A 144,179-nucleotide genomic window follows, 5' to 3' on the forward strand; every position below is an offset into this window, starting at 1 on the left:
GAAGATTTAACCCTAGCACTACCAGTACCTGTCAAAAGTTTGGATATATATATATATATATATATATATATATATATATATATATATATATATATATATATATATATATATATATATGTTTTTTCCTGAGAGTTAAATGATAAACAAACAACACGTTCATGAGTGGGCTGTAGAGGGGATGGTGGGCGGATGTTAGATTTGGAGGCAGTCTAGCTGTTTCCCCCTGTTTCCAGTCATTGTGCTAAGCTATGCTATATTGACTGAATATATGAGAGTGGTCACAATCTAATCTAACACTTAGTAACAAGTGAATAAAATACGTCTTTGATTTGTCCGTCAATCCACAACAAAAATATATTGCATCTTGGTTAATATGTTCTGCCCAAACTGTACACCCAGTTATTAGTTAGTGGACTTTCTCTCACAATTTCAACCAGCAAAAAGTAGTACTGTCAAAAATGGTGACCCAAAAGAGTAAGCGGAGAGTGAGGCCGCAGACGGCAGGAACAGGAAAGTGCTGCTCAGGAAGAGGCGATGAAAACAGTCAGGAAATAATTGAATGAAACAGATGAATCCAGATCTAAAGAGAGTGTGTTTGAAGGAGAGAGGATGATGTGAAGGTGAAACAGACAGTGATGCTGGTGTAGGTGAGGAGAAGGCGGGGTGAGGGAGACCAAACGTCTGTCTCCTGTTGACGGAATAAAAGGAAGAGCCCAGATAGAGACAGAGAAATAAATAGAATGAGACAGACGGAGAAACCCAGAGGACAGAAACCAAATGCTCAATGCTGCTGTCGCAACGCCGACTCCAGCAAAGTCTCTTTGTTCCAACAATCATGTGATGAGGCGGAAGCAAGGAAAGAGGTAGAGATGGTGGGTAGAAAGACAAAGACAGCTGAAGAGAGCAGGAAGTGGAAGTGGTTCCAATAAAAAGAAGGCTAATGGAGATGGTGAGAGATGTTAAGAGGGAATGGAGACAGGTTAAGGGAGGACGTTGGAGAGGGAAGGCAGCTTCAGAGACACGGAGAGAAGTGTGAAGTCTTGCTTTTGCTATTACTGAGGAACTCTTTGTGCCTGAGAGAGCCGCAGAGGAGCGTCCATGTACTCGAGGACTCTGACGCAAACTCTGAGACTCAAATTCAGTATGAGTGCAACTGCATGTGAGCGTGACCAACTCATTTGTGGATCGCAGAGTGTCCGGCACAATCCATGCGCAGCAATGTGGCGAAGAGGATGAATACATTAAAGGAGCTCAGTATCAGCATGTGGCATCTTTAATACCCAGCGGGCATCCTCTTTAAACGTCCTATATGTCGTTTACTGCCATCAGGGGGCTGTCAATCAAGACACTAACAAAAGAGTTTGGTGGCGTCATCAAGTCACGTGAGATCATGGGAGTTGTTGTCTTGACAACCATTGCCGTCATTGCATTCAGCTTGTTGTGGTTAGAACTTCTTATTGTTCATCGTTCAGGAAGTTTTTACAGGGAGCATAATTATCCACAGCGGTTAACGATTGCTCACGTTGTTGCTCTGAGAACTTAAGATCCAGACATCCGATGACTGAAATCCTTCATCTGGTTCATCTTCATCAGGACCACAACACATTACAGGCAACCATACTGTTTATTCAGACGACCACATGAAACAAACTCTATAGGTCTGTAAGTAATTGTAATACCTTTAAAAGCAGAAGACTTGAGGGAGGACAGACCAGGACGGCTCGTCTCAGGTACAAATAAAGACGTCCAAATATAAATATAAAGTAGAGAACTCCACATGGTTGAGAGCCAGAGGATGTCCCTTTGTGATTTGTGAATATGTTCCTGTTTCTGCTTCATGATGCTCTTGTTATTTAAAAGTCTTTCTACATTTAAAATGCAGCTACAGTAACTTGAGCACATGTTTCCAGCTCAGGCTGTTCTCTTACACTATTCATCGCTCCACGATAACTAATGCACCGTCATTTCTGTGTATCCCACACAATGATTTCATATGTATTCCACGTAATTGTGAACCAGGAAGTATAAAGACCCACAGAGTCCACTTAGGGCGGAGGTTCGGGCGGAGGATTGGGTTCAAAAGCACAAGACCTTTTGCCCAGGACACTGCTGCTTGTGTGTGAAACATACACCTAAGTAACACTACTTCTCTAGTTATCACACACTCTCTAACAAAGTGGTGCATGAGGATACGTTGGCCAGCTATCCTGATGATGTCATTGTTTACCTCACAACAGATGATAAGATGATAGCTGGCGTGGAAACTCTTTAGAGTGGTTTGTGCCTCTGTGCAGAGTTTGGTGTCAAATAACTCAAAAGTCTAATTCTCAAACTGGATCTCCGAGATCATATTCCATCGTTAAAACTTGAATATTCGAAAGCCATAGCTTTATAGTTAGAACAATTAATCTTTATGAGGTGGATGGCTGCCTGCCTTTACATACAATGGGTCAAGGAGGTCATGATGTGTCTTCAAACTGAGCTTCACTTTAAATGGATCGCTTAAAAAATCTGGTTTCCCGTCACTGATTATGTGCAGAATCTGTCTTTTGGTCGCTGATGTCATTCATACAATCAGACTTCTTTTTATTGTGATGGACAACAACATATGCATTCTTGCATTATATACTATAAATTATAATATATACTTGTTGTTATTTTATTCATTTACTTTTGCTTGCTGATACTGTTCTAGTAACATGTCTTGATGTTTGCATTACACCTTGAATCCTTGCAGAAAGCCTGTTCTCCCACTTCCATATACAATATGATGTCCTTGAACTGCATGAGTAAGCTTTATCTTACACATATACACTAAACTTGGGGAGTCTGCAACTGTGTACCTGTGATGTGTATTTATTAGGGCTGTCGAATTAACGCGTTCATTTTGATTAATTAAGAATAACACGACAAAACATTAACGCAGATTAATCGTGCTCTTAGACTCTTCATGTCACCGACGCGGCGCGGCCACAGCAGCCTCGTCATCAGGATAAAGCGGATGAGAAAACGTTACTTGGCCCAGTGAATGGAAAGTTTACATTAATAAAGTCCCGGATGTAACAGTTGATGCTCCGTTCTGTGAGATTCCTGCAGCAAAGAATGTTCGAACCATCGGAGAACTTCAAGATGAAATATATATCTATATATATAGATCTATAGATATCAGCTCAAAGCAAAGCACCGAGCAGCTAGCTCGGAGCTAGCTAGCACCGCCGTTGATGCTAAAGTGAGCGACCCGTCTCGACATCTCTCGATCAGGCGTTCAGACGCAGCATGAGTCGGTCTACCTGAGAAACGTTCACATCGGTCTACCTGAGAAACGTTCACATCGGTCTACCTGAGACACGTTAACATCGGTCTACCTGAGACACGTTAACATCGGTCTACCTGAGACACGTTAACATCGAGTCTACCTGAGACACGTTAACATCGGTCTACCTGAGACACGTTAACATCGGTCTACCTGAGACACGTTAACATCGGTCTACCTGAGACACGTTAACATCGGTCTACCTGAGACACATTAACATCGGTCTACCTGAGACACATTAACATCGAGTCTACCTGAGACACATTAACATTGGTCTACCTGAGACACTTTAACATCGAGTCTACCTGAGACACGTTAACATCGGTCTACCTGAGACACGTTAACATCGGTCTACCTGAGACACGTTAACATCGGTCTACCTGAGACACGTTAACATCGGTCTACCTGAGACACATTAACATCGAGTCTACCTGAGACACAATAACATCGGTCTACCTGAGACACGTTAACATCGGTCTACCTGAGACACGTTAACATCGAGTCTACCTGAGACACGTTAACATCGGTCTACCTGAGACACAATAACATCGGTCTACCTGAGACACGTTAACATCGGTCTACCTGAGACACGTTAACATCGGTCTACCTGAGACACATTAACATCGGTCTACCTGAGACACGTTAACATCGGTCTACCTGAGACACGTTAACATCGAGTCTACCTGAGACACGTTAACATCGGTCTACCTGAGACACGTTAACATCGGTCTACCTGAGACACGTTAACATCGGTCTACCTGAGACACGTTAACATCGAGTCTACCTGAGACACATTAACATCGGTCTACCTGAGACACATTAACATCGGTCTACCTGAGACACGTTAACATCGGTCTACCTGAGACACATTAACAACTCCATCAGAGATGTATTGCAATGTACTGCAGGTGGCAGAGGACAGGGGGCTAACGGAGGCTTTACACATGAAGTCAAAGACACATCTTTTAAACATATTGTTTATTGTGCGATGGAAGATGTTATGCCCAATTTTAAATTGCCGTTTATGTCAAACAGTTTGTCTGTGTTGTCTAAGATAATTGTAGAAAACAAGATATTGGAGAAATAGTATTGAAATAAAACACATGTTGACCTTTAAGTTTATAATGCTACTCCATTTTAATATTTTTTAATATTTCTCACAGAAAATATTGATACATGCGATTAATTTAGATTAATTGAATTATATATATTTTTTAAATCGCTTGACAGCCCTAGTATTTATATTATATTAATTTATACTGTTAATAGTTTTTTGTTGAAATAGGATAGTGAGTAAATAAAGTGTTCAAAGAAACTTCAATGTGCAACCGCTTGCTATTTCCTGTTTGAAGTTCCTCACTTAGCTCACATGATGGCAGCTGAACCAAACTTACACTGATTAAACACATTATTTTAGGATCATAATTATACATAATATAGTTCAGAGCCAATATCTACCTGTAAAATTGCTCTTTTAGTTTAAAGTGATTAAACAGATTGCTATCAGGTACTCATACTGACATCCATATGCACACACTAATCCCCGTGCTTCACATACTATAGGCAAAGCAACAGTGAGGTCATGAATGTGAGAAATCCCCTTAATAATCTGATTTAGATGGTAGAAATATATGATTGGATGATTCAGAGGTAATAGTGTTTGGGGACGTGACTAAAGTTAATATCAGGAGCACGTTAGCTGTTGGTACCATTATGTTATGCATTATTAAAATAGATATATGCACACCATTCTTTAAAGTAATCATGAGTCATGTTAGAGTCGTGTGACAGATTTATAGGCCAACTGTCAGTGATGCTGGCTGTGGATGTGGGCCCGACCCCTCCCCCTGAATATTCACAACTAATCCAATTTCAAGCAATTAAATGAAAACACTGGATTACTCCGATGAAGGTGGACTGCTCCGATCCCCTGCCATCACAACCTCAGAGGAACAACCTCAGTCAAGAGTGTGGAAATGCTGACGCAGGCACAGACTCCACACTACAGACAGACTCTCATCAGCACAGACACACACATTAGGAAATAAGCCATCCAAAAAACAAACAAAGCACTTTGAAACACACACACACACTTATTTGATACGCACACACACACATTTGTTCATTCAGCACTTTAAAGCAAACCATTAGTCGCTCAATCAGGCGGACCCCACAAGGGATACAGAGCTAATTAACGGCCGTATCGAAACGCCAAGCCTCGCACTTTATCAAGGTTTGGGGAAACACGATGGGCCCCCACAAATACCAGATTGTTCTCTCTCTCTGCCTGTCTGTCAGTCTGTCTGTCTGTCTGTCTGTCTGTCTGTCTGTCTGTCTGTCTGTCAGTCAATCTGTCTGTCTGTCTGTCTGTCTGTCTGTCTGTCTGTCAGTCTCTCTGTCAGTCTGTCTGTCTCTCTGTCTGTCAGTCTCTCTGTCTGTATGTCTGTCTGTCTGTTTGTCTCTCTGTCAGTCTCTCTGTCTGTTTGTCTCTCTGTCTGTATGTCTGTCTGTCAGTCTCTCTGTCAGTCTGTCTGTCTCTCTGTCTGTCAGTCTCTCTGTCTGTATGTCTGTCTGTCAGTCTGTCAATCTGTCTGTCTGTCTGTCTGTCAGTCTCTCTGTCTGTTTGTCTCTCTGTCTGTCAGTCTCTCTGTCTGTTTGTCTCTCTGTCTGTCAGTCTCTCTGTCTGTTTGTCTCTCTGTCAGTCTCTCTGTCTGTCAGTCTCTCTGTCTGTATGTCTGTCTGTCAGTCTCTCTGTCAGTCTGTCTGTCTCTCTGTCTGTCAGTCTCTCTGTCTGTATGTCTGTCTGTCAGTCTGTCAATCTGTCTGTCTGTCTGTCTGTCAGTCTCTCTGTCTGTTTGTCTCTCTGTCTGTCAGTCTCTCTGTCTGTATGTCTGTCTGTCAGTCTGTCAATCTGTCTGTCTGTCTGTCTGTCTGTCAGTCTCTCTGTCTGTCAGTCTCTCTGTCTGTCAGTCTCTCTGTCTGTATGTCTGTCTGTCAGTCTTTCTGTCTGTCTGTCTGTCAGTCTGTCTGTCTGTCTGTCTGTCAAACTGTCTGTCTGTCAGTCTCTCTGTCTGTCTGTCTCTCTGTCTGTATGTCTGTCTGTCAGCCTGTCAATCTGTCTGTCTGTCTGTCTGTCTGTCTGTCAGTCTCTCTGTCTGTTTGTCTCTCTGTCTGTCAGTCTCTCTGTCTGTTTGTCTCTCTGTCTGTCAGTCTCTCTGTCTGTTTGTCTCTCTGTCAGTCTCTCTGTCTGTCAGTCTCTCTGTCTGTATGTCTGTCTGTCAGTCTCTCTGTCAGTCTGTCTGTCTCTCTGTCTGTCAGTCTCTCTGTCTGTATGTCTGTCTGTCAGTCTGTCAATCTGTCTGTCTGTCTGTCTGTCTGTCAGTCTCTCTGTCTGTTTGTCTCTCTGTCTGTCAGTCTCTCTGTCTGTTTGTCTCTCTGTCAGTCTCTCTGTCTGTCAGTCTCTCTGTCTGTATGTCTGTCTGTCAGTCTTTCTGTCTGTCTGTCTGTCTGTCAGTCTGTCTGTCTGTCTGTCTGTCTGTCAAACTGTCTGTCTGTCAGTCTCTCTGTCTGTCTGTCAGTCTCTCTGTCTGTTTGTCTCTCTGTCTGTCTGCCTGTCTGTCAGTCTCTCTGTCTGTCTCTCTGTCTGTCAGTCTCTCTGTCTGTATGTCTGTCTGTCAGTCTTTCTGTCTGTCTGTCTGTCTGTCTGTCAGTCTGTCTGTCTGTCTGTCTGTCTGTCAAACTGTCTGTCTGTCTGTCTGTCAGTCTCTCTGTCTGTCTGTCAGTCTCTCTGTCTGTTTGTCTCTCTGTCTGTCTGCCTGTCTGTCAGTCTCTCTGTCTGTATGTCTGTCTGTCAGTCTCTCTGTCTGTCTGTCTCTCTGTCTGTCTGTCTGTCTGTCAGTCTCTCTGTCTCTCTGCCTGTCTGTCAGTCTCTCTGCCTGTTTGTCAGTCTCTCTGCCTGTCTGTCAGTCTCTTTGTCTCTTTGTCTCTCTGCCTGTCTGTCTGTCAGTCTCTCTGTCTCTGTCTGTATGTCTGTCTGTCTGTCTCTCTGTCTCTCTGCCTGTCTGTCTGTCTCTCTGCCTGTCTGTCAGTCTCTCTGTCTCTCTGCCTGTCTGTCAGTCTCTCTGTCTGTCTGTCAGTCTCTCTGCCTGTCTGTCAGTCTCTCTGTCTGTCTCTCTCTCTATCTGTCTGTCTCTCTCTCTGTCTGTCAGTCTCTCTGCCTGTCTGTCAGCCCGTTCATCGCTCCTCATTAAGAAAAATCATGTTGCAAAAAACATAATGAGATAATAAGAATATACTGGAGCCAGACTGTCACAGATTGATGTTAGAAGTTAAAGTTTAATAAATAGGTGATTAAAGTTACGTTTGCGAAGAAAGGTTTATGACATTAGACATTAGTTTATATACTGTAGGTATATCTGAGTTAGACAATAATATGCAATGTTTTACATCCGCAAACATGGGAATAAACTGCGCACACACACACACACACACACACACACACACACACACACACACACACACACACACACACACACACACACACACACACACTCACACACACACACACGAGCACTCACAAATGAATTCCCTCCACTGTGATGAACAACAGTAATTGTTATTAAATGTCTCTTGTTGGTGAATGAACTCTAACTTTCCACCTGTGCAGGTTAGAGGCCACAGACTGAGAACTGAAAGAGACTTTAGAATATTGATCCCGTTGACTAAACTATGGAGCAAATATCAATATGCTGCTTTTCCATCCACACCCATCACTCTGCAATCTCTATCAAACCTGTACGTGTGACTTCCTTGCCGTTGCTACAAAGAGCTGCTCCATGGCTCTGTATATGATGTAGATCTGGAAACCACTGATCCTACAGAGAGCGTCAGCACCTGTACCTGTGCCATCTTTACTTCACTCTTTGTATCAACATGGAAAACTATTTTATAACTCAAACTTTGTTGTTCAGCCCGTGCATATTTTAAATTACAACATTTTTTTTATTCTTATCAGGGTGCAGTAGTTCCTACAGACTCCACACGTCATGCTGCCTGTCTATTCAGCTTCGCTTATTACCTTAGCTTTCATTCAGCTGACGCTTTTGTTACAAGAAGTGCAAACAACCATGAGGACACAACTCTGAACAGCAAGAATCTTGCAGGTACTTCAGCTTCAAATAGGTGAAATAATTTTAAGTGCAGAACAACAGCTTCAAATAAGCCAAACCGATTTAAGTGCTTCTTACAGAAACTAAAAACTCAAACATTAGCTTCAAATAGAAATTCTTTCTAGTCCCACAACGTTTACATTGTTACAGCAAAGACAAGAGAGTGAAACATATAGAGTAAAGCGGCGAGCACACATTAATAAAATCAAAACTAATATAAGTACGCATGTATGTTACAATAAGTAGCAGCATTAAAAGTTAGTGAATATATAAAAGTGGTTGAGAAGTCAAACCAATGTAAGTGCTAAATATAGAAATAAGATTATTTTATTTTCTTATAATTATTGGTCAAGGTGCAGTTTACAGTCTGTGATGGAAGGAGTGAAGACTTCCTGACGTCAATGTGGAGCTCCCTCCACCATTTTAGAGCAGGACAGCAAACAGGTTTCATTTGAGGGGTCTCTGGGTCCCACTCGCAGGGAGGGAGCAGCGAGCTGATTGGCCGACGCAGAGCGAAGTGAGCTTATGTGAAAACCAAACAGCAGAGGACCCTTTGGCTCAGAGACCCATCAGCCTGGTTTGACATCCGTGCTTGTGAACGGCTATGAGATGATTTCCAAGTGGCCGAGCATTGTGTGAACAGAGTACAGCTGAGAAGCCCAGTGTGTGTACTAAACACAGCACCATGCTCATAAATCACTGGGTGCTTGTAATTATGTTCTGTTTCCCTCTTGGGATATGGAACATTTTATAACCATCAATTGAGATTTGTGCAGTTTACTACACAACAACTCCTTGTTATGTTTTTCTTACCATGCATGTAGCCTCTGTGCATCCTTGATATGTATGTATGCATGCATGTATGTATGTTTGTATGTATGTATGTATGTATGTTTGTATGTATGTTTGTATGTATGTATGTATGTATGTATGTATGTATGTATGTATGTATGTATGTATGTATGTATGTATGTATGTATGTATATATGTATGTATGTTTGTATGTATGTATGTATGTATGTATGTATGTATGTATGTATGTATGTATATGTATGTATGTTTGTATGTATGTATGTATGTATGTTTGTATGTATGTATGTATGTATGTTTGTATGTATGTTTGTATGTATGTATGTATGTATGTTTGTATGTATGTTTGTATGTATGTATGTATGTATGTTTGTATGTATGCATGCATGTATGCATGTAGGTATGTATGTATGTATGTATGTCCTTTGTGTTTCACTGTCAAGTGTGAAGTTGTTTTGATGAGAGATTCTCAAGAGAACTGTGAGCAGCTCCATCAGTATTTATCTGTCATCAGGCAGTTTTAACACGTTTCCACATTTTCTTACACATATAACTTTTACAGCAACACTAAACTGAGTCCCTCCAAGTAGCAACTGAGTTTGATGATTTTGCCTGGACAACCCAGGATTTGCAACCGTGATATTCTGCAGCAAATTAATGTGAACTTTGACCCTTGAATTTGCAGCGTTGACCTATAGCAGGCGGTCCTGACAGTCATGAGCATTGAGGGACGAGACATCCGGAGAGTCCACAATGGAGGAAGCCATCGTAGCTTATTAGCTGTGTTGCACCATCCACTTTTATTTGACCTCCTCTCTCAGGGTTAAAAAATGTTCCACAAAAGAGCAACGGTTTGCCGACAGAATGATTATGAGTCAGGAGTCAATGATACAAATATGTCTTTTAAATAAAATGTGTTAAGTTATTGGCACGTTAGTGTCTGTGCTAAGCTAACAAGTTTGTTTTTTATTGAACAAATCGACGTGAATTGTTAACGCCATGCCAGGGGGAAGTGAACAGAAAAGCGGAGAGAAAATAGGAAAGCTCTGGGAGCTTTAGCTCGAGTGTTAGCAAGTTAAAGGTTAGCTCTCCAGCACTTCACCAACTATCCCTGTGAGTTGTTACTCAGCACCAAACTTTCACCTCCACTTATTTCTCTTGGACGAGCTACGGTCACTTTGTGGTGGTTTTACGCTGAATGTGTGCAAAAACCATAAGATCAGGATGAATAAAGATTATGTTTCCATGCTCCAGTCTGAAATCAATGAAAAGAGCTTTGACATGAACGACACACTGAATTCAGCACTCCTCCATGGGTAAACTGAAAAAGACGATCTGAGTCGAGCACTTGGCTCCATCATCGACGTACTACTGTGCTTTTATTGCTTTTATCAGAATGTACTCCTCCTGCAGTTACTAACATGAGAGAGGCAGAGCCACCTGTTGCTTGCAATGATTCAGTCTTTAGGAAACGAGTCAGAGCTACTAAGCCTAACCAAAGACGGTTCTCCTGGGAAATACACAATTCGGAAAATAGCCACTAGCGATAAAGTGCGACCGTAAATGACACAACAGTGGGAGAGATCAAGTAGTGTGCTTCCCAAAGCAGTTTGACTTAAGCACCATGTTTGCACAGAACTAGCGTGAGAGCACCAAGAGCATGGTTCAGAAAATGTTATGTAAATGATCATAGTGATGTCAACAGACTATAAAAGAAGATTTGTACAAGCCATTGTCTCTTCTTATGCCAGATTACCTTGATGGCTTTGATTGTGTGGCTGAACATTTGTTCTGATTATTTGTAGAAAAAAAGCCTCTCTAGAAACACTGACTGAATCTTTGAATAATCGAATTGACACACACACACACACACACACACACACACACACACACACACACACACACACACACACTTCCCACCTTTTCTTCCCAAAAGACTCCTTAATGACATGTGACAGCACAGACAATATATGTCTGTATGCTTCAGAGTTCATTTGGCTGCCATGATCATTAACATCAGTAGACTCCAGTGAGCCTGATCCAGAGGCAGCCGTGCATGCTGCAATCATGAGCGGACTCCCACATGCTTCACAGGTGAGAAGATGTGCTCTGCTCTTTCTCTCTTTCTTTGTATTTGGCTCTTGTCTTGCTGCTGATGAAAGACCTGCAACCAGCTGTGTGTCTTTGTTCTTCTCCCATATTAATTCTCTTCCAATGATGAATTCCAGCTGATTCACCCAAATAATATGGAGGTTGTCTTTATTGTCTTTGGCTGATTTGGTTTTTTTTAATACACAGCTGCAAGATGTTTTCCTTTCATCAAATCCTGTCATCTTCCTTGGATTCCTGGGCATTGATGATTGCACTCCAGCAGTTCTTTCATTTCCATGACATTCAACGAGATTGATTTTTAGTCCAACTGCTCTACAAATGTCCTTATTGTATGTTTTTGGAGAAACATAATCTTCCCAATGACTTTCCCATCAAAGACAGCTCTCTTGTTTATACGGAACAACTCAGGAAGCCAACTACAAAGACTGAAGCCAAGACATGCAGAGCTTGTGTGTTCATGCAGAATTACTAAAACATGGAACACCTGAGCTCCGAGGAACACCTGTCCCCCCCCCATTGGTCCCACTCTGTATGATCACCTGAGCCTGATGGACACAGAATTATTATACTTTCAATGTTGTTGTTTTCCCAACATGCCAATGTAATATACACTTTAAATCCTAAGCAGATGTCATGTGTTTGTTTAGGAAAGAATTTAATTGGCGAAATCTTCTTTAAAAATAAAACCATTTTAAAAGTTAAAAAGTTAAAAACTTCAGATATTTAAAAAATCTGTTCCCTCACAAAAAAACTGGGTTTGCAAAGATAAAGTTTACCTGGAGTTGGTTTACATATATGTGTCTGTGGTTGAGCGCTGGTGCAACGACCCAACCGTCCATATGGTGACGGATCTCCTGACCCTTGTAACCCCCCCTCACTTCCCTGCCATGACAGACGGACGCTTCAAACTGGGAGGAAGCTCTTAATGAATACTTAGTAGATTATCTTTAATGACGGTCATTTGTCACTGACAGACTTCTGTGAGACGACAAAACGTCTTAAACACGTAATCTGTTGGGATGGAGATGACGGGGCGGGATGGGAGGGAGGAGGAAGAAGAGGAAGAGAGTAGAAGTGATGTAATGGAGAGGGGAAATATACTCTGTATCATAATCATCCTCACTCTTCTGAGATGGATTTATATCATTTGATTGATAAAAATAAAACAATAACTTAATTTCATGCAAAGATGCAACACAAGTGCCACAAACCAAATCATGCTGGAAACCTCTGGTTTAATCTTTATCCATTGAACAAACTTACCTTATTCTTCAGAGTTCTTTATATGTAAAATCTGAATCTGAAAGGTAACCCTAGCTGTCAGATAATCGTAGTAAAGTACAAGTATAAGGTAACACAAAGTGGAAATACTCAGGATAAGTACAAGTATGTCTAAATGGTACTTAATTGTTTTCCACCACTGGTAAAATCATACGGTGTATAATGCAGTTAGCAACAACTGAAGCAAATGAAAGCAACAGTTTTCTTTTATGTTTCAATCAGTGCCTTTTCTTTCAGTATACTTTGTTTACCATATTTTTTTAAACGTGTACAAATAGTAGATAGAAACTACAAAGCTTCAAATCTAAAAGCTACAACAACATATTGTTATTTCCAGTATTTGAAATGGACCTTATACAATAGTGATTATTATTATTATTAGACCTCATTAAAGCTAACACATGTGCTATTAGGGAACTCAACCTTTATTCGACAATTGGCTAAACTGAAGGACAAAGAGAGATTCTGTCTGCCGGTGCTCTGCCACACTTTGTAGGACAGGTCTTGCCTGTGATATTCACAGCGTGGAGGTTCAGCTTTCTTTTGACCTTTACAGCAGTAAGATGAGCTTACAGACGTTCTTAAAAGCAAACTCACCCTCATCCAGCATGTCGCGTTCTCTCTCTGTCACTGGACTCTGATGTTAAGGGCTCCTCGAAAAGTTCCAGCTCTCTCTCAGACAGGCAGACTAATTAGGCTGCCGTTAAAACCGGGCCAGTGCCGCTGCCGAAGCAACCGAGAGAGAAACGAGGAGCAGCGAGAGAAACATGAAAAGACTGAGAGAGAGGGTCACCCACTAATAACTAGGCAACGTGCAAAGCACCAAGTACGTCTTGAGGGAGAACGCTTGCATGAGAGCTACTAAATATGTGTATTAAAGAGAGAGCCATTCAGTGAAAGAGAGCGAGAGCGACGTACAAAGTGTGAGAATGTGAGACAAAAAGAGACGTGTCAGAGGAGAAAATCTTCATGACATAAAACAGAAAGCTTGATCAATGGATCCCTCAGTCACCTCGTTAATAAAGACCAACGCTTTTATTAGACGCAGCGCCTTGCAATATTTATACCATGAATATTTCAGAGTCCCCGGCAGGAGCCCAGAAACAGCCTTTCTGCAGTTAAGACAGAGTCGCATCATTCCCTTCCACCCAGACGGCCAGAGGAAAAGAGTTCAGGTCCTTCATCATACTTTAGTATTTTAGTGTGCCGCATGAAAAAGTAAAAAATAATTTCTTCTGAAAACTATTCTGCACTGTTATCGTGCAAAAGGCTGGGGAAATGCTACATAGGAAAGCGGAGCAACAGGGGGTGTGAAGAGGGAGTGAATGGGCGTAATATAAATATACTCGTACATTGAAACAGCCAAATTGACCAAAAGACAGTCTTTCCCAATCCGGATAGACTTTAGGTTATACAGGGTCGTCCTACTCGCTGACGTCACTTCCCCACTAGAACATGCTCAGTCGGACTAAGTGACAAAAGGGCAAAACAAAATCCTGCAACATGGCTGTCATAAGTACGGGAAACTGCAAACACGGGAGTACTAAATTAAAGACAGTTCAGTAAGAATACTTAGAAAAAATCATTTGTTATGCTACAAGTCTGTTGGCTGCTAGGCTAATTTATGCAAGTTAAAATGTTTGCTAATAACGTTAACAACAATTGTTTTGTCTGTGAAACTTGTGAGTCATAATGTGCAAATATGTCCCTGGATTTGTCATGATCGTGATTTTCTATATCCTGTTTTATTTTGAAGTGTTCACTCTCCCTTGTGTCATGTCTAGTTGTACTTCCGGTCTCTGTGTTTTCCCTCCCTTTGTGATTGTTGATTAGTTTCCTCGTGTGTATTTGCCTTTCTCTCCCAGCTGTCTCTCGTTCCATCGTTTAGTGGTTGTGTGTATATATCCCTGTCTGTCCCAGTGTTCCTTGTCATTCATGTTACATGGTGGTTTCCCCGGCGCACCCTCAGGTCTGTATTTTCGGTTTTATTTGCTACTTTGCAATTTTGTAAGCTTTCCTGGAATAAAGTCCTCTTTTTGTTAAAAGATCATCTTGCATTCTGCGTTTGAGTCCTCACCTTTCCCCCCCTGTGACCAGATGAAATGTTTTGCTGTTTTATGTGTAACAATTTGAATATCCTAATGATGACTCAACAGACTCTAATAGTGAGGATGCCAACACTGACAGTAGCACCACTAATTACCTTCAGAGTTTAGTCCTCTATTCAGAGTGTGACAGTGTGTCACGAGGTCTGATCTAATAATACTGCTGGAACAACTTGTGCGCTGAAGTGACTAGGGGTCTTAGTCAGACATGACAACTACTAAAATAGCAACACATATAAAGTGTGTGGCTTCTCGCACTCAACCTGAAGCTCTGTGTCACGTTGTGGCTGCTCGTAGCGTTAAACAAAGGTCCAAGCTTCCTGTCAATGTCTGCTGTGCTGGCATAACACTGATAATTGCTCCTTGTCCTGAACCGAGGCCTTGGCTATTACTCTCATCCTACGCAGCCTCACTCGGGAGGCTTCTGGACAGCAGAGAGGATAAGGACACCATCAAGTCCTCCAACAAGCCTCGCAGGTCAGCTGATCTCATAGGTCTGCCATTCTCTCCCGGAACAATGCTTGTTTAGCCTTCAGCTACTTTATATCCTCCTCCAGTTTCTGTACAGACCTCCTGAGGTAGGGTAATGGCAGACCTCAGAACCTTACATGTTCCTTTTTGAAGGTATTCTCTTTGGTTGAGCATATCTGACAGCATGATGTCCCAGATCAAAAACTGAAACGGTAGTTCTTTCATTTCCTTCAGACGGCACAAACCTGGAAATGTGTGCCTGATGTTCGCTATTGTTTTTGAACAAGTCTTGAAATATCAGCAAAGCCAGGTGTGCTGTGCACCTCCTTACCCCGGGTATCACTCTCATGCTACACGGCCGAAAAAGACTTCTGGGCATCAGAGAGGACAAGCTCCCCATCATGTCCGCCAACATATCACATGGGTCATGGAGTGTTGGGCTGCTCTGCCGGTGCGAGGCATGTCTAACCTTTAGCTGCTTCTGAGCAGATCTCATGAGGAAGGATATTTGCCGTCTGAGCTCTTGAGAGCCCTTGCTTTCGGAAAGCACACACATCTGAAGGTGCTTCAGAGGTGCTTTTGCTTTTTCATGGCTATAGATGTATTCTATATACTGTATGTATTGTGCACTGGTGATGAGCTCTTTGAGGCGCACTTTGTGAGGCAGGTCCATCAGTCCTACATAAAGCTTTCAGAATGATTATGCTTGAGAAATGTACCCTCTGTTGTATCTTCAGGTTCCCTTTGTAGGTTTTCTCTTTCCCCGAGTAGAGCCTGCTGAATGACTGCATGGTCACAGCCTGGCCGTGCGTTCACACCTGGTTAAGTTGAATTTTTGATCGAAACAGCCGTTGCGTTGTTGCAATCTTCCAAAGGTTCGGATCAGTTTCACGTAAGTAAACATCGGACACAAACGATTTGATTCTTCGATGGGGAGAAATGATGAAACGGACGTGAATCCCTTCAGGAAGTGTTTACATTCAACAGGCGCACATAATACATTGTTTGCTGCTTCTCACATTATCATTGATTGCACCTCTTTGGAGTTGTTGTCAAAGAACAATGGAAGAGAGGATACGTTGCACTGAAGCAAACAGGCAGGTGAGTTTGTTGAACACCCTCAGGATTTACATTTAAAAGAGATTAGTGAAACTAATGGGAAATATTGTCATGTTTGTGTCAATGTTAATTTGCTACCATCTTTCATTTCATTGTTTCATGTGAAAAAATGTAACCTCATAACTATTCATTATCCTGACAGGAGGCAGAGCAGGTTGTTGACATGTCTTGGACATTTCACAGTAACTGCCAGGTGGAGAGCAGAGTGTTCTATCGACATGGCTCAAGACATAGCCATGGCATGTGTGGCTTTGCACAACTAACTTTATTGGCATGACACAGTTTAATGAGAAAGGGTGTACACACGCAGCAAGGCGACGGATCGCTCTCTGCAGACTGAGTAATGTGACTTGGCAGCGAGGTGTGAACCGCCTGAGGGACTGTTTTCAGACAGGCGCAGGGAGGGTGAGCCTCTCAGGACCTTTAGTGAAGCACACTGCAGTGATACAGTACTGTAGCCTTCTGTTTGATGGAGTCCTATATTTTTACTTTGTACACAGTCAAGTTTTTCCTTCAGGTATCTTTTTGTAGTTTGAAGATACAAAAGCATTTCATTTTGGTCAACCTTTACCTTGTGCCAGTACTGCAATGGGAAAAACAATATTTAGCTTCTACTACAATTCAGAATTGAGCTGTATTGGAAGAGTTTTACTAAATCAGAGCTCTGTTTGTATGAGTGTGACAACAACCACCTCTATTCAACCAATACTTAATATTAATATTAAGTAATGTCAGCTAGCCTAACAGAAACACACCACGACCTTTAGATTTTAAACACTATTTTTGATGGATCCCATAATAGTTTACAACAAATGGATGCATAAGACTTTGGTCTTTCTCTAACATTAGCTGTACATGTTGCTGGGTTATTGCACTTTGTAGCAGCATGGAAAACTGCTAAGTATACCATTTATCTTGTTCTTTTTGCAGTAAGGTTACATTTATTTTAAGTTCTTACTGTAGCACGTCATATGCTGATGGTGTTCTTCACACACTGCATGTGGCCCTGCCAGCGCAGCAGGAGCGTGTGGAGTAAGGAAGGGGAACGTCTCTTAGCCCTGAGCATAACAGAAGTGACATTTGACATGTCAGACTAGTAATGTAAATGTGGCATATTGCAGATTTAGAACATAATCAGGCTGTACTTGTAGGAAAGTGGATGTTGTGCAGGAGAGCTGAAGTGCTTCATTGTGCACGGGCTGATTTTGGCATTTAATAAAATGTCAGCTATCAACAAATCAATGTTGTCCAACTCTGATCTGATGGAGTAGTTCACTACATCACACATATATAATATGATTGAGCTCCACAGGAAGGATTTTAATGTGCCTTAAATCCTGTTACTAATTCAGGACGACGATGCGTGTGCTCAGTGATGTAAAGTATAGACGGAAGTTATGGAGAGAAGCGCTCAACACAAGGCACACATTAGCAGCCATTACTACTTACAACGGGCTCCTCACTGCTCCGGGTTAAAGGCAAAACTGTTCCTGAAGTAATGAGCTGGTTTATTTTCAGGGACATGAGCTGTATACAAAACTCAGTCATCTGCATTTCAGTAACACAATATTTAAGGGCCTTGACCATGTTTACTGTTGTGTTGAATGTTTTTATTGATTAATCAAAATGTCAAACTATTATTGTGGTAGCTTTGATTCACACTACATTGTGTATTTATCTTTTTTCTTTCTTTTGTTGCTTAAGGAATGATAATTAATCTATTACAATTTATTAAATTTCTCTCTTTGTGTAACCTTGCAAAGATGCTGTATCCTTTATCTAAAAGTGACAACACTTGTGCTGTGTTGGTGATGTTACTAGATCTCTAGCTGTCACACGTTTGAGTCCCTCAAGGGTTTATTCAAAGCATGTGAAATTGCCATCACATTAGTGAGGAGCATGTTTAAAAAAGGGCTTTTGACTTTTGAAGATCTTAAGAGTAAATCTGCATCCCACTTATCCTGCCGAGGGTCATAGGAGATGCTTTAAGATGTAATTGTGCAACGTTAAGTTTAGGAATTGTGTGTGTGTCCAAATGCTTGCACTTACTTTCTAATGGAATGGACCATTGAGGTCAAACTACTTCCTTGACTTCCCTAATCAGCAGAATTACATATCTTTGAGCACTTAAGAGAAGCACATTATTGCTGCCTTCATGCCTCAATAAAATGGAGGATTTACTTGTTAAAGAAAGGTTCAAAATCCTCACTTCAAAAATATATGACACGCAGCAATCTCTTAAGGAGCTATTGGTTTTTCCTTAATGTGTCCTCCCTTTTGTAGCTGTGCTTTTAATTAACGCCGCTGAATAATACATCCTCCTTACCTCAATCTCCCTATTTTGGCTGAGACAAAAAGACAAAGTTTCTTATCTCTCGTTATGCAGAGTAACCAAAAGCATTTAGAGGCTTTGCGTTAAATGAAGTGTGGTGTGGGTCCCAGACAATCTTTGGCCGCTCCTTCACCTCCACTTCATCAGCATTCACGTCGTCTCCCCTCCACTCTCTCTTTCACTCCCTTCATTCTCTGCGGACCTCGAATGACCTGCAAGGCTGACCGCTTCGCTTAGAGTGGAGTCCTCAGAGGACCAACTGCTGCTCAAGGCCCAAATGAACGAACCTAACCGTCTCTCCAACTTAGCTCCGTCTTTATGTCCTTCCCTCCCAATTTCTCTTCATTAATATAGTCTCTCACTTTTCCCTATAACCCCCCCCCTCCTTCCTTCCCCTTTTTCTCACTTACCTTTTTCACTCCCTTCCCCTCTCCCTTCAGACCATTCCAGGCCTGTTTAGGTATGCATCATCAAGTGCACATTTAGAGATGTCAGACAATTGATTGTTCCTCCCTCGCCTTCATCTCAACCTTCTACTCTTTGGATCGTACTCACATCTCTTGCTCCTCTGCAAAATGCAAACTCCTCCAACTCTTCTTCATTCATCTCTCTCTTTTCCCAGAATCCCCTGGGGCATGACAGTCAGTGCTGACATCTGTGTCACCTTCCACGTTCGTCATTCCCTGAGAAGTTGGCTGATGTGTGCGCATGTGTACTATGTATTTGAATATGTATTATTTTTAGTTTGCATGAGTCAGAGAATTAATTTCAGGCATCCATGCATTTGTGTCAATGTCTGTAAGCCAGTTTGTTAAAGTGTGTGTGCGTGACTGGACTACCTTGTTTCTGTGTGCAAAACGATGTTAGCCTAACCTGCAATCACATGTTTGTGCATTAATTTGTTCACACACAGTGTGATCTCTGTATGTGTGTGTCTTCATGTGGTGGATAGGTACATGTGTGTGTGTGTGATTCCTCTCACTTGGTGACTTTCTTCAAGGCTTTAGGAAAATATGAAATGGAAGCAGGGTGCCTTTGTATTGGATGGACAAAGAGTTTGCTCTGTGTCTTCTGCTGCTGGAACGGGTTAAAACAGTTGACAGGCGGAGCGGAGGCATTAGCAGTAGATCACTAGAGCGAACCTTCACGTGATTGTGCACTCACTTCCAAAATGGCGATGTCCGTTTTTATTCCATCACGTTTGAGCACGGCACACTTTCCTGTAATTCTCAATTTACCGGGTGGAATAAATTTCCATTATCTTCAACCCTCAGCCTCTGACTCATTAAATTGCAGTGTGCAGGAGATGAAGGCACAATTAGTTATAAGAGGCAAGAAAGGACAGAAATACAAATTGGGCATTTTACTGAATAGCTGCCATGTGCAGTACTTCCCACTTTGAAATCTAGCTTCTTTGTTATAACAATCAAGGTAATCATCATCATCGCTAAGTTTTAAACATAATTTCTATCAGTTATACAATTATTTTACTCTCAAGTCATAGTATCTGGGATCACGGTGACACAAGGAGGACAATCGGTCCAAGCCGCTTCATGTGGAGGAAAAATTAGCACATCTGATGATAAAGGCCTGAAATAATTCTAACAACTGCAAATCCAGCAGGTTAAAGATTAACTGGGACGGATGTTTACAACAGACAGTAATAACGTCACCGTTGTGTCAGTCTCTGGCACATCTTAGACATTCTCTGTTATGTTTGGACTCAGCCATGACCTCTCTGTTCCAGCACATATTCCCCAACAATCACTCTTTATATACCTGCATACAAAAAGCTCCACGAACAAATTCAAGCATTTATTTTCTGTTTCACTAAACTCTCTGGTGGGTTACAGCCGCAGGTCAGAGTTCACCTTTTCTTTTTTTCCACACGCATCCCTTGTGTTGGTCTTCCTGTCTGCTGGCTGCGGTTCATGCCGGATTACATGTGTTTGTTTCTGCCTTGAATGAAGACACAGTTCGGCAAATTGTTATTCTACCTAATCTGTTGTGTCTTGCTTTGTAATTCTAAACATCACTCATCAGAAACTTTGGATGCTTTTGCTTCCTTTCCCCAAATGATTTCCTTTCAAATGAAAAAGAAAGTCAATAAATCTAATTTGACACGATACATCTTTTAGCCTTTTCCAAACTGCCACTGACAGCGGTTACCTGCAGGGCTTTTGTGAATTCTTAACAAATGTTGGGGGTCAAGGAAAGTTTAGAGTCAAAATGAACAATTGTGCTGTGTGAAAGAGCTCATACTGTTTTCTATTTGAAAGTATTACTTTTACAGAACACACAGAGAGGGAAAACAGAACTGAGAATATAGGCTCAGAGGGAAAAAGTGAAAGCCTCAGAGACCAAGAACGCAATTCAGCCCAGGTACACATCAGCTTGACTCCAGGCTGATGGCAATTTTTCAAAAACAAGTACGAGTGTGTCCAGTTAAATGGCTCGGTGCGAGAAATGGAGGTGATGCAACCTGGAAGGCAGGTGATGGACATACCATACAAGGAGATCCTCCGTTCATACCACTGCAAACGTGTGCTCCTGTATCTTCCTGCTGAAGCTGCCACAGCTTTCACTGCGTTCAATGATTCATGCAATACATTTCCCTTTGTCGTAAATCTCATGGGAGGAACACATTCGTGCTGAATGTTCAGATTTCGTAACAATACATTTTTACCAATGATTTATAATTACAGATAATTTAATTCATATATATTTATATAATTATTACACAACTACTTTAATCATTTGTAGATTATAAAAACAGTCTAAATTATTTGTTGTGATATCCATGGACCCCATGATGACATTTTGTTTTAAAAACATGTTTCACTCAACACAAAGACTTGATTAGTATACTGGGAAACATCACAAACATATAATCCAAATATATGTTGCAGGGTTGTAACGTTGTTGATGAGCGGACAATAACCAGTGTTATGGTCCTTGCTCTGTTTCGAAACTACCAAACATTACAATAGATAAAGAATTAAATTGCTAAAATCCACAATTTACCCAAGAGTATTTTACAATACAAAACGTGTTCAAGTGCACACAACGATATCCATCACTGGAAACAATTAAGTCCTGCAATTAATTTCTGCAATTCTATCCTTGAATGATCGGTGCATAAAAGATACTTAAAAATCATTCAGCAAATGTGTCACTGATAGATATGTGTACAGAGAGTCTTTGCCGTTTCTCCGAAAGAATACTAAATGGGACTAATTTGTGTTTTTTTTGGCAATGACTGCCAGAGAGGAAAGTGTGACGAACACACACTTCCTCTGGAAGACAGGCTGCCATGTGTGACTGTGCCTCCTGCACATTTAGCTGGACTTATCACAAACACCACACGCGCACACAAACCAATGTGCAAACAGCAACACACACTGAAGCTCCTCTGCTCAAGACGAGATACGGGAACAAACAAAACATTCACAATGTATATTTTCAAAAAACTGTTTCTGAATTCAAATAGTTAGATTTGGTAATTAGTAAAGATTGAGAAACACTTTTTATTGAGATAATATCGTGTAATCATTCTAAAGCTGGTCAAAGTCATCTCACATTTTTACTTTCTTGTACAATTTGCTTAATACATAGGTTTGTAGGGTTTCACTAATGTTCACCTCCAATCTGTAGCACACAAGAGTTCTTCAAACCAGCCATGATAACCTATGGGATACCTCAGGGCTCAGTTCTTGGACCTTAGTACTTTATGTTACTTATGTTATAGTGATGATACTTGTGATGACATATGTGCTAAATTGACCATTTCCGCCAATCTTGACTTGATGCTTTGTCAATAAGACACATCCTGCGTTATTAGTTCTCAGTGAAAGATATCACATAACCAAGAATTAAATCCTGACCTATATCATTTGTACCTGTTAATCTTGCAATGGTAAGAGTTTGTAGGCGCTGCCTTTACTAAAAGGTCTGCTTAATTTTCTTTCTTCTGTCACTGGTGTGATCGTCGAGGATATGACCTTTTTAAAATGCTCTTCATCTATAAATGACCACAAATCTGAGGCAGGTCCTTTCCATGGTCAGAGACATAATTAAGTTCAACTTCCTAATCAGCAAATGGCAATTTTGATGATGCCATTTGAGGGGTTGGTGTGATAGCAACCCCCTCACAGGGTGGCCAAACAAAACTTCTATGGCTGCTACATAAGAGCAGAGCTATGAGGCAGCACTCAGTACTCTCGTTGCTGCTTTGTCACTGATATCTTTTCACACCCGACAACGTCATTCAGCTCGCAGATGTCTGACGGCCTACTGTACCTACATTTTAGTAATCCCACAGTATGTGAATTTATATTAAAGAGAAAATAACAAAAGTAAATTAGATTGTTAACTGTTGGTGTAATCTTAGATATTAATATATTATAATATGTATTGATAAAAAGGCCATAAATAACTATTATATTCCCTGTGAGTAGTAATGACACAAAGTAAGTGAAGTATAAACACTTTTTTTTTTTTGTATTTTGTAATTAATAAATACAATTATGAATTATGTACAGCTGATTTCAAAGATTGCAACAGCTGTTCATGGGCTTTTAACAACGTGACGATGTTCAAGATGGATATATTTTTTCTCACTAAATAGACGCGACTCTAAGCTTTCGAAGGACGTGTGGCGTTGCATAACAACTCCATCATGGCGGACTGTATGGAACACAGGGCAAGATACAGCCTCTCTGAAAATGGATGAAAACGTTAAGTGGTTAACTGTTGGGGTAATCTTATCTCACTTCTTCAGTCTCACCCATGTGAGAAACTATTGGCCTTCTTCTCCTGTCACACAGCGTCCCAGTTTATTGTTGTTGTTCAAACACTGTTGTCCCTCCTGGTTTTGTCTGAAGGGTCTATATAGATTATGACAACACTGAATTAAAGTGTCAATCGTCACAATGTATATGTCTAACAAGGCCGTACAGTCGGGCCTGGACTGGGCTGGATGTGTCTATCAAAAGCCAAATTTAATGGTTTGTTTCTTGGTCCACGAGTAACCTCTACAGAGTTCCAAAACAATCTGTACAAAACTATTAATTCTGCAAACAAAAGACATGACAATGTTTCCTCCTTCCAAGACATATATTTAGAAGACATCAACATGATACCAGGATGGTATAATGGATGAGGATAATGGATGAGGATAATGGATGAGGATGAGGATAATGGATGAGGATGAGGATAATGGATGAGGATAATGGATGAGGATGAGGATAATGGATGAGGTTGAGGATAATGGATGAGGATAATGGATGAGGATAATGGATGAGGTTGAGGATAATGGATGAGGATAATGGATGAGGATAATGGATGAGGATGAGGATAATGGATGAGGTTGAGGATAATGGATGAGGATAATGGATGAGGATAATGGATGAGGTTGAGGATAATGGATGAGGATAATGGATGAGGTTGAGGATAATGGATGAGGATAATGGATGAGGATGAGGATAATGGATGAGGTTGAGGATAATGGATGAGGATGAGGATAATGGATGAGGATGAGGATAATGGATGAGGTTGAGGATAATGGATGAGGATAATGGATGAGGATGAGGATAATGGATGAGGATGGAGGTGAGGATTGAGAATTCTAAGAGAAACATCAACAGACAAAAAACGTTGACATTGACAACGAGACATTAGTTGTTTTTTTAAGCAATAATTTTTCACTTCAAGTGAAACCGGTTCCATTAAGTGCGTTCACATTTCATATGCTAATGGTAAATGTGGAACTACGATAATGAAGTCCATTCAATGGATGCATCTAAAATGAGCAGCGAACAGAGCACATCATGATTGTCCTTGAAAACTAAACAACAGTGCCGGAATCATCTTTCTATAGTAATTTTGTCTGCAGGGATGGAAAACCTATCTCCCACTAATGATCTGAATTACAGTTAACATGTGGGATGTTTACCTTCAGAAATAAATACTTCATTCACTGCATCTTATTTACCACTTTTCCATTTACAATATGAGCTTGTAGAGAAAAAGCAGGAGAGCAGGATATTCCTTAAATCATTTCAAATAAATAATCTGACAAATAACAATTTAAAGATATTTCACTACTCTCAAATACGCTCTGATGGACCAAAATATAATTTTTGGTACTCAAACTGGTGTGTATGCAGATGTGTGTTCAAATGACAGTCTCAATTAAAATATAAAGTCATAGTCTCAAATCTACATAAAGCTTTTGAATGTCTTTAAAGGGGCTCTGGATATAAGTATTAAAATACAATTCATTGTACTGCACAATACCTGCATAGTTCCTACAGGACTCCTTCACCACTGAGACATATTCCTCAGCAACTTTAACATTTTGAAATATCTAACATTACCTGCTAAGTTTACATGATGGTAACTTAATAGGTTAAAGATTCAGCCCATCTGAAGGATGGTGTTTTGAAATGGTACCTTCATTGTGTTGATCACGAACAAATTAAGAGATAAAATTAATTAAAACATTTTCATGTGTCATGCAGGGGTTAGGGTTAGGGTTAGGGTTACTAACACACTAACCCTAACACTAACCTGTGTGCAGGAGTTGTGGAGGACAGTGTGTAGCACAGAGCTGCTGTCCCCAGCATGTGTCATAAGCATACAATTTTGCAGTAGTACTCAACAACAAACTGCCATTGAGGTGGAAATGTGTCAATCATCTCTCCCACCACGTAAAGTGAGCCGCACTTGACCACAGCACTCGAGGGATTCTATACCAGGGTTCAAGGTTGTAGCGAACACGGGCAGTTAGCTTTTTAATGAACAAAAGCCAAGTTGGAGAGATATGTTGAAGTTTGTCATTGTTGGACTCAGAGGAAGATAAGTTCAAATATCAGCGCAGATCAGCGCAGGCGGAGGACTTGATGAACAGCATGTGAGCCTTCACGCCCACATTACTCTGAATTTGAATGCCTCCTTCAGGCCGGTGCTATAGAGCTCTGCGACCCACCAACTCCTTGTTCAAAAGACGTTTTTCGATGATTGATTTTGGATTCTTGACTGACTCTACCTACATGTTTTACTGCCTAACAACGTAGGTGTTTGTGCCTACTTCATTATTTTATTGTATTTTTGCACAGATTATCAAGCACCTTACATTTCAATCCTGTTTCCTAGGTACGGTGATAATTATGTGTCTTTCTATATGGAAAGTGTATTTAATAAACACATTCCTGCCTTCGTGTTCTCCTAATTATTGCAGCATCTTATTTTACTCCCTGTCAAAACACTCAGCAGTAATATTGTTAAACGAGATGACATGTAACCCTGTTTAGATTCTCTGCATTGGTCGTCTTTTAAATCCAGAAACATTTTAAGACTCCTTTAATCACCTTCAAGTTCTTAATATGACATGGCACTTTTCTTATATAACTGACTTATCAACTCCTTACTGTCTGTCAGCTCAGCCCAGACCGTTGCGTCTTGAAACATGTCTGTTCTCACTGGCTTTTTCTAGTTAAACGTGATTATTATTATTTCTTATTATTCTGATGATGTGTCTTCCTGCCTGCCATATGCCATAGTTATGCTTCCTGTCTTTATCACATCCTATTTTAATTGCTGTTTATATCACTCTGGCATGATCGGTCTGTTTTGCTGTTTCTTTGATACCTCATTAGTTTCTTTAACTTTTCTTTCTAACACTGTGTTTTTCATGTCCACTCTCCCAAACACACAACTCCTCGTCCTCATCTCTCTCACAAACACAGCAACACACACTGTGAAAGAGTTGCAAAGCAATATTTTTGGTTCAACACTGCTGATGCTTGACTTTCTGAGCTTTCACACAGAGAAGAAGTACAGGTATTGTTTCCTTTTGCACCTTCTGAAACGATACTTAGGAAGCCTTGGGACATTAAAACCTAAACCCAGAAAAATACATTTTAATGATAGTTATGATTTGATGTGAGTCACTTCCCATACACAACCAGCACGGTATTGATGAATTATATAAGACCTTGAAGGCAGTTGTTAGACTGAAAAATCCTCCTAAAGTTGCAGCCTGCATTATATGGTTTAGTATTTGTCTTTGGGTTCAATTTGAACAATAAAGTAGCACATCAATGAAACACCATTTGCAACAGATTAACTGGATGGGTGTGTTGAGTTCTGATATGTTATGATGATGTAGGATGCTGTCAACACTGTTAAAGGTCTACTTCAGCATCCTGCAGTCCTGAATCCTCTGCGTAAAATAAACAGTAAAACATATTCAGGCTTGTTGGTTTATTCATGCTATGCCATAAATTAACATCAGCTAACTACAATGGCACTCGGAGTGCGCAGACCTCCGCCAAGACCAATGGTGTTTTTCATTCTTCCGACTTCGGTGCGTCCATGAGCTTTAAGTTGTGGAAACAACATGGACGTTACAAAGAAGACGTGTTGTAGTTTATTGCTCAGAGCGTCTAAACCAGGGGAGACAAACATGCGGCCCGCAGGATGACTTTGCAAAGTGTAGAAATGAGTTGTTTTGATCATAAAGTAAAAGCCTTTGTAGATACACTGTGATCTGTAAGTTGTAACACACATGTATAAATGATAAACTGACACTATTGTTCAAATTGCAACTTTCTTTCTTAAGAAGTTTCAGGTTGTTCATAATGTTTTGTAAAAAGATTAAGTTTGAACATTTTCAGAATGTATTTGTACTTTTTTGCACTAAAACGAAGGGAACATGTGGAGTAGTGTTAGTACAGGTTATCATGCTGTGATGTTACTGGTCCGGCCCACTTGAGATCACATTGTGCTGCATGTGGCCCCTGAACTAACATGAGTTTGACACCCCTGATGTAAACAATGAGTTGATGTCTGTTTCGGAGTTGTTTTTCCAACTTAAGGTGGCGTTCACATGAACTTTCCCAGTTGAGAACAAATGTTCCGATTATTAGGACTCCACATGAAGTTCACCGTTCCACCAAGTTTCATGTCTATAGGGCCGGTAGCTTTTCTGTAATGCTGCTGACAGACAGACAAGCTGAAAACAGAACCTAGGAGGTAGTTAGCACAAACCAGTACACAGGTGCAGCTGAGGCTGATGGGAATGACGTTATTTGGTCATAAAGTATAAGTATTTGACAAACTGAAATGTTGTGCTGATGAAGGCGCTAGATGAAAAGTCAGGGGATACATCATCGGTGAATCATGAGATGTTGAAATATTTCACAGGGTAAGTGAGAACCCTGCTGATGCAGCTGGAGGAACAGTCAGGGGATTGAAAAAGTAATTGGGGTTCATCCTGTGGGAAACATGAATGTCTGTACAAAAAGGTATGGCAAGCTTTCATCACATAGTTCATTTCATAACAGCCCAGTCTTAGATTCCTCCCTCCCTGCATCTCTCAGGTATTTATTCCTCATCTCTGTAATCAGGCCTCCACCCAAATTAATTGATTATTTGTCCAAACAAACAAACAAACCAATTAATCTGCCAGGATTGGCGCTCCACAGCTCCATTACATGCCCAGGAGCCTCCAGAGAAGAGCACAGAGACCTTGCAGAAATATAATAATGTGTGAAGATAAAACCATCCGGGCCCCGGCAGAGACACGCTGTTTGTTCCGCTGTTATTAGCCCTCCAAAATAAGACGACGGTGGGTTTTTTTTTGTCCCTGCGACGAGGAGAAGAGGGTGATTATGATGGAGAGGGTATACAGGTGACACAGAAAAGAATTCTGACGCTGTTAAAGAAGTGATGGAATAATCTTGCTCCTGGTCTTCTTCCTCCTCATCCTCCCACTCACAGTTCCCTTCACTGCAGGAACAGAACATGCTGTGCTGAGAAGTGACACTTCAAATTTCATCTTGACTGATGCGACAGCAGAAAGGCGCAGTTGCCTTAATGAACATGAAGTCACCTCTGGAAATGTCCCAGGCGCTATTATTATTACTATGAAAATCACTGGGTCTACTTTCATCTTGCTTTACGTTTCCTTCCCTCTCTTCAACTCCGTCACCACCATTTATCACTTTCTCGACCGCTCCTCGTCTTTGCTTTGCCATCATCAATCCCCCGTGCCCTGGGCTTGTGTTATTCCCCCACCTTATCAACTCCTCTTCCTCTATTACAGTACTTCATCCTCCTCTTCTCCATCACTCCTACTTAACCATTCCGCTTACATTTCATTCTCCTCGTCTTCTCATCTCCTGTCACCGCCATCGACCCCTGGCTGCGCTCCTTGTCTTCATCATCATCCTCATCATCAACCTCATCATCTCCTCCACAGTCCCAGTTGTATTGGTATGTGTTGGATGTACTGTACTCTATAAAAGCTGTATGCTAATGCAGCAGTGAGCTGCCGAGCATTACGGCGAGTGGACCAATTTCAGGAGTGCTTGGCCACGTTTTATTACAGCTCATAAGCTCAAGGTCAGCTGCCTAAGATGAAGAGGCAGCAGCGTCCCATGCAGCACTCGAATCATTTATCACCGCGCTCCAGTCTGCCTCTCTTTCCTGTTTCCTCTCTCTCATGTTCAAGCGCAGTCCACATACTGTTCTCCACCGATGCTGTAATTTATGTCTCTCTTTCTATCGTCTCCTTAGCTTCTCTCCACGTCTCATGTCATCTTCCTCTTAGGTTTCTGTGTATAATTATCGCCGCAATTTACTTTTTCTTATTAGTCTTTATGCAAAAACACATTTAGTGCAGCTACACAGGTTCCCCTCCTGCCATTTTTAATTACCGTTTGACTTTATTTGCATCATTTCGTTAATTCTGTAAATGTATCACCCAACCATTACACAGCACGTCATCAAGTGTGTTGAAATGTTGCATTTAACAGGCGATAGTAACCCAGGAAGAAGAATATGGCACTGAAGGGTCAATGCCCAGGAGTCCGGCTGTTTTAACCCTCGGGGCAGAGCAGTAAACTGAGGTTGATAAACGTGTGAGTTAAACGGGTTGTAAAGTTATGAAGCCTAAATGGACTGGAACACTTGAGTTAAGAGGCGTCTTGTTAGTTCAGGAGACTATAAACAATGCAGTACTTCGTTGTATTCATGGTAATAACATGTTAAATGTAACGTCGTCAGTCTAATTTCTACATTTCCAGTTTGTATTTGTACAATGAGAGATGTGAGTGAAGTATTCATTTCTGGTTTCAGAAGGAACCAACACACACATCGATGTATCGTACCAGGGTGAAGACACTTTCAAAATACCAGTGTGTCTCTTTAGCAGAATATAATATCCATTACTATGTTTTCATTCGTGTATAATCACATGAAACTAAGAATTGTCATGTTTTTGTTTCCTTACAATGAGCCCTTTGAATCTACAAAGAGTGCTGCTGTAATGACTCTGCACACCATGAAACGAGTCTTCCCATTCCCTTGTCTCCAATTCAATGAGTTTCTTTTAATGGGATTTTGGTTGCCTGAAATTTGGTCTGCTGTAAACAACAGTGAATTTTAAAGCTTCTACGCGTCTTAAAAATGTCTAAATGAGACGTCATCATGGAGAAACATTAGTCGGCCTTTAGATTAATAGTAGTGAAGTCATGTGACTGTAGGTGTAGTTCGTTTGTAGTAACCCAGTGGGATGTTAAGAGTCCGCCATGTTTCTACAACATCTGGCTATAGAGAGGAACTCTCACGTTTTTACCACGCTTGGAATGAGAGGGGTGCAATATCTGTATAGCTGTAAATGTAATATCTCACTCTGTAGCTGCTGAATGCTCCGCAATTTTAACCAGCTAGTTGCTAACTTTTGATGAGAGCTGTGAGACTCAACTAAAGTTGAAGTGAAGCTACGGGTCGTAAAACCAAAAGAATGAGCTGCAAAGAGAGGAACTGCAGTTTTCCCATTAAAGGTATCTAATCCATTATTAATATTAGAATATTGATCAGTGCAGCTTTAACCAGATGTTCTATTAATTTAAAATCTGACAGCACATGCACAATGCAGGACATAAGTGTTGTATCCAAAGTCAAATTCCTGTGTGCCGTTCCTAAGTAGATGTATTTTGTGGACGACATGGTTGCACTGGCACACAAATGCTTTAATACAAAGGATATTCTGGTTGAAGTGAATTGTATCTTTTCCTCTTTCTTCAAACATTACAGTCTCTGTTTCCGCTCACACTGTAACAGTTACTTCTACTCTCCGTTTCTCTGATGAATCTTTATAGGGCATTCAAACATCTCTCCTCTTTTTCGCTCAATTTGTTTGTCTCCACACCCTAATTTACCCCCATTCTTCTTTTGTCTTTTTTGCTCTCCATCTCTCTGTCGCTGCAGGAGGTAGCTGCAGCCACGTGTGTGTGTGTGTGTGTGTGTGTGTGTGTGTGTGGGTAACATCAGAGGGTCGGTGTGTCCTCAGAAGTGGGAATGGACAAGATTGTGTCTCTTCACATGAGCATACATACTTGTATATATATATATCGTATAAAGGGATTATGTGTATGCCTGTGTGTTGAACAAGGCATGTTTGTGTGTGTGAGTAAGTGAGAACAAATCCTTTCTTGTGACTGCTCTAGTGTAAAGAGTATTTGGTGTATATGTGCTCGTGCGTGCATGTCATTTCATTGGTCTACCACTTTTCAAAAGTGAAACTGTGAGAGCTTGACACCAAACTTGCGACAGAGACGTGAGAGAAACAGAAAGAAAGACACGAGAAATAGAGGGAGAGGGTGAGAGAAGGATGTAGAGAGTGCTGACGCGTTGCTTGGCCATGTGCCATTTCTTTTTTCAGGAGGTCGTTTGGAAGCTCATCTGCTAAATGGGTGCTTCGATTCTTCAGCTCCAGCCGTCTTGTAATTATTATTATTGTCACGGTTAAAGCTCAGGCGTAATAGCTTGTAGCCTCTGCTGCTAAATGACTTTACACAGGGTGAGAACATTTCCTGGTACGACCCCCACCCCACAGCCTCTTCACCTCCATTTTGGTTCACGTTTCAGACTATGTCCACACTAAGCGAACTAAACGCTGTTTATGTGCAAACACATAGTGTTTATGTAGTTGTGCAAAGATCTTGGTCAATGCTGAATCCTAAACAATAGAAAATGGCTAAATGGCAAATATAAACATTGTGCATCCCGTCTGGTTTTAATCATGAGAGTTCATTTCACCTGTCGAAATCTGCTCTGACCACATCATCTCTCACACTTCCTTCTCCTCTGTATCCCTATCATTTATATTTATAGTATCCTTTGCAGTGTCATTGCCAGACTACAGAACACGCAATATATAGCAATATGAGCTCCGTGATTTTAAATTCACACAAACGGTTTAGATTGATCCACTCTGGGGACAGTTTAAAAAAAAAATATACCCTCGAAGACGACACTCAGACCAAAAACTAAATATGCAAATAGCATTTATGTGGATACTAGATGATAAAATACGGAAGTTCAGATCCGTGAAACTTAAGACTTGTCAGGCACCAGGTTTATAATTACTTTGCAGAAGGAGTTGACCATTCTGACAATCAGCTATCAGACTGACGACGATTAACTTCTACATGCAAGAGGTAATATTTCGGGGGTTCCGGTGTAGCTGGATTTCCGGGCCATGACTTCCTTTCTGTGTCTCTTTCAGATGTTTACAGCAACTTCAGACACGAGAATGAAGTTGGAGCTGAGAGACGCCGTCTACAACAAGCCAGTTTACAAGCTAACTTTCTCTCCTGCATACAACCAAAGCTAGCTAAACCGTGATTGGTCAGTTCTACTCGGGCTTAGAAAGGAAACCAGGACGTATCCAATACCCAAAATATTGTCCCCTTGCAGAGAGAATGTCATTTACCAGGAATGTACATTTGATTTAACTAACTTCAAGCAGTGACCTCAATAACATGATGACCCCCCCCCCCCCCCCCATCTTTCACACAGTGTGGATGGAAGTCCCAAACAGGGAGGAAGTATGCACTGCCAAATTCATCTGTCTGAGCGGGCAGTCACCCTCAGTGAGGGGCCAATCAAACAACAAGACAACATACAATGTATAGCTGAAGTGAAGGATTCTGGGGAGAGCGAGTCAAACACTCTGTGTGAGACTGGAGAGCCTTGCTGATCTGACCAGCCCTCACACCACAGGAGATATACTCACCCTCTCCTCCTCACACACTCTGCCACACTGCCATACAAACGTCACCTTCTCATCAAACACACACATCCACTTCAAACACATGCAGTCTTACTAATGTACCGCTCAGATCAAGACTCCCCTCGCCAGTGTCACTACTGGCGATGCCCAGCACCCCTCAGAGACTGGAGCTTTCATTTGATGGCACACCGACCGGAGCACTGGGGCTCATACCGATGAAGCGAGCCTATCTAGGCCACAGTAAGCACACACTCTCATCAAGTGCTCTCTAATTAGAATTCACTGATACTGTAGGTTTCCAGGCGAGGGGGGAGAGAGGAGCTCGAAGGAAAGCCTTCTACAGATAGACGAACACAAATGTCTAATTAAGGTCTCATTCTTCTCTGAGCCTGATTGCATTGCATCCTCCTCTCCCCCTCATTCTCTCCAATTATGAAACTCATGCTGGCCTTTCTTCAGCCCATGTGGGCTGGGGGTTTTATCTTGCCAGCACCGGGGTGTGAGGAGACTGACAACAACACTGGTGGAAGATCTGCGGGCCAAATGCGTGGGCAGGTGAAAGGAGCAGAGTGCGAATGTGCGAGTGTTCGTGAGAGAATCAGAGAGCAATAATTGAGATGGGTGTTGTGATTGTCCTTAAAGAGAGTTTGAGGTTGTGTTCAACCCATAATGAGTTTACATATGCAGAAGTGTCAGTATCCAAATCAACTATACTGCAACTATGACAACCCACTCGCACAGTAGCGACCAGCTAACATCAGCATGGCAACAAACATAGAGACATGATCTTGTATTGGCAAACATTATCAAGACGTCCCCCTCTAATCACTACTAATGGAAACAAGGTAACATGCTCACTTCCCACAAACAACCAGCACAAACACTTTGCAGCTAGCGAACAACCGGCCACCACAACTATTGTATGCAACTACTAACAATCAACACAATTATTGTCATTTGAATTGAACTAAATCTGCATCAGTGACTGGGCTTCCAACTCTCATGCATGGACGGTGACGCTCACGCAAGAGAAAATCACTTTAAATAAATTGCATCACATAGAGAATGTCCTCATATTTAAACTCTCATAAAATACTTTCCTTCAGAGGATGAACAGATGACCATATACAATCTGAAGTAATTATATTATCTGACTCCAAACTAAATTTAAAAGTTGGCAGCGCTGGCCACCACAATTAATGCAACCACCATCAAGTCAGCATATATGCTTGAACTGCACTTAATCAGTCAATTATTTAAAGTTATTGTTGTATCCGAACATCCTCTGCCTTGCCAGGAGGCTGTAGGACAGAGCTGCCAATTGTGTTTCCTTTGCTCCTGTATTTTCTGTAGTAAGACAGTTAGGTTCATCATTGTAACCTTTTCATTTTCAGGAGTTTCTTTTCAGTATTTGGTTTTATCTCTCGCTAGGACTGACTCTCACTGGGGTTCAATTTAAGTTCCATATTTGATGAAGAGATCTCTTAGAACAAGATGAAGAATATGAGGAGTACATTTTCTGTTGCTCCCCTTTCCTGTAGCAGGATCCAGGGGCGTTAAGCAGACACACTTCTGACTTGTATCTCAAAGAGGTCAACGTTTGTCACTAAAGAGGTGTTTTCACATTCCTCTACTGAAAGGGGAGATGTCTTTGCAACTCCCTAAAATATGAGATTTACCACTTACCACGGTACGTTTAAATGGGCAAGCCAGATTTGTAGCATCACAATTCACAGATTTGAAAGCCAATTGCAAATGCGAGCAAAGAAACTTCAAACGTTTCTGGATATAAACCGGACCCTGGAGCTTCCTGCCGTTATCTACCAAAACATACCAGCAGATAATATTGTATGTTAACAACCAGTAACGCTGCGTTAGCCGCTGCCAGTAGCAAGCTAACAAATAGCAAGCTAACAAATAGCATAAACAAACGAGATGCTAACTACACTTATTATTCTGATGCGTCTGCTAGTCGTCAAGACTCCTCATCTGACTCAAACATGTACGGCTGAATCTTTCAGATTGATGAGACCAGAACTATCGTTGCATATTGGAGTCGGTCGCAAGCTGGTCACGAAACTCCATTCCGCCATGTTGACGCGCACTGCTCAACATAGTGCGAGCAGTAGTCGGCGAGGCTAGATCCAGAGTTTCTCAATGAGAGAGAAAGAGTAGATGTTTTTACATATGATGTTTCTCAAAGGGTACTCTAAACAAAGGTTGTTGACTACTTTCAGTCCTTTCTCCTCCACTTCGTTATCCATTACTCCCTCTCTCTTTCATTTTAAACTTCAAGTGGATGGTTCACAGCATCCACTCAAGAAGCCTAAAAGGACTTTGCACCTCTCAGTCTGAAGCAAATCTCTAACTAGCATGCTCGTTAAGAACCCAGTTACCTGCACCTGTGGCACGCTTCGTCCAACCTCACTGATGACTCAACTAATGCCAGCATTCAGACTCCCTCCAGAATGAATATACCTTTTCTTAAGGATTACATATGCTATGTGTTTCCATACATGCAGATGACTTTGTGATGGATCATCAATGCTTCATACCACAGGTAGTTTAAATAATGTACTGTGGTCAGATGGATGCAGTCGTACTGTGAGATGAAACCAGTGAGTCCCCATGTTACCCAGCAGAACAAGTCATTCATTCCCCATACTTACTTATTCCTACATAATGTGATGGTTGACCTGTGCATTTTGTCAGACTCGGGGAAAGATCCTGAATATTTTGGCAGTGCAGTACATTCAGAGTTGTGTTCAGTCAGATTTCTACCCCTGTTAGCGGTAGCTCTGAGGATGGCAATGTCTATTGGCCAATCTGTCCACCACCTTGGTCTCCAGACTGAAATATCTTTAAAAAAAAGTTTGGCTGATTGAAATGAATTAACTTGATTTACAGAGGATTAAAGCTAATAATTGGGTGACCCCTTGAGGTTTATTTTAACGTCACCGTGAGGTTTATGTTTGTGGTTTTGACTTAAATTTCTAGAAAACTGTTGGATGGATGAAATTTGGTACAAACTTTGGGGATTCTTTGATCCCAGCATCACCAGCCTTCTTCAATGTTACAACAACAAGTACAAGTAAACAGCTGTTTCTGTATTAACAAGGACAAAGGACATCTGAACACATCTGTCTAGTCCTCACAAACATCCACTGGCTATCTGCTTTTAGACCTGAGCCCCACATTGTATATCAGACATGCTCTCAATATACAAACCCAGCATATCTCTTCGGTCTCCAGGGAACTACTGTACCTCTTTCATATCCATGGAGCTCAATACAAGTCTGCTGAGATTGTTTTCAGCATGTATGCACCTAAAAAAGCATTGAACAGCTGACATGTTGATCTAAGTCTTACAACTCCACTCTGTTCAGGGAAAAGCAGCTTCAAGACCTTTTTATCCATTTTACCATCTTCATTGTTACGACCCAGCTGGAAAGGGGAAAGGGAACATAAAACCAGGTGTTTCTTGGTAAAGTAAAGTCATTTATTTATAATTAGTTAGATTGGGTTAATAGAAACAATGTTATTTTAGCAAAACAAAGGGGAACGGGCCTGGTGGGTGCAACAAAATAAATATAACAAAAAGAGGGCTCTGAGGCGTAAACAAAAGAACTTGCTAATGAACACTTGATAACTAACTTATAAGTAGTATAAGTAGAGTCAGGTCCAGATAATATGGGATTTGTGGTCCGGGCTAGGTTCCGCTCCAATCACCACCCCCGACTCACCAGGTGGGAGGGGCTGGACGTTACTTTAAACAATCACGTCCGGCGGACATCACATCTAAATCGGCATACGAAACACATACCATGTGGAAAGGTTAAGGCGTAGCATTCATAAACTATTTATTCCTGGTTGAATTATGTTTCTATTTGTATACCGTCTGCTGTTTTTGGTTGTTGTGCTCTTGTCTCCTTTCTTCTCGTTTGCATTTGTTCAGTTTCTTGTATGTTTTGCTATTTTTGTTTGAATGTTGTATGACCCTGTAAAGCACTTTGACCTGCAGTTGTATAAATTGGTGCTTCACAAAAACTTTTACTTGAACTAAGCGTGACCATGAAATTCATTTATTACAGAAATTAAACTGGATCAACTTTTGGATCAACATCCTGCAGCTGTTTCCTTTAATTACTTTTCATGCTAATACTGTGGCGTACGTTCACCTTTCAGGCTACATTTGGTTAGAATTGATATCAACAAAGCAAAGAGCAACATCTGTAAACAATACAAAAGATGATGGAGGTGATTGAACAAGTGGCTCAGAAGCATTCCTCCCCATGGTCAGACTGGAATACTTCACTAAACAGAGTGCCAACAGTAGCCCGAGTGCTAAACACAAAACATCTCAGGAAAATGGTGACTCTGAAGAGTCGACTATTCCATGTAAAGAGCCTGATTCAACTGCCAATCTCACAGTGGAAGCATCACAGTGGTGCGGACATGTGGTTATGAAACAAAGGATCATTCCATTTGGGCACGATGGGGGTGCTTAATTGATGTCTGATTTTACAAAGAATTGCATATATATAGCTGATTTTGGTATAAATTCGGACCATTAATAATACTGTTATATATATATATTATACTGTGATAGAAATTTCAAAAACAACTCATGTGCTTTTAATCAATCTCCGTGTAGACTAAGTTGCGCTATCTAAATTAGCAGGACCATTGCAGCAGCATCTTGGCGATAGCTTCAGAAAGGCTATCTCTGCCAGATGTAGTGGGGGGAAGCGTAGAAACAACTGTTGCGTCTTGCAGCTCTCTCTCTCATTGACTGTCCCGTCACTTACGTTGTCTCTCTTCTGTCTCTGGATTGCTGCAATGGGAAAATGGAATTAGGGGCGAAAGTTTTATTTACAACCATGAAATGCAAGCAGGTTAAGCAACTGTGTTGTCTGTCTGCCTGTATGCCTGCCTGTCTGTCTGTCTGTCTGTATGTCCGCCTGCCTGTCTGTCTGTCTGTCTCTCTGCCTGTCTACCTGTCTGTCTGCCTGCTTGAATGTCTGCCTGTCTCTCTGCATGTCTGTATGTCTGCCTGTCTCTCTGCATGTCTGTCTGCCTGTATGTCTGTCTGCCTGTCTGTATGTCTGCCTGTCTCTCTGCATGTCTGTCTGCCTGTCTGTCTGTCTCTCTGCCTGTCTCTCTGCCTGTCTACCTGTCTGTCTGTCTGCCTGTCTGTCTGCCTGTCTATGGACAGCACAGTACCTACACTCCCTATTCCCTATTCAGCTCCTTGTGCTTGATAAAAATCTTTTCGTCATTTTTCGGACTATTGGAACAGTACTTGAGCTGACTCATCAGATGTGATCCTTGGGTTAAACTTTTAACTTCTTTAATACTTTGTTTTGTTGTTTTTACCTGGTAAAACCTTCCCATCAGCCTCAGCTGTACTGTAAGTGAGTGTGCTGACATGAGCAAATACAGTCGTACTCACAGAGCTGCGAGCTGTACAAGGTGTTTGGTAAGAAGTTCAGTACTCTGAATTGGAAACAAAGATCTAATCTGTGATTTGTAGAAGAGTATACATGACATTTCTTAAGTGGCATCTGATGTGAGTCCACATTATTGGATTTGTCTTGCCTCGACATCCAAATACGCTTTATGTCATCATTTTGCTAAGTTATGATTATCAAGAAAGCATGTGTGTATGAGTATAAATACACCCTTGGTGCCAATGCATCCGAAAAGTCACCCTCCCATCCATTACATTACTATGACTGAGATCTGACTTTGGTAAAGGGTCCTTCATGTTCACAAATTTCGAGCTGAAATAAGATCATAGGAACAAAAATATGAATAATTTTTTAGGGTGGCTTTGTGTCATAAATTCTGCAGCTCTTATCTGCGTAAGGAGCTTTATTTCTTTAGTAATCATTCTATTAATACGTGATTACACTGTATCCCCCGGAGTTTTCATTGTAAAAAGGCTGATAGTCTTTTAATTAGACCTAAAGGGGATTGGAGCAGTGCTTTTACATATTCTACTAGTGCAATGAATTATACAACACTTCTGTGTGGACTCGTACAACTCACATTACGTAACCACGTGCCAATTATTCCGGTCTTTATCTGAGCTGTGAACTCACTGCCTCGGCTTTCTCACACAATATCAGGGGCGAAAACACACGAGTGTGCATCTGTCCGCAGAAAGAATACAGAAGTGCTCTCCACTCGACGGCACTGGGGTCCCTGTGAACCAGCGAGAGAACTGCAGTAGACGCCTTTCTGTCATGTATTTTGGACAAGTGATTATTGTATTTTTCATTTATAGGTATATTTGTTGTGTTGCTTCCGCCTCTGCTTTCCAGACGGGCTTTGGCATCGACCATGCTGGAGCAATGCTGTTGTCCTGGTAACGAAGCCTAATGACAAGATGTGATATGATGCTCAGATTCAGAACAGATCTGCTGCGGGGCGTTGGGAGGCAGTCGGCTTTATTCATGTGTGTTTGCGTGTGTGTACCGTGTAATATTATACCTCTCATTATGAAGACACTCACAAGGCTTCAACTGAGGATTCACTGTAGTGCTGGTTATTATTCGTTATGCTGGTTCAGATTACGCCTTGTGTTCACGGTAATTTAAGCTTAACGTTAAATATGTCATAAGGCTAGGTCAATGTCACGCTGGAGTGAAGGTGAGGACCCAAATGCAGTACTCTGGACGAGGTCTTAACAAAAAGCGAGCTTTATTGAAATAAAAATACAAAGTAACAAAAAACACAAACCAATCAGGGGACGAGCAGAACACGAGCAGAACACGAGCAGAACACGAGCAGAACACGAGCAGAACACGAATGACTATCCGACAAAACACAGTGGGGCAGACAGGGATTAATACACAGACACCAAACGAGGGAACAAGACACAGCTGGGGGCAAAAACACAAGGGCAGAGTAAATGGACACAGGAGGAACACATTAACAATCAGAGGAGGAGAGTAAAGACACAGACAGGAAGTACAACTGGACATATAACAAGGGGGAGTGAACACTTCAACATAAAACAGGACACCAAAGAACAAGCAGATCGTTACAGTCAATGAAATTAAATATGTTTTCTTCTCAAGTTTGATCTTAGAACAGACTATCGCACAGAAAGGATGTCATTGACCAGGCCGAAGGAATGAATATTACAAAAGAATGCGTAATGTTAATGTATGTTATATTACACCAATAACACACAGGAACTATACAGAATCATTACTATGGGCTTTCTCCCATATTAGGACACACTTGATGCATGTTGTTGTTTTTAATGACCTAAAGGAATGTTTATTTAGTGTCCCACAATGTAAGCTTTTCACACTGCACACAGGATTTCTGTTTGTTACCTCCACCAAGGAGGTTATGTTTTCTGAAGAGACTTGACAAACGTCTCCAGTCAGACGAGAACCTGAAGGCCACACTCTAAAGTCACGAGTGCGATATTAACTGAAGTGTTCAAATCTCTTACGCTTGAGTTATCACATTTATTTCAGGCATCTCACTAAAAACACATTAAAAAAAATCCTTTGACTTCAAGACAAGCGAACAGGAAGTACACAAATATTAGCTCACTTCCGGTTATAGGAGTCATCCCTTATAAGTGGGACCCTGTTTGATATTTGTACCGAGCACACAGAGGACTCGCATCAGAATGACGTATGTTGAACAGTTTCATGGAGGCAAGTGGAGTATATTTGTTTTAGCAATGTTTGTAATCTGGTTGTGAGCAAGATTGTATTTCTGTTTTGCTCAGATCTCTTTAATCAGATCATTAAATGTCATCCTTTGAGCTGTGATTAATGATGGACGATGTATGATTAAAGTTCTGAACCCTTCAGGCACCTTGAAAAGAAAAAGAAATCCTACTTTCTCAAGGAGCACACGTCTAAGTGAAGTCATCCATCCGATTCAAAGCAGGGTCACTTGCTGCATCACTTATGGGGTCAGGAGAGTCATCGTCATGTGACAGGAAACCACGGTGAAGTCATTACCGGCAGCGATGGAACAATGAGTGCACAGTTGGCCTGAAAGCACCGTGTCTGAAATAGCACACATCCTGTCAGCCCCCCTCCCAAAATCTCCCTAAACTCTCCACCCCTTCCTTTCCTTGCATCAGCCATTTCTTCGCACTACGATCAGACATGCAACCACGGCGTTTTTTTATATATTCGCTCCTGCAGACTATCTGAAATAGCGGCTGCAGAAAATAACAGGTTGAAAGCAAATAGAGACAATCTCAGCCTCAGAGTGTTTGTCTCTGCGAAGCAGCGGGACGAATCGAAAGGTGAAAGAGAAGGGTCAGCGCTGCAATCACTGTGCCTGCCTTTGACATTGAGGGGCATCCAAACAAAACCCTTACACAACCTCACACAGATGTCTCATTCACTGAGTCTGGTATTAAATATAATAAGGCACATAGAAAACGACACATTCAAATGCACACAGAGAAATTGTCACAACATTTCTCCAATGCCTCATTTCAGCTGCGTATGGATGCAGCGTGCTAACACAGGCTGTAAACAAAGTCTGGAAGAACTGCTGGGTAGTGGAGACAGCCAGCGGGCCTTAATGAAGACCCAAAGAGCAGAAGCTGTGGCCCTGGTCTCGACAGAGGTTTCTTTCCTGCCAACACGGCCCCAGGAGTTAATACCATCCGGCAGAGTCAGACGGCGTTCGTTCCCCGTCTTCGCTCCCTCCAGCGACTTAATTTATGCAGCATCTTGCAGTGCCGCTGAGATTGAATAGCAGCCACGACAAGAATTTGAATTTGAGAGTTGGGGGGGTAGTTTTCAGAGTTGGAAATCATGGTGTGTGTGTTGTGGGTGTGTGTGTGTGTGTGTGTGTGTGTGTGTGTGTGTGTGTGTGTGTGTGTGTGGGGTTCCACGTGTATGCAGAGGGCTGTGCTCCAGTAAACACAGACTGAGGACTGTGACATGTGTCTACTCCCTGATCTCGTCACTGAGATGGGACTTAATTTCTCCGGGTGGTTGGGAGGGGGAGCGATGCTGACTTCTTTCACCTCGGCTCTCCGATCCTTTAACCGACACCACGGAGAAATAAGGGCAACTGCCTGTGTTATACATTTCAACTTTTACTCTCCTTACCATCTTGTGGAGAGAACTGCTCAGTGTGGCCCTGTTTCATCCTCCTCCTCTCTTTCTGCCTTCTTATCTTATTTCTCCCTCTCCTCAGGAAGCAATTTGAAGCAAAAGATGCTTAGTTAAGGGCTACGATGGCTCAGTCTGCTTTGATATGCTGCTTTGCCTTATGAGCTGTCAAGACACGCGGACAGGGATGGGATGGGAGGGGGAGTGAAGAAGAGGGGAAGCGAGGGGGGAAGAGAGAAAGAGCTCAGCCGTGATTTGCGAAAGGGATACGGGCGAGAGAGAAAGAGCTGAGCTTAGTGGCATCCTTCCAAGCGAGTCCACGATACACTAATTAACAAAGCCATAATTAGAGTTAGGCCTGACACACAGGAAAAGACTCTCAATCCTTCTTTTTCCTCCACCCCTCCATCACCCACATCCACTTTGGGTAAATGTGCATTCATCCGTGTCTATGCCATGCTGGTACATTCATGAGCTTTTCATATCTTCAGCAGAAGTCCCCTCCACTAGTTGTGTTTGACTTCAGGTAAAAACTAATGAAAGGAAGAAAATTACACTTTAACTAGGCCAGAGAATGTCCTGCCTAACCAACTCTTCCCCAGTTTCCCATTACGCATCTACATTCTCCGGCTTTTGATTGTTTTTATGTAAAGAATCTCCACAATTTCATACGAGACTAATGATAGTGAAGAGAACTCTACCTGCCGCGCTGCCTGAGGAGGACGAAGCTGAGGTGAATAATGTTATTCCACTGTCACTTCTGCTTGGACATAATCATCAATCACATTGCCTCATAAACATTGTGTGTTCACACAAAGGATGTGATGCGTTTGTGCTAAATTAGATTGTGCCTCTCTGTCATTCATCAAGTCTTTCTCATATATAAAGGCCACTGTACATAGTGGCACACAACAGAAGGGGCTCGGAGCTCGCTGCCGTCCAAATGTCCTGCGGCTATGTCCTTCCTTGAATTACATTTCTGGAGACGTGGGGGAAGGAAAAAATGGCATTGAGTTTCAAAGGGCCAACGTTTGTTTAAATGAATTCCCAGCTTCTCTCATGTTGAGGACAGTGCGAGCATCAAAGCGTGGTGGCATTGACAGTGAGACGACATTGGTGTGCATTTCTAGTGAGTGTGTTTTCATGTGTGTGTGTGCTACAGTATTGGTGCATGTGGCTGTGCAGCTGTGCAGCAGCAGAAGTCAGCTGAACACAGCTTTAAAGGAGCAGAGGGCTGACACCCCCTGGAATCAGAATGAGCCCTTGAGACACAAAACGGCCAGAAAGACACGGAACAAATACAAAGACACGCAACAAATACAAAGACACACAAAGTGAAGCAGAACTACTGCAAACGGTGCAGCTGTCTCTTTCAGTCTAAGTAGGGGTGGGGGCCGTTTTCTCCTTATCTGTCCGTGGCTGTAGGCTATTTGCTATTTGTTACAAACAGCAGCTATTTATTGATATTAATTCATATTAGAATATGTAATGTTGTTTATCTGGCATACATGTATTACACTGAATAAATAATGTCCCCCCCTTCTTTAACACTGTCTGGCTCCTCCGTGCTGAAGTTTGTAACCTCACCTGGAAACGAGGAGCAGCAAACTCTCACAGACCAGGAAATTGATCAAATGAAAATGGGGCATGTTGTTATTTTTGCATTACAAATTCACCAGCGTACTCTGAATAAAGATGCATAATCTGGGGTATAATTTAAATGCAAAGTACAAAACATCCATCCCCATCCCTCCCTCTGTCGCTCCCTCTCACATACAACAAACAGAGCACCATGGATAACAAGAATCATTGGTGTGCATTTGCTGCAGCAATAAGACAGAGGGTAGCTTTGTTGTTGGCCAGCTCCGTTGCTCCACCTCCTCCTTGTATCAGCACATCTTCTTCTCTAACTGCTTTGGCATGGGGCAGGAAGAAGACGAGAGAGTGTGTGTCCCTGCGTCTGGTGCCTTTGTGCCTCATAACCCAGACCTTGTGTGGAAGCCTCAGGAGTGTGTGTGCCCGTGCATTGGGATTTATATATATATACAGTCGGCTACGTCACAGCTGGACACTTACCCAGATTAGCTGTTCAAATGTGAACCGTCGAGCTCAGCACATAGAGAGGTGGAGGAACAAACAATGCAGCTGCTTAATGAATTGAGTTTAAACAGAAAATAATGAGAGTTGGCACAGGCAGCAGAGCTGTTTGTTAACGTGAACGTGTGTGTGAGTGTTTGGAGCAAGAGATGACTATCAGCCAGGCAGTTTAGGTAGCTGCTTCCTGAGTGCTGATGTGGCCCCCGTGATTCAATTGGCCGGCCTGCTGAGTGACTGCAGGGCTACTGGCTCTCTGGTTGGTCAGCAGGGCTCTGCTGCAGCACGGCAACGCCATCCTGTGGAGAGTGAGTGAAGTGCAGCAGGAAGATGAAAGGACGCTGACCCTGCAGCAGCTCCGGAGGGGAGAAACACACAGGAGTAGTGAGCGCTGCTGGTTTTATTTTAACATGTCAGAAAGCGCTTCCCTGAGGACCAGCCTGCTCCACATTCACTCAACAGGTTGTGTCTTGGGAAATGTCCAGGACCGCCCAGCCGTCTGATGCAGGAACACTTCTCCACTATGAGAGTGAAGTGCATCTCAATGTCAGGAAAAGGGAAGCGTCATGTTTTCTCAATCAGTTCAGGAAAATGTGTTAGTTTAAGCACTATCAAAAAGAAATTGGTAACTCTGTGGTGCACAAAATAATCTCCACGTATACATATCTCATGAATATTTGAGTGACACTTGATGCAAAATGTAATTAGGAAAGCTGGAACAGTTCACTCATCTTGCAATGAGTTCAGGAGGTACCGCTTCTTCAGTGCTCCTGACATTAATATTCTCCGAGGGTTGTGCTCACTGAGATCCAATTCCAAAAGCCCACGGCCCCCCCGCTGATACACTGTTACCAGCACTTACAGTAGATGGCGACAGACATCTGAGGCAGGAGCGATAAGAGCACCTCAGCGGGATGGTCTCTTTGAGAACTGCAGTCAGAACCTGTCACACCTCCTGCTCTGCGAGGAGGAAAGGAGGTCTTCTTCTGATCCCACACAGATGTCAAATATTTCCACTCAATCCTGATGTGGTCAGAGCCATGATGGGCCAAGCTAACTCCTCAAAGAAACTGGACAGACACCTGGCAGTAGATGGACACAGTGACACCTGTGGGAGTCTAATAAGAGCAGTAGAGGGATTTGTCTTCCTGGTCCTGTCCTGACCGAAATGTTACAGGTGCAAGATATTTTTACCCCAACGTGGTCGAGAGTGGGCGTGTTTTCAGAAGGGGTTTGGAATAGAAAAATTAATACTATTATAGTATCCTAGTCTATTGTCACAGTATGCCACAAGTGAAATGTTGTGCTAAATGCATGACGTATAAAACTTGACTGAGTCACTGGTTTCTTTTTTATTTATTTCAATAAATCTATTTTTATAAAGATTGGATAAAATGCCAACGTGAAAGGAGCCACTCATAGCGTGGAACCCAATTATCACCCAACTCTGCATTTCTTTTCAATTCTTCGCAGAGTTTTAACACCTTTTAACTTTGGTTGTGCAGCACCGCTCCAATCAACACCATGTTTGGCCACAGCAGGCAACTGTTTTCGGTGAATAACTGATTTTATGCTACCTGCTCAGCTTTCATTGGCAACTAGCTGGTGAAGAAAGTGAACACATTTGATTTTGCAGCTCAGGAGCCAGATATTGTTCTCATGATCCAACCACATTTGAATATTGGACTTACTTTTGTTAGCTGGCCAGAAACACAACTATTGATTTGCAAGAAAAGTTACTGTTTGCTAACAGGTGAGTTAGCTTTGAGTTAGCATTAGCATCAGGTGAAGATATGTTGCAGCCTGTTGCTCTGCGCTCATGTGGCCAAACACATATATTAATTCAGCTTGAAGGGATTGATCATCTTCTTAATCAAATGTAACTGTGATACAAAGGAGACATGTTCTCCCCGTCAGTATTAAAGACGTTATTAACAAACATTTGATGCTCGCCAACGCTTACTTGCTCAGCACGTACAGTAGAAGTGCACAATGAGCAAATATTACCGTCAACATCACTCTGCTGTCAGTGGAAATGTATTGCATTTTCTAAAGTGCCCCATCACATCTGAATCATTACATCATCTGCACTCGTTCCTATCTGAGAGGGCATCTGTAGCTGTTCAATGTGTCTTGTAAGAAAGGTTGTTGTGCAAGTAAACAACATTTTATTCCTGCTTGGGGAATTAGCAAAGAAAACCTGCATCGACTTTTATTTGGTTTTAATTATTTAGGAATGCTTTTGTTTGGACTGTTTGGCTTTTACACCTGCTAGAAATGTCTTGTTTCAAATGAACCCTGTGAGATAAACAGTCTGGGGGTTGATTAGTAAAACCTTTGCATCTGTATTTGAAGTGATTTCAAAAGGCTTCCACTCAGTATGAGAACAACCTAATGAGTGAATTCATGCGCACAAGCTTCTCTTATTTTTCTGATGTCCACGGTATTGGGTTTGAATAGTCAGGAGTGAAGCTACTGCAGGTGGAGGCAGAATGTACTGAACATGACGATGCAGGTTCCAATGAAAGGCAGCCCTCCCCCTGTCAGTCTGCTGACTGGTGCTGACACTCCAGTCGACACAGAGTTCACTGTGACTTTCTTTATTTGACAATTACACAGGCTGCTTATTTGGTATTGTTCCTCCCACATTGTCTCCCCCTTAACACTTTTCCATGTTAATTATTCCCTGCATAGGATACAGCAGTGCCAGACATCAGAGCTGTCATTCTTCGGATTGACAGCTCCAGACTAGAGCTCGATGGGTTGTCATCTCCTGCAGACACACTGGTTCTTTTCAGACACGCTGCTCTGTTTATGCGTCACTCGGAGATTTAAACATGACAAAGCTGGCAATTGATGCCCACACACACACACACACACACACACACACACACACACGCACACAGACACTTTATGAATGTGGAAAAGGTCATTATGCAACATAAATATGATGCCCTTTTCATTAAATGTGCCATCTGTAATTTGCTTGTTTAAATTTCGGCTTTCTTACTTTTACACATTACGTGTGCGTTTAATGTCCAACCAGACGGCAACCTGCGGTTCTGAAAAGCGAAGCCAACGCAGCTCTTTCACAGTGTGCTTTCAGTTTGTGAACATTAGTTGTAACCTTCTTGTTCCACCCTCTCGTGTCCTTTATGCGTGCAAAAAAACAAGTTGGGGACAGTCAAAAAAAGAATATGGCGACTGCCAAATATGGCAATGTGGTTATGGGAAGACCAACAGATAAGATACACTTCCACAGACAGTCTTAATGGGCACTTGGCCACTGTTAAGAGTTACCAGAGATACAACACGTCAAACGAGTAGGAGCCAAATACCACAAGTGTGTCTGCATATTGAGACTCACAACTTTGCATTAATCCAAACATTTTATAATCAATTCATCCTGTTCTGGATCGCTGCGGGCTGGAGTCTATCCCAACATGCATTGGGTCAGAGGTAGGGTTAATACAAGTTTCTAAACATTGTTTAGGCACCTAGACGTCCCTCATCGGTTTGTGGACTACAGTTTTGAATCCTCAAATTGGGGTTTGGACATCACGTTAAAAACCAACATTTAGCTGTTCCATGACAACCTATCTTTCACAGCGAACGCCAAAACTAAACGAACTAAAAGTAACCTTGAATGAATTATTTGAATACAAAGTCTTATTAAAGGACCTGCAGTGTGGAATCATGTAGCCTCCAGCTCCTGAACTGTACACCACAATACTGTATCTCTTGCTCAGAAGCTTAGCCACATGGTCATTGTGTGTGTGTGTGTGTGTGTGTGTGTGTGTGTGTGTGTGTGTGTGTGTGTGTGTGTGTGTGTGTGTGTGTGTGTGTGTGAACAAATACACATTGCCTTTTCCACTAACCTCACGATACTCTGTAACCATGGTAACTGTACCTAAAACTAAATCAAAATCAGGCCACTGAGCGCCACTAGTGGTCAAACAGCCCAAAGTACACCCCTTTCACTTTCTCACAGCTACACGGAGGCCAACCTGCCGCAGGTCAAACGAGGGAATATAATCATCTCTGCTTTAATGTTTGTTCTGATCTACATCATTTTCAAGAAACTCTCATGGCAGTGGGAGGTAGTTCTACAGCTGCACTTTGACTGCTGTTGCTCATACTTCCTCCTGCTGCCCATGGGGCTCATTCTCTGACTCATAGTCAAAGTGTTGAGATCTAACCTCTCTCACAACCGGGATAAGTGAATTCATGAAGGTGCAGCACCGATGAATACGCATCAGGATGGATGGAGCGTCACACAAACAGCTCGGCTTCGTGTTTGAACTCAAGACTTCTGACGTGTTTCATTTCTTAACCTTGATGAGAGTCTGAGTGCTGTATTTACAACATGGACGATTGAATGGATGCCATCTTCCAAACATCTGCCACAATCCCCATTTGAAGTGGAAGAAAAAGATCTCAATGCAATCATTGCCTCGCCTTGAGCTTGTATCAGCCTCTTCATGGGTTCCAGCCAATACTCCCAATTCCCCCGTACCCAAAAATCTGTCACCACCAGCTGGAGTCATTAGACCGACTCCTCCCTGGGCAGGCGAGAGCCACTCCTCCCTCATATTCTCGTCAGCCAACGGGGACAGATGTTAATTACCTCCCCATTTCCTCCCTCCAATATTATATCTATTAGCAATGGGCCACAGTTACTAGAGTATAGCTCCCAACTGTCTTTTATGACATTGGCATTGCTTATAGTTACAAGTGAATGGGATGAGTGTATTTAGTGGTCACCTGTTGGCAGATCCTGGGTCAGAACAATATGCTAAATGTCACCGTGAGATGATGTCTTAATGTGGAACGATGAGGCTCATTAGTAACAAGTAAATCGAGTAAATCAGAAGCTTTTATAGGGCTAGTTTAAAACTTACAGAGCCAGGAGACTGAATACAAATCTTTGTAAATGACTCGTCTAGTAACGTTGTCTTTGAAACTTACTAAGAGAACATGAAACTTCATATTAGAAAATATGATTTTCCTGTGTTTATATCATTCTAGGGCTGGTTGACAAAGTAAAATGTAATTACGTAAATGTACATCAGTCAATATTAATGTATATTCCCATCCAAATCCACTATTCTAATCCTGAAAACCTTTGTGTGAGCTGGAAAACACATTATTTGAAAACTAGAAGGGCGTTTCTGTCTGGTGAGAAGACGGGACCTTTATCACGTGCTCTCTGGTGGATCATGTGTTTGCATAACATGATTGATTCAGAAGAGATGATGAATTCCATTTCATCTGTATATTTAGTCGGTAATTACAGCAAAGTTATTTCCTAAAATGTAATGTTCTCTACATCTTCCTTGACCCACAACCTTCCACGAAGTTTCATGAAAATCGTACCAGTAGTTTTAAGACAGACCGAGTTCAACACATAACCTTCTTGGTGGAGGTAATAAACAGAGATCCTGTGTGCAGTGGGAAATGTTTTCACCCAGAGAGCTGACATTAAAAAACAACAACATGCCTGATGTTCCTAATAGGGGAGAAAGCCCATCGTGATAGACGGAATCGGAGTTTCGGGCTTCCGGTGGATCTACTTGATTTATATATTGACAAATGTACTTTCTATATATTGAGTTTTATAATAATTAACAAACACAAGTTAGGTATATATTTATAATAGCTTACCCTGCAACACAACTGCAATAAGCACTTATGATATCGCCAGTTTTCTTGACTGCACAGATCCATGCTGAATGTGGCGTTTGGGAAACTTTCATTGAATTAAACATTTTGCTTTCAAAAAGCAAAACTCAGAATCTGCGAGAGGATTGAAAGATATTTGTTTCAACCAGCCAGAGTCAAACAGTCTAAATGCTTTGCCTTCTTTGTATTCGTTCAAAGTTTGTTTATGAAACTCGACATGGTTCCCTGGGTGGTCAGACATTAAACATAATGTTATATCGCTGAGGTATATCGGAGTCATGCTGTTGTTTTCATTGACCCGGCCATCCTGCAATGTCAAAGGATCAGGCACTGAAACGCCACTCGGCATAACCAAAAGCTTCGTCTTTTCTTTTTCTGTGATTGAAAGTCTTTCGTTAGCTGTCGGTTGCTCCTCAATGCCCATCTCTGATGCAGCAAACACCCTGGCAATAAGCTCCAGTTCTGTTCCTGAAACCTTTAAATTCCGCTTCGACTTTCCACATCTGAAGCTCATCATAAGAAAGGAGTTCAGAACTCATTGTAGAGCAGTAGGTTTGTTTACAACATGCTTGAAGAATAAGCTAAATACAATGTAAACACATAGAGAAGAAATCCAATATGGCGGCCCTTGTGGAGTTGGTGCTCACTTTTCTAGGCTTGCCACCCCAGCATGCATTGCGATTGCACCGGAAGCCCGAAACTCCGATTCCGTCTATACGTCCGTATAGTTGAATGCTGGGTCTTTCCCTGTGAGCATCGATACTTTATCCAGAGGACGGGGCTAACTGTAAGTGTTTGTACTCTGCGTGCCATGGCAATCCTTCTACATCTTCAAACTGAGTTAAAAGCGTGTAAATATGACCCAATTCTGCTTTAGAATGAAAGACCAGAGCAACAGAGGTTTGATACTTAGTAAGGGGACAAGTGTTCAGGCAGTCCTGCTCTGTCCAGATCACTCAGCAGGAGGATCCAGTGCACCAAAGGAGAGGATCTGGGGGTTGGATGGGGCCGGTGCTGCTCTCCCCCTCCAAAGAGAAGGCCCTTGTTCCTGGGCGGCTGATGAGAGCTGACCTGCTGACAGAGAGCCCTCCGCTGGAGGAAGATGCTTTTGTGTGTGGGAGCCGAGTCTACACCACAGAGTACTCACTTCCTCTGACTAATGTTTCAGAGCTCCCTGCGCTGACACTGCTCTGTCTACACACACTATATCAGATAATGCAGCAGAGCTCACGCATGTGTTGTATGTTTTGCAGAATATTTTAATGCACCCATGTGGCACTAACTCACTTTTTCTCCTTCTTCATGGGATTATGAGTGAGTTTGTTTTCCACGCTGTACTTTGTTTGATCGTTATCTCCATGAGTGGGAGATAAACCTTAAAGGAATTGTTCAGAGTGAGATGAGACGATAAATATCACTCTGTATCTGTGACGTATAATGAAGCTTACGCTAGCAGCCCGTTAGCCTAGCTTATCTAGTTAAACACTGAGATTTACAGATGCTGGTACGTGTATTTACCAGCTAGCTGTTTCTCCATGTTTGTAGCTGAGAACCTTTAGTGCTTTCTTAAGAAAGAACCACAGAAATGTTCTGGCTTCACTTGCTCTGACTCTGTTTGTTGTTGGCGGGATAAAAACATTACAACAATTATATTTTGTTGTCTACATTATGACCCTTTAAAGATACACTGAATAATGTCATAATATATTCATCAAACTACAACCAATGCTATCTTGGTTCCTGGAAAGTCGCCATTTTATTAAATCAACAACAACAACAATATTCTTTTGCTTCAGTCTTTCGAACAGCTTAATCTGTATAAAGGATCTTTCTTTCCCATTGGGAAGATAAAAACTTCTCAGACATAAGACCAGAGATGGCTTGTTAAGATGATAATTTTTCCAGAACATGTTCAAATCTGGCAACCCAATGCTGAGCGAACAGCTGACAATAGTTTATTGCTGGTAATTGCTGCTTTTCTGGCATTTTATCAGCCCATCTGTTGCTGACGATTGGAGCATGTGGTGTACTACACTCCACACACATACACACACACACACACACACACACACACACACACACACACACACACACACACACACACACAAGTGCACACAAATACATTAAGCTTGCATTCAACTAAATGCACAAACCCAGACAGGTGGACAAACACAAACATGCACACACATCTGTCATCTGCACAAACACGGTTCAATAAACACACACACACACACACACACACACACACACACACACACACACACACACACACACACACACACACACACACCTGATTCCTTTACTACACATTGTATTAATCCACAGTTTATCTCATGTCCATGAACATACTGCACCAGCAAACACAGCACACACATGCACACTTCATACACTCTGCTACATGGGTGCACACCAGCAATATTCTGTTACACTCACACACACACACACACACACACACACACACACACACACACACACACACACACACACACACACACACACACACACACACACAGAAATCCATGTGATCCATACACTCTACTGGAACGAACATAAACAAAACACAGACTGTGCATACATACATAATGCATATATGAATCCAGACCTTCATGCAGACACTAACACCCTCCCACACTGGTGCAATAAAAGCCTGTTTTATGACTTTGATGAATGGATTTTGGATATTGTATCCTTTTAGGTGGGTACAGAAATGGGGTACTGCAGGGCGCAGTCAAGGGAAACAAACACACACACACACCGCTTACATATAAACAAGTACAGATATATCAACAGTGTACATGTACTGTAGTTACATGCGTATACAGAAATGTTTAAATACACACAGCAGGGATAATGTCTCTCTGCCTGGGGAAGCCCAGTCTTTGCTATGATTTAAAGAGGTTATGTCTCCCACTCTCTACCTCATACTATCTCTGTGTTGAAGCTGGAAAAAGAAGCAGTCAGCTTACATGACACTGAGAAGAAAACCTCCCCGGTTGAGCAGCCAGCCTGTATTCAGTATGAGCAGGATAACGCTTAGCATGCAATGTTCTGGCTTCAGCAAGCCTTGGAGCAGGAATAAGCGCTAATTTGCAACACGGCTTTGTACACTTTGCTTTTGCAGCATTGGCCCAGATTACTACTGTTGCAACTACCGTGTAATGCAATATTGATATTTTGTATAAAAGTCCAAGGCTCTACTTTTTTTAATCTCTTTTGTGATACAATAATGCCCTCGAGCTACTTCACACATAATGAAAAAGCTATCTTCACACTTACTTTAGCTGAATACACTAAACTGAAAAACGGTGAAGACCCAGTGGAAGCAAGCAAATCATTTAAATTTGCCTCGGCCGCCTCTCGCACATCGCTGTGGGCCTGCCAACACTCGCCAGCTACCAAGTACCTTTCTCATTAGCTCAGTCATGTGACTTTGTGCCGAGCAGATGGTGCAACTCTTTATTGTCAGTATCTGTAATCTTTGAGGCAGCGGACGTACGCAAGAGGAATCCAATAAACAATACTCTGATCCTACAGATATCATCCACAGCGTGTAAGAACTGAACTGATCGCAAAGTACACATTTAATAATAAGAACGAAAACACATATAAAAGTACAATACGTAGCGTCAGCTCTGTCTGCCAGAAGCTTCATAAATGGACTTTGTATCCACATTTCTATACTATTACTATATATATTTAACCAGAATGTCGGACGTCTGGTTCTTAAGTTATCAGCGAAACAAGCTGAACAAACGTTAGCGGTAGCAGAACAGTGCTTGAAAAAAAAAACACCGATTTCTAACGTGTAACTGCTTTATTTCGTTTTATTCACCGGGTACATTTGTTTTGGAGAGGAGTCCTCTGTGGGAACCTCCTGAAGGATGGAAGGAATGACAACTTGGAACAAGCTGCCTACAATGATTGCAATGGTATTGATTGAACTCCCATGATGCCACGCTGCTACACCAAACTCTGTCTTTTGTTATTGTTTTGATTGAGAGACCCCTCGTGGCATATTGTGCATTTAAATCAAGAAAGTACTAAAACATGGGTCCAGAGCTGTTCTGAGCAGTGATCCGTCCATGTGGCTGTTACATGTCATCACACTGAAGTCACTGGATCTTCACGATGACAACACGACAGCAACACTGCGAGGCTATAATTAGGCTCAGTGCTGTTTCTTTGCTAATGTGATGTTTAGTGTGTTCTCCGTCTTAGTTTAGCATATTAGCGTACTGACATTTGATAATTAATTATAGATACAAAAGACAGCTGAGGCTGATTGGAACGCCATTATTTTTGTTAAGGGATTAACAAAGTTACATTACGACATTATATCCTGAGGGACACATGAATTTTTGTGCCAAATATTTCAGTCTGGACCAAAGAAGTGAACCAAGAGACTCCCACAGCTGCTGACAGCGCCGAATAGGAATAAAGCTCATGTATTTAGCAAAAGGAATGTATGAAGAGTGGGCAGATAACAAAGCACCACGTCTAGAGATCTAAACATCTAAGCATGACGGGCCTCATAATGTTGGTTCTGTTCTAGCTCATTATAAATTGTCACATAGTATAAACACAGAAAGATACAACAGAGACGGATGAAAGAAACTGGTGTAAATGTCAAAATTAGACCAATGTTGCCACAGCTGTTTAGGCTATTAGTGAAAGCACATCTGACATCATCGTAGAGACATGAAACTGACAGAGTTCAGGGGTTCAGCAGAAAAAAGAGAATACAACGGTTTATTTTTGATTGATTCCCAACACATTGGGAGAGCTCTGTGGAGAATGAGCAGTGGAACAACTCTGTACCAGCATCACTGACTCACAGCCAGATCTGAGCAGAAAGCATGGCGGCACTCGTGTTTCTTTCTGGGATTTCCAAAATGTCAAAGGAACCTAGTGAACCTCCCACTGACCAGGAGGTGAGATCATAAACCTGTAATCGAAAGTGCAAGCACTTTCGATTGCTGTGACATAAACTTTTACTGTCACAGTTGCTTAAAAAGGCCCAGAGAATATTTTTCTTATTGGTACTTCTTGGTTGTCTGCCCTAGTTGTGTGATTCCATGGTTCCATTTTGGTATTTTTATTGGATGTGCGGAGGACATATGTTCACTTTGGTCCAGGTGCTTGGCAGCTTAGCCTCGGCTGTCAGTCCAGGCTTTCGCAAGAAGACAAGCCTCTGAACTGTTTACATAACTTCAGCCCTTTAACTGGCCGATTGAAAGGCTTCGGTGTTTTTGAGAGAAGGAGGTCAGGAGAGTAAATGTTCAAATCTTTCCCCATTCCTTCTTAGCTGTCGTTCAGTTAAAGTCTCTGTAGATGATCGAAATGACCAATAAAAACATTTGAATGTGAGTTTGACTGATAAAGTGAGATCTGGATAAACTGCTGCCTCGCTTACAGTCGGGATGATCGTGTGTGTTGACCCGTTGGAGAATGTTGCTGTGCTTCCTCAGTTATTTTGATGGCCAAAACCAAAGCTGGAATAAATCCTTTGGGATCCTCAAATCTGCCAACATTCATGCCATACCTCTACTACTTTGTAAAAGTAATGTTATTTCTAGCAATGAATCATATTCATGCATTCATGTGTGAAGAGTTCCATCAACATCCAGCAGAGATTCATAAATTAGAGCCGGATTCATTGCTGCCAAAGACTCCATCCACTGATTAGCACTTCTTCAAGTAGAGAGGAGGAACTCAGTGGGATTGTCTGCTGCGGTGATTGATTGGAGTGAAAACTGTAGTTTTAATAAAAAGATGAATATAGTTTTAATATATAATATATGGGTTGATTTCTTATTGGAACATCGATAATATGTTATTGTATTTCTGTGGTGGTGCTGCAGGAGAAGGGACTGTTGAGAGGTATTGGTATAAAGATAGCAGCAGTATACCTTCTTCCCAAAACAGACCAATCGCAGAGTTGACTCACCTGTCGGTAAGATTTGACCAGGGGGGCATATTGTGTGTGTGTGTGTGTGTGTGTGCATGTGTGTGAGAGGTGCGTTGACATGGCCAAAGGAGTGCACACTGCACCCTGACATGAGTCTTTGTCCTTCAGACTGATTGATGGGTTCATGGCTCGAGTTTTAGAGTGGACACACATGCATACACACTCACACACACAGAGCTCTTGATCTTATCTCACAGTCACTCATATAAGTGGCACTGACCGCCAGTTATGAAAGCCCGAAACCTGATCCACCGTGGGCAGCGAAGAAGTCCTGCTCTGTGATCAGGGAGATGGACAGGGAGGTATTTCTTTAATTTAGTCACCCAAGGAAAGTTAGTGTGTTCCAGCGACACTACACATAACACACTCTTTACATTCGTAGTTGGGAACTGACCAGTAAAGCCACCAGCACGGCAGTTGGAGGTAAAGTTACTTGCTCAAGGGCAGTTAACCAGTAGTTGCTGATGGAGTGGAAAGTGCTATCCATTCACTTTTTCCATCGACATCTTCCCAGGCCACGTGAAGATTTAAACTGATGACCTTCCACTCCTACTTCCCTCTCGTTGATCACCTCCAGGCAACAGCCAGAGCCAACTGAGATGCATGCTTTCACAAATCCAAACTCCTGCAGTGACCTCCAAAATGTTTAGTAGTGGCAGTAGTGGAGTAGTGGCACAGCACTCGTGTAAGCTCAGTCTCTCCCTCCAGTCGCTGTCAGTCCTCTGTCAGCTGCCATCCATCACGGTCCAGCTATTTGGGTTCACCTGCAGCCGACTGGGCCAAGACAAGAGGGCTTGTCAGTCTGTCAGTCACTGAGTAATGACACCAGGCCTGGGTGACCTCCAACACTTACTAACAAAGCACACGCTGCCTGCAGTAGAGTGGTGTAGAGTAAAGTAAAATAGACTGGACTAAGAGAAACACATTAAAATGTCGTTTCTCCATCAAATGCAGACCCAACATGGCAGAGGGAGAAATGTGCTTCTTAGAGAAGTGTCACAGGGACAGGGAAAGGTTTAGAGATGTTTATTTCTGAGTGCTGTAGGAGCTGACCAGGTATGCTGAATGAAACATGACGGGCGCAGATAATTACTAATCCCACTTGAGACAGAGATAGGGAGGCAGCCAAAGGAAATAAAAAATGTCATCATTAGACTTTACTCTGATCAATAAACTGCATATGATTAAATAGTGTCTCCAGCTGAAATAGGACCTCATACACCCCCCACCCCTTCCTTTGTGCCTTAAGCCTGAGAACAGAACCCACCCTATCTCCTCCCTCGGTACATCCGTCTCCGGCATCCTCAGACTCAGACTCAAGCTCATCCCGTATGGAAAAATGATCATCCATGGAGCTGAACGCTGCCGGCCTCGTAAATAAGACAGAGGCAACGGTTGAGAGGGTGTCCTGACACGAGGTATCTGACTGTCCAGTTCCCCATTCAACCGCAGGGGTGTAAATCAGAAGTCTGCTGGTCTGGGGACAGCGGGCCTGAAGGGTGAAAGAAGGAGAACAGCGGTACAGGGAGGTCCTCCTCTGCTCTTTAGCTTCCCTCTCTCCAGGGAAGGATTTACTGAACCTGCACGCTCTTTGTCTGCCGCCCAATGTCAGATTACTAAGGGTATGTTCATTTACACCACAGGGCTGCTGGGTAAAACCACGGTTCTCTGCTGTTTGCAATTGAGCAGCACCACAGGCAAAGCTGGCGGTGACGGAGAGGACAGCGCTTATCTGCGGGGAACAGAAACTACTGCCAGGGGCTAGCCAGAGGAATTCTGGTTCCCGTCTCAGCACACACATGCAGATAAAGTACAACATCGTATAGTTTCTGAAGACTTCCTGCCCATCTGTCTTGCTTGACTACCATCTCTACACTGATTTATCTCTCCCCTCACTATCATAAATAACCACACACTGAGAGTTTATATTGTTCCACTTCAGGTGCACTGAATTTAATCCAAACGACAAGTCCACAACGAGTTACACAACAGGGTTTGACAGTTTGAAGGGCGGTACCGATATCTTTGGACTGAAGTTGTGAGTAGCTGACAGTGGGAGCTGCTCAAATCTAGTTTACTGCCAACAAAAGTTTATTAATTCAACACTGAAGTGTGGAAAAGGGAATAGTTAGCTATGGATCCTTTCTACTACAACAACAATTAAACTTGCAAACTGTTTGGTAAACAGAGACAGCTACAAACACAACACTAGTATAATCATTCAAGTAGATATGTTGAACATTAGCAACCAGTGGACTATTACACATCCAGCAGGCATGGAGCAGCATTAGCATTCATCTGGAGGGTTTCTGACCACCTGATAAATGTAAATCCAATATTCACTCTGTTTCAGATCTGTTTCTGGTCCCCCCCGACTCCTGAGGGGGGCTATCTGGCTCTTTAGCTGATAAATGCTGCACTTTGTTCACAAGCTACTGCAGCTGCTAACTGTTTAGTGCTGAGCAGGTAGCTGACGCCGGGCTTTTATAACTTTTGTTTCAAACGTTGCTAATGAGAGCAGCGAGAATCAACCAAAACAGTAAAATCACTGCCTGTCAACACAATCAGGTGAAATGCTGTGTCGAGCTGAGGGGACCTGCAGAGCTGCGTGATCAATACTTGTCTATTCATTGTTACAAACGACCATTTTTACATACAAATATCCATATATTTATAACAATACTAATATATATTCATGCACAACAACCAGTATAGTATTTTAAATGACATAGTATAGCTATAATTAAACAAACTGGTAAAGAGCTACTGAAATAGTATCTGTTATCTCTTCACATGGCAGAAAAGCATTAAAAGGAGCTGTAACTGAAAGTTCACAGACTGATACCAACATGTGCATAAGTGGATCTCGTCTCGTGAAGAATGTCAGCTAGAAAAAGCTCAAATGAAAACTGAACTGTGTGCAACAGCTGCATTATAATAGCCTACATCTTGTTTTACTGCTGAGCTTTTAGTATTAGGCCATTAGCAAAGCATCTGGCGTAGTATGTCCTGATACATGAGAGCATTACATTAATATATAGCTTAATGCAGCGTTTACACATTGCATTATAGGTGTTTAGCTTACTGTGGTATCTCTGGAACATACTCAACAAAGATACAAGCAAACAATAGTCAAAAGATATTTTCAATCCCTTGAATATGTGTTTTGTATGGAGGTGTTTTTTCACTTAGCTTCTACAAGTTCCTCCTCTTGCACCTGCACCAGACACATTTGCTGTGCAGACTTTGGCTGTTTTTCTTGAGCCTTCCACCTAAAACACATCATACATCATTAAGCAGTGCAGGACGATTCATTGTGAATTTTAAGTTGACAGATTAAGAGGAGAGAACTTGAGAATCTCTGGCCAGCGCTGTACTGTAGGCCAACACATAGTTGACCCTGAGGAAGCAAAAGCAACATGATTTCAAAATTTACTGGCAAGGTTAACAAGGTCTAGCTGTAAGGCAAACAGCCTGTCTCTGCGATGCAGTAAATAACAGTAAGCGCTACGTTGTGGGTCTGTGCATGTACAGTATGTTTGCATCGAGTATTTTTAAGCATCTGGGTGGGTTTGCATGTGTGGGCTTTTGTGTAAGAGCACCTCAGCCAGCCTAAGACTGATACGCAAGAACCTTCCTCCAGCCAGACCTACTGCTTTGTGCAGGTTTGCATCCAATCTGCCATGTTGACTGCCAGCTTGATTATACACTATATCATTTTCTCAAAAATACCAACCAGTCCAAACATATTGATATCATTGTTGTAAAACTCATCTGGATCGAAACAATTTCAACCCACAATTCCAAAGGCCGTCTGAGTCGCCAGGTGCTGTTTGTGTGCGGCTGCGATGATGGTGACTGATGGAAGATTCTGTTTATCGCTCCACTCCTCTTGTCCTTGTGTTGATGCAGCAATCAGAAACACCCTCACAGAGGAGTGGCATTGTTGAAGAAGAGAGAGTAATAGAGATGCAGAAAGACTCTCACTCTAAGTATCCAGCTTATTATCTGATAGGAATCTGCGTTGCCAGATTTGATTGCGGCTCCTTCGCAATGTCTCCGATTTAATCACAGCATCCACCCCCTCCCTCACACAGATTATCCCCTCCTATCGTGGAATCAATTTGCCTGTCTCTGAAACAGGGCCCGTGCCTCGGCTGGGTGGAGGGAAAGCTCTTTGATGGAGGTAACTGGAATTCAATTATGTTGCAGTGGAGAAATCACATCTGGTGCATAATAGAGGGATAAATAAAGGCATGTGTGTCAATGTGCATGACTGCCTATTAGCTTTGATTAGACTTTGTAGTGTTTAGCCATGCTAGCAACATGGCTCTAGGGATGTTGGTCTTTCTGTCCTTCTTTTTGATCCAGGCTGAAAAATTCATTCATGTCTCCCTCAGGATGAGTTGTAATAATGGAATAACAGTGATCTCTTGACTTCCCATTATCGCCGGTTGTGCTTCGTTTATTGCTAATCATAAATTGTTAGCATGCTAACATGGTTGTGTGCTATAGATCAGTACTGTGGCCCTGTCTTTGTGAGGATGTTCCTGTAGCATGATGATAACACGTTGCTGACCCTAAGTACAGCCTAACATGTCTGCAGACTCCTGTAGAGTCTCGATAACTTCTGAAACTCATTGTAATCCCATCTCTCCCTCTGTGTTTGGTTAGCAATATAATATAATGACTTTATTTATTACACAGAGAGGTCCATAGCGCACCAAATAAAAATAATAACAGACAATACGTAAAAACAAACAATGAAATACAGTAATAATAGAAACATATATTATTTAAAACAGGTCATACATAGTAATAATAATAATAATAATAATAATAATAATAATAAGCTTTATTTGTATAGCACCTTCCATATAAGAATTGCAACCCAAAGTGCTTCACAGTAAAACATCGTACAAGATTAGACAGAGCATTTACACTACGATAATCACAGTGTTGATGTAAATGACTCTGAAGTAGCATTATAAAATAGCAGATAAAATAATATAAAATAGCAGAATTAAAATAGCTTCATCATATAAAAAAGACAAACTGCACCCACATGCAAACTAGAGCCAGCTCAACTGAGGGAGGGTGGGCAAAGTCCAAAACAACCCTTTCTGATAAAGCCAGCCTGCACAAACATCAGTAACCTACAAAAGTTCAGAGAAACCAACACATACTGAATTTACTCGCCAGCATATTAGCTTGTGCATGCAGCTTGCAGTGCTGTCCTGTGGATACCTTTATCATCTGATAAGTCATTACCTAAAGTACGTCTCATAATGAATCACTCTGACTCTGTAACTGTATCCGTGTCTTGTTCAATTAAGGATAATGTCATATTGTATTTAGTCAGTTAATGTCCTGCAATGAGACACTCGCTCTAAAACGTGACCCGCTGTCCATCCCACTGACCTGTAGTTGACCTGTTGCTGACCACTACCAGGTAATTAACATTTTCATGAGTCACTGGTGTCACTGACCCCCCCCCCCCCCATCACCTGGCCCACTCATGCATGGGACAGTTGGGGTCGACTGCCAGTCCAATAAATCTGAGCAGGAAAAGGAGACCTGCTCACCCCTGTTTACTTTAAAGAGCCCTCTCTGACTTTCAGTCTCTCTCTCTCCCTACAATTGATTCATAGCCCCGGGCGTGAAGGTTGATAGCAGCCTGACTGAACAATGAGCACCTGTGTTTGTGTGTGTGTGTGTGTGTGTGCGTGCATGTGCCTAACCGAGCAGGAAGAATGACCTTGCCACCCCCAATGCCTCGAGTGACTGTTAGAGAATTCACTGACTGTCGTTCTGCTGCTGGAGCATCCATATGGGTTCCACTCTCATTATAGTGGATCCTAAGCGTGTGCAGACGAACAAATAACACGTAGGTGACGATCCAAAGCAGCTCCAAAGGTTATCAGAACTGTCACTGGACACATTACTATCTTATGTTGCTTATACTGGGGAAAGTTGATTATCAGGATACAAAATGAATCAGCGTTTATCATCAAACTTGAAGGGTGTCGTCTTTGAAAGAGTGTGAAGGACAAGCATGCCTTTTACCTTTCATTGTAAAATATGGATATCTGTTGCAGTTATTTGATAGTCTATAATTAAAGAAACGTAGCAACAACAAAAGGCCGAGGCTGAAACCAGGACGTCGGGGACATCATCCGTTCAAGTGCAACCAGATTTGCATTTTTATGCACAGATGCTTTTTAATGTCAAATATAAAAAAGCCAAGGGGGCAACAGAGACAGCCTCAAGGCGACTCACTGCCAAAGCAAATCAAACAAAGAAATCAAAGGCTGTACAAACACATTCTTTTTGGTGATTCTGTTCGGCACCAAATCCTCTAAAAGGAATGAATCTCTGACTCACTGGTAGCACGAATACACAAGCCTGATTATTTAAGGCTCTTTAAGCTTCTCTCTGTGCTTCTCATCATCATTCAGTCAGCTGTTTGAAAGATGATTCAGTCTCCGGTCAGAGTCTCATGTAAGGACGTCGGGGGAAGCGTGTTCGACTCCGAGGCAGCAGAACATGTTTCTGGTGCCAGTTGAAACTGAGCCCCCAGAACATCTTGTTGCGCAGGAAGACATGTTCCAGGCTTCTGACATGAAGGCTATAACCAAGTCATACCATAACTTTATACCAGCACGTGTTCCAGACGAACAGAAAGTCTGATGTTAATATGTAATTGTGTGAATAAAACACAACTCCTGCCGTTTCATATTCAGGCTTATAGACGCCACTATGTTAGAGACGATTACATGAGGGCAGTCATATTTAAACATAATGAAGAAAGGTGAGGTTGTTGCAAGCTATTAGATTAATAACAAGTTGGATTCCATAAATCTGCACTTATTTTTCTATTTAATCATTTGTTTATGTATATTTTATGACACCAAATCAAATGTTTAAAGTTCTCTTTCAGTCGTGGTCTTGGTAAATCAATACGGCCGACTGCGACCGCACCAGACTGATGTGTTTTCTGCCCTCAGGATATCAATAAGCATAAAACCTTCAGTTTTAATATACATTTGTGCACCAGAGAAAAGACCATCCATCAAGCTGATCATGTCGAATCCATATTATTGTTCATGTTTATATGTAAGCTGGAGTATTTGATATAAGTTTTCCATATCCGTTCATGTCTCCGTGTCTCCGTCTCCAGTCTTGTTGTAGCTGAAGTGCAGCTGACCCTCCTAACTGTTACTGTCATCACCCTCTCTAATGTCGGGCCCTTCTCTGTGCTAAACAAGGCCACATGTCACCACCGCATCAGGGCCCCGCGCTACGCACTCGGATGCCCGATGCTTTCAACTCCGACACACCTGTGTGTCTCACAACATCACAGGCCATTTCCCCTGTCCTCTGACAAACAAGGACACCCCCCCTCCCACACACACACACACACACACACACACACACACACACACACACACAACTAACACACATTCCCTGAGACAAATGATGATTATTTTCCGTTGGGAGGGGATGTTGTTGCTGATGAAGGACGGAGCTTGTTCCATCTGTAGGCTGGAAAGAAAACATTGCTTTACTTTTCAACAGTCTGCTTTTCATCCGTCTAAACACTGTTTCAGACGCTGTTACAGATCAAACCTCTGGAACTCAGTTAACTGCATCAATGCAATCTTTAGGACGATAATAGCACAGCAGAGAATATTGACTCTTAACTGTCCACACTTTATAAAGTCTAAATCCTGTAATGCTGCAAGTGTACAGTCTGCACCAGCTACATCCCTCTGTGTCCAATGCATATTTTAACAGCTTTAATCTCGTCCACTGAATTAAAGAACTTTGGATTTATACGTAAGAGAAAGTCAAGCAGAATTATAGACTTCTTTGGATATTAAGGGGGAAAAAAGCATCATTTACCTCACACACACACTCCGACACACACTCAGTTTCCCTGGCAGTCTTTGAGGCTTATTGCTTGGGTTGAATGTAACTTCAGAACGGCCGGGGTGTGCAGGCCTCTTAGTCTCCAGTTCAGCTCACATCATTCTCCATGCATCATTACTGCTGCAGAACGCTTGAGCCAATAAACAGTTCAGTGGCACTGCTCTTATTCAAAGGCAAGAGGGGAAATGGGAAAATACACACACACATACAGAAATGCTCAGACTGCCAATGCAGCTGAAACACACTTATAGGTTTAAAAAACACCCACACAGATCGACATTTTGCATTTTGCATTTAAAACACATGCACAAGTCTACACACACACACACACACACGCACACACGCACACACGCACACACGCACACACGCACACACGCACTCTTCATTAAATTCCAATTTAGATCTGAGCGCTGTAATTAATAGTTGGAATACACACTGAGCGCTATTACAGTCACCCCTCAGGACTTTCCACTGTAAAGGAACTTTCAAATAATTAAAACCTGTAATCAGATACATGCAAAAATGGCCAGTGTGCGTCTAAAGATAGATGTGTGCCGCTTGTTTCCCTCATCCCAAGACAATATTCGGCCCTGCAGAGGAAAGGAAATGAAGAATAAATAAAAGAAGACATTGGCAGCGCCGGAATAATTACACACCACTCTATCCAATCTACATAAATAAACGCTCACTGGGCAACAGAAAGAGAGAACGATTTACAGTTATGGTTGAAATAATCTTTCAGGCCATGGCCCACCATGTTTTGAAGCATGTTTATGGCTTTGTGCGTGTTTTACATTGCAGATTGAAATATTTGGTTTAGTTTGGCCGGGCAGCAGCCAGCGACTCACGGTGCAGGATTGATGCAGAGTGTGTATCCTATTGTGACATCAACCAGTCATCTGTGACCTACAGCACTGAAGCAACAGCAACAAGCTTTCCCTAAAGCATCGTTAGATGATCTATGTCATGTGCCTCCAGGAACAGTTGCGACCTTCCATGTGAAAATAGTTGAAAGCATATGACTGGCCCTGAGGGTTTCATGCAAGCGATGTTGACCTTGCACGCCCAGGGTTGAATATATGAGCATTGCAAAAGCGCATATTATTAGGATAACAGCATAATTCACAGAAACATTCTGAATTATAAATGAGCATTAAGTGTCTTCTGGCCCTAAAGTAATACAGTAATCACATGTAAGTCAAAGTTAACTGCAAAAACAACCTGAAACTAATCCTGTCTGCTGTTTGTCTGTGTCCTCCCTGTCCTTGCACATAATACTTCCACAATCCAAAAACATGCGGACAGGACTCTAAAGTGTGTGTGTGTGTGTGTGTGTGTGTGTGTGTGTGTGTGTGTGTGTGTGTGTGTGTGTGTGTGTGTGTGTGTGTGTGTGTGTGTGTGTGTGTGTGTGTGTGTGTGTGTGTGTGTGTGTGGCTCTCTGCTATAGACTGGCATATACAACTTTAAAAGTGTTCAAATAGGATGAAACAGCGTGACAGCACGGCAGCACCCACTTCAAAGAGACAATTCACACTTTTTCTAAATATACTTCAATGCATTTTTAAAGACTTTACTGTGCCTTGCGCATGAAAAATGAGCTTGTCACAACTTTTTTGAACAAAAGATAAATAACAAATGAACATATGCAGAGTTGAAACAGGTTTAACTGAGGCTAAGGTCTTTACACACACAACATGAAGTAACTTCACACTCGCTGTGCCTCGAGATAATCACTTAATAGCATCAGATTATTGCAACACAATACTAATTTGTGTCTAAGCCTTATAATTAAAGCAAAGAAATCCAGAAAGTTGGGGCTTTATGTTGCACCGCCGTCCCTGCTAGCACCTACATGTCCAGTTTATCTGATAGGAAGCCATGAGTCAGAGTCCTTGTTCACAGCTGCTATCTGTTTGCCTGATCGAAAACTTGTTGCCCTTAGCTGTTTACACTTATTCTGCAAAGGCTGCTGCTCCTGCTCCAAGGCTGTGTGGGGATGCGAGGCTCCCCCGGGCCTAACAGCGCTTTGATCAGATAGCACACACACACACACACACACACACACACACACACACACACACACACACACACACACACACACACACACACACACACACACACACAAGCAGGCCAGCAGCCACCCAAAAAGAGAGATATGTAGAAAGATATGTGTGCATGTACAGGCTCCAATACAAATGTTTATATGTTTAGAAAGAAAGCATACATAATCAGGCAGAAATATGCACTCACACAATGATGGATGCATGAATTCAAACACAAATGCACAGACTGTTCAAATCTACACACACACATCATCTGACACTAGCTAGCAGGGGTCCAGATCAGCACCAGCATGCATCAGTGGATTTGTAAAGCGGGGCGAGTTTGGCTCGATGGTTCATTGGCCACCGCGCTCCATCAGCCCCTCCGTCAGTCTGTCCGTCTGTCTGCTCGTCCGTCTGTCAGTGCTGAGATGAAACGCTCTGGCTTCTCATCCTGAGCTCAGCTGACGGACTGAACAGGCTTCACTTCACTGCAGAACAACAATATTGTAACACCACTACATGTCATACAGCTGTTCCACGACATAGTTCAGGCTCACACTTAATGTCTAATCTTTTTAAATGTGTTTGTGTTGGAAATTGTGCGAGCAGAGTTCTGTACAGCGAAGCTTTGATTCAAACATATAGAGATGAAGTTGACTGGATCTTTCACTTGTAAATTCAGCATGAACACAAACTGGAATACTGATTTATTTTACTTCAACAATTCAACTATGACAGGGGGATAGTGAAATCGGGGCACAACATTGGTCTTGGTTTACAGATTACATGTCAAAGTCATATATTAAACGGAATAAAGTTGATGCACACTGCAGATTGTACATTTTGTTCCATATCAACAATGACATTTAATATGACATTAATACATTTGCATCTGAGATTAATGAATAAGTGCTTTAAATCTGTTGTTTCTGATAGGGGGTGGCACAATAAATATATATATATATATATATATATTGATTGAATATTTATATTTATATATATATATCAATATTTATATTTATATATATATATATTTAAATACATATATATATATTTAAATATATATATATATATATTTAAATATATATATATATATTTAAATATATATGTAATCATCGCTTTTAATTCAGAAGAGAGACACACTTTAGAATCTCTAATTAAGCTCTTAATTAGGATTTATTTCATGATGATGACATATTATTGCGTAATTATTAATAAGAAGTCTCACAGATAATTGTGAGAGAAACTGTAAATAATGCTAATAAGAAAAAGCTTAGGCTGCTGATTTTTTTAATTGGCAGTAATAAACCAAAGACAAACTTCTGCACAAAATGATGTTGTATTTTTCAGACTTTGCAGTACTTCTGAAAATAATTCATATTAAAGTAGAAAGATAAAACTCTATTAAAAAGCTCTTTGGTAAGTTGGTCACCAGAGCTCTGAATGATCCCAGTGTGATGACAGCATGCAGTACAGTGTAGTGCAGCACAATCCCAACTTCATTATGCATCCACACGCCATACACATCCCAACACTCTATAAACTGCTCGGTATTGAATGCAACTGGATCCAAACTGCTCTACGGGAGGGGGGGCGTAGGGGGTCTGGCATGAAAAAGCCTGCAAAGCAACAAGGAAATGACCTACATGTGTTATTGTTCAGCTGAGTTTAAATGGTATTTTCAGGTATCTCTTACGAGGTAATTAATGATGTTTCATTGATTGTTACAAAAACCCTGATGTTACCGCCCCTGGCCAGGAGGGGGTGTAAGAGCCCCACGTGCCTCTCCTCTCCCCCCATGACCTGTCATCCATGTGTGAAGGCTTATCGCTCCACTATGTCTAAGGTCTACGTGGGGCACCCTCACCCATGACTATATAAGTGTGTATGTTAGTTGTGATGGGAGCAGGTAGACTTGCGACGCCCTGTGGGTGAACCTCAGCTTTTGATTGACACCAGCAGCCGGTCCCGCTCGTTTGGATTCCAGGCGGCTGTTCATTCAACTTTAAATTGTTGCCTTTCTCATTACTGCAGCAAACAGACAGATATTTGTTAATGAATCCACATGCTCCGGTAACTCTAGCTTCCTCCGAGGCGCTGGGAGAGCACCCAGCTCTTCTCGGCGGTCTCTTCGTGGACCGAGGGAGGAGGGGGGTCGGGTCAAAGGTCAAGGGCGGGGTCACAGGGTTTTAAGATGCTAGGGTCCGTCAGGCAGAGGTTATCTGGGCCTAATGGAGTGGTTAAAAGCTAAGAAATGCAACAATAGTGAGTGTCACTGTAGCACTCAGTTGGTCTCAGTTACACAACAAAGAAGCGGGATAACACTTTGTGTGTGTGTGTGTGTGTGTGCACATACACACACCATATATATATATATGTGACTAATGAGGTTAAGGAAACATTTTAATTAACTGGATTTCTTTGTTTCTTTGGGTCTTTGGTTTATCGTGATTCGTAAGTCACTTTAAAAGATGCTAGTTCGGCAGCAGATGTTCCCTCTCGTTCAAATAAAGCATTTTGAAAATGAATTGAAAGACAGCTCAAGACAAGTAGAACTGATTCCATTCACACTAATCTCCATGTTATCGTTGCTGTACTACAGCTGTTATGGGTTTCATGATGAGATGTTTGTGTGGTCTGAAGGAAAGAAGAAGAAGAAGGATTAATTTCTGACACTGCATCATGGTACAAGATTAAGTTAAGTGCTGATACTATCTCAAAGTATGCCCTGCACACACAAACAAACTGCATGTGTAGCACTGGCTTATGTAAAGTGATCCTCAAAGACGAGTGCCTTTGATTCCAGCCTTTGAACTGAAGCAAGAACGTTGTTTAATATTAAATCTTGCTGTTATGTGATTACATCCATTTCAATCAGCAGGTGGCGGGAGAGTATTTGTGTTGGCTGAATGTAACTCCTGCACTGAGAGTGAATGTGATGACTCTTAGCCATGCTAGACGGGAATGTCGCTCGTTCCTCCACGTTTTATTCCAGAATGATACATTTGACAACTATTGGATGGATTGTCAGGAAACTATACACATGCATTCTTATACTGACTGTGTGATCCCATGACTTTACCCTTAGCGCCACCATGAGGTCGATATTTGAACGGACTGCCATGACATTTGGTGCATTTGGACGTGTTATGTCCCCCTCAGAGTACACGCTAAACTAACGTCAACATGGCAAGCATTGCAGCTTATAGCCATCAGCATGTTAGCATTGTCATTGTCAGCATGTTAGCATGCAACGTTAGCGTTTAGCTCAAAGCACTGCTGTATCTAAGCACAGAGACACTGATGTGGTCATAGACTCTCAGTCGTGTTACTGTGTGCTCAGACAGAAAGCCTTGTGTCAATGTGAACACTGCACCATTTCTAAAATCATATAATCACGTCTATCCGTTGACTTTGTATGAAATCGTGTCGACTTTTAAGTTCGCTTCGCGGTTTTTTTCAACATGCAGTTCGACTTTGAAGCAAGTTCCAACCCTGACTATAACAAAGAGAGATGATGTTGAAGCAGCACAAAGCCTTGGCTAGTCGAGGTAAATCACAACATTGTCAAATTTAATAAAAGAACATTTTGCTGAGTCATTGCTGAGATAAAGTTGTATAATAAGCCACAGAACAGAGAAAAGCATATTAAAGTTGGTTTTGAATCACCAGTGCAATAAAAGCTCAGTGAAACTTTCTCTTTCATTTATCTTTAAAGCAATAAAATAGACGTGTCTCCACAAACAGAAACCCAATAGAGGCATTCTTTATCCTCTCTCCTTTGAACTCCGGTATTCAATGTCAAACAGTTTCAACAAAACATCTGTGTTGGAAGGTGCACAGGGGGATAGTTTATTTCAGATCCCATGTACTGCATAATGAAAGTAACCTTTCCATCACTGGCTGGCACACAGCTTGGGAGAAGTGTGGAGGAAAGGGCTGCGGTCAAGGATAAGGCCGGTCATAAAGGCCACTGTGTTGGTGCTGAGAGACACATCAAACCCTGGTCCCATCAGCAGGCTGACTATCAAACAATGTGTTTTTGTTTTCTTTGTCAAAATGTCCTGCAATTTCCTTAAACTTTTAAATTGTGCTCACCGTGTCCCAAACACACACTAGGCTTGGCGCTTTTAATCTTTTGATCATTAGACCAAATAAATTCATGTTCACACTGATAAACCGCAGGGTGAAAAATAATAGGAAACCACCTGCAGGCACGCTGAGTGTATTTGTGTGTGTCTCTATATCTGTGTTATTGCGTGTTTATGTGTTTGTTCTTTGTCTTCCTCTGTTTGCTGGTTCCAGTAAAATATATCTCACAGAGCTTAGAGGCACATTTCTTAACGCTCCCTAAATTACCCCCGTGTTTGCATGAAGCACAACAAAGACACTCAGCAATGAAAAATGATTAAGGGCCGTCAGCAGAATACAATTCAGTGCTAACGCTGTGTAACGGCTCATAAACAAAAGTGATCACCCACACCAGCAAAACTGTGGTTTGAGGCTGATGAGAGCAGATTTACGCTTCTTCAGGCTTTGTACACAAGCAGGTTCGGAGGCTCAATGAAAGGAAATCCATCAAAGACCAGACAGAAAGAAAACAATACAACACAATATAGTGGTATGCCATTAGAGAATATGACAGGGCAGTAGACACTTAAATGATCCTTGTGCCGTATAACACCTACAGCTGCAGTCAGATTCTCAGCAGTTATCATAGCGCAGGATGTAATCAGTGTATTGTTAGCGCCGTGGCTTTAGTGATAGCAATGTCCGTTGTTTTGATGAATCCTACTGACTGTGGGGATCCATTGACATTTAGCACCACCCGCTAAACAGATGGAAAACACGTTTGTGTCTTCTACAGCCTGTTAGAAGCGTTCAGTTCAAAGCAGTGCAGCTTCACAGAGCTGCTGGCGTGGCTGTAGCCTCCAGTCTTGGTAGGTCACACATTTCAGCATTACTCTAGTTACAAAGTGTAGTTTCTCCTTTTTAATGTGGTCATCATATCATCAGTTCTGTGCGAGGGGGGGTGGGGAGGATGTGAATGTGCAAAAAAAATATATCTATATTTTTTATATAAAAAAGATTAATTAGAATTCATTTTTTGCTTTATCTACAAAGACTTGTGCGACCCCCCCTGCAGTACCCCCTGTTGAAGACCTATGCAGTAGAGTATCAAATGCTCAACTACCATGTTGTTCATGAATGAATAGTACTATAACCATGGTATGAAAATAATATTTAAAAAACAATGGAAAATGTATTAAGTGTAATCAATTCTAATTTATTAGACATATTTATTGATGTATTTTATGTTGATTCGCTGATGTGTACAATGCACTTTACTCTCCAGCCGTGGCGTTCTCTCTTCTCTTAGCATAGCATAGTTAGCTGGTTTGTCTTGTCCGTTAGCAGAAGTTGCTGTGGCTGCATGAGAGAAGTTGGACACTTTGTCTTTGGTGCAGAGGAAAAGGTGATTCTGGTGCACGGAGGAGAGGCTCATCCATCCAGGTGGCTGCTGACAGGCTCTGATAAGCATCTCACCCTGGGCAAAAATAACACAGCGTCCCATTGAGACCTGATAATTACACGGGCCCACTGCTACACCAGGCCTGATGTATGGCCCCAGATAGTCATCTCACACCCGCTAAGCTGCCGCACACACACACACACACACGCACAAACACACACACACACACACACACACACACACACACACACACACACACACACACACACGCACGAACACACAAACACACAAACACTTGCACTTAACACGTGGGTTGAATGAGCGCACACACATGCCGAGTGAGATTGCAGATCACTTCTATTATAGATCTGGAAAATGCATCTAAAGCCAACTTTTGCTGAAACAGAACCGAGAGCTTTGAGCTTTCATTTTACCAAGAGCATTAGTACAAGTGTTGTGGCCGCAGGTGTACTCAAATCTTTCAACACGGACTTTCACAAGATAAGAAATATGGCTGACACCTGGCGTGACGGGGAGATGTTGACACACTATCTTTTCTTGTCACCAAACATGTCGCTCGCTGACGCTATACACTCAACAACCTGCTCAGAGCCTTGTCCCAACAAAAACAGGCAGCAGGAAAATACCTCTGATAGATATAAAGGTGCATTCTGAAAGCAGTTCTCCTGAATGGGAAGCCATACTGTAAAATAATATCAAAATGGTATCTTTATTAAAAACGATGAATATGAATTGTTCTGAAACAATGACATTAAGGGAGAAAAGAAAGACTTGATAGTTCTCATCACTACACGTGACACATTTCAAATACTTGTAGTGATTTGAACTTTTGTAAATGGACTCTGAGCTGTGTGCCGCCGCCAACCACCAGAATGGTCCCGATGGACGTACGGACAGAGAAGCTTAAAGCTAACCAGCCTGAGGTTAGCATCACAATCTTTGTTTTGCATACTGTTGTTGTGTTCAGGGAATACTCTTCACCACAAAACACTCCAAACTGATTAATTTCCAAGAAGCAATTAACTGTGGGAGCAAGTCGGTCGCCTCTGGAAAGCTGATGTCCACTGGCCCGGTGAGCCAAGTGATTGGCAGCCTTTACAGGATTACATTAACACCAGTGTGAGTGTACTAAGAGTGTGAAGTACAAGGCCGCGCTATTGTGCAAACTTGCAGGTCATCCTTTCTTTTCTAAAGTTGCCATCCATCATATGATGAGCTGACGTCATATGGACTAATATGGACCATTGTGTGACCAGCAACATCGGATATGGCCACCTAGGGGCAAGTTCACAGAGAAGGGGAGAGTTCATGGCATGTCTGGCATTGTGTGGTCGTCCCCTGGGCACAAGAACCTGTGATTTATGGTAGGCTACAGTACTGCTATCATGTAACTGGTCACTTCCTGATACCACACTCAGGACAGAATAGACTGCATAGTGATACACTTCCATGTGTGAAGAGGAGAGGTCCAATCAATACAGCCCAGCAGCACTAACACCTTTGAAGAATTCACCTGATATGATGTTAAATAGTTCACAGTGAAGGGAATCATCTCACTGTCAGTGAGTCAGTACTATCAACAGCAGCATGTTCCTATTATTATTCTGTATATGTTCTTATGTTACTTGATTCCTTTCAGAAATTAAACTAGTTAGCAGGAGCAGCGATTGCCACCATGCCCTGGAAGGACAGAGCATTAAGACTAGAGTGCTGCAGGGATAACTTTATAACTTTATGTAGGCCAAGCCAGAAGTTAGCTTCGCACAGGTTACCTCCATTGGATTGGAAGATCTGTGGCTAACAAATGTTTATGATACTTAAACATTTTGTTCAGCAGGATAAGCAATTGAACACCGCTTTTATGATCTTTGATCGGCAGAAGTAAAAAGCTAACGTTAGGCTGTAAATGAACTACACCGCATGACTTCATGACACCACCGCCGAGCGGACAGACGGCCTAGTGTTCTGCATGACGATGTTTACTCGTCTCGTTTAGCCCCTTGTGAGCAATCACGTAAAAAAGCGCGGTGTACTGACGTATTTTATGTCGTAGAACAAAACGCTAAAATCTCTCAAACTTTTGTGAACCACACAACTTATTCCAGGAATCCAACCAAAAACCTATTTTTAGCACAACATTGACTTCGAGAGGATGGAACCAATCATTGCATTACACTGATTGTATAGCATTAAACTGAAAACTTGGGCTAAAGTCAAACAGAACAAAAACTCTAACAGCCTCTCTGCAAGCTGAGTTATGGGCAGGCAGTGTGTAGGACAGCCTTGTGTAGCCCGGGGTCCGAGGGAACATGTGCAGCAGAAGAGGCATCCAGCCTCCCAGCTACAGAAACAGGCTCCATTAATCTCAGCCACCCTGACAGTACCATTGTAACCTCATAAATAGTCCGGGCCCATATCTGATACTGCACAGTGAAGGGTGTGGAGATGGAACAGAGATGTACAATACTGCGGTTGTAAGTAGGTGATATCAATCTATATAAACTATGTAAGCACACAGCTCGAGCGAGTCACATCCCCCAGCTCTCTTGCACAACAAACCTCTTGCCACTTGCCACCCAGTGCAGATCACAAAAGCAGAGAGGATGACATTACTGCAGTTGAACCTGAACCTACAGGTTTGGTTTCCAAGCACATGTTCTTCAGTACAAAACACATTCCTTAGAGACTGGAAACAATAGTTATAACTGTCACTAGCACCTTTAGAAAGAAACACCTTAACCCTGGATGCAGAATCAGTTGAGGTGATTAATATCAATATTCAACCCCAGATTTTGATAATGAGTCATGTTTATGCTTTCTGAAGCCAGGCAAACTGACCTTCAATTACAAGATGCCAATCATCTTGATTAAACGTAAACGTTAAAGCAGCACGCAGCTGGATGAGCATCTGTAAAACCAGCAGGTGTAAAGAGAAGCAGACGGTGAAGAGCGCCTGTCAATATGTTCACAATGTAGGCAATTGGTATCCCAAATGTTCACAGTGGGATTTAAATATGTCTTCTCAGCTATATCTTAAGTTTTCCCGTTCTTTCTTTCTTTCTTTCCTCTTCAATGTTTGCCTCATGCTTGAATGTTTCCAAAATGTAGTTGAATCAATCTTCATTTTGTCCTGCAGACAGCCACTGTTGCTAGTGTTGCTTTATCTCCCGCTGTTATCATCTTGCAGTTTAACTGACTGAAACAGCCTTTTGTCCAATAAAAGTCTCCCTCCCGCTGCGTCCTCCCCTTCCTCTCAGCATCCCGTTCCTGGCCGATACACCTCGGCACATGGCTGCCAGCAGGGGAGGACATCCACACCACTGACCCGTGAATCTGTCAAACTACCCCCCCTCGCCCCCCGCCATAGACCCTGCAGTCCCTGCCCCTACAGGGGTGGGATGTAGCAATGTAGCATTTAGCTATCAGGATGTATGTAGGTCAGTCCTGGTGTAAGCACACAGCAAGAGGTGAAACATTCCTGTTTACACTGCCTCTAACCTTTAATCTGTCTGAACCTGACCTGCTCTAATGTGATGAGCTCCAATCAAACACTCTTATTCTATTATTCTACAGGTGGTTAATAAAACCGGCCTTAAAAGAATACTTCAAACACAAAAGGATCATTTGTGGTGATCAATTACACACCCTGTGTTACTTTGAATTCTTAAAGAAAACTTTATTTTTCTCTCACGCCTCCGCAAGAAAGTTCTTGATGAATCAAAGTGGATCTGCGTTTAACAACTGCAAAACTAGATCAAAACATTCAGTTCACAAACTCTCACACAACTCGTGCAGAATAATCCAAGCGTCATTGTTCCGGTCGTATGCTTCACTAAACCTATTTAAAACACTTCCGCTTGAGCAGTTTCACACTTCTGCAGGTGTCTGTGAGTTTAACACCCACCTAACACAATTCTGATATCAGCTGTTTCGTTGGTTCTCATAAGAACAACTGGAGCAAAACCTCCATTCCTGTTTAATGAGGTCTTCACTAAACGTCTTGAACGCAGACGAAGTTCAGTTGGTGTTTTTAATGGCAGAAGCCAGATCCCAAAGCAGAGATGGGTCAGCTCTGATGGAGGATCGAGCTACTCGAAGAGGCGGGACAGAAAAGGCCTGACTGGGCCGTGACTGGTTCCTGGCCCGCAGCGGCCCCCATCGCTCACCCCACCCTCCCTCTGCTCCCAGGAGCAGTATGTCACAGGCTGTTGATGAACTTGTTTTCCAGACAGCCGTGCTACCTTGGCCTGTGGTTTTAGAGTGAAGGAATGCATCCACTGGGACCTGAAACTGAACCACCTGCTGCACTCGCCCACAACGCTCCTTGACTCCCAGCCTTCTCCGTTTACCAAACACCAGTTTCTAGGAACACTCAGCCGCCGCTATTTGCCATTTGACATGGTGGGAGTGTGTTTGACGGGGGCTGCTGTATTTGTGTTTGTGTTTTGTATGTGTGTGAATGTGCGACTGTCCATCTGTCCATCCGGAGCAGGGGTTATATGTGTATACATGTGTGTGTGAGCGTGTTGTGAGGGGTGAAGAGACAAGCAGCTGAGGCCTAATGAGCTATAATGAGGTCTAATAGTGGAAAAGCCATCTAGAAGCCATGACCTTGGCATTATGACTGATGCCCACAATCATAACACATCTAAAAACAGCCTGGGAAACAAGCTGAAACACGCTGTCGCCTCTCATGGTGGTAAGTCATCGTTAATATTTCAGGGGAGGCGTTGAATCACCTCAGAGTTAGAAGTTATTTCCGATTTTCCGGTAAATCTGCAAATTGGACTCGTTTTGATGAGAACACCCTTTCCATTGGATCATTTATGAGAATAACAGATAGTTCAGCTTGTTGATTGTCTTAATAATGACACAGGAGAAGGTGTCTTGCTTATAGCATACATCATGACATTTGGTGACATTTGACTTCTCTCCAGAGCTCTGACTGCGTGGACAGTATTTAGTGTGAAATGAGCCCTCAGTGTAGCTGCTGTCACTGGTGGCTCCATATTCTGCCTGTCAGGACACATTAATAGACTTTGTTTGTAGAGGACATGCTTCTGCAGTGCAGTACAACTAAGGGCATTTGCAGGCCGTTGTCATCATCTCAAAACGGCTGTTTGTTGTTTAATTTAGAAGATTTGTTGCAAATAAACTAGTGTATGTTAAATGTTTTGTTAAGATTAGGAAAGAAAAAGGAAAGATCACTGGAACAGTTATTAAAAATGTGAATGTTAATCGCATGCTTGATGAGGGTGGACTTCAGTTTCCTGCATGAAAGTCAGACACCAATCAACCCCAACAACCCCACTACATAAAGGGAGTGTTGGCGTTGGACACGACTTGTTGAAATATTAATTAATTAATGTGAATATTAATACTGGGCTGAGTAGGGCTGACACTTCTGCAAAAAGCTTGTAAGTGGACCTTAACTGTAGTAACAATGACATAAAGATGTGCAAGACACTGGCCTATCATGTCCGGGTACATGTGTCCCTCTAAACATATTATTAGTCCAATACAATATCATTGATAAGGGTTTGTAAAAGTATTAACTATATATATATATATATATATATATATATATATATATACTGTATATATATATATATATATATATATATATATATATATACTGTATATGCGATTCATTGCACTATAATAGTATCTGTTAGATAATTCTAAATACCAGTCGTTATTATCGGTTAGTCCTGCATTTTGTGAGATTGTTTGGCAATCTTTCCTGCTCTTGTTTCTGTCTGTCTAAAGACAACTCACCATCTTACAGGCTTGTCTCAGTGCAGCGGCAGGCCAGAGATGTGGCAAGAGGTGAGATAAAAGGCTGCCCATATGGACTGCAGCTGATGTTCCCGAGTACACCACACACACACATGCACACACACACACACACACACACACAGTCGTCTTCACTTTTCAGTGCACAAACTGCTGAAGCTGACAAGGCGATGCCTTTTATGGGGCAGCTAACACAAACAATTCACAGGCCATAAGACCTTGTCTCAACGGTTTTTGTTTGACCATAAATTACATACTAAAGCACCCACGGGACCTTTAACTAGAAATGTAGAAGAGACAGAGCTGTTTGAGAGTTTTGAAAGTTTGTCTGTGTGCAGAGAATCGATGGTACATTTTACTTTCGTACACATAACAAATACAAAGGACTAAAAAAAAGTATTGTATTCTTCATCGATGACTAGCATCCCATAACTCACCAACCTTTAGTATATCTGTGTGTATTTGTGTCTGATGTGTATAATTAGGCAGACGTGGCGTGCTGTGGCCGGCTGGCTAGTGAAGGGAAGCCATGTCAGTGTGGACTGAACGCTGCTGGAAGAAAAACAGAGGAGTTGCTGGTTTAGCTGCACGCTGGGACGTATTAAGACTGGGAAGGTGTGCAGCAGACGCTTAACAACTCACATCAAACTCTCTCTGACACACTTGCACAAACACGGGGTGTGTATATGAGACTATACCTCCCTGCTGTTTCATAGCTCTGTCGGGGCCATTCAGCCTTCAGACATTCACTTTATTTCAATCAGGGCTGGACAGGTATGCTGAGCTCCCCCTGCTTCAGGCCAGATAGTCTCTTCCACTAAATTATATTTGATTGACAGGTGGTTGTGTTCGGTCCTCACCTGACTGTTCAAATGGAGGAAGCTAGTTGGTGCATCATCCTAAGCATCAAAGGTCTCTTTGCAACAGATCAGTCAGTCAGACTAACAGGAGGAATGTAGCTTCAGGATAGAGATATCTTCACTTCCTCCACCTGTAAAAATGCCTCCAGTGGCGTTGAGAGCCCAGAGGTAAGAGACGTGTTTGTGTCTTGTCGGTCGCAAAGTCAAGTTATCACCCGGTCTGCTTGGGTCAACTATCAAGATACTCGTAAAGGGAAAACTTGCCACCTTTTATGTGGATGTCCAATCAGTTTTGATGGTCAAGGTAGTTGATTGAAGTAACTAATTCTTCATTGTGTGCATGATATTGATCTGAATGCTGGAAAGCTTTTGATGCCCAGGGTCACCAGGTATCCTCCTCCACCACAGCCTCGGCCTCTCTACGCTGCCTCAACACATTGTGAAATGTTTCCTCGTCTATACCAGCGGCATCCAGGTCACAACCAGATGCAGGATGAACAACAGAGCAACAGATTGTGCAGAGGCAAACTCAGCGTTCTCTGTCAATATATCCACACTGAGGAATGCGTCGCTTCAATCTTCTACATTTACCATTAACACTGCAACGTGATCTCATCCCTACTAGTAATATTTATATTTAAGCCAAGCTCATTGCTATTTACTTAGCCCACAGACATGAGAGTGGTATTAGTGTTTTCATCTAATTGCAGCATGAAAGAGAAAGTATTGTGGTCATGTCTAAAGGAACCAGTGCTGACTGTTGATTGGAGGCGAGATCTCTGGTGTCTTATACACAGCCTGGCTTTGTGGGGTTGTGCAGCACTGTAACAACATCATGCTACTTCCACTCTTGCCTCTGAAAGAGGCTATTTGCATGACCACAACGGGTTACTTGTCAGGAAAACATAATGATAGGTTGTAACAACAAGCAGCCAGTGTTGTGTGTTTTCTGGGGAGGACAGATTCCAAATCTAGTGAGTACACGACACGTCCCTTTAAACCACCGAAACCCTCAGAATGAAGCCTCGACTACTGGTCACAAGTTTTTGTTTTTTTACCAACCCAAATGATAGACTAGTCACTCTCACGCTCCGTATAAAATGACATATTGTCCTCTGCTTTCTCAGAATACTGCCTTAAGGGGAAATCTCAAAGGGCCCTTAAACGTTTCTGCCTGGTTGTGTAAGACTGTGTTGGCCCATAACAAAAGATGCTTTGGGGGAAATGTTTTAGAACAGGGGGGAAAAAATCTTTATAGAGCTAACCCATGGTGCACTGAGATGAAGGCTGTTGATAATAATAATCCTAACTTTAACTATTCATCCTCTGGCACTATCTATGGACACCCCCCAACTGGGGTCCTACCTCAGTCTTGTTGTGGAGCCACGGGCTGCTGTCATATAGTCCAAAAATGTTTGTCTTATGTCTTTTCCTGAACACTTTCCCTCGACCTCGGAGCGGTGCTAAGCGAATCCGACTGCACTGAGGCTACGCAGTTATGCAGCGTATCCTCATACAAAGATTGGTATGGTATCTTACTAAAAGTTATTCCTCGTTTTTCTCCTTTGAATGTCCAGCAACACATGTCGATATTCACAGGTAAGGTACAAGAAAGTTTCCAATTACAAATAGTAAAGAAGTTAGGTGAAAAGGTTCTAAAGTCTGGTTTCACACGGGGCACAAACAGCGGTGTCCTGGGTCAAAGTCCAGTGAAAGCTCGGTCCAGGTCCTTCCTCTTAGTTAGGAACCTTCCAGAGAAAAAAAGACTATTCGATCGCAGACATAATTTGGGGGTGACAGGGTCCTCAATGATAGGGTCCACGTGATTGTCCCCCACAGGTCTGCTGATTAACAGCTATGGGTAGAGAAAGCACAGGGGCGGAGCCTCATGGGGCCATCTTGTGGTCCTGTGGCCCTTGCAGGGTCCTCGCAGTACCTGTGGGGCTGGTTACATATAGCACTCGGCTGCTTGTCTGCTAAGGGACAGACAGTGACGGAGTTTCTTCTTCCTGTGGATGCAGTGTGTTTGATCTCCAGGCTTTGATCTTAAAGAGATTCTTCAGTGTCGTCCTTCAGACGTCCCAAAGAAAAACCAGAGATCCTTAGAAGTTACTGTGAACCCTAAAATAACCTTGGAGCTGGGTGTATCCCCTTACAGTGAGGTAGCACGATGACGGAAACCAGTGACTGGCACTTCATAGCAATGTCTACTTTTTCTTTCAGGCTGTCACACACTCCTGAGACTAAGTCTGGCTGAGTTTTGCAAAATGGTCCATCAAAAGATGTTTTTGCACTTCATCTGCTTTTCTGTGATGTTTCTCAGGGTGAAGTACACTACGTCTGAATTAAGCAGATGAATCCCAGAAGGTTCTGCTCTATGAAATCATTTACAAAAGGTTTCTTTCTTCATAACAACGTGTTATGGAGAGGGGAAATGTATCTGACAATATGATGCTGCTGAGTGTTTATAAAACATCTGAGTATTTAACAAAAGAGTAATTTAACGAGTCTTTTAAATCACAAAAATGCTGATATGGCACTTGGCCTATTATGGAAAATGTGTTATATTACTGACACCCTTAAAAGATCCCCTCCAGACATGTTTTAAAAATTCTCTGCTTTGAATAATAATTCACTAAATCTGGTTCAAACAGTTCACTACCTTAGGTAAAGTTTGGTTACCCCAAATATGAAAACAGACGTCTAGTATCAAACTGTACTCCTGCATGATTAGTGAAGTAAGTCAAACATATTTGAGAGTAGAAGGGGACTTCACCATTTACAGCTGTAATGAAGTGTGATTCATATTTGTCGAGATCTTCTTTAGTGTTTTTGAAGATCATTGTCAGTAAGAGCAGAATGGTGTCACAGCAGTCGTCTATGTCCTGCCATAGAGAATATTGTTATTCATGCGATCTGATGGAAACATAACATCTATCATTTTCTAAGGATATTTTCCAGGAATGGGAACACTGAGAGGTCATAAGAGCAAATAGAAAAAACATTCATGATCTGACAGTTGACCCCCTGTTGTACAAGCAATACACATTTAACCCAACCCAACTGCACAACACTGTGGAAACACAGCATGTGTCATGGTACACTTGTGCAGTGGAAAAAACCATATCTGAGGAATCCAGGATCAGGCCATGGGAGGCTGGCATCCGTCTGCTCCTCTGGCCATTCACAACAATACGCTCCAATAGGATGTCTGTAATAATATTAGGGGGATCGTTTTTAAAGGCCCCAGACAACCCCAAAATAATATGCTGTACAAAATAATACCTCTAAACCATATCCACACCAATCCCTGTGTCTCTGCACCAAGAAGTACAAACCACAACCTGTTGGACAAGTCTTCAGAAAAGAACATATTGCTCTTTGTGTTAGACGCCAGGGAGATCACTCTGAGAAAATATTCATTGGATTGGATTTTTGGTCAAATTGTCCAAATGATGAGTCATTCAGAATGAAATCATCGGAATTCACGAAGTTTCAAGACTTAACAACTCTGTTTTAAACAGTTTTCTCTAAATGGGTATATTGTATATACAGTATATATATATATAGTATAATATATTTTATCTTATTGCTCTATTATACATTGATCCTGAGACTATCTATAAGATACGAGGGAGTGGCAGGTCCAGAGAAAGACGACATCCCCGCTCCACCTCCCCAATTACCTGTCCATCCTCACCTCTGCCGCCCTGGTATCAAACCTCCACTGATACTCTGACCATGAATCAGACCTTCAGTGCATCTAAATGACTTCCTCAGGTCAAGGGTCCATGTCCCATCACTCACTAAACCCTGGCTGATTAGTTGGTTAGGGTTGGGATGGGTATTTGCTTAAATGAATGTGATATCCCTGTTTTTCAGTGTATTGACTACACATTCTGTTATCTGCATAGTATTCAGCATGATCTCTATATTCTCTGCAGCTGATCCCAGTTTAAGTGGTCACATTAGAGTATTATTGTAATCTTTATCTATGTTTGTACCATTTCCCGTTTGGCTTTGTTTAGTTTTTTAAGGCTTCAAAACCTTTTCTCACAATTTCAGTCCACTGTTTTATTTCAATGTGACTCAGCATCCGTTTTCTGTGTTGCATACTTCTTCTCAGCTACTCTGACCCCATGTTTCTCACACGAGTAGCGTTTCATATAAACTGCAGCCGGCTGGTTAGATTGTTTCTGTGTCCGTGCACAATCTGAAAGGCTCGCGATGACACATTTGTGTCAGGAAGTAGCTCTGGTCATTGAACACTATTCAGAAACACAAAAGCAACGCAGAAGGCAATATTTACATCAACAGCAACATTAAAGGCTGTGACAATGTGGCCCCCGTGTTGCAGCATGTGTCAACAAAGCGACACTACAACAAGTCTAAATCCCAAGTTGATTTGCCCCCATAGAACATGGTGCGGCCCAGTGGGAAGAAAGAACCAGTGATTGTGTTTTGTTTTTGCCTCCAGCTTCACAAACAGTGGCACTAACAAAGTATCCTTTCTGTGCCATTTCCTTCCACTCTGATTGGACTAATTGGGACCTGTTGACAGCGAATCCCATCCGCGCAGGAACAGGCCAATCACGTCTCAGCATCTGTCATCCCTGGCACACAGGGCTTCCACTCCTCTCATAAAGGCCTTTGTCTCTGTGACCTCACTGACCTTTAGCATTTTTTAATATGGAGAGCCTGATTAAGTCTCTCAAAACAGGACGTGAAACATTTCGGTGAACAGAATTTGATACAAAGTACCCTTCGTGATATAAACCGCCAAAAGTTAAAAAAGTTGAGAAAACTCGAAATTATACAACAGAAAATTTAAATTTTAAGCTTTAAATTCAAGTATCCAACTTATAATTCTTACTTCTGTTTGCTAACTCCCAGTTGAACTGACCTTTACCTTTCCATTTGTGTCTATGTACCTTTAAGTCATAATAACCGATATGTCTACATTGCACCTGTTTATGTTTTGTTTTTAATTTACAGTTACATCTGTTACTGGTTTCAAATGTGGTCCCTGGTTACTGCTTGTGCTTTATAGTTTACACCAAAACCAGGGACTAGTTGAAGTGGTACCTAACTGTATCATGGTGCATCCTGTGTATTCATAAAGCTCCAGGATAGAAGCAAAGTTAAAATATTTGCACGGACGCTTCTTCGCATCAATGATCTACAACCTGGGAGAATATGAATCTGAACATGACCTAAGTTATCAGCACTAACTCATTTCTGATGAAGGAAGAGACTTGCTTGTTTTGCTTTATTTTGGCAAAACTCTTATTTTGTTAAATGTGGAGGTAGATCGATCATGTCAGCGGAGTGTCCTTGGGCAGGATAGTCCCGATGGCCAACGGCTTGTGATTGTGTGAGAAGATGAATCTCTCCTGAGCAGCTGGCACCTTGTATGGTAGCCTCTGCCACCAGTGTTTGGATGTGTGTGTGGTGGTGATGGCCTAGTGGTCTAGTGGTATGCCTTCTAAACAAAACACAAGAAGGCCACCATTGTACCCCTGAGCAAGGTACTTCCAGGTTGCTCCAGGGAGACTGTCCCTGTACTTAGTTCAATGTAAGTCGCTCTGGATATGAGTGACTTAAATGACCTGTAATGTATGTGTGAACGGGTCGCAAAGACTAAAGAAGCTCTATATTAATACAGTCCATTTACTATTTGATTAATTATATATGTAAGTCCTAACAACTTGGTATCATTATTTATGCCAAAGACAAACGCTTGGCCGATGAAAGTAGAATGTTTTCCTACGGAGGTGGGGTTGGGTGAATCATAACACGAAGGAAACAGATACATCTTTGCAACACCTTTGCTAGAGCAGCCTGAGATAAACAACCAGAGGAAGAGTGGGACGGGAGCCACTGAGGAAGCCAATGAGCTCCATCCAGAGTCTCTGAGAGCAACTTATCTGTCAGCACCATTATGAGCCGCTCATATCTTGGCCTGCACCTGTCTTTGGCAGTCCAGGAGTTTGATGACCCCCCCCCTCTCCAGACTCCCCACTGCCCTCCGTCCTCAGGAGCTGAGGGGAGGCTCGGGGATCCCCATTCATGGAGGATGATCGACAAGGCAGCAGCCAGAAGAAAAGGCAGCTGTGATGAGAGAGAGAAAGAAAGGAGTGTGTACCCGTGTCCCCTTTGTGCTTTTAACTACCTCCCCTCTTGTCTTCCACAGCTATGTCCACACAATAGAGTCTTAACAGGAGCTGTCAGCAGACAACACTAGTGTGACCACCGTGGGCACCGGGGTTAGCCAGGATCACATTAGCTCTGTGTTTGTATGGCACTGAAAGCCAGCTAGCTACAGTTAAAGCAAGTTTGGTAGTGTTTGCTAAAGGAGGCCACGGCAGCTTTCAGCCTCGTGTTTACCCACGCTGAACTCCAAAGAGGCAGAGAGCCTTACATCATGGAAGAAACGGGGAGGCTTTAAAATGCTTGGGAAGAAGGTTAGGTGTGCAGCGGGGGCTTCCACTTTGCACCTGAGGTTTGATCAATATGGTCAAGTGATGACATGTCAATTTGCACTGGCAGAAGAGAGATGGCGAGGCCATGAACGATGGCGCTGAGGGACGGCGGCAGGTGAATTGTTCTGACAGCGGATACAGTGTATCAACGTGTTGCTTTTAAGTGTGTGTTTATCTCCCCGACGCCACTCAGTCAGTATTTTCTTACATTTGGAGCTCTATTTGACCAGTGCTTGTGAAACCGATACTCTTTGCCATCCCCATTGTGCTTTTGCTTTTGTGATGATGCCATGTTTATGAGTTATTGCACTGCACACACAGCCACGAGCCAGCTGCAGCCTTTATTTCATGCTGGATACATGTAATGCAGTCACAAAAGCACTTTAAACCACAGATACACAAGAGATGGGTCAGATAAGGTTGAATCGGTTCATGATTTTAATTGTTACTTAACAATGATTGGGCAGGTGCCTTAGCAGGAAAGGAACACACACACATACACAGGAAGAGACCAGAAATCATTTGTAGTCATTAAAACAAATATGAACATATGCCTCCTGTGCATGTAACTTATTCATGTTACTTATTTTACAGGGCTATAGATTATGTAACAGCTGGCACAGTTCCTATACACTGTGGTTAAAGTGTGCACAGTCAGTGTTTCATAGCTCCCTGACCATTAGATGGCAGTAATGCATAGCTGAGTCCCCGGATCTCTTGCAAGGAGAGCTGCTATCTTCTGCTTTCTTGGAAAGGCAAATGTTTGGCTGATCATGTGAGTGTTTGGGTTTGAAGCAGTGAGTCAGCACAGCTCAGTTTGGGTCCACTTGAGGTACAAAACATATTTAAAGCCGGCTGTTTTAAACCCCCCGTGTGCTCCGACACAGACAATGTGGACATGTGCATTTGAAAAAGGGTTATTGAGTTCACGTTTTCCTGGGAATTTGAATTCTTTCTCAGTTCAATTAGACAAAATCACATAAACATAAGACATCTGCCACATGTACAGACATGCAAACCACATACACAAACAATTACAGAACAGTCTCTTATTGGGAAGTTCAGAACAATAATGCATTAAAGGACCCTGCATCTATCCATAATGAGTGGATATGTCTTCTCCAGACCTTCACCTGTGTTTCTACACAAAGAATCAAACACTGTTCCTGCTCCGTCGCAGGGTTTACTGTGAGCGTAGGATCAGGTCTCAAATAAACAAACAAGCAAGTCATCCGAAACACGTTTGACGGAGAGAATAAGTCACCGTGTAGCTGACTGCTGTGTCCTTATTGTGGTCTGGCTTTTATCAACACACACAGCATCACAGGGCCTTTGGTCTGCGGTGCACGCAGAGCATCAAACCAGCCTTATCTGCAGGCGACGCTGCCCGGTGAGCTTCACTCTCGCACTGCTCACGATTCAGCCATGTGCCCTTATTTATTTAGGATTACGATTATTTGCATATTCAAATAAGAGTTGACAGTTTGACTCAATCAATTCTCAACACACGTAGCTCCACAGGCAATTCTCCAAAGAGTTTGAGCTCCGCTGTTTTATTCTGAAGAATTTTCAATTACAAATCAGGGCCGAATATTCATACAAAGTCTAGATTTGAAAATCTATTTATTACCACTGACATATATAATGTGATCAACTTTCAAACTTTATTCTGCCAATAAAAGGGGGGGGGGGTACAATGAATGTGTGTCTCTCTAAGGTCATGTGCTGCCGGGCTGTTTATGACTTTCCCACTTGTATATTCAGCACATGCTATTAGGGGGATGTGTTTATCCAAACGTTATTAAAGTGCAGCACCATGAGTGCATTTTCAGTCATCAAGGACCCAATGAACTCATAACCTTGGCGCTGTCGTTCCCATAATTTGTTTTCAAATTATGTTAATTTCCCGTCATACTCCATAATGCTTGCAGGGGGAGTCATGTCTGTTTAAAAGCACAATATGATGAGGTACCAGGGTCCACTTAGATAATATTGTAATTGGCCAAGTCAAAGCTCCTGCTTTTAGAAGAGCTCACCATTAAATGAGCCTTGATTAAAATCCACGAGGGCTGAAGGGCTGTAACTCTGTAACTTTACACGCTTCATACACACTTTAAACAAGAGTTCAGCATAAGTGTGGGTTCAGGGGGTACGGTGGGCCAACGTTTTATCAATGTCAGTGTTCCTGGAGTAAAGTGTTCCTACAGCCTGCCAGAGAAGCAGACAGAGTGACAGACAGACAGACGGATGGTCAGAGGGGGAGATGGGAGATGAGCGGTGACTGACATCCATCCAGCCCTGTGTGAGCCACACGTCACAGTCGTTCTCTCTCCCGTCTCTCTGCAGGCTGCGAGCTGCCAAAAACGGCAGTTTTCCTCCTCATGCACAGGGCTCTGAACCCAAACCCTTTGGCCAAGTGCAAGAGAGGTATTAGGGCCCATGTCAAAACAGCTTACAGCCAAGCAGTGTGTCTCTAAAGGCCCTTGCCTATTCATGGAGTCGTTCAAAGTGACAGCACCCTGAGCCTCCTGCTCACTGACAGCCCTGTGCATTGGAGTGAGGGGGTCGGGTGCTTGGCTTGTGTTAGGGAACATGGCGTCCCTCTTTGTTAATGTTGGCAGCTGAGACCAAGTTCTTGAAAACAAGGAGTTGTCCTCTAAGAGAAAAGCTGAGTACTGGCAGCATTAACATGCATGGAGCAGGCCAGGTACTGACCATGCTTCCATTGAGCTCTCATGTTGTTAAACTGTTTACAGCTGAGTCTGTGCTTGTCTCGGAGAGAGACAGTGGGTACATCGAACAGAGGAAGGAAATAATCATCGTGGGCTTTTGACACCGTGTCGTTTGTTGACATCAAACTTTACACATAAAGCTTTGACACAGAATAGAGAAACCTGACAGAGCAGGATGTTTCTGTGCACAGTCATCCGAATATAAACCCAACATGTGCCGAACCTGGTTATCCAAGTTATGATGAGCACAAAGGTCCAGCGCCAATAAAGAAATGTACAGACACTGCTCGGGTTATTTCTACAGGTGCTGCACCTGCACCTGCACCTCCTACCAGCAGGTTTACAGTAATCCTGGTGGCTGGACTGAAATAGAGATGATATAATCTTTATATCATGATATTTGAATGATTGTATTTTGCATGTTAAGGATTATCGAGGGTTTGCTATGAAATTGTAATGAAGCAGCACATTTCTTGAAACTTAATACTTTTCTTTTCTTGTCATGAATATTCTCATCAGTGTTTCTTCCATTCGTCAGTGTCCTGTGCTTTTGACCCTTGACCCGTTTGGCTGCTTGTAATCTTGCTGAACAAGGTGTTGATGCTTCTTCTACGAGTCACTCTGGTCATTCTGGATGAATGGAAGACGACACAAAGGCACCTGACAAGTAAGTTTCAGTGTGACATTACTGGTATGTACGGCAGAAAGGATCCAATATCACTCTCTGCTGAGCTCCAGACAGATTGCCCTTGCAAGCTAAGTAAACAGTAAATTAATCTGTCTTCTTACTGCGAGCTGACAAAGTCAGTCATGGATGAAATCGAGGCATTTGACAGGTCGCCTTTAAGATAAAGCACTGATAGCAAGAACTTGAGAAGGAAACTCTGAAATGTGACTTCTGTCAGGGTTCGATTCTGGGAGTTACTCATGATGTCGGAGGAAATAATAAAGTGGATGAATTATTACCTCCTTTGGATTCCATGAAACTAATATTTTACAATTAATGAATACACATCGTCAGACTATAAATCAGCTTTTAATAATAAGTACACTCAGCACAGCTCAATGGACCCGTGCCACCAGACGTGTCTGCACATAAAGCATGTTGGTCAGATCATATCTAAGGAAGCTTTTGACACTATCCCAGAGTATGAGCTGCTGCAGGTGTCAGGGGAGCTGCACCGGGCCGCCCAGGCGAGCAGCAGGCTCGTCTTATCAGGACAAGGCCCCGTGCTGTCAGCACAGCGAGTGTTAAACTGCTGCATAACTGTGATACGGTCCAGACACCAAGAAGGAAGGAACTGAGTGTAAAAACCTCATTTGTGTCGTAACACGGTCTCCTGTATGCCACGCTGCACACTGAGATGCACAACATTCAAATGAGACAAACAACATACACAGACAAGGGTTTTTGGGACAGTACAAAGATGATATTATATATATTAAAGGGAAATAGATAGAATATAAGTGGTATGTAAATAAACTGTACAATGCAACATTTGAATATCAAACAATACAAACGCACACCTGCACATGTGGACTGCACATACATGAACAAATACTCACAAGCACACACACACACACACACGTGTAGCTTTGCACGTAAGCAACACAGAAACAGACAGAGCAGGTGGATTTCAAACCTCATTCTTATAATTATTTAGCATTGTTGAGCAACATACCTTTAAGCAGAACACATTTGGTTGTTTCTCAGTGTTGCTCAACAACACACTGTCATTTAGAGGCTTAGCGGAAGGAGAAAGCACATGTTACAAGCTAAATTCCACTGAGTGAACATACCAAGCAGGACTCACTGTACGCTGCAGTACAACATGTGTGCTTCCCATCTGGTATGCATGCTCACTGTAATCAGCATGAGAGCGCACACTGTGTTTCCAAGGCTCAACCTCTTATTTGGACGACTATCTGAAGAAGAGGTTTTCAGCTGTACATTTAAAGGATCGCCTGCTCGCTCCCTGCCCCAAGTGTTGCTACCTGTTTAAACCAGATGGCCTTAAGGCCGGCAGTGATGGAGGGGGAACACTGTACTGTATCTGAAACTGGAGCGAAGACTTGGAATACATGACGGAACAAGCTTCTATGATGAGAAATCAAATCTTTTAATATCACATGAAGTGGAAGTGAATGGAACCGGGTTGGAAGACGATGCTCCCAGTGACACACACACACACACGCACACACGCACACACACACACACACACACACACACACACACACACAAAATGTTTAAATAATACTGTTTTCACAATTTCTTATAAAAAGGAATTATTTTTCAGCACCCAAGCAAATACACACACATCTACTATAACTCATAGCTTTTCATACACACACACACACACACACACACACACACACACACACACACACACACACACACACACACACATAAACACATAAATAGTATAATATGTTAATATGTTGCTGAGGACCCCATGGTGTGCTGTGCCCCGCGTGAAGTTATTTGTACATTGGATTCATGCGCTGTAGACGCGCAGCCCTCGGGCCTTCAGCTTCCTGAAGTGTCAAAACCTGGTGCATAAACATTTGATGGGGCTTTGACTTTATTGAGGTCATGCAATTTCAAATGTTCATGGAAGCTCATGATGCGTTGCTCCCGTAAACACGTGCAGAGAATCAGCAGCACGAGCACATCCTGAACAGACAAGTGAGATATACATATGAAGAAAGACAATTCATTAAAAAAAGAATCCACAAAAATGTCACAGTATAGTATTCCATTATTAAAAATAAATGGTATTAGTATTATTAGTACAGTTCTGTTCACTGTTGACACTTAAAGTACATTTAGCTGATTGTACTTCTGTTGGGATTTTAATGCAGGATTTTACTTGTAATATAATTGTAATAGTGGAACTGGCTCCACTTGTATTTGAGTCCAGTAATCTGATTACTTCCTCCATCACTGATCCCCTCACACGTCTCGTCTTGAGTCTGGCGTTGTGTCTTAATCCTCTCAGCCTATAAAGCAGCTAACAGACATGCGATAAGACATCATAATGAGCTCATCTTTAGATTACGAGCTGTGACTTGGATTTACCCCAAAACTAACAAGAGACCCTTAAACCTTAAGGCCGTCAGACTGAGCTGAGGGCCCCTGTTGATAAGCCAGGCCGGGGCCCCTAGAGACAGTCTGCAGCGGAGTCATTGTTCACCGGCCCTGACAAATCAGGACAGGTGGAGACATATCTCTGTCTTTGTCCCCCCCACCGCCGCCGCCGCCGCCCCGCCCTGACACCGTCCTGAAACCAGATCGGGGAAGTCGAGTCATGCGCTGCCATTCTTCATAACTCAATACTACCGTTGCTTGAAGACCTGTTGCCAGGCAACCAAATGTTTTGCTGCTGGACTTTTATTTTGTACTTTTTCTGTCTGCTCCACACCCCCGCAGTCCGTACACACTCCCAGGAATCACATCCCTGAAACGCATTCAAGAGCGCCCATGGATCACCATTGTCTCTCTTTGTTTCCCTCCATCTGCAGACTATCATGGACTCTAATTCCCTTTCTCTGTCTTTCAATCTGCTTCTTTCTTCCTCTACCATGTCCTCAGTGTCCCTCCCTCTCTCTCGGTCTATACCTCAAGCCATTGATCACCAGGCGTGTCCGACCAGCCGCACTTGTTGACTGACTGGTCTGCTGCGCTGCGGCTAACCAATGGGAGTGATGGATCGAAGCCGCTCGGTAATAAACACGGAAACTGTGCGATAAAAGAGCAATTCCTCAATCTGCATCTCAGCAAGTCTGAGATGAGTTGAGAGGAGACGTGAAGAGATGTGAGGAGACGAGCTGAAATAAAGCCTCCCGGCCTAGAAAGGGTCCAAGCCTCCGAGAGCTTCAAACGCAGCGGGCCTGTGCTAATGATAAAGACACATATCTGGGGTAGACCGAGGCATTACTGATTCTATCCATCACGCCTCTGGAGAAGCCACGATTGAAGAGCGTGTTGATAGCTCGCCTTGCCTTCCGCGGCGAAATCAAAAGAGCCGAGAGAACTTGAAATTCAATTCCAAAGAGCAAACCGCAAGCTGTCCTCCACTCGTGACAACAGCTCCTGTTTACTCAGCGGCAAACACAGGTGGAGAGTTCCAGCCTTTTCTTTCCCCTTTCAATGGACTGGACACAAGATAAATGCTACACAAACACACACACACACACACACACACTCCACTATAGGTGGAAACACTCGCAGCTATGGAGACCTGTGGAGAGATCTCAGAGGAATGAAGACATGAAGGTTTGAGTATGAAGTATAAATGAATAATAATGAATGAATAAATGGAGAAGATGTGTCCGAATGTGTCGGCCAGTGTTTGATGTCATATGCACTTTGCTCTTATTGTAAAGCAAAACACATTTCTGTGTGTGCTCTTCAAATAAAGTAAGATCTGCTCATTTATGCGGGTGACCCTTTAAAACTACACGACATTTACAGAAGACTTGTATTTATAACTCATGAACTGATGACACGATTATTTGACTTGTTTCTGGAACACTTTAGATTTAGAAAATGTTGTACATGCAGGGAACAATGAGTACTGGAAGCCAAACTGTGTGTAATGTTAGTCCACTCTGGAGCTCCACTGTAGAGGGTCTGCTTTATTAATATTATTTAAGCCCACACACCCTGGAGTTACATTGAAACTGTACATGTTCAATACTTTGTCCAGATTGTAATTTACCTGTAAATCCTGATGCATGCTTTTAAAAAGACAAAATGGATTGAAATGAGTTTTATTTATGAGTAGCTCGCCAGACTTTTATTTATCTACAGTATCACCTCAGTTCTTCTCTTATGATGTCATGCATCGTTACAGTTCCCCAGTATTCAATCATCCTTTATAAAAGCATAAACATAACTATAATATAGCTAGAGCTGTAAAGGCACATCCTTCAGACCTAATGTTCCCCAGCAGCAACAGTTATAAACTATATTAATCATTTCTATTTCTCCCTTAAACACAAAGTTAACCCCTTGTAACCTACATTCTTGTATGCTTCTCTTGTACTATAGGTACCCAAAAAGTATATAACATATATAATGATACTTATGCATCATATATATTAAATAATTATACTGGACTGTGATCTAAATCCTTGTTTCCACTGCAGGCCTTAGTTGTGGCTGCTCAGCACTTCTGGAAGAAAAGGGGGTCTGTGCCTGGATCAGGGGGTATCAGGACGGAGCGATGGAGGGATGTTGTTGTGGAGGCAGGATGAGGTCAGAGGGAAACGGATCCATCCATTAGGGGTATAATGAGAGGGAGCAGCTGCCTGCCGCTGGGTCAGACAGCACACAGATGTGAGGGAGCCTCAGGGCCCGACAGAGCCGAGGGGGAACGCAGGAGTCCTTGCGCCATGACCTCATTCCCAGAGCCAGGGCTCCCACCCATGCCAGGACCGTCCACTGGCTGAAGACGGAGATCATCAATGCCCTCAGCTCACCTGAGAGAGCCCCATGAGTGCAGAACATTCTGAACTGCTCGCGTGTTGCTTGGCTAAACTCTGATCGACCTGGAGGGGCACAGCATGCCAAACACTGATCTCAGCGTCACCGCCACTGCCCAGCACTGCAGCTCGCAGTCAAATACTCTCACGGGTGGTTGAATTTTTGTAAGCTTCGCTAGCGTTAAATGGGGTGTAGAGTACATTCAATTCTCTGTGTATTTGTCTTTCACGTGAAGAGGTCAACAGAAGTGCCAGTTGGTGTCATGGTGTAATTTTCACTTCTGGACATTTTGTACAGAAAAATCGGCGGACAGAATCTGCAGCAAGAAGTCAACAACTACGAGAACAATGTGGCAGAAGTTTATTTTCAAACAATGAACACTACATGCACAATATTTTTGTACGCAAATAAGTTTGATTATTGCGCTGTGTTTAAGCGTGTTTGTGCTGAGTTTTGGTGGCGGATTGTAGTGTGGGAAGAGCAGTAGCAGCAGGATGAGTCCTCTTCGCTTTCGATGACTCGATGTCTACAACAAAAGAATCCTTCTTTTTAACCCCTTAAAGGACTAGTTCAACATTTTAGGAAATACGTAAATATTCTCTTTGTTTCCCAGAGTATGTTATTCAGGATTAAAGGTGCTAGGTGATTTTATTTCTGCTACCTTTGGACAGAGCCAGAGTAGCTGGCCTCCAGACTTTATGCTAAGCTAGGCTAACCATCTCCTGGCTGTAGCTTTGTATTTAACGCACCAATGTGAGAATGGTATCGATCTTCTCTGAATATTTCCCAAAGAAACTATTCCTTTAACAAGCAGCAGCTGGAACTGGACTGGAACAAAATTCTAGTGGAGATCCCGAAGTTTCTAAAGATACCAAATATGTTGGGCTAATTTTGGCGAACAATATCATCGAAGAAATATTTAAAACAAGCTGATACACAATATTTATTTGGAATGAGATTTTTTACAACCTTAAAGCCACCTAGAGGGAATTGGCATTATTATTGTTATTGTCATTACTTCCTATTGTATTGTAAACACACTACTAATAATGTATAAGGGAGCACACATGTAACACACAAGCCTGTGCACAAACACACTTACACGTCTGCGACACTGCAGCGTGTTTATGGTTAAGTAACTCACACAAACATCTGTTATACACACACAGACATAAAAGAATCATAGATGAGGACATACATGCATGCACACACACGTACACCTCTGCAAAACACACTGATTTATACCCTTCAGATCCCTCACTGCTGCTGGTGCTGTATGCTCAGGTGACGACACTTATTTTGCACACACACACACACACACTGAAGTAGGAACAGTGATTCTTGGAGGTGTTGACACACGCAGCCATTTCAGATGACTGTGCAGCTGACAGTCGGTGGTGAGTTGAGTGTTGTTCCCTCTGCTGTTACAGGCCCCTGCTGTCTCTCTCTCACACGATGACATCCAGCTTAGTCACTCAAGTGCTCCCGCTTTGTAACGCATGTTCTCTTGTAGCTGCAGCGCTCTCCAAACAAATGTGGAAGCTTTTCTTGGAGGAGTTGGTCACTGTTTCAGTACTTTATCTCACTGGCATGGAAAGCAGACAGAAATCCTTCTCTGTATTATGTCTTTGCATGTGTGCTGCATTCTGGTAAACACTGTTTTATTTTGCAAATATAAACACATCCAAAAATACATACCTGTCACTTTAAATATTTGTTTAAATGTCTTGGCATATCTTTAAATGTCTTTACATGTCTTTAAATGTCTTTACATGTCTTTACATGTCTTTAAATGTCTTTAAAGGTCTTTACATGTCTTTACATGTCTTTAAATGTATTTAAATGTCTTAAAATGTCTTTACATGTCTTTACATGTCTTTAAATGTCTTTACATGTCATTGCATGTCTTTGCATGTCTTAACATGTCTTTAAATGTCTTTACATGTCTTTAAATGTCTTTAAATGTCTTTAAATGTCTTTACAAGTCGTTAAATGTATTTATATGTATTTACATGTCTTAAAATGTCTTTACATGTCTTAAAATGTCTTAAAATGTCTTTAAATGTCTCAAAATGTCTTTAAATGTTTTTAAATGTCTTTAAAAATCTTTAAATGTCTTTACATGTCTTTAAAAATCTTTACATGTTTTTACATGTCTTTACATGTCTTTAAATTTCTTTACATGTCTTTAAATATCTTTAAATGTCTTTAAATGTCTTTACATGTCTTTACATGTCTTTAAATGTCTTTACATGTCTTTAAATGTTTTGAAAAATCATTAAATGTCTTTACATGTCTTTACATGTCTTTACATGTCCTTACATGTCTTTACATATCTTTAAATGTCTTTACATGTCCTTACATGTCTTTACATGTCTTTAAATGTCTTTACATGTCTTTAAATGTCTTTACATGTCCTTACATGTCTTTACATGTCTTTACATGTCTTTACATGTCCTTACATGTCTTTAAATGTCTTTACATGTCCTTACATGTCTTTACATGTCTTTACATGTCTTTACATGTCCTTACATGTCTTTACATGTCTTTACATGTCCTTACATGTCTTTACATGTCTTTACATGTCTTTACATGTCCTTACATGTCTTTAAATGTCTTTACATGTCTTTACATGTCTTTACATGTCTTTACATGTCCTTACATGTCTTTACATGTCTTTACATGTCCTTACATGTCTTTACATGTCTTTACATGTCTTTACATGTCCTTACATGTCTTTAAATGTCTTTACATGTCCTTACATGTCTTTACATGTCTTTACATGTCTTTACATGTCCTTACATGTCTTTACATGTCTTTACATGTCCTTACATGTCTTTACATGTCTTTACATGTCTTTACATGTCCTTACATGTCTTTACATGTCTTTACATGTCCTTACATGTCTTTAAATGTCTTTAAATGTCTTTACATGTCCTTACATGTCTTTAAATGTCTTTACATGTCTTTACATGTCCTTACATGTCTTTAAATGTCTTTAAATGTCTTTACATTTCTTTACATGTCTTTAAATGTCTTTACATGTCTTTAAATGTCTTTAAATGTCTTTACATGTCCTTAAATGTCTTTAAATGTCTTTACATGTCCTTACATGTCTTTAAATGTCTTTAAATGTCTTTAAATGTCCTTACATGTCTTTAAATGTCTTTACATGTCCTTACATGTCTTTAAATGTCTTTAAATGTCTTTACATGTCCTTAAATGTCTTTAAATGTCCTTACATGTCTTTAAATGTCTTTACATGTCTTTACATGTCTTTACATGTCTTTAAAAGTCTTTTTATGTCTTTACATGTCTTTACATGTCCTTACATGTCTTTACATGTCTTTAAATGTCTTTGAATGTCTTTAGATTTCTTTAAATGTCTTTAAATGTCTTTAGATTTCTTTAAATGTCTTTAAATGTCTTTACATTTCTTTAAATGTCTTTACATGTCTTTAAATGTTTTGAAAAATCTTTAAATGTCTTTACATGTCCTTACATGTCTTTAAATGTCTTTACATGTCTTTACATGTTTTTACATGTCTTTACATGTCTTTAAATGTCTTTACATGTCTTTAAATGTCTTTACATGTCTTTAAATGTCTTTAAATGTCTTTACATGTCTTTACGTGTCTTTACATGTCCTTACATGTCTTTAAATGTCTTTAAATGTCTTTACATGTCTTTAAATGTCTTTACATGTCTTTACATGTCTTTAAATGTCTTTACATGTCTTTAAATGTCTTTAAATGTCTTTACATGTCTTTAAATGTCTTTACATGTCCTTACATGTCTTTAAATGTCTTTAAATGTCTTTAAATGTCTTTACATGTCTTTACATGTCTTTAAATGTCTTTGAATGTCTTTAGATTTCTTTAAATGTCTTTAAATGTCTTTAAATGTCTTTAAATGTCTTTACATGTCTTTAAATGTCTTTACATGTCCTTACATGTCTTTAAATGTCTTTAAATGTCTTTAAATGTCTTTACATGTCTTTACATGTCTTTAAATGTCTTTGAATGTCTTTAGATTTCTTTAAATGTCTTTAAATGTCTTTAGATTTCTTTAAATGTCTTTAAATGTCTTTACATTTCTTTAAATGTCTTTACATGTCTTTAAATGTCTTTAAATGTCTTCACATGTCCTTACATGTCTTTAAATGTCTTTACATGTCCTTACATGTCTTTAAATGTCTTTACATGTCCTTACATGTCTTTAAATGTCTTTAAATGTCTTTACATTTCTTTAAATCTCTTTAAATCTCTTTAAATGTCTTTAAATGTCAGTCCAACATTTCAAAGATATTCAGTTTATGTAACACAGAGAAAAAAGCAGAAAATCTTAATTTAACCATTCATTTATTTTTAAAACAGTTGCGTACAACTATAATTATTTTTCAATCAACTAATTGATAGGTCGACTAATCCTTCCAGCATCAAGAAGTTCTTCCTGTATGTTTCTTGACTGAGATTAACATTTGTCCCCATCAAGAGATTTGCAATAAAAACGTGGGTTTTGCAGCTTAGCCACAGTCAACCACGGATGTGAAAGCGTATGATCCTCTGGCTTTTAAGTCAGGGGAAATATTCAGGTATGTTGTTACTGCAAGCGTTGGATAAATAGTTGCATGGCAACGTTACAATCCAAAGTGACACAAGTAAGAAACACAAGCTGGGCTAAAAGAAACCCAGAGAGCATCTGGGTCACTGAATACCTCCGTGTTTACCCTGAGCCCAGAGTGGGATTGACGCTTCGATCCCCACCTCCTCCTGGGAGTTTTTCCACCGTGACATGTGTGATGGGGGAACTTAAGCCTCAGCAGATCTCCCAAACTGGAATTTTCACTTCTCCTCTTCATAATCCTTTAACCCCCCCTCACTGCTTTAAAACCACTGTGTGCATGTGTGTGAGTGTGCATGTGTGTGACAGCTCTAAATCTTCTCCAAACAGCAAATGAGTACAGCCTATTGCTCAGTATGAGCGCCTAACAATGCAGAGCAGGCAGCCAGCCAATCAGCACGGGGCTGAGCGATGATTGGACATGCTGCTTTATGACCTTCAGGTGAATCACACAAAGACTTCTGAGTATTTACTGAAACCTCCTCCACTGCTGCTCTTGGCTGGCCCGTATGAAATGCTAACGCAGAATCAACACGTAGCGGATGCCATGTTTTAATGTAAGAACTTTATCATCTCTTTCCTGTAAGAGCCCGCACACAGGGGTCATTCATCTGGGATCATTTGACTGTCTGTACTAACAGAGTGGGCATGCTAAAAGAAAAAACACTGCAAAAAATATCAATTATCCAAAGTTTGGTGTCGACTTCTTATTCTGTTGTTTGCTTAAGTAGAACAAGTGAAAGAAAATGTTTTTTTAAAGTTGCATTTTAACCAGAAGCAAATACAATTATCTCATCATTTATTCATAAATCTGAAAAACATAGCCCTCAAAACAGGCTATCTTTTGTAGTGTCACTCGGGTCGATATGCACTCTATCTTCACCATACAGGTTTATTTGCAGAGCGCAAGCAGTAACGTTGCACTGTAATGAAATGTAAAGAAGTTATATTTGGTGCAGGAGATTATTTATCTCGGCTTCATGGACCTTGAAAAGACAACTGTGATTTGGCAGCGCTGCGAGCAAATCCATTCTTCACATCTGCCCGGACTGGCGAGAGCTTACAGCCAGCACGAGTATAAAAGCACACATCACATACACTCACTAAGACCACAGAGGACGCCAGAGGAAAGCTCGGCTTTCCCACCAGAAAAACATTGTCGGCCACGCAAGAGAGGAGCTGGATAATGTTTCTTAGAGGGAGCAGCGGGATTAATCACGCTTTTACCGATATTTTAATTTCCTCCAAGGTCTCCACTAAAGGCTCTTCAGTGAAGGATAGACAGATCAGGCTGCGAGGAAATGAGGTGGAGAACACACTGCCAACACACACACACACACACACACACACACACACACACACATGTTTACTAGTTACAGTTGAGAGACGTTATTATTACAGTCTTTCCAGCAATATGCCATTTAAATCAAACCACTACATTGGACTTTAAAAACATGTCGCCCACCTGTTGCAGGAAGTGAAAATTACATAGCAGGGTGAGAAAAAAATGGTAATTGGTTGTTTCACAGGAATGGCTGCTGACAGGACCCTTTGTGCTTAATGCCATGTAGTTTAAAGTGCAACACTTTGTTAAAGTGTAATACCCATAAACAAATCTCATCCATCCCGCTCACCCTTCACCGGGTGGTGTGGGGCTGGAGGCGCTGGACCCTGGACGACAGCACCCATGAGCCTCAGCAGCACGTGGATGCATGTACGCACTGTACAGAATGTGACACATGCACATCTGTGCAAACACCCACATACACGTAGAAACACACAGATGACAGAACAAACCTTGTCATCTTGTTAGTGAAGGTCCTTTCTGTACTGATCAATGAATCAGTGAATGAATGAATGTTGAGAAAGGATTCAGATGCTTTTAGGTAAAAACAAACATGTCCCACAGTGTCTCAGATGCTCCTGTTGGAGAGGAATGCCAACCTGCCATTACCAGGAGATTACCTGTAATCTCTTATTACTTAAAACAGGGTGGAGAGGCTTTCATGCGAGGTTTCTTCAGAACTCAAACTGTGCTGTCAGCCGGGTTTAAGACTTAGTTTATACACAGACTCATATTTGTAGAGAAACATGCCTGCATCTGCAGCCCGGACTACTTAGTGGGACAGAGCCTGAAACAACCACACACACTTGGTTTTCAGACTTTAGTGTCAACAGAAGTCAGAATGAACTCTTGTTGTCTTTTGGGATAATAGCAGTCTCTCGCTGAGGGATCAGAGCATAAAGACTGTGCGATCATCAAAGTGTTAAACTGTATTTATGCAAACACAGCAAACTGCACAGAGAGCTTTACAGCATTAATCTGCACATTCATCAGCAGCAGACTGACAGCTGTGTCACAACAACAGAGGAAGGAACAAGTAAAGACACAACGCTGGTGTCTGTCTGTCTGTCCTGTCTGTCTGTCTGTCTGTCTGTCTGTCTGTCTGTCTGTCTCGCTCCTCCTCTCTCTCCTCCCCCTCCCTCTCCCTTTCTCTCTCTCTCCTTTCTCCCTCTCCCTCCCTTCTCCCATCTCCCTCCCTTTCTCTCTCTCTCCCTCTCTCTCCCTCCCTCTCTGTCTCCCTCTCCTCTCTCTCCTCTCCTCTCTCCCTCCTCTCTCCCTCCCTCCCTCTCCTCTCCTCTCCCCTCTCTCCCATCTCTCTCCTCTCTCTCCCTCTCTCCCTCCTCTCTCCTCTCTCTCCGCTCCCTCTCTCTCCCCTCCCTCTCTCTCTCTCTCTCTCTCTCTCTCTCTCTCTCTCTCTCTCTCTCCCTCTCCCTCCTCTCTCTCTCTCTCTCTCTCTCTCTCTCTCTCTCTCTCTCTCTCTCTCTCTCTCTCTCTCTCTCTCTCTTAGATAATTGCTGTTTTGTCTTGACTGCATGTTATTTTGTTATGTATTTGCACAGGAGACAGTTTCCCTCGGGGGCAAGAGATGTTTTCCAGGTAGGAGTATTCTTGGTGAGATTATCAGACTAGATGACAACAACCCATGAATAAATGTTCCTAAATATTTAAAGGAGTACCATCAGATTACTTGATGTCTATAGTATAAAATAATGTAACGACAGGACAGGTAGTTCCAAGTTATCTAGGTGATGCATGGTCAATATTTATTTTTAACATGCTAAACATGCTAAACATGCTAACACAATGCGAACACAAAGCGGACAGCAGCCACAGCAACTTTCATTCTGCTCGATCCCTCAAATTAGAGGAGTGAGAGGGGAAAGAGATGAGGAGGCTGAGAGAGGAGAGGAGTGGGAGCAGGAGAGGAGGATTTGGGAACAGGGCCGCAGATGAAAGGACCAGTGCAGCTCGACCCACATCTCAATGTCCTCCCATCAGTGCCCTAATAATTCAGCTCGTGTGTGTGTGTGTGTGTGTGTGTGTGTGTGTGTGTGTGTGTGTGTGTGTGTGTGTGTGTGTGGGTGTGTGTGTGTGTGTGTGTGTGTGTGTGTGTGTGGGTGTGTGTGTGTGTGTGTGTGTGTGTGAGAGGACATATCAAAGAGAAATGCTCCAGGTTATTACTGGGCTTTGTGGCACTTTGGATTGATAGTTATTACATGATCATATCATATCTATCATACACATGCATTTTTAATGTGACTGCAGTATGTGTAAACTAATTAAGCTGCCATGTTGGCCTCTCTTGTAAAACAGGTAATAAATCTCAAGAGACCTCCATGTTCGAAAAGGTGAGAGAAGAAGATATGACATTCTTTTATTTCCTAAAGTGTGAGAACATCATCCTCATGTTTCATCCTATAAAGTGATACAGTGAATCCCATGTGATTACCTGTTACAGTAATGTGATTACCTGTTACAGTAATGTGATTACTCGTTACAGTAATGTGATAACTTCTTACAGTAATGTGATTACTTCTTACAGTAATATGATTACTTGTTACAGTAATGTGATTACTTATTACAGTAATGTGATTACTCATTACAGTAATGTGATTACTTGTTAGAGTAATGTGATTACTCATTACAGTAATGTGATTACTCGTTACAGTAATGTGACTACCTCTTACAGTAATGTGATTACTCGTTACAGTAATGTGATTACCTGTTACAGTAATGTGATTACTCGTTACAGTAATGTGATTACCTGTTACAGTAATGTGATTACTCGTTACAGTAATGTGATTACCTGTTACAGTAATGTGATTACCTGTTACAGTAATGTGATTACTCGTTACAGTAATGTGATAACTTCTTACAGTAATGTGATTACTTCTTACAGTAATATGATTACTTGTTACAGTAATGTGATTACTTATTACAGTAATGTGATTACTCATTACAGTAATGTGATTACTTGTTAGAGTAATGTGATTACTCATTACAGTAATGTGATTACTCGTTACAGTAATGTGACTACCTCTTACAGTAATGTGATTACTCGTTACAGTAATGTGATTACTTGTTACAGTAATGTGATTACTCGTTACAGTAATGTGATTACTTGTTTCAGTAGAGTGATTACTTGTTACAGTAAAGTGATTACTTCTTACAGTAATGTGATTACCTATTACAGTAATGTGATTACTTGTTACAGTAATGTGATTACTCGTTACAGTAATGTGGTTACTCATTACAGTAATGTGATTACTTGTTAGAGTAATGTGATTACTCGTTACAGTAATGTGACTACCTGTTACAGTAATGTAATTACTTATTACAGTAATGTGATTACCTGTTACAGTAATGTGATTACTTGTTTCAGTAGAGTGATTACTTGTTTCAGTAATGTGATTACCTGTTACAGTAATGTGATTACCTATTACAGTAATGTGATTACTTGTTACAGTAATGTGATTACTTCTTACAGTGATGTGATTACCTGTTACAGTAATGTGATTACTCGTTACAGTAATGTGATTACCTGTTACAGTAATGTGATTACTTCTTACAGTAATGTGATTACCTGTTACAGTAATGTGATGACTTGTTACAGTAATGTGATTACCTGTTACAGTACTGTGATTACCTATTACAGTAATGTGATTACTTGTTACAGTAAAGTGATTACTTCTTACAGTAATGTGATTACCTGTTACAGTAATGTGATTACCTGTTACAGTACTGTGATTACCTATTACAGTAATGTGATTACTTTTTACAGTAATGTGATTACTTCTTACAGTAATGTGATTACCTGTTACAGTAATGTGATTCCTCGTTACAGTAATGTGAGTACTCGTTACAGTAATATGATTACTTGTTACAGTAATGTGATTAGTTGTTACAGTAATGTGATTACTTGTTTCAGTAGAGTAGAGTGATTACTTGTTACAGTAATGTGATTACTCGTTACAGTAATGTGATTACCTGTTACAGTAATGTGATTACTCGTTACAGTAATGTGATTACCTGTTACAGTAATGTGATTACTCGTTACAGTAAAGTGATTACTTGTTTCAGTAAAGTGATTACTCGTTACAGTAATGTGATTACCTGTTTCAGTAAAGTGATTACGTGTTACAGTAAAGTAATTACTTGTTTCAGTAAAGTGATTACCTGTTACAGTAATGTGATTACTTGTTACAGTACTGTGATTACTTATTACAGTAAAGTGATTACTCGTTACAGTAATGTGATTACTTTTTTGAGTAATGTGATTACTTGTTACAGCAAAGTGATTACTTGTTACAGTAAAGTGATTACTCGTTACAGTAATGTGATTACTTGTTTGAGTAATGTGATTACTTGTTACAGCAAAGTGATTACTTGTTACAGTAATGTGATTACGTGTTACAGTAATGTGATTACTTGTTAGAGTAATGTGATTACTTGTTTCAGTAAAGTGATTAGTCGTTACAGTAATGTGATTACTCATTACAGTAATGTGATTACTCGTTACAGTAAATAAATTACTTGTTATAGTAATGTGATTACTCGTTACAGTAAAGTGATTACTCGTTACAGTAATGTGATTACTTGTTTGAGTAATGTGATTACTTGTTACAGTAAAGTGATTACTTGGTACAGTAAAGTGATTACTCGTTACAGTAATGTGATTACTTGTTTCAGTAAAGTGATTACTTGTTACAGTAATGTGATTACTTGTTACAGTAAAGTGATTACTTGTTAGAGTAATGTGATCACGTGTTACAGTAATGTGATTACTTGTTACAGTAAAGTGATTACTCCCTACAGTAATGTGATTACTTGTTTGAGTAATGTGATTACTCGTTACAGTAAAGTGATTACTTGGTACAGTAATGTGATTACTCGTTACAGTAAAGTGATTACTCGTTACAGTAATGATATTACTTGTTTGAGTAATGTGATTACTCGTTACAGTAATGTGATTACTTGGTACAGTAATGTGATTACTCGTTACAGTAATGTGATTACTCGTTACAGTAAAGTGATTACTCGTTACAGTAATGTGATTACTTGTTACAGTAAAGTGATTACTCGTTAGAGTAATGTGAACACCTGTTACAGTAATTTGATTACTTGTTACAGTAATGTAATTACTTGTTACAGTAATGTGATTACTCATTACAGTAATGTGATTACTCGTTACAGTAAAGTGATTACTCGTTACAGTAAAGTGATTATTCGTTACAGTAATGTAATTACTTGTTACAGTAATGTGATTACTCATTACAGTAATGTGATTACTCATTACAGTAATGTGATTACTTGTTTCAATAACAAGTAGTGTAAGACATTAACATGCAACTTATATGTGGTTCAGCTTGTTTGCTCTCTTAGTTTGACATGTAGTCATCTTTCACAGTTTAAGAGAACGGACAATAATGAAAGATAAATACATTTTGTTGTCACTTTAACACTTTAATACTTTAACACTTTAACACTTTCACACTTTCACACTTTCACACTTTAACGCTTTAACACTTTAACACTTTAACACTTTAACACTTTCTCGCTTTGTTGTCGCTGCTGCAGTATTTTGATCTTCAGGTGGCATTGTTCTCCCGTCCTCTCGTATCCTCTCTCTCTTCTTCTGAGAAGGAAGTTGTTCAAATCAAATGTCACATTAAACATTTTGTCTTTTTCCATTTCAGACCAGAGTCTGCTAGAACTTCTTCTAATTGGTCTAAAAGTCTCGACCATCCTAATAAATGTTTTCACACTGGAGAGTAACCGGAGCATTTTATCCGATCGAGACCTCCTCTTTTCTGGTTTGGTTGTTTGGACGTTTCACACCTGTAATTTTAACTTGGGTCAAACAGTAGGTGGGAAAGTTACCTCATAGTGTCCATGTTTGGTCTTTTTAGCTAGCTTTCTAGCGTTAGCCACTTACAAGCCTACATTTAGGGATTAGGCTCACAGAGTATGTGTGCAGTGAGGGCTAACGTTAACGATTTGAGTTGTATAAAGGCATGTTTGACTGAACTGTGCAGCGTAACAAAAGTAATGTAACAAGTCACATTGTTAGAAGTAATTTCCCCAACGCTGCATGTGACTTACAGTAAAATCAAGTGTCGGCCGTTACATCCTGCCCATTGTCCCAGTAATCGTCAAGTTTGCTCAAAGTACTTATGTCTCAAATGAACGCGGAAATGATTTATTGATGTTAAAATGCCAGATGTAGCACCTCTGTACTGCACAGCAAAGAACACACAAAGCAACGATAAACCTTATCCGTGTTTAAATACATATTCATCATTTCAGGGGTTGCACCTCTTATGATTACCAAACAATGCATAAATCACACCAGGTTAACATTGGGTAATATTCATTAATAGTGAAGCGTTGAGCTGAGCCTGTGTAGGTCTCCTGCATGATTTATCATAATAACAGCTGCTTGGGTTAATGCTTTCAATTGAATAATCAGTTCAATCATTTTGCCACGCCTGTTGACAATTACGTCTCAGGGGAGCCATTATTCAATAAGGTAATACATTTCATTAAACAGACAAATTAGTACCTCCCGTGAAGAGCTTATTTAAAATGACTGCACTTTAGTTCGCAATTAATCTGATTTTGAGGAATATATCTCCCTGAGCATTTGTCATCCGGCGAGGGAGAGAGTTTCATGATGGTAGTTAAGTCAGTACCAGAAAGCACCTGGACCAGAGGTTTGTAGAATGCATGTATAACATAACTCTCACAGGCACTGTGCCCAGATATCAAGCTGTAAAGACTTATACAAAGAGAGTGGAGAACTTCCTCATCCAAGTAGAGTGAGTGCTTTTTCCTGATTACCAACAAACAGTGTGAGTATGTGAATGAGAGTAAAGTGAAAAGTGAGGAATGTTTTTGCGCAGACTCACTTCTTTAGGGAGCTGAATCTGATTATAGACGATTTCATCTCAGAACTTTTTAATCAGGAAACCTTTAAGATTAAGACATGTGTAAAACCCCTGGCACCTCGGTCTAGAATTAATATGAGAACATGTGGAAACATTAAATATACTTAAGGGTCACATTAGTGCTACCGGCTTACACAAGAGGATGATGCGTTCATGTTCCAGCAACAGAGGAGTGTTTGACACTTGGTGGTTCTTGCAATCACACAGAAACTGAACTAATGTATTATTATTATTCAGTTACTGTTTCAAATCAATTGTAAATGGTATTAGTAATTCCAGTAATGCATGTTCTATTCAGGTGAGCTACAAAGTAACATGCACAGAGGTTATAAGAGAGGAACAGAGGGCACTAGATCTTAAACAAACACTAGTAATGCCCTCAAGTCCACCCAGATCCCAGGTGTTAACAGAAGTCAGCTGAACCATATTTGAGGATGTTTTATGACTGCAATTTATTTCCATCACACCTAAGACTGTAGCAGAGAAAACCATGTGTTCTTTTTTCCTCAGCCGTGTAGCGAGTATGATAGTTCATCAAGCAGACAAGTGAAAACACAGAAAAGTGTGTGTTTCTTCACAATGCCTGAAGGTTTTAGTCTGACCTTCTCCCCTCTGCATCTCCCTCTCACCTTCTCCCTCTGTCTCCTCTGGCCTGGGGCACCGATGAGTGGGCCTTTAGGAGAAGTGAGCGAAGGGGGCCCCTGGCATCACCCATACCTAGGCTTGAAAAAGAAACAAAAAACCCAAAGAATGATGGCTGGCCTTGACGTTGTTAAGACCAGGAGAAATGAGGGAAATATCAATGGCGGTGGTCTCACATAGCCCATTAGTCAATGTCTGCAGCTCGCTGACTGAGCATCAGCACAGAGCAGCCCTGGGGTTTGCACCACCACCACTGTCCTCCTGGAGAATTGTACCCAGGCGAAAATAAAGTAACCCGAGCCGGGCATAAATCATTAGGAACATTTGTTACCTCGGGTAATTGTGCTTCATTCATCTTCAAGGCTTTTTCCATTTGTCAACTCCCAGAGGCTGCTGGGTGTCAGCTGAACAGGTCTTTGCTGTAGGTTAGCCCGACTGTGCCGAAGCAGGACGACAGGAGGAGGCCTGCAGGAAACTGACACACACAATACAGTAGAGCGATACTTCTCCACTATTCAGCTCTTGAAAATATATGATGCAATGTAGGTTCTATTGGTGCATCTGTTTGGATATTAGATAATATTGTTATACTGCAAACAGCACTTTTATTCTATGATATCTATACAAAGTATTACTAATGCAAAGGAGAGATAGCACCAGGGGAAACTACATTATCAACATGTTCTATACACTTGGCTATTACGATTTGTAAGTTTGATATGTTTCCTATTATTATTATTATTATGACCTTTACTTAGCGGCCCCTTTGGTCGGATCTGTTCCACTGTTTTATATGCGACCATGTGAACAACCTCCATTTCTTTCTTTAAAACACACCACCGCTGCTTAATGCTAACGTCAGCATGCTAACATGCTCACAATGACACCGCTAACATGCTGATGTTTAGCAGATATAATGCTTAATATGTTCGCCATGTTCTCCATCTTAGTTTAGCATTTTAGCATGCTAAGATTTGCTAAAAAGGACTAAACACAAAGGCAGCAGGATAACATTTACTTATGAAGGTCAACATTCTAAAAGTAACTAAAGTTGAAAATGAAAATCAGAGATGGTTTTGTCCACACTTGATACATGATCAGGATTTCCTTCCTTTGTCTTCTTCTAAGACACAAACATCATCTCTGTCTCTCCCAAGTTTCAGAATTGAACGTTTTATTGCAGAAAATAAGTCCAATCAATTTGTGGTTGACTCTTAATCACACCCTTCAACACCTCTTCCCGTGTGCGGGCCCGCCGGCATGCAATCTGTGAAATCAGCTGATCGATTTTTACATTGTGATCATAAACAGTCTTAATAACTTAATATCTCGTGCGCTCATCACGGTTCAGACACGTCCCGGTTTTGGCGCGGGCTCTCTGCATTAGATTGACACTTCATTTGAGCCAATCGGAGCTTCGATGGGTTTTTTACAACCTTCATGAGCCAATGAGTGTCAACTTGATAAGAAAGTGCCCACCCTCTTGTTTTGTTACAGGACTGACCCTGGACCAGCTCAGCGTCCTGGTGGCGCGCGCATCGTATAGACAATTTAGCGCCTCGTTCGTTAGATGCATCACTTCCCATGTTTTGTTTTTTCAAAATAAAATGTATTTCCAAAATAATATTTATTATTTATTGTTCAGAAAAAAATACAAAAAAAACATAAAAATATTAGAAAAATGTCTTTATACTTCACTTACTCTGTGTGATTACTACTAACAGGGAATATGGGTATATAATAGTTATTTATGAATAAAAATAATATTTATTAATAAATATTATAATATGTACAGTACATATTGCACAGTTGGTGTACGCCCGGTGTTACTCTTGGATAAACCTGTCTAATAAATTAAGTTTTTATCCCTTTTTATCTGAAATTTGGTGGTGAACTTGATAACACTTGGTTCTATGTTTTTATTGTGTTGTCCAGTCCATACCTACCAGATGTACCATCTTCAGACATCTTTTTCAACAAAGACATTCTAGTGGAGTGTATTTTCTTCAAATTCAGTATATTCAGACCACTATTACTCAGTGGCAGAAGCACTTGGAGTTATTATTCACTGTTTTGCAAGAACAATAAGAGAGTTATCTTTTGAATGAGACCAAAATCATGCAGCTGGTGCAAATGGTTGAAGAGCAGCTTTCAATTTACTTTGGGTATGTCGTTTGTAGGTATGTTCGGGTAAATTCGCCCACCTTCGATGAGGTTAAGAACAGGCCGGGAGTGTTTTTAATGTGTATTGTGATCTGCTCTTTAGGAAGCCATCTATTAACACCAATTGTAACCTCACCGCCTTGGAACCTGTCTCCAGCTGTTAGCACCCTGCCACCTCCATTCACCTTAGTGACACACACGTCTTTAACACACCGTTGTCTGGAACGTACACACACACACACACACACACACACACACATTGATGTACGTACCCACATACAGCACCAGCAGCACTTTACTTAACAAAAGGCAATCTCAGATCTGATGACATTTCTCAGGTCTCCTTTTCTTCTTGATGCTGCACTGCGTCTTTAAAAGGTAGCAGTGATACAAAGGAAAGAGGGGGTAGAGAGAAACAGATTAAACATCTCACCAGTCCTTCTGGGACATTCTTCGTGGTCTGATACTCTAACTGAATTGGTATTTCATTGCAATCAGTTGATTCCAATTGTTGGCAGTGATTGTCAGGTTTTATCTGATACAGAAATGTTGTGATGCACTTCAGTAAAGTTGTGGGACTCAGAGATTAAAATCAGGCGTGCAAACTCAAGAGAAAAAGGTGACAGCTCAGAGACAACATCTTGTCAAGTGCTTGTTTTCTCTCTCCCACGCTTGAGGATGGCTTGCAGTGAAGCTTTATTAACACCCATAGTACACACCAGAAGCAACATGCAGACGGGGAGACATGCTGATCTGAGGGGTGGTTGGGTGTGGTAACATTGTTGATCAAGACACTGCTAGTATGTGAATCAGATGCAGATTTGTCAATGTGTCCCTTTGAAAATGACAATTACAAGCTCACTTTGAAAAGGTACAATAACTGCAACTCAACTAAACAGCAACATTTCAAGTAATATCCACAGAAAACAAAGAGACTTACGTCAGTTTGCATTACAAACATGTGGCAGGTGTGTTAAATTATGTTGGAAGTCGACAATTTTGTATGTCTCAAAAAAGAAACGGTCAAAATCAACACGGCAGAAGTTGTGGTAGTGTACAAAAAGGCTGTTTCCTACATTTCCCATAATGCAGCTCAATAGCATCTTTTTGTTAGACCCTCGCTGCCTTGTAAATGCTCCTGTTTGTGTTAGAGGTGTTATATGTAGACCCATTATACTACTTCTTTCACAGGCTGAGTAGTTTCCTCCATGACAAGACATAAACCGTATGTGTGCATTTGGTGGAGTGTCCTTCCACAGAACACAAGATACATCTCCCTCTAAAGGATTAATGAAAGCTCCAAATGTTAGAGACAATTCATAGTCAGGAGAACACGAGTGAGGATGTGTGATTGAGAGAAGTGCAAAGAGAGGGAGGGCCACAGTCAGAGAGTGCTTTTGGCTCTTCTGGGGATCAGGCTCACGAGTGGCTGCTGCTGACAGGTGAGGATGTCTTTAATCTACAGGTGTGAGGAAGCCGGTGAAGATATGAGGACAGATAACGCAGGCAGGCAGCACAAACGAGCCGGGAAGAGAGTGAGAAAGATGGAGAAAAACCGCAGACGAGGTGTGTGCACAACCGCAGCCACATTCTCAGCCTGCAAACACCCTTTCACCACTTCCAGTGTCACCTCCCACACACCTCCCCCCCCCACACACACACTTATCTCTCCCAAATCTGAAGGAGGCGGATGCTCTGAGGATCTACACATCGCCAGCTCGAGCATAATTAGTAGAAGACATGCAGCCAGCCGTTGCTCAAGCTCACTAACACACGTTTGGTCCCAAATCAAACAAGCAGCGATCTAGAACAAACAGAGGTAATGCCCTGGAGTCAGCCCGGCCTCTTATCAGGAGCTCTTTACACACTTTGAAACACACTCCAAAACTCTGTGCATGAAATGTTTATCATTAAGTTACATCAGATATAAAGCAACACACACACACAAAGTGGACAGATGGGTTAGGGTTAGCGTGTAAATAATGCTCACATAACATTTTAAAAGATTAAATGCTATAATCTGATTATTTTTAAATTCTGCATTTGGAAAAAAGGGCAGAATTCACTCAGTCATTAAGGAAAGAATGGACATTTATAATGCATGAGAGACATAAACAAAGCAACATCTGTGATGGAGACGATCCATGAAGGGTTTCTGCAAAAGTACAAAAACATGTGCTCTTGAAAATTGCACATTGAAACATGAAAGACAAACAATATGCAACGTACCATGGAGAACATACAGTATTATAAAGGACAGGATGGACAGGTCAGGACGGAGAACAAAGCATCCTGTCTGCCCTGCCAGATGGGCACCTATGCTGTTGTAAGATGTCCAAGCTGGCTTCAGTCCAGAAAACAGGCGCAACCTCGATATCTGTCCCCAGGGAAACAAGGCTATCTCTTGGTGTACAGGTAGCGGAGGGGGGGATGCCGGGGGTCAGCATCCTGCTTCTAAACCTGGAAGAGGAAACTAATCCGGGGTCAAAGAGGGCCACGGTGTTGAGTGAAACTTCACATGGGGACGGGGTATTCAAAGTGTATCCCCCTCTCTCTAACTCCACCATCTTCATTAAAATCCTGCACCTGGGCATGGGACTGATCCATGGGGAACCCCCTCATGGCCACCGCCAGTCAGGCCCCTAAATCTGTCCCCAGCCCCTTATTCACTCTCCACTTATCCCCCTTCCTCCCTTCCTCCCTTCTTCTACCCTTTCTGCCATTTTGGGTCAAGCTTGGAGCCACAATATTGAGCCAAAGTGGACAGGAAAGGGATGAGATAGGATTAGGGAGATAACAGAAGGCCAAAGTTGGGCCGGCACAAAAAAAGAAAAGCTCAGAAAAAGGATCGCTCCGCTCTCACAATTAATAATGGGTCGTAATCAGAGACATTTTCAACGCTTCTCCTGGGTTTCAGGATCCCAGTGGCCAGTTGTCATCCAGTGTTGAGAGGACGACAGACCCAGACTCAGCTCGCACCTGATGACAAGCCACACACACACACACACACACACACTCACGATTAAAGGCTCACATTTGGGACAGAGCGTCACATTCTGAAGCCTCCTTACAGACCTGAAATACATACACTAAGTTTGCTGGCTTCAACTCTGTTAAGTGACTTTTTGTCATTTATTTCCATGATGTAAATGTTTACTGCGGCATTATTCAGACATGACACGACCATTATGGAAAGATATTTACCACTGTTCTCTCACAGGCTGCATCAGTTATGGATTTTTAAAAACAATGAAATCTTAAAAGGTGCCAAGGGGGAGTTTCTTAATTATTCTCACCAACACATATTGTGTGTATCCTTAAGTTAAACTTAAAAAACATTAGAAAACCTAATTTTTCTTTATTTTTTACATTTGAAACCTGTATTGTTTACATCCACATGTAGCAGCCAGCAGTGTGAAGGCCCTGTCACACAGTGCCGTATGGCAGGAACGTGTGCTGGCGCATATGGAAATGAGCATATACAACGTATATGAACGTATACAGAGCCTATTGATAGCGTATCACGTATTTATACAAAACATATCTGAGTGAATGGCCAACGCATTCGACGAATGCACAACAGATACATAGTGCATTCCTAGCGTATGGCGGAAACGTATGCCAGTGTATACGGAATATCGGCAATACACTGGTGTACGTTGTTGAACGCTGAGACCGTGAAACGTTTTTTGCATATTCACGACGAATACGTTGGCCATTCGCTCTGATATGTTTTGTATAAGTAAGTGATACGCTATCAATAGGCTCTGTATACGTTCATATACGTTGTTTTGCTCATTTTCATATGCACTAGCATATGTTTCTGCCATACGGCACTGTGTGACAGGGCCTTTAGTCTTCACTGACTTTGCTGCTGTACCAACTGTTGATCACTGACAGCATGAAACCATTAGCAGGGATGCATCACATCACCAGGACAACAGAACAGTGACCCACTCATGAAAACATCATGTTTACAGAATCCCTGAGACGGTTCAAAACTCATTCTGGTGATCCATGGAAATGTCTCCTGTGTTTATGACTGAAGAGCATGTGAAGGAAAATAACTTCTTTATCTTTTTATGCTGTACATGAAGTGTTCAGATGAATATTTATCATTTAAAAAGTGACAGATGAAGGTAGAATGTAGCCTCACTTTAACTTCATGTTGGAAGTATTACAGAAATGTTACTAGTTCGGATTGTTACCGAAGAATATTACGGCCAGGAAAAAACTAAAGGAGGATTTTATTTTATTTTGCGTTTGGGAATAAAGTCAAAATGATGAGAATAAAGTTAAAATACCGATTCAAGAATAAACGTCAACGTTATTCTCCAGATTTAGACTTTATTGTCGAAATGCAAAATATAAAAATTAACTTTTTGTTTCTAATTTTTCCCCTTTATGCCTTAATACTCTTCCGTAGATTGTTGTTGTAACACTAGAGTCTCTAAAAGTACAATGGGAGCCAGAGCCTTCAGCTATCAAGCTCCTCTCCAGTGGAACCAGCTTCCAGTTTGTGTTCGGGAGACAGACACCTACTCCACATTTAAGAGCAGGCTAAAGACTTTCCTTTTTGATAAAGCTTATAGTTAGGGCTTGCTCAGGTTTGCCTTGGATCAGCCCCTAGTTATGCTGCTATAGGCTTAGACTGCCGGGGGACACCTCCCTGCACTCCTCAATTCTCTTCCTCTCTCCTCCCCTCCCTCCCCTCTCTTCTTCTCCCTGTCTATCTGTATGCATTTATGTAAATGTATGTTACTAACTCATCATCCGGGGTATCTGCTGCCCTGGTCCTGCTGGACACCTGGAAGCCTTTTTGACATTTTCCTGGATTCATCCAAACTTTCTCTTTTTCAACACAACATCATTTCTGTCAAATGTTGTATTTGTACTATGTTGTTTATCCTGTACACACGACATCTATTGCACGTCTGTCCGTCCTGGGAGAGGGATCCCTCCTCAGTCTCTCCCTGAGGTTTCTAACATTTCTCCCCCTTTAATTGTTGGTTTCTTTTAGGAAGTTTTTCCTTGTGCGATGCGAGGGTCTAAGAAAAGAGGGTCTAAGGACAGAGGGTCTAAGGACTGAGGGTCTAAGGACAGAGGGTCTAAGGACTGAGGGTCTAAGGACAGAGGGTCTAAGGACAGAGGGTTTAAGGACAGAGGGTCTAAGGACAGAGGGTCTAAGAACAGAGGGTCTGAGGACAGAGGGTCTAAGAACAGAGGGTCTAAGGACAGAGGGTCTAAGGACAGAGGGTCTAAGGACAGAGGGTCTAAAGACAGAGGGTCTAAGGACAGAGGGTCTAAAAACAGAGGGTGTAAGGACAGAGGGTCTAAGGACAGAGGGTGTAAGGACAGAGGGTCTAAGGACAGAGGGTCTGAGGACAGAGGGTCTAAGAACAGAGGGTCTAAGGACAGAGGGTCTAAGGACAGAGGGTCTAAAGACAGAGGGTCTAAGGACAGAGGGTCTAAAAACAGAGGGTGTAAGGACAGAGGGTCTAAGGACAGAGGGTCTGAGGACAGAGGGTCTAAGAACAGAGGGTCTAAGGACAGAGGGTCTAAGGACAGAGGGTCTAAAGACAGAGGGTCTAAGGACAGAGGGTCTAAGGACAGAGGGTCTAAAGACAGAGGGTCTAAGGACAGAGGGTGTAAGGACAGAGGGTCTAAGGACAGAGGGTCTAAGGACAGAGGGTCTAAGGACAGAGGGTGTCGTAACCTGTACAGTCTGTAACACTGAGACAAATGTGTAATTTGTGATATTGGGCTATATAAATAAATTTGATTTGATTTAACTTCTCCTGGACTCCTCTGTTACTAACAACCTTGAGAATATATGTGTTAATAGTGTTGTCTGTGTGCCTGTCTGCTCATTATTCATTGCTGAATAGTAATCAGTGTTACCTGATGCTGCCATTGTACTCTTTGTGTGGATAAAAGCGTCTCCCACGTCTGAAATTCAAATGTGTCCGAGGTGTGTACGTTTTATTGTGAAGCATAATGGCCGGATGGCATATTTGTGCCATCAGGTGAATGATTTGTAACTGCTATTCCTGCAGGTTTGTCTGCAGGTCCGGGCCACATGTCCTGCAAAGAGTGTGTTTACACCAAAAACCATTCCCACTGAGAAACTCTCTACAGCCAGACCTGCTGTGGCGTCACGCAGCTGCTCCAGCCAGGACCGGTCTGAAGCTGTGTTATTGTTACTGGTAGCATTACCATGCTTAAGTACGACAACATAATTTGTAACAATAAGAACAAATTAGCTTGATGCCATCTGTGTACAACATTTACTTTTAGCTCTGTGTGCAATACACACACACACACACACACACACACACACACACACACACACACACACACACACGTCGGCACCCAGAGCACCACGTCTCACTACAGTTTGTCTCCCAAACACAAGCAGGCTCAGATTTCAGGCCTTGTGGTCTCCAAAATATATATCGAAGTACACATCAGGCTGCGTGTCACTACTGTTTACAGGGAAATGATTTATGGGGCTTTTTGGGGAGACGAGGGAAGGGTGATATGGTTTGAATGAGTTTCAGAGAGAGGCTGAGAGGAGGTCAAGCTAACGCGGTCATTCAATAATCACTAGAAAATATATTAACGAGGATTATTTATCCAGGGAATAAATAACTTACAGTCTTTCATGTGCATTATGACATACACTCACATCGAAGAACTATTAGTGTCTCGACGGTGACGTTTTTTCCCTTGTGGTTTGTTGGTTGTGAAAACATACATGATGCTTGTGCAAATTCCAGACATAACTGCATGGGAGTAAGATAAACATAGTTTGCATGTTGTCAAATAAAGCAACCATAGCAGGCTGTGCTCCTCTGTGCTGTCTTCATGTGACAGGCTCTTTGTGTCATGCTTCACAGAGAGAAACTCGTCCGGTTTGTATCCGTGCACATACAGGACACGGAGAGACAGAGCACATGTGAAAACTTCACTGTGTATTCTCAAAACACTGACGTCTTAGGCAAATATGCCATTATGGAGGTATGGTGGCGTATTGTCTGCAGAGATATAGAGCGAGATAGAAGCTCAGGAAAAAGAACTCCACTCACAGCTTCACAGATAACATGTAGCTGTGCACATGACTTGGTTGGGTCTGAGCCTTTTCAAATACATACTTTTGATACAAAAAAGTATAGAGTTAGAAGAGATATAAAGGGTGACAGTTAATGATCTGTACAATGGAGTCGGTGTTGTTAATGGTAAACAGAAAGATAACACAAACATTAGCTCTGTGTTTCTGAAGGCAAACCGAAATTTGGAAAGAGCGAGAAATATATTTAAATGTTTTATATTATATTGTAATTAATCCCAATGCATGCTGCTCAGAGTTCCCCTGTAGTGATTATTTGGCTAAAGATCTCTTTATTTTATTTCTCTATTTCTCTATTCTTTTATTTGGTTTAAGGCTTCCTCACTGCAACCGACACAACCACCAAGATTTATGCAAATATGTGTCTGACGTTTTATGGCAACTTTGAGGGACTTTTGGAGCTCGTGCAGCTTCAACGGAAAAGAGGACGTCGTACTGTAAAGCCTACGAATGCTGATAGAAGTCAGCAACCGTATCATTAACCGTGAGCAATCTCGTGACAACACTTGGGATGACCCATTATGCTCTTTAGCTTGTATTCTACTCAGAAAGATTAAGCTACTTAGCTTAGCTTGCTAGCAGTGACTGAAGACATTGTGCTGAGTCACATATTATAGTTTCTCCTGCTGTGTTGTCTCTCTTTAATAATTCCAGGTGTGGTGTCAAAACATTCACACTTATAGCTCGTAGAGTCGCTGAGTTATGCAAGGACTGATCAAATTACAGTATGTAGTAGGCTACAGTAAAGTATTAGCAAGAGTAGATAATAACAATGTCCCTGTTAGAAGTGAGGGGATATTAAGAGCTGTTACAGAACCAACATTGAAGAAAGCTTATTTAATGTCAGAGAGGACCTTCTCTCTGTCTGACACTGAGCCTGGTCCTGCAGACATACTGAAACAGTGCTCTGCATGTCTCATGTGTCAGTATGTTAATAGGTTATATGTTGGTATGTCATCAGCGCCATCACGACAAATTTCACTTCATTTATTGTACTTGGCGATTAAAGCAATTGTGATTGTGATAATGAGTTTGATGGGGGTCAAACTGTGAGCAGACAATAAAAGCCACATGTGCCTCGCTGCAGTTACAAACCACATGAAACAAAAGGAGGTGGGGGAGCCAATTCAATCCAGATATGTCCAGATTCAAACATTCAGCGGAAGGTGGCCTGGGCTTAAACACCAAACGACCACCCCAAAGTCACCCTGTGGTCTCACAGAAGACAAATGGACCGCTGAGGCTCGGTGGCATCACAGAAAAACAGCTCAATCTTATTCTGCCTGGTGTTTCAGCTTTAATTGTTAAGTTGCACACTGCATACTTCCAAGTATGCAAGGAATTTCAACTAAAAAATGGTTTTAATCTATCGTGCCTTATGTGCTTTGGCAGAGCAAGAATAGTTTCTTTTTTTTGTGAGACAGAGAAGGAGGTATAAGGCTGGGAGTGTGGTGTTTATTGGTTTCTGCCAAGCCAGTCAGAGAAGCAAACACAAGCAGAGTGAAACCTGATCGACTGGCACCGCGCCTGGACCAGCGGCGGCGCAGTGCAGCGTCAGGGGAAAAACACTGACAAACATACACAAGCACAGGACCCAGGTCTCCAAATAATCACAAGATGAGCAGGCCAGATAAAAAATACCTCGAATACATCAGTGAAGTTAGGGTTAAATGTCTCAGCATGTTTTATGGAACAGGCGGAGAACAGGAGTGCTGTGGATGTTTGTGAAAGTCTGATCGAGGATGACTTTTAAGCGCCTCCTCGGATGCGGGGAAGTTTTCCAATTGAAGTTTACTAACTCCATCCCCTTGATCCCATCCCACCACCACCCCCTCACACACACACACACACACACAAACACACACTCTGGCCCAGCAGGAAAATCCCTCTGTGGCCAGGCATTTCTTTTTAACTTGATATGCTTGTGAATCACCCCCAGTGCTGCAGTGCTGCTCCACTAATGAACACAGGGCCCACAGACGGAGCTGTCCATGCCCTGCTACGCTCCCCGGTCGCACTGGAAAACAGGATCCAGCTGCCCAGCACCCTGTCATTACAGGAAGAAAAAACCCCAGAACACCCTCTGCTTGCCCCTAGACCCGTCTCATCCCCTGACCACATCTCATACACACCCATCAGGCCTCCTGCTGCGAACCTTGGTCTAGAATTAACCTTCGTAACCTGCCTTCATCTTTAACCCTACGCCAGCTGTAGTCATAACCTTCATCTCACGTTATTAATTTCATGTCTTGATCACTTGTTTTTAATCGCAACACTACAACCAAGCAGTCTCACTGCCTTCAGCAAACACGGGACTGAAAAGTAAAGCCACTGCAGAAGTGCGTAAACGTGCATTCTCTCCAGCAGGGGGCGACTCCACTGGTTGCAAAAAGAAGTCCGGTTGTATTGAAGTCTATGAGAAAATGACTTCTTACTTATTTTATTACCTCAGTAAACATTGTAAACATAAGCTTATGGTCACAATCTCTAGTTTCAAGTCTTGAATACAGCTTGATGTTCATTGTGTTAATTATGGTCCCATGTATATTAAAATAGAGGATAAAGCAGCGTATGCTTCAGGGTGTTGCCATCTTGTGATTGACAGGTCGCTCTCTGTGTTTTTGTCTTACAACTTTAACCCTGTCCCAGTGTCAACTTCTTGTTGTACTTTCACTTCCGGTTGCAAAAAACCAAGATGGCGACGGCTAAAACGTCAGATTCAAGGCTTCAAAACCATATTCCACAAATCAATATGTGACGTCACATGACTGCGTCCACTTCTTATATACAGTTTATGGTTTATACACTCGTAAAACTCTGTTACTGATTCTTGTCTTTACTTTATGTTTTTGTTAATGCACAACACACTATAGAGAAAGCGATAAATCTGCAGGGACAGTCTTGGATCTGTATCTGTGCCAGACACCAGTATAAATGTGAACGTGTGTGGAGGAGCAGCGATTCAGGGGGTGGGCATTACATTCCCATCTGATAAACTCATCAAAGTGGTGTGCTTATGGTGCGTGAGTCTTGGCAGTGGGATGGCATGGGAAACGGCACATGGACACACACACACACACACACACACACACACACACACACACACACAGACAAAGGCACACACATACCCAGCTGATACCAGCATCAGGGTAGAGTGAAGCCATATCTAATATGCTGAGTGAAAAGTAAACACAGCTCTGTGGCATCAGGGCTTCCCGCTTACTGACAAACCGTCTGACTCAAAACAAGCCCGGGGCCAGAAGGCTTCCAGGAGTCCAGGGCGGGGCTGGTAGGATGAGGCTGGCCGGCAAAAAAACACAAAATAGGAACAAGAGTCAACTGGATATAATTGCTCTGTTGTTCTGACAATAGCACTTATGGCAGAAGTACGGCAAAATGATTTACAGGGGGAAACTGGAGATTTGTAAGGCTGTATGTCGGTGCGTGATGTAATGACATCCATCCACCACTGAGGCAGCGTTGGGGGGGGACCTTTTAAAGTGAGGCAGCTCACACATTGCTGTTGTTGGTTAAGTCACAAATGAGCTTCAAAGTCTATTTTCTTCTGTGTATCATGCAGTGATTGTGTGTTTGAAAAGCAGGTGACCTACACCTAGATGTGCAAACACTGGTTTGACCTGATGTCGTGTTTACCTCTAATTTATCTAATCAGCTGACAACTAATGCAGAACAAAACTCTGCACCATGTTGTAAAGACTCAAGGCTGCACAAGATGATTCATCAATGTATTGCTCTTGTTCATCTCAGAGAGTCCAAAAAGTGCTTATTCATTTATGTATTAGTAATTATAGATATTATTACAGTATATTGTAATGAAATCACGTGTTTAACGGTCTCTTATTGAGCCATCTGTCGTGTACTGGGAGCACTGGTCTCCCGTGTGCAGCGATATCACCTCGTTCTGTTTGTTGATGTGTAAAGAGCAAACACTTCGCCGCTCTGTGCTATTTTGACAATGATCCTGCGTCTGTGGCATTTAACAGACGGTCCTCCTGGCTGTGTTGTAGACACAATAAAAGGAACTATCAAACGTGGCAGAGGGGGATCTGACTGCTTCTCCACCCACACACAGCGCAACTCTCTGCAGTCTTGTGGTAGAAAAAGTTCCACAAATCATGTTAACAAATATCCCGGGCTGAGTATCCTGTGGTTTCTCGCTCCCGAGTACAAGGAGTCGAGTGCTTTTGTTGTGGCCACGGAAATTCAAGATGATCTCGGAGGATGCCACGAACATGTGAAAAATATTTGTAGCCATAAAGAAAGGCCAATTGGTATTAATGGTGTGGCATGCAGTAGAGGCCACAGGAAGTGTGTGTTTGAGTCAGTGTGTACGTGAGTGAGGGAGCATGTTTGGTCTGGGTCAGTCAGACACACTTGTTTCCCAGTAGGATGGATCTGATGGGGGCCACAGGGCAAGGAGCAGACAGATTCATCAGAGTCGTCATCTCAGGGTGTCCGGTGTCCCAGAGTGCAGTGCTGCAGCTGCCAGGCCTGCAGTGGCAGCCATGATGGGCTCCAGGTGGACAGACAGGCAGCTTCACAGATACCTTCAGCTCGTGCTCTGCAGTGCTGCAGAGGTGTAACTGAATCTAAACTTTATCATCTGTCCTCTCAAAGCCTTTCACTTTAACAGCACTTAAGGCAACATTATGGACACATTCAGGAGTTTATGTTTCTAACTTTGTAGACTTCTGCTAAACTCTCCACAGCTACATTACATAACGCCTCATGTACATATTAAACACTTGTAATATAAACTTGTGTTGATGTGAGTCATGAAGTGGGGAAGCTTCATGCTGATATCTGTTAGTTACATGTTTGACCCTGTTCACCTGTAGTGTGTACAACATGTATGACTCTGTTCACCTGTAGTGTGTACAACATGTATGACTCTGTTCACCTGTAGTGTGTACAACATGTATGACCCTGTTCACCTGTAGTGTGTACAACATGTATGACTCTGTTCACCTGTAGTGTGTACAACATGTATGACTCTGTTCACCTGTAGTGTGTACAACATGTATGACTCTGTTCACCTGTAGTGTGTACAACATGTATGACTCTGTTCACCTGTAGTGTGTACAACATGTATGACCCTGTTCACCTGTAGTGTGTACAACATGTATGACTCTGTTCACCTGTAGTGTGTACAACATGTATGACTCTGGTCACCTGTAGTGTGTACAACATGTATGACTCTGTTCACCTGTAGTGTGTACAACATGTATGACTCTGTTCACCTGTAGTGTGTACAACATGTATGACTCTGTTCACCTGTAGTGTGTACAACATGTATGACCCTGTTCACCTGTAGTGTGTACAACATGTATGACTCTGTTCACCTGTAGTGTGTACAACATGTATGACTCTGTTCACCTGTAGTGTGTACAACATGTATGACCCTGTTCACCTGTAGTGTGTACAACATGTATGACTCTGTTCACCTGTAGTGTGTACAACATGTATGACTCTGTTCACCTGTAGTGTGTACAACATGTATGACTCTGTTCACCTGTAGTGTGTACAACATGTATGACCCTGTTCACCTGTAGTGTGTACAACATGTATGACTCTGTTCACCTGTAGTGTGTACAACATGTATGAATGTTACAATACATATCTTTAAAGGAGCTTTTCTCTAAAGGAGCTTTTTCTCACACTCTTCAGCAGAAGTCTCCACTTCAGCAGCACTTACATACACCAAACTTTCCACTTTCATTCCTCTCTATATTCTGAAGCTTTGTGCAGAGGGCTTTGTTCACATGTCACTCACAGGTCATGTTATCCACGCTACACTAACTACATGCAAATGAGGCATTATGTAACGCTGATGGCTATAAAAAACCTTTGACTCTAATATGTGAACAAAACTGAACAAGAACATTGAACCTGCTTTATCCAATGTTCACATTTATGTTCTGGAAATGTCACAAATTAGCACTAATTAGTAAGATAATGCCTCATGTCAATATTTAAACATACAATTTCAGAAAACTTGTAATACAAAAACATATTGTCTTAATGCAAGTAATGCACTGGGGGGGTTTCATGGTGATATCTATTAGTTGAAATTTGCTCACCATTGGATCTAATAGACAATAAAACCCCAGAGTTGCACCTGTAAATAACGTCCTGTGATTATACGCACAGTTATGTAACTGTTATTTAATCCTAAAATATGAAGTTATGTATGTGCATAATCATAAAGATTACTGGTAGTGAACATAAGCAGGGGAAGCTGATGTTTTGAACAGAGTCCAAACCCCCGGCTGGATTGTAAATCCACCAGAGGAGCCTCGACATGACCTTGTGAACCTGTGACAGAAAACACATTGGTCATTTCTAACCAGTTGTATCCACTTTACTCCCCGCTGGTGTTCTAACGAGGAATGTGAACAACAGAGACTCAATGTCTGCCCTGAAAAACAATCATGTGATCTGCAAAACCTTTCAGTAATAATATTGTTTCAGGTTAAAAGGTTTCTTAAGAAGAAAAGTTTTGCATTCATGTGTTCTCCATCAGCTGAAGTTGCATCCATCAATACACAGCTTGTAGTTTGTCTGCAGGGTGAGAAACACACTTTAGCAGAGCTCGCTCATAATAGATTCTCGTCTCTCTTCTCCTTCGGTCCGGGATGCCTTGTTAAATCCGGAGATTTGTGACAAGTTTGATTTAAGGGTGTTTGGACTGAAACAGCAGAAGCTCCTCTTAGCAATCAATCAAATCAAACTGAAAGCCGTTATTTTTCTAACCTGACGTGCATCACGGAGGTATGAAGCCAAACCTATAAATACACCACTTCATTCACCTCGGAGACAACTTACACTTACTCATGGAGGGCGGCGCAAACAGCTCCCACAGTTTCTCTTTACTCATGTACAGTCATCAGCGTTAAGAGCGTCAAGAAGGTAGTGAAGGACTTTCATCTATACATTTATATAAACATATAAATATATACATCTGTAAATAATGACACAGGTGATACCTTTGATCTTTTTATCTCGCTCAAACCGCAACAATCTGGCACTGGAAATTAGCATTTACTAATATTGGATTAATATTTGCCATATCATGTGCATGTAGTTAATAGTATGCACACAAATGTTTTGCACTTAACTTTTACTTACACTACAGTATAGACACGTGTACTGTGTGTCCCCATACAGTATATGGAAGACAATCTGTGCATGCTTCATTCATTCACAATCCTCTCTCTGATTATGCGCGTTCACTCTTTTATTTAAACCAACCATAACATCCAACAGCTGATGATGCCGCCAGCTGTCATTTTAGGTGTAATCGCTGCGGCCTCCTCCACCCTATTCACCTCCAGTCATCATGTCATATCAGTGTGCAGGTTCAATCAGAAGTCCGCCTCTCATCATATCCGGATCTGCAGCATTCTCTTCATCACCCCCAGTTGTAGACTCTATAAGGGGTGTAATCACCAAAGACTATTCACAGGTCTCGTCCTTTTGTGCACATGTCAATGAAATATGTGTTCTCTCAGAATGAAGTCTCCCCTGATTTAAATGTCATTATACCCCAAAGATGTTTACACCAAACGGTTCCATTCAGTAGTGGCTGGATACAACCTTTTGTACCTTTCCCCCCTCTTAAACCTCTGAGCTGGTAAAGATACTTTTGGATGCCTCTGCCTAATCCAGCCACCTAAAAACATTACTGCTCAAACTGTGCGGCAAAGATTACACACCCCTAAAGGAAGAAACATATAGCACACACCTTTACTATGCAACACTGCTGCTTCCTTTTATTGAACTATTATACTTTTATTGTTCTCCAATATTCAATCTAGTGATTGGACCTTAAAAAGAGAGCGAGAAGCAGCCATCTTTTAAAGGCGGCATGCTTTTAAGAACCAACTTTAAGAGACGAAGTAAGATTAGAAGAGCAGAGGTAGTGTTTGAAGATGAATCAACAGTACGCCAATTGACAGCTTTGACACATATCATGAGAAAAGATCCTGCCTTAAACCAACAACTGTTGACATTTGACATTATCGCGAGGACATCCTGAAGAGTGATTTCGCTGGATTAGGGGTGGAGCTTTTTTTCCCGTGTCGTTTTTATCACCTTGAAGTGGCGGGGTGTAACAACAGCACTGGATGGCACATGGCCAGGCTGTGTGTAAGGCTGTGTACAGGATGCTCATCTTCCCTCCCTTCACTAAGCAGGTGCTGAGAGACGGCATGTAGGTGTAAATGTGATCATTGTACTCTTAAGCCTCTCTGTGCTAATGACAAGGCTTTGGAGAATGACAGCAAGTGAAATGTAGTAAAGGTTTCCTACATGTGCCACACAGATGATCTGCTTTAGTTTGGATCACCCCAAATCTGCAGCTTCTTTCTAAAATGATAAAAAAAGAAATATAAATAAGCAGAAAATATTAAGACCCTCACATACACTCTCCACAAAGCCAGACTACCTTCCTTCAGAAGAAAGAACGAACACCCCTCCCCCAATCCTCAGCCCCTGTTTCCCTTCTAATATTTTCATCCTGTCTGTAAGAAACCTGCCGTCCGTCGGGACACTTTCAACACGACAGAAAGTCTCCATTGTGTCTTCTTCTGTGAACTTCTGTCTCTGTTGATTCCTGTTCATCCTGAAGCTCCAGGAAATATGACATTCAGTAAATCAATAAATATGACAGTTAAGACGCATTGTTGTTTCTGTGACAAGACAAAATGACTGTTGAACACTTTCATCTCACCAAAAACATTCAATCAAAGGGGACATTAAAGATATACATTACGTTTTGACATACATCTTCAGATCTGAGCTGGGCTCCTTGGCAGCTGGGCTGCGCTGATGCCAACAGTTTTACTCAGCAGAGGAAAACATGCACTGACATGTCTTCATGATACAAACACAACTGCAGTGCTGATTCAATAGCAGCTTGTATTTCTTTTCCTAACAGGCTGGGTTTGTAGATCAGCTTTTTTTTTTTACCTAGAGCAGTGTGTGGGAGCAAAGCCTGAAAGGGGGGAACGCATATGCTTGTGTGTGAGTGTGTGTGAGAGAGAGAGAGAGAGAGAAAAAGAGAGAGAGATTTAACGTGGGATCCTGATCTCTCTGGGACTCACTCAATCCCAACTGTAATGTAAAACCTATGGGACAATGAGGGGCTATACAGTGCTGAGCCTTAGCTGGCCAGAGAGTCCACCCAACATGTTGTCAAACCATGAGGAATTTATTACTAATGTTGGTCAGCTGTAGCGACAGGGGGCGGGGGCTTTTTTCCAGCGCGGAAAAAAAAGAAATCATTAATTATCTACACCACCACCCTTGATCATGCCCTGAATTTCAGCTGAGTTTATCTCCGAAGCGTGCATTTCCATCCTGACGGAGTCTCTTCAACTAGCGTGTCCATTTATAAAGCTTGTGGCTTAACAGCGGGGTCATTCACTGACCCAGCCATTGACAGCCAATGGTGTGAAGGATTGGAGCTAGAGAAAGCAGAACAAAGCAGATATGGCAGCAGCATGTGTGTTGTCATCCAGACTTTGGCCTTCACATTGGTCTTGGGCCCCTTTTCTCGATGGGAAAAAAGGGTCTGAAGCACCAAAACAACCGACTATACGCAGACGAGCGTACAGGTACTGATGACCAGAATAACTCAAGCTGCAGTGCATCATCACTAATGTGTCTGAACTGTCACACTGAGGAGGATGAAGTGCACATTAGACTGCGTTCAGACCTTAAACAACCTTGCTTTTACTAAATGCACTAATATCCTGGACCTGTTGATATAAGAAAGAGAAGCAATAAGATGTTCCGCACCGCCAACTCAGCAGATCCGACGCTGCACCAGCGAGCCGTTAAATTAAAAATGTATTAAAAGAGTAAATATACCAGCAGCTATTCTACAAACAGAAACAGCTAGCATACAGCAGACAACCTAAAGCTAACAAACCAACATACCCATCAGCCTGACCTCACTTCTAACCACACGAATGCTTGTGTCCATTGTTAATGGTTGGGGCGTTATTTATTTAAAATAACCTTAACAAATGCAGAAGAAATTAAATATGCCTCAATAAGTCCTGTATTAGTCCAACCAGGATGTGTTCTACTTGAAAATGTGTTCACATCATCATCATGTCCGCTTCATTCTCAGATGAGTCAAACGGTGATCACAAGTATAACTTCAATCGACTCTCACTTTGTGTGTTTCCCTTTAACTTCTGTGTTCAGTAAAGCTGGCTCAGGTTTGTACAGATTGCTGCTGAACCTGGCGAGACATGTTTAACTACATCTAAAGCTAATTTGTGCTCAATGTTTATCAGGCTGATGTAAGCTTCCAGGTTATTGGAGGGCAGTTACATTACGTGGAAGAAGGAAGCGGAGGTGAAACCAACTGGGAGTGAAAGTAAAATAAATGATGTCATGTTGTCATGATTCTGTGGAATAACATTACAGGTGTATTGGTTGCAAAAATAACTCCTGGCCACTGACAGTTACCCACATTGGTACATCGATCAGGGAGGTCAAATTTTGATCAGTCGAAGGGTAGTCCCGTGTGGGATTTGAAGATCCAACTATCCAACCAAACTGAGTACGAGAAGTCTTTTATATTTGCATTTTATGTATTACAGCGATCTGTTTTACATGTTGCTAGAATGCTGAAGGAACATTTCCATTTCATGTGATAGACAAAAACATGTTGAAGATCATGAAAGTGTACAATGATCATGTGTCAGCAAATTCCATCTTGAATAGCAAATTAATCCCACAGTTGTCAAAACCTCTGGGAATTGCAAATGTCAACGTTGTGGTGGCGCGGACCAACTACAGATGTAAAGTCAGGCATCACAAGTGGATAATCCATTGCATGACATTGCCATCAATAGATCCAGGACACCAGCTCTCCAACACGTGTGTGTTAGGGTCATTAGAGGCCATGGTTCTTTCTGCTGCAGATATTTGACTAAACTGCTTCTCTTTCAATCTATTTACTAAAGTGACAAGAAGAATTCCTGAAAGTTGGACAATTATCAGCTAAGCAATCAAACAGGCAAGCACGTAAGATGCTGGCTGCTGTCCAAGAGCCGTGAGTCACAGATCACAGACAGCAGATGGTGTGAAAGCTCAGCTACTTGTTAATGTTGGCAGAGAACCACAGAGCACCTAGAACCCATCCCACTCCTAACCCCCCACGTTCCTTCAACATTATACCATGAAAACAGAATCATAAATCACAAGGAAACAGGAAACAATGTCAAAGAGTGTGAGAAGAAGAGTTCGGTTTGGTCTGGAGACAAAGAAGAAAGTGATCACAGGGAGGGAGGATGATATGTTCTTAGCAGGTTTACATGGCATGTGTGTTTGCATCTTCATTTGTTATTATTGCACATTGCAATATAATCTCTGTACAATCAAAAGAAGTTTGATGAATGAGTCTGGAGCTCAATGTGCCATTGCATCACTACCACTGCTTAGATTCAATAATAGCCGCGTAATGGAAACAAGTGCAACGCAAGAGGCAGCAGCATTACACTCAGCTTTTTCCTCACTTGACGTCTGAGAAGACAAATACTGTGCGTAAATAACCATTGTGCTTCAGGCCGACACATTCCAGATCAGACAACAAATAGTCATTACCAGCCCTGTTATCAATCACAGGTACAGTACACTGTCACTGGCTCTTTTCATGCATTCCCAATGACAGTCATAACTTTGACCTGACAAACCCAGTCAGCTTGAGCAACTTCCCCAATCTATCACAGCTGTCAGAGGCATAGCACGGCTTTGTTCTGATTAATTACAGCCTTGCTGGTAGGACCTGTCAGTCATCCAAACAGGTGATATATACACACTATCAAGATGTTGTGAATGAACATGAATGAGTGTGGGTGTCATGAGTCAGCTGCCAAATATTCAAATTAACATTGTGAGACAGAGAGGTAGAGCGAGAGAGGGACAAAAACAAAACAAAGAAACCATTTGGCTGCCTTCAGGCAAAACCATCCCGTCTTCACTGTCCAGGAAAGCAGAAGAAGTGCTACCAGTGTCAGAGGATCAGAGCTGCTGCATTAGAGTGACGAGTGAATGCAATTTCCCCTGAGAGAGATTGTATCATAATGATGTCAGTGCCTTTCTGTTCACATAATATGTTTGAATAAACCTGCAGGGGACCTCATGAGAACTCCAGCGTGCAGCAGAGTTACAGTAATGTGTTTAAACTGGCAGAACACACTTAGAGGCATGAGTTTCCCTGAGAAACATTTCAAAGCTCATAAACTAAACATTCCTCCACATACGCCTGTCTTGCAGATCATGTTGGATTGTTCCAAATTGGACACATTAGCACAATAAACATATTTTTCTCTGTGTGTTAGCAGATCAAGTAGTAGCAATGCAGAACATACAGTGTGAGTGTGCACACACAGCATGAATGTTTCTGTGTGTACCCATGGGTTACTTGTGTGTGTGCGTGCATGTGTGGCTGTAAGTATGTACGTATGTAACGTAGGAATTCAAGCTCTGGTTTGTATATCTCTTGTAATTGTTTTTTTTCATTTGAGAATTTTGCACTGAAGTCACGAGTTATGTCTAATGACTTAAATGTAACACCTCGACCCAAACAATTACAGTTTATTACTCATTGGGTTGCCATTTTTAGAAGTAAATATTTAACTTGACTACACATTAAAGGGATTTCTTTATTTATTGGCAGGTTGAAGTGTTTGTGGATTGTCTTTGTATTCTGCAGCAACGCCAGCGGCTCTGTGAGGCTGTACTTCAGTCCAGGGTTGCTTTGAGCTAAATGGTAAATGGATTGCATTTATATAACACTTTTATAATCTTTGCGGCGACTCAAAGCACTTTACAATACATGTCAGCATTCACACATTCATACAGAGGCCGAGGCTACAATCAGGAGTGATAAACATTCGCACACACCGTCGGTCAGGCCATCGGGAGCAATTGTGGGTTCAGTATCTTGGCCAAGGTCATTTTGACATGTTGACTGCAGCGGCCGGGGATCAAAGCACAGACCAACATACCTCCTGAGCCACAGCCGCCCCACCTGCCAAAAATGCCAACGCTAACATTCTAGCAATGACAATGGTGTTTGATAGGTAGAATGTAAATGAGTTTCACCATCTTAGTTTAGCATGTTAGCATGCTAACAATAGGTAATAAGAACAAACGCAGTAGGCTACAGCTTAAGACTGATGGGGTTGTCATTATTTGGATATATACCATATTGGACAAATGAAAACATTGAGCTGCTGGTGGCACTAGAAAGTCAGAAAGTCACAGAGTCACATTGGAAAAATATGTCCAAATTACTACAATTCATCCTGAGGGGACATGAAGGTCTGTACCAAAACAAATGGCCATTTATCCAATAACTGAGGAGACGAGGTGGTGCTAGAGGAAAAGTCAGGGGATCACCAAATGCATCTTCTGGGGTCCACGAATATCTGTTCAACATCTCATGGCAATCCATCCAATAGTTGTCAAAATATTTCAGTCTGGACCAATTCAGGCTGAGAGTCAGTGCGACTGTCAGGGAAGCTTTGGATCTTTTCAGGCCAACATATTGGATTCAATGGCACCAACACTGTTGGAGAAAAGTCATGTTTGTCTCCTGCTAAATGAGTTTGAGCTTCCACTAAGTACGACTTACTGCAGTGTAACATGATCAGTGAATCAGAAACTAACTCTACACTAATGCTGAAGAGCTCTGCGTGAATTCATAACACACCTTACACGTGAATCAACAAGTACTCACAAGGGTAATTGCACCTGTTAAGTGTGCGTCTGTGCTTGAAGTGTGCACGTCTCACCATATATACTATACATGCAGTACGCACAGTTTGATGTGCATACAGCAGGTCAGCAGGTCACACTCACCCTAATCCTCTAGTCAGTTCTCACCAACATCCAAAGCTGCTTACACTAGAACTTCCACTGAAACACACAGCAGCCTATCATACAGTGCAATTCAGTGGTGGCTTGCACCAGGTGCAGCTGCACGCAGGCTTTGTGTTTTACTCTCCACTGCACTTTCCACAATAAGAGCATTCCTACAATAACCATATGCTCATGCCACAACACTTTCCCCTGTTAATGTTTCATGACTTGCAAATCTACTAGTAGGGTTTCAATGAGGCAGCTGCTTAGGGAGAGGGACATGAACACCTCTGTCCAAGGACAATGTGTCTCAGTTGGCCTTTGCACATAAGCACAGTGGCCTCCAAAGGCTAAATGTAGACCACCATGATGCAGCCCAAGAGAGTTTCAGTGTTAAAACATGTCTGGGAGCAAACTGAGACACTTGAGTCTGTGTGCTCAGGTTGAGTCGAGGGCCAGCAGGTTGTCTACATGCTCAAGCTACAATCATGCCTCCTGATCCTTATCTGAGCAACAGTGATGCAGACCTAAGAAGCTTTACTGTGCTCCGCTCCACAAGCAAAAGCTTTTTAAAGCTTGACTTCTTTGTGGAGGGGAAAAGCTCTGAAGCTCAGAGAAGAAGCACTGGCCTGGTGTTTTATTACATTGTGTTTCTTCAATGGCCTCGCGCTTGAAAACAACTTTCCAGCTGAGCAATCCTGGCATTAACAAGTCGTTCTTTTTTGATGAGCTCCATATGCAAAAAAAACAAAAAAAACAGGAGGGGCAAAAAAAAAGCCTGTGATCAGAGAAATAAAATCATATGTATATTCTGTCATGCCTCACATCCTGTGGAGCGCTGCAGAATGTGGTGTGCTTGAAGGAAAACAAATAGCATGTCCCGGTACAAGGCTGTGTTTGTTTCTGCTGCTTTCAGTGGAATTGCATAAGCAAATGTGAGCCTTGAAAACGAATGTGGAGCTAAAAACTGCTTTTGGATGATTTATTTCTTTTATGGTTGATTGCAGGAATACTTTGTCTTATCTTCAGGAAGCCTTCCAGCCTGCTGCAGGGACATGTCAGGAGCCAAGATCCCTCTTGCTTACAAGCCATGTTGTTCCCTGCAGCTATATTCTTAACCTTGGGTGGTCACTTTACATTCTCTTATGGCTTCTTTCCACCCCCAATGTTTCAAACATCGCAGCACGGTGACTATGAGCGGTGTTTTTGGCGAGCCCTGTTGTGTCTTTGTCTCAGCTCACATCCTCAGCTCACATCCGTCTTGCTTTTGACACACGTCACAAATGAAAAACGAGACAAACGAGATTTCCACATAAAGGCTTGGAGAGCTCATCTTCGATTTGTGAAGCAGCTTGCAGCCCTGGGTTCAGCAGAGTACACAGAGACACACACATGTTGCTCACACAAGAAAAAGCTTTTTGTAATGTTAATTTGTTGTTTTCCACGGTTCTCACCAGCATCTATTCATCTAGTCACATCACATTATTTCTTTCCATCACTACAGTATGTAGTATGTAGTGTCTATGAGCCAAGCCAGTGTAGCAGCAGGTCACAACAGTTCTGCTCAGTTAAGCTCAGCGATGTTAAAAGAACATCAGCACCCTGCGGTGAAGTTCATGCTTTGGTGGTGTGTATACTATAAACCAGTGAAAGGGGAACCGGGGATAGAGTCATCAGGATTGTGGGATGACCCTGGGTTCATGGCAGACCCCCTCCCCCCCCCACTGCTCACCCTTTCATCAAGCAGCCCAGTTGTTGGTTTAGCTCAGGCCCTTCTCAGCAGGCCTTGGCACAGGGGAGAGCCCGTGGCCAAAGAGGATTTGGTCGGAGGAGGAGGGAAGTCTGCTCACGCTCAGCAGCAGCTTTTCCAGCATCAAGCACCACCTACTCTCACTCATGCGTTGCCCCCAAATCCTCCCTGCAAAACCGGCAGGACCAGACCAGGCAGGGCTAGTCTAAATATATCCTGAAGCTAACACAGAGAAACCAACTCTCAATAATGCACCATCACACCTTTCAAAACGTTCAAGTGTATACAGCAAAGTTGGCAACATCAATCACGTTTCTTTAGAGACGTCGTGGATGTTATTACAGCATTTATCTTAGTGCGCAGTGGCACATCACAGGCGAGCAGATAATGACACGCTTTATTGAAATGGAGACGAATGCACCAACTCCTCACCATGGGTGGTCTCGTCAGCAGCGTTGCATGGAGAAGAGCCCCACAGACAATTAGCATGCAAGCCAGACTGAACATCTCTGGTTTATGCATTACACACAGCTGGGCTCAAGACATCACTCAAATACAAGATGCTACAGAGAGAGGCATGATTCTAAGCCAGAGCAATAGCATGTGTTTGTGAGTGCCCGTGCTGGATGCATGTAAGTGTAAGAGTGGTGGTGGGACACGTAAAATCCTACTCAGCGAGTTTTAACCAGCAGCATCGGGGAGCCCTGTAGGTCGGCCCCGACTAGAAGACAACCCTAAACACAGGAAGACAGAAACTAACTTTCACACAGTTTGGGGACTTGCCATCGAGAGATTAAAAGTCTACAGTCGTGTTTGCAGCTCTGTGAGGCTGTACTTAGACACAGCAGGGTTTTAAGTGTCATGCTAATATCAGCATGCTAACATGCTCACAATGACAATGCTAACACCAAAGTGATTACAATTCAACCCGAGGGCAACATAAATATCCACGCAATAGTACTTGAGATATTTGCGTCCGGACCACAGTGGTGAACTGTTTCTGCAGAGAATGCCCAGAAGGCAGAGAGTGATGCACTCGACTCTACAAAGCTCATTCAGAGCCACAGAAGGCATGATAAAACTAGAACACAGGCTGGGTAGTCTGTCACTCAGATGTCTCCGACATGTAAAACCTGTTGAACATGACACCAAATGATAAGACTGTTTCCCTTATTAGATCAGTAAATGTGAATATTACTACATAATATACTTTTATCAACTTCATTTGTATTTGTCTCAGCCCTTCTGGCCGAGTTTTCTACGGCAGTTTTCTCTAAAACTAAACTAAACTAAAAGTGTCAGACAAAGAGTAGAAGAAGAAGAGGAGCGATATGACGCAGCTAAACCGAGCTGCCCCAAAAATAAGATCTTATCTTTGTCTAGACAATTTCGGATTTTGTATTATACTTCTTCAATTTCAAAATAAGATTTATTTGATGATAAGAGTACATTTCAAAATAAGATTTGTTTTATTTGTACTCTAAATAAGATGTCTGGATACAAATCTACAAAGGGAACTCCCTGTGACATTAAATGTCACTTGAGACTGACAGATAAAGACAGAAAGATAAACAGAAGTACGATATTAGAGAAAAATTAGCTACACAACCTCCTGTGAAAGTATAAATCCCAGGTATTAGCTTTGTGTGTGCGGCCATCCCGCTGGGAGATACCACATCATTCATCAAGCCATTAAAGAGGCTTATGGGAAGGAAGAAAATAGATGCTTGGACATACTCTTTAGAGTACTCATCAAGCGTCTTTGGATGGAAATGCCAAGTGGGTGGGACGTTCTGGACAGACGCTCGTCTTCATCGGCAGACTGCCGATGACGCCGGCTGAGCTCAGTAGTCACTCAAAGCCCTGGCTTCTACTCAGCGAGTTGGCAAGCCGCCCTGAAACACTCACCCAAAGCCACAAGGGATACCTGCAATTTGTCACCCTTATAAAATAACATTCTCCATCTAAATTGCCATTTTGAGACGGAGGAGTTTGCGCTCCTACAGGGAATGACACCTAACACCGAATCTGTGTTTTTTACGAAGCATTGTACTATCACGACCACCCCCCCCCCCCCCATCTCTCCGTCGGAGGCGGTGTTTTTGTAGCAGTTGGCAGAGACAGAGGAAGGTTTAAAACAAGACATGTAATCTTTCCTGGCTGCGAAGCTTTCATACTAGTCAGTGTAAAGACGAGAAGGAAAAGCCCAGAGGCCAGTGCATCAATTCTTTGTTTGACGACGGGCCTGGCAGATCTCCAGAGCCAGATTTCTCACACCGTGCATGCCACAGCACACCTCGGGCTCAGAGACAGAGGCAGATGGAAAGATTGACGAATGAATTAAAGTCTTGAAATCTCACTCTGTTTCATTTACAAACGCTGATCTTTGTGTAAATTATGACTGTTGAGATATCATGTAATCTGACTTGTTTCTATAATGATATTCTTTTGAGTGCATTATTTGCACATACAGTGTTTTCTATGTTAGGTTTAAGTCAGAATAACATATTATAACATGAACTTCTGAGTGCAGGGGACGGTATTGAGTGGAAGAAAACCAATTCATCATGTAGTTGTGGTTTAAGTTGTAGGCGACCTTTAACTCGTGCAATCATAGCATGTTTTACTTTATTTACTGTGAACATTGTGCTGCTCTTTCGTGTGTATTTTACCAACACATATGTACCCACATGTCACCCATAGTTTTCTGAAGAGCCTTTGTGAAGCTCAACAGTGTCAGTGTCATCTTCAAACTACCAGTTAATCTAAAAATGGGCATCATCGGTGAGGTTGAGACGAGCCAGGGTGACGCAACAGAGCAGAAAACAAGCAGTTAGCGGCCTGAGATGGCACCGACATGTCACTCACTGCTCAGCCCGGATGTTGCCGCTTGATTTGAACTAGAAAACAGATCTCCGCCAGGTGTGTGTGCAGTTCCTTGAATGGCCTCTTGAGGCTGGCTCCAAAACCAAGTCAATCCCCATAGACCCCCATGTTATGATGCCAAACTGTACAGCAGATATAAACATGTTCACAGCCTGGTACACAAAACACCTTTGGTCTCTTTAGCTAGTTTCACCATTCATGACAACTGTGCACGAGGCACATTTTTATATAACTCAACCGTTTAAACTATATCAAGGCTTACACTTTTCTTTAATTAAGGATGTGACGGCTTTGAATGACAGGTGGGTGCTGTGGCTAGCTGCAAGGTAGATCCTCCTAACAATCCAACTCTCCCCAGAGGCTTACGCCTTCTTGAGATAATTAATATGCAAACAAATTAGTAAGACTAAGTCATACTTCATAGAATAATCTGGTGTAGCCCCAAGGGTTCTCTTCGTCATTCTTCAATTCAAGAGCTGCAGTTGGGCATGTATGGGGAGTGTCCACGGCAGCGAGTGCGTATGAGAGCTGGTATCAGCAGCCAGCAAGTGGAGTCAGGTCAGCGTTAAACAGGTTTTGTAGTATTGAACAGTCTCAGCAGTAGACACAAACAGTAAGCCCCGGGGGGGGAACACAGTCACCTCCCACACTGATTAAAGCAAGCTAAACATTGGAGCATAAAAGTCATGTAAATTTGTAATTCCGTTTAAGCAGAGATGCAGTTCCAGGAAATCCAGTTTGAGTAGCAGATCGGTGAATTCATGGACTCATCATGGCGGCAATTGTGTTATCCTTTGTTGTGACAATCGCAAGGTAAAAAGCACAGACACACATTCAAGTCTCAGCAGAAAATAAGTGTGTTAGCTCGACCAGAGTACTGGTTTTGCATAGATTAGATCAAGACTTAGGTAGAAAAGTGTTGAGCATCCAGCTAAAGTCTAATATAATGGAGTCTAAAACAGAATTTACTTGAGCATGCCAAGTGCAGTTGGTGCAAAGAGGATTAGACAAACACAAGATTAGTGCAGGATCTGCTGCATCATGCATCGCGATGAATAAAGCCACTTGACTTTTTCCTGAGAAAGAAGGGCAGATCCATATGAATCGATGTTTTTCCCTGATTGTCCTTGAATGTTACCGTCATCAGCTTCCAAAGGTTTGCACAGGGGGATCAGTTACCATCTGTCACAGTGAGTGAGGTTACACGTGTTGTCATTCAGCTCCATGAGTGCTACCCCACACATCACAAAACATGCAGATGCACGGAGCAGTGAGACTATTCAGTGGTGTTAGGTTATATATGACCTCAATGGATACGTCCCTGGGGGCATCTTTTCCTTACAGCTTATGTTTCATAAACTACCTTGTTTGTAGTTCCACATGTCCTCTACACAGGTAATGTACTCCAGTTTGTGTTTGTAATAATGGTGGATCTCGCTTGCTTTCCTGTATTACCTCTGTTTGTATTTGTCTGAGAGAATCCTACAGGATTTCCTTATCGGTGATACATTTTGCATAATCAAAATTTACAGAACAAATGATCAGGTGTACAACTCACCATTAGTCTATTTAACACATCATGTACCCTCTGTCTACTGCATTGTCCCAGAAGGCCAGCTTTTCAATGGGAACAGTCATATGTACTGTGTGAATACAACGGGCACCTATTTAATACTAAGCAAACAACCATGTCAAACACAGGGACTAGTCAGTGCAAATATACAGTTAGTAGATAAGTGGATTGTGGGACATGCTGACAATACAGGACTGTGTTCCTAGTCCCCACTGTGGCCTCAGCCCTCTGATGTGCTGGAAGGTGTCAGACTTTCTCTTTCTGTTCCAGCAGAGTTCTATCAAACAACACAAATGGAGAAGACTTCACATTGAAGCCTTGGAAAGTTCATGTGTCTTTTTCTATCATTGCCAAGAAAGTGTGTGACGCAGCCACCATGTTGAAAACAGTCGAGCCAAAACCAAGCACTGGCTGGAGCATATGGCAGGCGATGGTCCCGCGTGTGTGACTGTGCCTTCACAGGCGTGTAGTTCCAAGATGGGTGTGGTTTGAGCGAGGGCGCTGGAAGTAGGGGGGTAGAAAATGGGGAAGGGGCCATCGACCCACCAAACTTTATCCCCCCCTCGCAAGGTGGTCTCTAGTAAATTATGCATTCTCCCGTCCTGACTGTTCTCCTGCCTGTAACCCGGAAGCCAACTGTGGTTCCTCCTTCCTCACACGTTACTCTTGTGACTCTCTCGCAGGGATGTTGAGAATTTGAGGGTTTTAACAACCTGAGGAGCAATTTACATTCTCCAGTTACACATCAGTTACACTCGGGGAGTGTTAAGCTTTGCTTCTAGTAAACTTAACACTCAATATTCTTCTTGTTTTCAGGCTGAAAGGGAATTATTTTCCACCAGAATTATGCCCTGCATTGAAGAGACAGACTGCTTTTATACTTGTAGTGATGTACATTTAACAACAAATTAATTTAGCAGTTAAATTAATAAGGAAAATAGGGATAAATATTAAGAATGTAGATGTTTTTTAGACATTGTGTCCTTTCATTTGTTGCCTTTACTCACCCGTAGAAGTCCACCATTGGCCTTTGCAGGAAAAGTGCAGGTATAATTAACGTGAGTAACATTCAGGTGTGCTCGTTAATGAAATACACCAATCGTTCACCACGTTAGTTCCAGCTGTGAGCTAAAGTATCTGCTGTGAAGAAGGCTTGTGGCCACAAACAGGAAGAAGAGTAAAGAAACCTTTCGTATAAACAAGTGAGCGTTGTGTAAATACTTTTCCGTGCGAACATATCACAGCCTCTTGGCTAAGATGATAATTCATGCCAAGTCTTTGTAAAAGCCAGGCAGAGATTCTATGATATGCTCTCCTCCCTCAACGATATAATGATGTGTTGCTCAGTGTATGTAAGATTCTGAAACAGGACAATGTCAAACAGAAGCATGTGTACTCAGCGATCCTCCCTTTGATGAAGAAAGGTTAAGAAAACAAAGCTGCATTAGTACACAGCGATAGAAGACACAGATGTGCAGTATAAAGTAGATGTGTGCACAGGTGCAAACTCCGAGCAGCTGCTGGTAGATTTGAATAATTCATGAACTGACGTGGCGTAGTGTTGATGTGGCTGACCTGAACACATGATGACATTAATGTGGCAGTGTTACCCTCGCCACATCTAATGATATATTTAGTTTTAAACAACGTCATATTAAACATACCCTGACCACGTGTGCGTTTATTATTCACAGTCGCGTCCTAATTGTCAGGACCTCGGACACAGGGAAGGAAGACTCAAACGCACGACGCCAGAAACAAAATGTAAAGTGCAAAAATCAGATAATCAAACTCAAAACGCTCAGAAAAGAACACTTGTTGATACGCTGCTTCATTGCACATGATATAACCAGACGAACTGGCACAAGACGAGGGGAGACAGGACTATTTATACAAGAGTGGGAACAGGTGGAAACAAACAGGGGCGGGGCTGACGATGGCGGGAACCCACACAAAGACAGGAAGTAAAGATATCTGGATTGAGAAACAAGAGGTAGGTGAAAATAAAACAGGAAGTGACAAGACAACAAGAAAACCTCAACAAACTCGACGAGACATGACACTAATGGTTGGTTATGTTTCTGAATTGTGCAATACTGATTCAAGTACTGCTCAGGCCAGATGTTTCACTTTGGGAAACAAGGAAAGCTTCATGTTAAAGCTGCCATATGCAGAAGTACTTCAGTACAGTCAAATAGTTACTTAAAACTACTGCGCACTTTAAATCTCTGCCTGCTTTAGTATCAGTATGAACTATTTCAGTGAGAACTATATGTCACAGGCCCTAAAGCATGTGTATTGCTTTAACCCCAGCAGGTACATCGTGACACTTGTGCAATGGAAACATTCTTACGAAACCGTATGAGACGAACCCGATGATGATTGGCAGGGCCCTCTGCAGAGCAGACTGGCCGGCCGGCTGGCTGACGGGCTCGCTGGCCAACTGGTTTGGGGTTTTCCTCGTGTGCAGCTGGCAAGGAGAGAGACGTAGGGTTAGGAGAATGTACCAAGGTGAGTGAAGAGAGAGAGGCGGAGAATGGTGCCAGCCATTTGCTCTGGTACTTCCTCGGGATCCTAAACACTCGCTGTGTCCCACACGCTCTTCTCTTGTTGCCAGGCTGACCAAGTCAAGGCACCAGTGGAGGGTTAAGAAAACCAAACTCTGTTGGTGCACCTTTTTTATTACATTACATATTTACAGCACTGCTTACTCAGCTGTCTGAGGAAATCAAAGTCAACACCTCTTGACGAGGTCAGCCGAGACGATGTAAGGCTGTTTGAAACAGTTCAGAGTTGTTTTTACGGAGAGGCTGTTTTGTTATTGATAGTCAAAATGTGATTATTCTACACACACGCATAATAATTTAGAATGATTTGGTAAGTGTGACGTTTGTTTGATGTCAGCGATACCAATCCAACGACTCGGATCAGTGCCTATAAATATATGATACCATTAGTGGCTTCTGTCTATCGGCTCTACCACCTCAACGTATCCTCATACATTGGCTTGTATGATATCTGACAAAGTTTTGTAATTCTTTGTGCGTTTGTCCAGCAACACGAGCAATCTGAAGCCCTGCAGGGCAGAACCTGTTTAGGAAACAACGCTACTTGTTTAAGTTTAGATAAATAATTATAATGCATTACTTTTCGTAGTTATAAGTATGAACAGCCCGAGTGAATAGGCTTCATTACTTCAGTGGTGCAGAGAACTCTGAAGCTCTGCGCCACTGAATACTTGGACATCCTTGACAAAGTCCTTTCTTGCTTAGTTACTGAGTTTCATGGTGTTCAAAAGTCTTCAGTTTCACATTGATGAAGCTCATGGTTCCCCTCAGCCCCACCTCGGGCATCCACAGGAAGTTCTTTCTCGACTTGCTTATGGCCTTGACCTGGAAACACCCTGTCTGCCGTCTGTAACCTGGTGAACTCAATCCATTCATTCCTCACCCCGCCCTCCCACACCCACCCATACTCAGACACTGCAGCTGTCCAAGCTCCCTCCGGGGTCAAAGGGAACATCCTAATGCTCATCCCACTTGAGACTGGCACCTGTTGGCCTCGTCTTAGCCTGGCCTTCATAAAGACAACAGAGAATTCAATAAGCAGGCTTAGAGCCACGAGGACTGATGGTGCCTCTGTTCACCACACTTTCTTTCTTCCTCTTCACTTCAATAAAGCACTGAAGTCCATCTGAAGCAAACGTGATATGTCATTTGAAAGATCGAGGAGCTTTTCCGAACAGCAGACGTTTGTATAAAAAAGACGGCAACGATGGAAACACCACAACGAAATGAATGATCTCTGAGAGATACATTAGCCGCGGTGTGAGTGTTGCTGCAGGGACTCTCCATGCTGGGACTTGTTAAGCGGTAGAAAAGGTTGTAGGGAATTTGGCGAGCAACTTGTCTTCCTGTGTATAAAATAATCTCATTCCGTCTTTAGGGCTTGATTTTAAGATAAGAAAATAAAAGGCAAATGTAAAACGATCAATGTATCCACCTGCCTGTGAATGTAGACGGATTGGATTACTAGAAACATCAAAGTTTACATGTTGTAAAACAACTTTCTCTTTCCTCATACACGCAGTATGTCCTGTGTATAGACAGAGCAGCCTTGGCAGTGTTAGCTTGTATAAGGGTCCGTTATAGAGTAAAGAAATGAGTCCTTAGACAGAAATAAGACAGCATTTGTGCACTTCCCGTTCCCTGGTTTTTGTTTAGATGCCTGACATGAGGTCTGTGGTTAACTCAAGTTTAAGAGATTTGTTCTACAGCACGAAGTCTGGACATTTTGAAGCTTTTATGTGTCTTAATAAGGCGGTTGTTTAGTGGTGGTGCGTGAAGCCATGGCGTAGTTTGTTTATAGCATAACGTTCGTTTTTTTACTTCTGACGATTGAATTTGAACAAAAATGTGTAAATATCATAAACTTAAACTTATTTTCTGCAATAATTCAAATACGATTGGAAACTCCCGATAGCTTCTTGTGGATGGAACCGGTGCGATGCTCACTCCCAGGTTCATCCATGCAGCACTTTATAACCACCATACGAAGCAGAATGTGAAAGCTCCTTATATCACTGTCTTATTTTTAGATTTATGTGCACTCAGCTGTCCAAGAGTGTAATTAGAGGGACGATGGATCCTACTGTCAAGCTGACACATTGAGGCTGGAGGAAAATTGGTCTGATTGTGACTTTGACAATGTGTGAGTCACTGCTCTGATCCTCCTTCATTAGAGCAAATCCCTGCCACAAAGACCAATGAAGAAGAGATTTACTGTAGTCTGGGAGGTCCGCCTAAGAAAAGTCTAATGTGCCTGTGTGCATGCGTGTGCGTATTGTATCCGTGATGTAACTTGAAATGTTTCCAGGCTTTTTTTTCCCCTTCCGCTGTGTTTCTATATCGCCTCCTCTCGCTGTCACTCACACCCGACTGCTTGACTTATAATTAACTGCAGTTGTTAATGGGCTCAAGAGGAATTTAGTTTGTAAGCTGATCCTACAATTAGGGCTTGTTGACTTTGCATAAATGTTGGGGGCTGCCCTCCCCAGGGGCACAGGGCGAAAGAAGGGCGTCTTTGAGGGGCTGCCAGGCCTGGCCGGACCTCCTGAGATGTTGGAGGGGGGAAGTGGGGTCTAAAACACACAGAGAAAGCATTTCCAACAGTCTTCCCCTGAATCCTTTGGGGTCACACAGGACAGCAGGTTAACCTCTGGAAACTTAGATGGGCCCCCGCGGACCCCAGACTCAAAGTGCATCCTCCAGAGGATAACCATGCAGCATTATTTACACCAGGAAATGGGCTTGGAACATCTTGGAGACTTTTTCTTTTATCCAAATGAGGTTATCTAGTATTATTGTTAAAGTAGTTTAGCTCTATGTTTTTATTATCTTTGATTGAATAAATCTGTACGAGTCATTACGCTAATCTCAGTTTTCACTCAGACCAAAAGGAAGCATCCTCACATAGAAGATAAACCGACGAACATTTCAGTATTAAATCAACAACATGAATCTTTCATTTCTTTTGTCTTGGCATGAACTTGTGCTCCGTGTCTGTTTCACTAAAATATTCTGCCTGACTGCGAATAACAAAGTTACATTTGGGGCTTAAAAGGCTCCACATGCAGACTCCTGCGTTGGTACCTGAGGGGAGGATTGCACTGCCAAACATTATTAACAATATTGAATAAAACAATATTGAATATTGTTTTAAGATAAAGAAGTCGTGATGCACACACGCCTGCACACTGAACTACACCACTTAATTGTGACAACTTTGTCCGTCCTTTAAATGGTCACATGACGCATCAACTGTTGCAAATTAACTTTTTAAGATATTTTCTAAATCAAGGGCAAATTGTATTATTCTATAAATAATAAAGCAAACTTTTAAACCTGTATTTAACACATCTAAGTCTGTTTACAGAGGTCTACTGCAGTTGTGAGTTGTATGAAGCTTTGTGTGGTCCGATAAAGTGCCTCAAGTGATGTCATTTGAGTCAGCGTTCAGTTGGGAAGTATGAGAATGAAAGAAAACAAAAACCTGGTGGAGATAAAGAGAAGTTCCACGACCTCCTGTCTTCAGCAGACTGAACTGTTTCACTGTGTCGGTGGCAGATTTTGAAAAGGACGACGCAATGAATAAAAAAATAATAATATTTCTAGTTCTGCTGCATCGATTCAGGAGCCTCACAATGTTACATGAGTGGAATGCATTTGTGGAGTAATCCTTTCACACTTTGAGATGGAATATGTTTATTATATAAAATAATGAAAGCAGTATTTGTATATGTACACTGAATGATTGTGTGTGTTGATGCAGGCGTGGAGACCGTTGTAGGATCCGCAGCCAGAGTTGTGGCTTTTCTTTAGAAAACAAGCTGTAATTGCTTCTTTCCTTTTACTGCACGCTGCGAGTCGCAACAAGTGCCAGAGCTCTTTCTCTTGTTTCTCTTCTTCCCTGTTGCTTGACAGGGAAATGATTCAGCAACACATACAGAGACAACGTGCGGTGAACATAAGAAACTAACACACATGCATGTCAACACAGCTTCCAGCACAAAGTCAGTCACTGCTGGAAAGGAATATTTACATGTAGACCTACGAATGTCGTCCCTGTGATTGACTGTTACTCAAATCACTGTTTAAAGGACCCTTCAAATACATTACTGTTTGATTTTTAACGCTGTTTTGATTGAAGTTTGATTGTCACTTTTGAAAGATGAAATAAGTGCTTTACATGAAGGGATATTTAAAGTCGGAGTAGCGGCCAGCAGTAAATCCTTATTCAGCAGAGAAAGTGTCTCGTGAGGTTTTGAAACTATGAACTTCTTTCTGTCTTTCACGCCTCCAGGGAGGTCAAAGTTCACGTTCAGCCAGAAAACAAGAGCCGTGAGTCTGGTTGGAGATCTGTGTCCTCACACACGGAGTTCAAGAATTACTCATCACTGCCTCGTTCCTCTATCTCTGTCCTTCTCACACTTTCCCTCTTCTACAAATCAAGGACTTTAACATGTCTCACGAACACTTGTCGACTGGATGCTTGAAGATAACGTCGGTCATTACTGTTGACATTGATTTATGAGCTTGACTGATTGTAAATCAACCTGTTGGATTCAATGAGTGTTAAAAAACACTTTATCCTGCAGCCCCGCATAAATCAGAGTGCACTCCAGCTGTGCGTACACACAACACACTACATTTCTTTTACATTACTCCACTACAAGTCATCAGTAATTTATGGTGAGTTCTTGCTGTGCTGTCAGTTAAACAGCAGCAGAGGGGTGTGTGTGTGTGTGTGTGTGTGTGTGTGTGTGTGTGTGACAGTGACAGACATTGGCAGTAAATCAGTACTCGAGCAGGACTTGAACTCAGAGTCTCAGCACACACAGACACTGACGATTGAAGTCAAACGCCGACACTCTCAGACACTGGCCCAATTCAATAAGGTGTGAGAGGCACCCGTGGTGTGTGTGTGTGTGTGTGTGTGTGTGTGTGTGTGTGTGTGTGTGTGTGTGTGTGTGTGTGTGTGCCAGCACCTCTGAGGATTGCTGCAGCCGCTGTTTGATTCAGACAGCAGCGACTTTGTCGGGCTGGTTATATTTGTTAATCTGGTTTTTGTGTTTTCTTCGTCAGTGTAGTCACGCCTGCTTATCATCTCAGCATCCTTTGATTGTGCTGTACAACTAGCTTTTTGGCATGACTTTTTATTTACACACATTAAAACACCAAGGACCAGAAGTGGAGACAAGTTTCATGTTGTAGTTTCTTCACCAGGGAGTTGGTAAACTTGCCATTGTTCAGCTGCAGTTGTTGAAAGCAATGAATACTGTTACACAGTAAACATGTTGAAGATGCTGCAGCGTCACGTGTTCCTCGTTCAGTAAGATGTCACACACTAAAGTTCATTCAAGTTAATGAAGGTTTTTAATTTGTTTTAATTCAGCCGACTGTAGATTATGTTTTGGTGGGGAGATTCCGGTGATGGGGTGTAATGAGTCCCTGCAGGTTGTCAGAGCACATGACCATCTTTAACCCTGACGAGTCCCAGTGGCTGTGACATCTGTACAGATAACAACGTTTGAATGGCTGGCAACAGACATTAGAAGTTGAAGGATCTCTTTGGCTTCTTCCAAATACAAACGGTGTGGATGCAGGCAGAAAAAAATCAAAGATGCATTAGACCTCATTATATTTTCCACAGCTGCAGGGTTTGTGCTCCTCCCTATTAATTAGGCTTCTGTGTGAGCTGGTGTGGGTGGCAAGCTGTTTTGAATGTGAGCAATAAAAAGTGACTCAGACATGTTGATACGTTTTATGGTAATTGTAGCGACTCGACTTTTAAGGCAAAACAACTGGAATCTTATTTTCATATTTCTTGCCTCTGTTTCTACCTGTAGTAATAACATTGTACTCGCCATGGCAACGCAGCAACGTCGCTACAGCAGAAACTCACAAGCAGTCAGCCATCAGTAATGCTGATGATCTAAAACTAACTGAGGATACGCAACACGTCTGTCGGTGCATCTGTTAACCACAGACTGTTGTTGCCATGTTCAGATTTCAGCAATTAACTTGGTGAGTAAATTGTTGTTATTATAAGAATAATGGCCCGACATATTTCTAAATCGTCTCCCCACTAAACCCTGTGGTGACGAGCACGATCACTTCCTGGGTTACGTGTAGAGACTGTGTTGATGTCTCCTGCTGCTCACTAAGTCCCTGGACTCTA

At 42.0% G+C, this 144,179-nt stretch overlaps 1 long non-coding RNA gene across 1 annotated transcript; it reads left to right on the top strand.

The window, feature by feature from the left end:
- The first annotated feature begins 15,075 nt into the window (after positions 1-15,075).
- On the top strand, positions 15,076-94,159 carry LOC115014147 (uncharacterized). The gene is made up of 3 exons (XR_003832866.1): positions 15,076-15,266; positions 87,528-87,656; positions 92,141-94,159. It is a non-coding gene; the product is annotated as an uncharacterized LOC115014147 (long non-coding RNA).
- The last annotated feature ends 50,020 nt before the right edge of the window (positions 94,160-144,179 follow it).

This window comes from Cottoperca gobio, chromosome 9 (assembly GCF_900634415.1).
Source record: "Cottoperca gobio chromosome 9, fCotGob3.1, whole genome shotgun sequence".
Taxonomy (NCBI): Eukaryota; Metazoa; Chordata; class Actinopteri; order Perciformes; family Bovichtidae; genus Cottoperca; species Cottoperca gobio.